Consider the following 144,179-nt stretch of genomic DNA (forward strand, 5'->3'; position numbering starts at 1 on the left):
GATAGGACAGGGAAGCCAGGCACACTCAGTTCAAAAGAGTTCGACACAGTTTAGCGAGTGAACAACAACAGGACTTTGAAATTAGGCAGGACTTTACAGTTTGATGTAGTGTTTTAAAACAATGTTTACAAGGAGAGAGTGGGTGGCTCCATCACAAGTGAGGTAGTTGGGAATGTAACTGACTGTTTTGCCTAAGTTCCTGCCAGGAAATAACAGGAGCACCAGGTATAGAATTTTAGTTGAAATAGCAATTTCCTTACTACCTCCTTATCTTGCTTCTTTGAGGATGTTACTTAATCTCATTGAAATTTTGACCTTCAGCATAAAACAGAATTAGATATAATTATTTTCCTCATTAATCTTCATGTAAAAAAGGTACACGTGCATTTACCTGTGTGTTTATGTGTGTGATTTGAACAGGCTTATGAGTGGCACAAAACAAAACGAGAAACCTCATTCATGAAAACTCACCCGCTTGCAAGGATTAAGACAATATACCATAAACTATGATTTTATAGCAAGTCATAGGCAACTATTTGTAATCTCCATTGTTTTCCTACTTACAAAGATGGTTTGTGGCAGCAATAAAATCATGGAAGGAAGCCAGATTCCTACAAATTGGACTGCTTTAATATAAGTATTTTATACAATACTGAAACTTCTTTTATATACAGGGAATGTCAAGGGATATATATTCATATATGAGGGCTCTACTTTGGGAGAAAAAATGAACTAAAAATAAAAAGTTCCTTCAGTGACAGTAATCTATACCCGAGAGCTTCCAGATAGATAGGTGAGCCTGACATGGCAGATTCTAATAGCAAACAGGGATTCTACAAAGAGAATAAATGCTGAAACTTGGATATGGCTAGAAACTTCATTTGTTTCTAAAATAACGTCACATAAATATTTTTTATGTTGCTAATTGCAACCCATTATAATAGCATACAGTGGAAAATAAAGCAAATGTCCCATAGGAGATGGGTTAAGTAAACGGTGGTACACTCATTCAGTGAATTGTTCTGTGCGTATAAAGATTAGTTTGGCCTGCAGGAGGTGGGGGTGGGGGAGGGGGGAGAATGGCATAGCTGTCAATGATAAGAATCAAACAAATTGAAAAAAATATTGCTTATAATCCAAGGAAGAAAACCTAGCTAAAAACAGCACAGTTTAGACACATTTTCAAACAGAATGTATGTTTAATAAGTCAGGGAGTATCCCTCTTCAGTTACCGTATCCCCAACAGTGTTTGGTATGAGGTAAGTGAGTGAAAGTCCCCAGTCGTGTCCAACTCTTTGCAACCCCATGGACTATACAGTCCATGGAATTCTCCACGCCAAAATACTGGAGTGGGTAGCCTTTCTCTTCTCCAAGGGATCTTCCCAACCCAGGGATTGAGCCCAGGTCTCCCGTGTTGCAGGTGGATTCTTTACCAGCTGAGTCACAAGGTAAGCCCATGACATAAGGGTTCACATTAATAAATGAAAATACATACAAAATATTTTGTTAGAAATATATAATGTTATGCATAGAAAAAAATCTAAGAATATTCATTAAAATGAAAACTGTTTAAATGGATTTTGTTTGCTGATTGGTGTTTTTAATTTTTATAATAAAATTGTGTTTCTTTTGTAATCAGAAAAAAAAAACCAATAAAGTTAAAATATATCTGCTTATAGGTTTTTTAGCACAATCCTTATAAAATAGCCTGTTTCTATATTTAGTCAGTTTATAGAGCTGGCTGGCTTTTTCTTAAGCTTGGAAAGCAACTTATTTTCTGAAATCCTCCTATTTTATCCAAGCTTATCCCTCAGCGAACAATCACACACAGTCTGCTTCAGACTGTAATCAGTAAATGAAGTGAAAATCACAATGAGGTAAGCATTATATGCTCTCTGCCACTCACAGATTTCCCAGGTAAGTGTGACTTCATTCTTCATGAAATAAGAACCAAACCCAGAAACCTTGTTGCTCCCCAGCAGAAATGAAACTTACAGAAACAGCTCCATCTTGCTGTTATCAAGAAGTCACTGACCTGAAAAGAAAATTGAGCTAAAATCCTAGCAGCTTACTCTGAATGCTCTAATAATTCTCTTGAGCAGCAAATGTATTTTAGACATTTATTACTGGAAAATAAAATGTCTGTGTTTCTAGACATTAACAAAAGTTACGTTTGGTTGGCCAACAATTGTTCATTAATGGTCCTCAAGAGGAATGTCGAGTGTAAGTGTAGTGTGATAGAGACTCATTTTTCTAGTCTAGATTGCCAAATGTATTCAATGATGCATTTGACTTTAAATTGTGAAATGAATATGCCCAAGGGAAGCATTAGATGTCCTGAATGTTACAGTTCAAATAGAAGAAAGGAGGCAATATTTGAAAAACCAGAGAGTCAGAAGAAGGGAACTGTGTAGATCTGCTTTGTTCATTTGTAGATTTGTCTCTCTTTTTTTTTTTTTTTTGGCATCAATTATATACAGAGTATATCAGAAGCAGAAATGTTAATCCAACTATAGTATTTTGCTTAAATAATAGCTACAAATTCTCAAAGATCCACTTATGATATTAATCTGTTTTACATTTTGAAAATATAATCCTAGAAAATATTATCCCTTTTAAGTCACGCTTAAAAACTATTTAATAAATAGTTTTAAATTTTATTCATTGTCTATCTCCAATCAAATAAAGTTTTAAAATAAATTAAGTTAGCTCAACTTTGGACAGTTTCCTAGAAAAATATAATCCTTAGAAAGTTTTGAAAGAATTGGAGAGTTTTATTAAGAAAATAGAATGAAATATCCCCAAATTAGCCTGCCCATGAGGGAAATCATAATAGAGAAAGAATTTGCCTTTTGCACCGAAGAGGAAAATAAGTTTCTGGAACATTATGTCATTAACGATAGAGAATCAAAACCAATGTTATTGGTAAACAAGTAGGACGTTATTTGTCTCTTCACCTGGCAGGAAATAATTCAAATAATTTTAGCTCACTTTATGGTAAAAAATAAATGGCAAGACACCTGAAAGTAATACACTACTTATTTCCCTTAATTCAATCCCAGAAATCAAAATAGGATGAGAAATATTTCATACTTCCTATCAAGAGCTTATCTCTAAATGGAATCTTTTTCACAAATACTTAACACGAAAACATGCACACTGTCAATCTACAAAATGAATGCTGAACATTGGAGTTTTTTTCTACTTACCAAACATTTATTTAATACCTACCCGACCCTATTTACTTAGTTCCACCAAAGTTACTAAAGATTGCTACGGGATACATACATTTCATTCAGTGTTTTCCACTCAACCCCATGTCTGGAAGTATCTTTGTTTATAAATTAAGAGCCCACATCCCTTTGTGGATGTTCTTTTCCTTCTTTTGGCATGCCTTTTGCAGAACCTCGGAAGCACAGTACATATAGCTCTACTTTAACATCCATTGCACTTATTATTGACTATAGCTGCCATTTCACTGTTCCTACTATGCTGTGCACTGACTGATGGCAGGAATGTCAGTTTGTATTCATTCTTTTAGTATATCTAACACCTAATAAAGTACCCAGTACATGTAGGAGGTCAATAAACATTTGGTAAACAAAGGCAACTAATTAAATACCTCCAAAAAGGTATGAAAGCTACAAGATGCTATTATTGAAAATTAATGTATAATAGCAACTTAGTATTAGGATGGGAAGACTGACGTTTAGATTTTTTTATCCTGCTTGGTGTCAATAATGCACGAAACAATAGTAAAATAGGATAAAAGACTTGATTGGAGACAGAAGAAGGAAGCTCTTCAAGAGGATCTCAGCTGTGTGAGAGTCCATGGTGCCACCTTGATGCTAATATTCTTCCTCAGAAGCATCCAATGCTGTCAGGGAATCTGACAGCTGGCTAGCACTAAGGAACAGAGTTGCCCTGAATAATTGGCACTGAAAAGTTTTTACTGAAAGTGAAAAGTCAGTCGTGTCCGACTCTTTGCGACCCCATGGACTGTAGCTTACCATGCTCCTCTGTCCATGGGATTCTCCAAGCAAGAGTACTGGAGTGGGTTGCCATTTCCTTCTCCAGAGGATCTTCCTGACCCAGGGATTGAACCTGGATCTCCCTCATTGTAGGCAGATGCTTTATCATCTGAGCCACCATGGGCATAGGCAAGCTTAATTTTTCACTCAAATGCAGATAATTTACATTTAGAAAGCAAGGAGAGTCCAGATAAAGTAGGTACAAAGCCCTTCCCTATGGAAATTGGTTTTCCATATTATGCATGCTTGTGACCCTTACTGATAGAGCCAAATTCTCCTAAGAACTTAAAGTCTTTCCTTGAGGTAAATCAGTCAACTTTCACATTTTCTTTAGGACAGGATAGGTGATTGGCTGACTCCAGTTTAGTCTGGTACCATCCAACTTATAGTTAAGAGTTGGTGGATTTCGTTGTTGTTTTTAACATAATCTGACTCCAAACACATTTTATCAATTGGGATTTCCTCTTCAAACATAAATACTCCAGTAGAACAAATTAAACGTAATGTACACAGTGGGAAATAAAATCCTTGAATAGGTGTCAATGACATGGTTGTTCTCCAGAATGATTCTACCAACCTGCCCTCCTAGGGATTTTCTCCTCTGTATCCGAGGTGAATCTGCACTGAGATTGCCTATGCATCTTCCTTGCAAGGCGTCCTCTTCTGAGTGTAGAGAAAAGGAAGTCTGGTCCATGTCAGTCTTACAGTCATGATAACAACCATCAAAGGCCATGGCTTGAGTTGCCTCAATACTGTACATTCTAGAAATCTAACAAAAAGACTTTGTTAGTAAGTCATGAATATGGTTTTAGGAGAAGGAATTACAGTCAAATTCTAAACAATCAGATTTTTAAAACAGTTTTAATAAATAATAAGAATGCTTATTTTAAAGAGTAAAAGTCTAGTTTTGCTTCTGGTGTGTGATTAAAACTCACCATCATAAATGGAAAACATCATCTTAGACATCCATTTTTAATATGGATTTAAGGAGCGAGTATTATACAAATATTTGAGCATTATACAAATAAATGTACCACAACTATAATTGAAAATGTTTTCTAATTTAGTCCTGGCCTGTTAGACTGTACCACTCAATGTTTGTTTCCCCAAGAGGGACATTGTTTCAGGTGTTCCTTTCTGTTTCTGAGTGGTGTGAATTGTTTGCTCTAAGTTTGTGAATTGAAATGGAATATGATGTATCAACTAAATGGACTTGTTTTTCAATGTAGTTTTCCTTTTTAGAAAAAAACAGAGCAGTATGCTTAATCAGTGTTTTTTTTGTTTTTTTTTTTTTTTTGTCCCAAAACAGAATAATAGCATCTGGTGATGCTTTCCGAGAAAACAAAATCTCTTCTTGATCTATAGGGAGGTTTAAAAATGAACAATATACACTGGCTACTGTTGGATGAAAGTACTCAGAATTCAAATCGGAGGCTGCAGAGTAAATTCTACCAAAACATGTATTTTGTTTGTACTGACTCAAAAGCCTAATGTTTTACTGAATTCAAAACGCAAAGGGACAATTTTGTGAAGTCAGTAAACTAACCAGCAAACCATATTAGAGTTATGTTGTCCCTTTTTGTTTTAGTCCCGGAAACTTTCCATAGTAAGATGAAAATGGGTAAAATAAACATGAAATAGCATCAAGATTGAATTACTAACCAATAGCCAATAATAACATTAATAATATGTTCAACTCTGGATCAGAGGATAGAATAACTGTGTATAGTCCCCTTGGTGGTTTTGCTAGCCACCCAGAACACTGCTGAGTTGTCTCACTGAACATCCACACTTTTATCTTAATAAAAATGTCACTGTGGTGCTATGCTCAGTTGTATCCAACTCTCTGTGACCCCATGGACTGTAGCTGCCAGGCTCCTCTGTCCATGGAATTCTTCAGGCAAAAATACTGGAGTGGGTTGTCATTTCCTGCTCCAGGGGATCTTCCCAACCCAGGGGTCAAACATGGGTCTCCTGTTTGCAGACGGTTTCTTTACTGTTTAAGTCACCAGGGAAGTCCCCAAAATGTCATTAGCATGTTAAGAAAAGATATACTCTTCTTTGAAAAACAAGGGTACCATTTTCTTTCTCCATTATGATAATTTAGATCTCTAAAACTGATTAAGTCTTACAGTGCACAATTTACCAGCAGGCTGCTAATTTCCACAAGTAGGTAAGTTGGCTGTTTCAACAGAAATAGCTTTTGAACTGGTCTTTTCTTTTTTTCTCTCCAGCTTGCAAATAAGCACATAACTAAGGCATATTATATCTAAAATGTAGTTTTGACGGTCTTAGACTGAATTCTAAGTCCTAGAATTAGGAAAACATTTGGGTGAAGGAATAAGAAATAAAATATTAATAGTTTCCTTTCTCCTTTCTGGGCAAAGGTCAACACCAGGGACAAATTTTCCATGGCCCTTGCTGTTCTCCCAGCTCTTGGTGTCTGGGGGCCGGGGTGGGGGTGGTTGGGACAGGTGTGCGGTGGTGGTGATGGGGTGGTGGTGGTAGGAAATGACCTGTGCTTGGTGCCAGTGGTGGTTTAGTTACTAAGTTGTGTCTGAACTTGCAACCCCAGGACGGTAGCCCACCAGGCTCCTCTGTCTATGAGATTTCCCAGGCAAGAATACTGGAGTTGGTTGCCATTTCCTTCTTCAGGGGATCTTCCTGAACCAGGGATGGAACCCGCATCTCCTGCATTGCAGGCAGATTCTTTCATGGTTTCACAGGGAGGAGCTCTGTAGCCTAACATTCCTGGTCTTTCCCATCATTTGAGGGCTTTGGAGGAGGGAACTAGCACGTGTGGCTTAGCCCCTTTGGAGTTACTTTGGATCTGCATTGGTGTCCAGGTTTGTTCTCTGAAATGAGGTAAAGGAGACTGTCCTTACAGAGAAATCCTGAAGCATCAAAATTTTCCCCTGACCAAGGAGAGTAAGTACATTGAATACAGGGATGAAATATTAGTGGGACCCCCCTGGCTCACAGATCTAAGGCACTTTCTCCAAACTACTTTACCAGTAACAAAGATAAGATCATCACATCCATCTGTCTGGCTGCTGCATCTCTCTCTCCCTCAAACTGGTTTCCCAACTCAGGTACAGAGAGAAGAGGTATCATCGATTAACCCCCAAACCTTCAGATACATGTTTCTTCCTTGTGTCTCACCAGAGCATCCCAGCCCTTTAAAGATCTCTTTAAAGATCTCAAACAGCCTGTTCCCAAAACTGCTACTCCTTCAGAGCGTATGCTCTGGGCGCTAGTCACAATAAGAATGTAACATTTGTGTAGCGCTATATAGTTTGCAAAAATTTCAGATGCATTTATTATAACATTTGATCTTCACAACAAGGTAATAGAGAAGAAATTCCACCGTTTTGCAAATACAGAATGAGACAGTCTGGGATACTGAGCTAGGTTGTTAGGTTTGGCATCACTTTTGACTCCAAATCTGTGCTCTTTCCTTTGTCCCACAAACATATGAAGGGCAAGTAGGACTCTTTTTTGAGAAAATTGCAACTTTGAAGGAGGCTTAGAAGGGTGGTTTCCAGAGGTTGGGTGGGGGGAGGGGAAATGGGGAGTTGTGTAATGGGTACAGAGTTTCAGTTTTGCAAGGTGAACACTTTCTGGGTTGTATTGGAGAAGGCAATGGCAACCCACTCCAGTACTCTTGCCTGGAGAATCCCAACAGTGTAAATATTCTTAATACCACCAAACTGTACACTTAAAAACAATTAAGATGGCAAGTTCTATGTTATGTGCATTTTACTACAATTAAAAAATGTCTTTTACATGGAAGCAACCTAGATGTCCATCAGCAGATGAATGGATAAGAAAGCTGTGGTACATATACACAATGGAGTATTACTCAGCCATTAAAAAGAATACATTTGAATCAGTTCTAATGAGGTGGATGAAACTGGAGCCTATTATACAGAGTGAAGTAAGCCAGAAGGAAAAACACCAATACAGTATACTAACGCATATATATGGAATTTAGAAAGATGGTAACGATAACCCTGTATACGAGACAGCAAAAGAGACACTGATGTATAGAACAGTCTTATGGACTCTGTGGGAGAGGGAGAGGGTGGGAAGATTTGGGAGAATGGCATTAGTTTTTAGAATTTTTTAAATATAAAAATAAAAAAACAAAAAAAAAATGTCTTTTAAAGTGAATGTGGCTGGGCTAAGTTGCTTCAGTCGTGTCCGACTGTGCAACCCCATAGACGGCAGCCCACCAGCCTCCCCCGTCCCTGGGATTCTCCAGGCAAGAACACTGGAGTGGCTTGCCATTTCCTTCTCCAATGCATGAAAGTGAAAAGTGAAAGTGAAGTCGATCAGTCATGTCCGACTCTTAGTGACCCCACGGACTGCAGCCCACCAGGCTCCTCCGTCCATGGGATTTTCCAGGCAAGAGTACTGGAGTGGGGTTTAAAGTGAATAATGCTTATTAACTCAAAAGAATCTCTTCTGTGGTACACAGAAAATTGTGTACAATTGATCAAGTGAAAAAAATTCAGTGATCACAGATGTTTTGGTGGGGGTGGCTAGCGGTACAGGTGGGAAGACGAAGATGTAGGTTTTGGGGAGTCAAAGGACTAGATACAGGTGGCCAAAATCACTATAGTGCCTCTTTCTTCAGTTAACCACTACCCACATAAAGACAAAACAAAATAAAAAAAGAACAAAATTCTTTTCCTCATCACTGTTTTCTCTTTCACTTCACATCTTACCTAATCATTGCTGTTCACAGTGTGCTGTGGATCAGTGGAGTCTGGGCCATCTTAGAAATGCAGACTCTTAGCTCCCACCCAGACCTACTGGGTGAGAATCTTAACAAATCCCAGGTGAGGTGCGCATTCTGATCACTGCATGCTTGTCTAAAAGCTCCTGATTTTCTCACACCTGCATAGCAGTCACTGTGTATGTGACAGAAACACGTACTTCCATGCTGTCGACAAAAGGAACTAAAGAATCTCTGATGAAGCAAAATCAGCTTCCATTACAGCTTTGACTCAAAGGATATGAAATTTAAAAACTGAAGTAGCATTAGGTGATCTGAATTGTGATTGCAGATCTGTTAGCTGTGGATCTTTAGGCAAATCACTTCACATCACTAAAACTCTTCTGTTTCAGTTTAGAAATAGAGATAATAACCACTCTGAGGCCTACATCGTGGAGCCAATATGAGGGTTCAGTTCAAGAAGAGGATATAAAAATGTTCTTTTTAAAAAGGATTAAATACTCTCACTAGAAGCATAAAAAATATTAAATAATGTTTTGGTATGTATAAATACTCATTTAAGAATTTCTTCTTAAACCAGTGTGAATGTATCACATTAAAATTATTGCATTATATATATACATACATATGAAAATATATATATACACAATATATATATACACACACACACACACACTTTGACCATATACAATACTGATGCAAAGAACCAACTCATTGGAAAACACCCTGATGCTGGAAAAGATTGAAAAAGGAGAAGAGGACAGCAGAGGATAAGATGGTTGTATAGCATCATTGACTCAATAGACATGAACTTGGGCAAACTCTGGAAGATGGTGAAGGACAGGGAGGTCTGGAGTGCTGCAGTCCATGGGCTTGCAAAGAGTTGGATATGACTTAGCAACTGAACAACAGCAATACATATATATGTGTATCAAATTAATTTGCATGTGTGTATGTATGTATACACACATATTAATTGGATCCGCTAGGTTTCTGAAGTAAAACAGCATGTTTTACTTCAATTGGTGCCCCAACCCTTTGTGAATGGAGCAGGTAGAGATCAATCAATCCAGGTTGATAAAGCAATGTCATAAGAAATATGTGACAACACTTAGGACCCAGAAGGCACCTTGTTCCCTGTATATGGTGAAGAGAAGAACCTTCCTTTATGCTCTACCACTCACCTGAGTGACAAGAAAAATAAATAAATCCTAGCTCTTGGTGGAGATCTATTATTTACTGGTTGAGAGCACAGCCTTTGGAGTCGGAAAGCTCCAGAAGCATATCTTGATTCCTCTAAAACTGTGTGACCTTGGTAAAGTTACTCCCCAACTGCTCCTACTTCACCTCTGTAAAATGAAGGTGATAAAGTACTGTCCTCTTCAGGTTACAGTGAGAATTAAGTAATATAATATGTTGGGTGGTTAGCACAAAGCCAACAGATAAGAAACACTCATTAAACGTTAGCTATCATCATCCTTGGGCTTCCCTAGTGGCTCAGATGGTAAAGAATCTGCCTGCAGTGCAGGAGACCCAGTTTAACCGCTGGGTCAGAAAGATCTCCTGGAGAAGGGAAAGGCTATCCATTCCGGCATTCTTGCCAGGAGAATTCCATGGATAGAGGAGCCTGGAAGTTCATGGGATCACAGAGAGTTGGACAGGTTTGAGTGACTAACACACACATACACACACACACCATCAGCATCATTCATCTACATGAAAGGATATGATTTGTACATCAACCCCTTCTTTTCCAGGGTTAAAGTCAGTAGAGGGGAGCACATTGTGAGAAATTCCTCATACAGAAAACCTCCTGGCAAAACTTTCTTTTGCAATGCCAAGGAAACTAGCCAGCGCAGAGCAGAAAGGGTAAAGTTCAAGATTATTTGTCATAAACTTGCATTTTGCCAAGTTACACAAACTTCATACAAGGGTTGCAATACTGCCAGGAGAGGGCATGGCTGAGGATAGCCTTTTTCACATTCCAAAAAGGATCCAGTAGTGAAAGCAAGGCAGTACCTTCCCGGTCTTCTTGAATCGTTTCCGCTCTTCCACTGTGGTGAGGTAGTTCACGGCTGCGTACTCAATGACTGACAGGAAGACAAAGAGGGAGCTGACCCACAGGTACACATCCACAGCCTTGATGTAGGACACCTGGGGCATGGAGGCACTCACCCCGGAGAGGATCGTGGACATGGTCAGCACCGTGGTGATTCCTGCCATTCAAGAACAGTGATGAACAGCTCAGTGACAGCACCATTCAGCTTCAGGTTCCAGAGCCAGAGGACACCAGGGGGGACATTTCCAGGTCGCTATCTGCTGATCACAAGTGTGTGAGGGCCAGGAATCTCAGCAAGTCAACCGAGTACAGCTTGAGCCTAAGCCAGAACCTCCCGTTGGGTTTCTCTTCCTGTGTCTTTTTCTTACCCTCAGCCCCACTGTCCATGATGTTCCCCTTCCCTCCAGCTAAAGTTTCCAGAGTCAGACGTGTCCCTAAAGATTCATGGCTCCTACCCTCAGCTGGGCCTCTTTTAACCATCCCAGAAAAGTAAAAACGTATTCCATTTTTAAAAATTCTCTGAGATTGTCTATACCAATTTTTTCAGATCCTGCATATATGCATTAATACACAATATTTGTTTTTCTCTTTCTGACTTACATCACTCTGTATGACCATCTCTAGGTCCATCCATGTCTCTGCATATGACCCAGTTTTGCTCCTTTGTATGGCTGAGTAATATTATATTGTAAGGAGGAGAAGGGGACAACAGAGGATGAGATGGCTGGATGGCATCACCGACTCGATGGGCATGAGTTTGAGTGAACTTCGGGAGTTGGTGATTGACAGGGAGGCCTGGCATGCTGCGATTCATGGGGTCGCAAAGAGTCGGACACAACTGAGCAACTGAACTGAACTGAACTGACCTCACTAAATATTCTGAATATTCATTGAAAGGACTGATGCTGAAGCTGAAGCTCCAATACTTTGGCCACCTAATGTAAAGAACTGACTCACTGGAAAAGATCCTGATGCTGGGAAAGATTGAAGGCAGGAGAAGGCAACGACAGAGGATGCGATGGTTGGAAGGCACCAACTCAATGGACATGAGTTTGAACAACTCCAGGAGTTGGTGATGGACAGGGAAGCCTCGTGTCCTGCAATCCATAGGGTTGCAAAGAGTCAGACACAACTGAGTGACTGAACTGAACTGAACTGAACTGAAGCAGAAATAGAGACACAGACATAGAGAACAAACAGATGGATATCAAGGGGGGAAAGGGGGAAAATGAATTGGGAGATTGAGATAGATATATACACACTATTGATACTATGAATAAAATAGATAACTAACGAGAAACTACGGTATAGGACAGGGAACTCTACTGAGTGCTCTGTGGTGACCTAAATGGGAAGGAAAGCCAAAGAAGAGGAGATATATGTATAACTGATTCACTATGCTGTAGCAGAAACTAACACAACACTGTAAAGCAACCATACTCCAATAAATTTTTTAAGAAATTTTAAATTGAAGGATAATTGCTTTACAGTATTGTATTGGTTTCTACCAAACATCAACATGAATCAGCCATAGAAAAAAATTCTTCTGAAAAAGACATTAATTCTAAAACCATTTCCACCACTATTCCCCATCATTTCACAACTTTTACGGTTAAGAAAGTATCTTCATGTCAATCTTAAATCTTTCGTTTGTCGGGAGTGCTCTTTAGTAACATTAAAGATTGCTGTCCCTGTACTTTTCTTTCACATAGAATACTTACAGGCCATTGTCATTGCTCTCACTTTGTCCCATGTTACTGAAACTACAGCTCAGTTGCGACTCAGATTGGAAGTGTGGTGGTGGAGGCTTAGTTCTGAGTAAGTATTTACTAAGCAGCTGCTGCTGCTAGGTACTTCAGTCGTGTCCGACTCTATTCGACCCCATAGACAGCAGCCCACCAGGCTCCCCCGTCCCTGGGATTCTCCAGGGAAGAGCACTGGAGTGGGTTGCCATTTCCTTCTCCAATGCATGAAAGTGAAAAGTGAAAGTGAAGTCGCTCAGTCATGTCCGACTCTTAGACACCCCATGGACTGCAGCCCACCAGGCTCCTCTGTCCATGGGATTTTCCAGGCAAGAGTACTGGAGTGGGGTGCCATTGCCTTCTCCGACTAAGCAGCTGCTAAACACCAATTACTTTTTGCCCCACTCCTCCCGTTACCCTGTCTCCTATTTTTCCCACTTCTTCCCTACTATTATTCCCTTCTTACTGCTTTCTCTTTCATTTCCTTTTCTCTTCCTTTCCCTTCTTTAATCCCTGCAATGGGCATCAGAGGTAATGAGATCAAGATTCTGGGGGACAAGGAAGAAAGGAGCGACTGAGATTTCCTTAATAAAAATGACAACTTTAGGGAGAGCTCTTCTGTGTCTACACTGATTTCTCAGAGAGAGGCTGCAAGAGTAGTGCCTGGAGAGAAAGCCTAGTATTGTAAATATTCGAAATGTATGCTGGCTGGCATGGTTTTATTTCTTAACTTCCCACCAGGGAGGTGCAAATGGAATCCTTAATGATTTTTATAAGTTGTGAGGACATTTTAATGTCAGCAGACAGAGTCCCAAACAGCAGGAAGAACACTGTGATTTACTCCTAAAATGTACAGACACAGCAGGTGGACAGCTCTCAGCCACACATTCCTACCTTTTCAACAAATTCTGTCATTTTGTAAGGTTTTCATCTGAGGGAGGCCCACATCAAAGACAATGACAGCGCTACAGAGCTATTCAATTTCAAATTAAGTTTTTTCCTGTGGATGGTGTAGACCAAAGCCATTTGGCAATCTGACAGTCACTGTGGGAGGACCCGAAATCTCACCTTCACATGGATTTGAACTCCAGAATAAGAAACCTAAATGCTTCTCCAGCAATTACCATTACATGCAGGCCACTGACTCATTGAGTCTCACGTCTCCCCAACAATGGTCATGTCAACAGTGTGCATATTGGTGGATACCATTAGCATTCCTTGCTACATAAACATGGAGATATGAAATTTTTATTAAGGTACAGGTGTACGTATCAGAGAAGGCGATGGCACCCGACTCCAGTACTCTTGCCTGGAAAAGCCCATGGACAGAGGACCCTGGTGGGCTGCAGTCCATGGGGTCACGAAGAGTTGGACACGACTGAGCAACTTCACTTTCACTTTTCACTTTCATGCATTGGAGAAGGAAATGGCAACCCACTCCAGTGTTCTTGCCTGGAGAATCCCAGTGACAGAGGAGCCTAGTGGGCTGCCGTCTATGGGGTCACACAGAGTTGGACACGACTGAAGTGACTTAGCAGCAGCAGTACGTATAGCTGAAGCTGAAATTAATAAATACAACTTCTTTGCCTTTATTGAATGTTTACCCACCACTGCTGCTGCTGCTGCTAAGTCGCTTCAGTTGTGTCCGACTCTTCGAGACCCCATGGACTGCAGCCCACCAGGCTCTTCCGTCCATGGGATTTTCCAGGCAAGAATACTGGAGTGGGGTGCCATTGCCTTCTCCGTTACCCACCACAAACCTAGGTAAATATTAGCCACACATTGCAGAAAAGAAATATGAGTGAAAAGTGGCTAATTAGCCTGAAGTTTGCCAGGAGCAGAATCGAAACCTTCTCTCTGAATATAGAAACCCATGCTTTTATTTCATGCAAACCTGTGGCCTCTCATTCTGAACCTGAAAAGGAAATTTCCTTTTGTTTTTAAGATTATAGACCAGTCTCTATATATGGAGTATCTCTGAGACAAGATGCTATAAAACTGAGTGTGGAATTATGTCAGGAAGCATGAAGGTATTTTGTGCTTTTCAAGAGGCCAGAAGTCTTATTCTGTCAGGATTTCACTGGTAAAACTATGAAAATCCTAAATGAATATTCCTGTTTAGTCGCTTACCTCATTTGTTCAAAATTTTTTAAATGCTTCCTCTTACTGGGTTTTGAAGATATGGAAGATAGAACTTCATTTTTTTTTTTTTTTCAGTGACAGTAACATGAGGCTTAGCAGATGAAATAAGGGTTTAGAAAAACACACAAATACATGCTCTTGTCATGTATTTCACACTGATGACTGTTGAGTCAATAAAAGGAGATTGGATCATTTATATTTGCCAGATAGCAATAAACAAGCAGTCATTTTCTTTAGAAGGGTGCTTAGTACAACTATGGAGAAGGCAGTGGCACCCCACTCCAGTACTCTTGCCTGGAAAATCCCATGGATGGAGGAGCCTGGTAGGCTGCAGTCCATGGGGTCACTAAGAGTCGGACATGACTGAGCGACTTCACTTTCACTTTTCACTTTCATGCATTGGAGAAGGAAATGGCAAGCCACTCCAGTGTTCTTGCCTGGAGAATCCCAGGGACGGGGAAGCCTGGTGGGCTGCTGTCTATGGGGTCCCACAGAGTCGGACACGACTGAAGCTACTTAGCAGTAGCAGTAGCAGTAGTCCAACTAACTAATGGTAAGTTTATTTTTAAACCAGCATTCTAGATTTTCCTGTTTAAAAGAAGCAGATGGGGAGGGTGGGGAGTGGGGAAAAGGGAGTAAAGGATGAGAAAACTGATGTATAAATTCCTAAAGCAATAGAATTTAGAGTGAGGAGTATTACAGCTACATTAAACACACTTATTATGTCTTGAGCCGCCCCTTAGAAATACATTAATCTTGACAAATTGTATTCCTTCTAAGCCCATTAAAGTTAACACTGCAATAAAGGAGTTTTGACTTATATGAAGTGAGCATTTAGTCAAAGAAAGGACCTGTGTTGGAATTAGAGAATTATCTTCCCACCTACTGAAATCGCTATGCATAGATAGGAAAGCATTGAGACAATATTTAGTCTGGACCCTGAGACTCAACTTCCCTGAGCCATGCAGTTTCTCCCCTCTATTAATTCTTAAGGTTACATATGAGATCCTAGGAGCCCTTCAGTCAGGGGAGGATTGTTACCTATTTTTATTTCTCATTGGCTATGTTTTGCCATACGTGATGAGGCAAATGTCAGGGGTGTGGGGCCCCATGCCAGGAAAGGATAATGTTTCCTGAACTGGCAGAAGACTAAAGAGGTGGTAACTGACAGATAGCTCAGATCAGCCTTCAAGTGCCTCTGGGGGATGGGCGGACAGTGAGAAAGAAAGCTATGAAAGAATTTAAGAGTGATCTCAGCTTCTGAGTGGATTAAATGGGATGCAATGCAAAGACCACTGGATTAGGAGTCAGAAAGGGATCTAGAGAAAGGAAGGAAGCTTTGGTTGAGTGCTTCGGCCACTGTAGCCCTGAGCTATGCAGTTTACACACATCGATCTTTGTGAGGGCATGAGGGCCTACAGAAGACACTTAGAACTACTAGGTCAGTTCACCCCTCAGTAGCTGTGTTGTAGGGAGCTCTTTTGAAAGGAAAGATGTCTACATTCATCTTTAAATGAGTAAAAACATTTCCCCTGTGGGCCAAGGCAGAAAGAAAATATTAAGTGATGTAAGAGAGAGGAAGGTAGGCTAGATATCCCAATACTGCTCTTTGGACAGAAAGTACCAACCATTATCTCACAGATGTGGTGCCAGAGTCCACTGCATAGGTGTTCTAGTTACTTCTATAATGGTAAAATGAATAGCTTCTAAGTATTATTTTCCAGGTATATGGCATAGCCTCCATTATGCATTTTTCTTTATGAATGAATACATGTCTGAAAGTTTTAGTTGCCTTCCTTTGCCAGGAAATATCTGTCTATCCCAACAGGAATGATAGAGGCAAGCAAAGAAGGAAGAGGATGAGAGAGGGGAGAAGAGAACCCTTCATGACAGTAAAAACATCCTTGAACAACTTTGTAAGAGTTCTTCACTCCTTATCTGTGTAAAATTGAATAGAATCATAGACTAGTATTTTAACCCAATACATACTCTGAGTTATGATTGCTATTATCTCTAGTAATAGAATTGCCTAATCACAACTGATACTCTGTGCTGTTCTGCCTCTATTGTTCTTTATCTGAAACATGACAGACGTGGAAGGGTTTTAACCAGCAAATGATTCATCCTTAGTCAGCAAATGAACCCAAATGCAGAAGAGTCTTAATGAGAAATGAATCATCATTGTTTTTAGTTAGTAACTAAAATACAGCTATTAAAAACATGGTGGGCGAAATACTGGCAGTCTAACAACTATATATTAAGCACAAAATACGTGCAGGGCACTGTGCTAGTCACCATCCTTGAAGAACTCATATTCTAATAGAGAAGACAAGATGAGCTACCAACCCACCCCACAGCTGAACAGGAAACAGATGAAGCAGGTTCCTTAGGAGAGATACAAAGCGCTCTGTGGTTCAAAGATGAGAGAGACCATACCTGCCTGAAACCATCGGTAAAGGCTTCTGGCTTGTTTAGAAATGGCTAAATTTGTCAGAGAAAGACAGGTAGGGAGGGCATTCTAGATAGAGTGGGAGTCAGCACAAATGTCCAGAGGTGAGAGAAGCAGATAGGCACAAGGGCCTGTTTGAGAACACTGAATATTCAAATTGACTGAAGCTTATTAAGGTAAGTCTGGTGGCTCAGACAGTAAAGAATCTGCCTTCAGTGCAGGAGACCCAGGTTTGATCCCTGGGTTGGGAAGATCCCCTGGAGAAGGAAATGGCAACTCACTCCAGTATTCTTGCCTGGAGAATTCCATGGACAGAGGAGCCTGGTAGGCTACAGTCTATGGGATTGCAAAGAGTCAGACACAACTGAGCTACTTTCACTATTAGGGCAAGTATTTTAGGGCAGGGGTGTGGCTGAAAATTTGGCAAATAAAAACAGAATATTCAGTTATATTTGAACTTCAGATAAACAATGAATAATGTTTCAGTATCAGTGTGTTCCATGCAATATTTCAGATGTTCCTATACTCAAACATTGTTTGGTGCTTAACTAAAATACAAATTTAACCCAGTATCCTGTGTTTTATCTGACAAGCCTCAAGGGACACCTTGAATTCCAAGTTGAGTGTATTTACTGCAATCACATTTGAGATTGAGAGTATGATGATCACATTTGTGTCACAGAAGTATCACTCTGGTGGTAGGGTTGAACTTGGGCAAGAAGAAAAGGAGGTGAGATAAGCAGTTACAAGGCTTCTGCAAGCCCAAACTCCATCTTTGTACAAATTACTGAGAGGTATCCCTTCCTCTGGAGGATGTCACTCCAAACCACGTGCCAAGGAGCTTGGGCTGGATCTCTGCTCCCCACTAGGTGCATCTATAAGTTAGGAGTTTGGGAGTAACAGATACACACTGCTGCTGCTGCTGCCGCTGCTGCTGCTGCTGAGTCGCTTCAGTCGTGTCCGACTCTGTGCGACCCCATTGACAGCAGCCCACCAGGCTCCCCCGTCCCTGGGATTCTCCAGGCAAGAACACTGGAGTGGGTTGCCATTTCCTTCTCCAATGCATGAAAGTGAAAGTGAAGTCGCTGAGTCGTGTCCGACTCTTAGCGACCCCACGGACTGCAGCCCACCAGGCTCCTCTGTCCATGGGATTTTCCAGGCAAGAGTACTGGAGTGGGGTGCCATTGCCTTCTCCGACAGATACACACTACTATATATAAAAGAGATAACAACAAGGACCTACTGCATAGCACAGGGAACTGTACTTAATATCCTGTAATAACCTATAATGGAAAGGAATCTAAATCACTTCGCTGTATACCCGAAACTAACACAACACTGTAAATCAACTATACTTCAATAAACAAATAAATTAAAAAAAAAAAAAGATGGCAAAGTATCTTTCAAAGAACCTGAGGGTGGGAGGAAACAAAAGCCTGAGAACATAGTAGTGTTCTAGAAATGTTTGTTCTCTCTATTAAAATGAAGGAGGGACACTTCTGATTTGTATATTATTTTATATAAATCTGCCTAGCAATTTCCTAACTCTGTAGACACAAGCAGCACAGAATTTCAGTGTTGCCCATTCAGTCCAACCTCCCTGAGAGCCAGCTTTTATTGCTGTCATTTTCATGATATAAGAGCTAAGCAGTCAGCTTCAGGGATCCCATTGAAACTCATGTCCATAAACCTTTAGAGACTGAATGCCTTTCTCATTCTGTCTCAAGGGCTGGAAATGGGCCTTTAGTCTCTCTTTGGGTCTATACTGCCCCACTGCCGTACTGAGGTCAGGGCCAGGCTGGTCTGATATGAAGGAACAGCCACAATAATTTAGTTACTCATTCAGATGGTATTTTCCCCCTTGAAGACATTCAAGACTCAAATGCTTGTGAACTGAAACTTTTAGTAGGGGAAAGAGGTAAACAAATCATTAATATTAATGACAATTTATGTCTTTCAAATATCTTTAGAAGTATGCATATAATTTGTCAACATTAACTTAGAAATCACTCCTTCTGGAATGAATTGTGTGATAATTATGATGACTGTGAACCACTTATAACAATCTTCTCCCTAAACAGAGCATTATGGGTGAAAGAACAAAATCAGCCCAAATGAGAGAGTTCTGCCCCAAACCAGCCAAGAAGGCAGGTGGGTTTGACTCCTGGGTTCTCATTAAGTAACATGTTGTCTAAGTACTTAGCTTGGCAAGTCTACTTTATAAGGACTCAATCAAAATCGCTAAGTGGGTCTGAAGTGGTTTCCATAAATCTGTGTGTGTGACAGTGGCATGTGATGTCTCTAGATAGAGTGACAATCACACCTGTTAATGAGGCTGGCAATGTTTCCCCATTTGTAATCTCTGAAGTGCCACGACACCTAAAATTCTGCTGTAATGGATTCTGATTTCAGTATTTATTAACAGGCTATGCCATAATTTTTTTTAAACTAGCTCTTACGTTTCCAAATTCAAGCATTCGACTCTCCAAGAGGTAATTTATTAAGGTACCAATAGTAGAGTGTAAATTCATTTGAACTGAAAACTTCCGCAATGTAAGGGTTTGTCAGGCAAAGTGAAGTGAACTTGGGCAAGAGACAGGGAGGTTTTTCTGAAAGGCAGAAAAGAGACATTTATGAAATGAGTCTGTTTCTGCTTCATAACTTCACCCTCTCTCCTCCCTACCCTCCACCTTGGGTCAGTTGGTGCAGTCTTCATACTGAATGTCTTGGTTTCGAGGAAGGAGTCTAGCTAGAATTTGCCCTTATGGCTGTCAAGCCAAATACTGTAACCTGAGTGCACATCATAACTATCCCTACTAACCCATCACCCTCTTTCCCTCTCCACATATCACCAATTCATTCACCTTCCTTGACATTTCTCCCACATTAACATTTCACAAAGGTACAGAAAGACTCACCCAAGGAAACTCTTGCGGGGACAGCTCTTCGGTCGATCCAAAATGAAACCCAGGAAAGCATTACCATCAACATAGCTGGGAAATAGGTTTGCAGGACAAAGAAGAAAATATGTCTCCTTAGCACAAAGTTGATGAAAAGCCTATTATACCAACCTATGAGGAAAAGTCAAAGTTTTCATCAGAACAGGCTTTTTTTTGGTGGAAATGCCATACTTAGTGACAATAACCTGCTTCTTTAGACTCCAAGCTCTTAGGTAACATGGAACTTAGGACACCCTTGTTTACCCAGTACTGGGATAGGACCTGGGCCTCCAATGTTGGTTGAACTAACTGAACTGCAGTAGGTTTAATTGTCTGACTCTAAGGTTCTCCTTTAAATTTCATATTTGCTGTTCAGGGATGAATGGTTATTATATTTTGTGGGGTGGCCTTTAGAGACCTTATTCCAAAATGTTTTGTGTTTGCAGTGTTTCTTCAGGTGAAAAAGTCTTCAATATATGGCTAGTGACTGATGCAAGAGCCAATAAACCACTTATGAGCTATAACAAATGACATGCAACATTTCATCTGGAGGAAAAGATTCACAGCAGCTTCTCTGTCCTTGGATTCCAAGTTAGGATCCAGATAGCTAGGGATTCAAAGAGGGGCTGGGGGAAGGGAGTATCCATAAACAATTGTTATTATTTCAAAGTTTCGAGGGTACCATTAATTTATCTATTCTAATCTGTTGAAAAGTAGCCAAATGGTGTTTCTTTGTCTCTTGTTGGAATTATATAAATTCATGTTGGTATTAGTTTGTACTGATCAAAGCAGCAGTTTCAGTCATGTCAATATGCATAGTTTGTTCAGCTTCCCATTTCACATTGGCTGCAAGGAACCATGTTTAGAAGGTTAGAGCATGCTTTTGGACCATCTATAGGACTTCTCTGATGCCATTTCCTGGTAACTACATGTTAGATTCTATATGATAACTTATGCTTATTTTACATTTTTCTTTCTCATATTTCTCTTTCATATCATCTTGCTTTATTTTACAATGATGCCAATCTTATTAAATCTTTCCTAAAGTAAGCAATGAATAATGAAAATATACCTTTTATAAATAAGTGGTAAGATTAATTTTTCCATTATAAATGCAGTTGACGGTAATCCAAATTATTCAGGATTTTAACCTATATTTTAACCTATATATTTTAACCTATAGTCTTTTAACCTATAGGTTAAAAATAATAAAATTGAGTTATAGGTGTTGCAAGGTTGGAGAACTCTTCTACTTCCCCAGTAGTAATTTCTGAACCCAAGATGGCAAACTTACTAGACAGATCAGGTAAACATTTAGGCAAACATATACCTGGTCAATCTTCACTGAGTTTGCAGACTGTATGCCTAGTATTCTATTCTTAATGAACTGTTGGTTACCTTTCTTTTTCCTACTTGTTTTAGTTTCTCTATCAGTTGATATGCATCAGGAACACTAAACAATTTCATTACCAAGAGTAATAAAAGATACATGATGTATTACACTCTAAAGTCAAAATATGCCTTTTTTTAAGCTACTCATTGTCTTGTATTACCCATGTTACATCCCACTTTATTATAGTCTGCAGTTGAGAGTTTTGATTATGGCTATAGAGTGGAATAATAGCATCTCTGATGTTATAGCTTCGTATAATTATTGTGAAATTATAAGGGATAAGGAAAAGCTGGAAAGTACTTCATAAAGACACACTTACGCATATGCTTTTAAGTTCTGAAATGTATTTGGGCAACGAGGTCTTTTTTTAACTCATAATTTTCTGAATAATTTTTTTTTTTTTTGGCAACCAAGCAGGAGACATGTTGCTCTGTCTTGAAGTTTTTCTGGGAAGGGGAGACGAGGGATAGTTCTGTTGTTGAAGTTGTAGCTGGGAAGAGCTCCCTTTACCCACCGGGAAAGATAGTGCTGCTCTGGAAAGGAGTGGAGCTCTCATTCCGGGAGTGCAAAAGAGTAGGACTCTATTTTTGATATTTGACTACTGATAGCTCTCTAGCTCCACTTCTCCTTCTGCTCCACACCTGGGCAAGCTAGGAAGAAAGCCAGATGTTCTCTCTTTACTGATGGGAAGATCAAACCATGAAAACATGGCCCCATGCAAGGAGCCCTCACTTGAGTCCCACTTTCTAAGCACCACAGAACCCCAAGTCCAGAGGCCCCTTCCTGTTCTCTCAAGACATTTTCAGATATGCTTTGAAGCCTGCCCTGCTCTCTCTAGAAAACCTCATTATGTAAGTAATAAATCTCTGTATACCCTTTCAGCATCTGTGTGCCATCACCAGTTTTGACATCTGAACTAAATTTTGGGTGGAAGTGTCCACCCACCTCCATCTGGTTGCCACATGGTAGAAAGAAAGGAAGTTTATGAAAGAGAGAGAAGGGCTGGAGAACTGGCAGCAGGGAAATGGAAGAGGTGGGCAGTGACTGGGCACTTAGTCCAAGACAATGTCCAAGAAGATTTTTATATCCAAAGACTGTCACCTTAAATGGCCTGTTGATGCTAAGGCTTCATTCTGTGTTGAAAGGCTAAAGATGCTGCTGCTGCTGCTGCTGCTAAGTCACTTCAGTTGTGTCCAACTCTGTGCGACCCCATAGACGGCAGCCCATCAGGCTCCTCCGTCCCTGGGATTCTCCAAGAACACTGGAGTGGGTTGCCAAGTCTCATTATTGTAACTATACTTCTGACTCTTGTAACTGAGCCAGAATTGTAATTTTTTTTCTGTATAGCTGATTTAGGAGTGGCGGTTATGGTGGTTGTTTTAATGATAGGCATGAAGACAAAATATAAAATATTTTTATGAAACTAATATGTTTAATTTGAGAAAAACACTTGAATTTGGCTCTCAGGTGACCTTGTTTGGTAATTCATGGATAATGTGAGGAAGAACTATTACCTACTTGTGAACTAAAATAAATTCTAAATGCTGATCTTTTCAAAACCTAAGAAATGCTTGAATGAACTCAGATATTAATAACTTGATATATGAATACAACTTTCAAAATGTTTATTCTTCTCTTTTAAAAAAAAGTAATATTAGGGGACCATTTTGGGCTCCCAGGTGTTGCTGGTGGTAAAGAATCTGCCTACAATGCAGGAGATACAGGAGACTTGGGTTCGATCCTGAGTTGGAAAGATCCCCTGGAGAAGAAAATGGTAACCCTCTCCAGTATTTTGCCTGAAAAGTCCTATGGACACAGGAGCCTGGCAGGCTACAGTCCATGGGGTCACAAAAGAGTCGCATATGACTTAGTGACTGAGCACACACACATACAGGAGCCCATTTTAATCTTTCTCATTATAAAGTATGTCTGTGTAACAACAAAAAAATAAAGAAGTATTGAAATAAAATTTAAAATTTCCCCAATATCTGTACTTACTTCTCATAGGCATATAAAGTGCAAGAATCACTTTACTGATCAAGTCATTCGGTTGCTATTTATTGAGCATCTATCATGCCCCAGGCATGTTTGAGGTGCTGGGTGAGAGACAGCGAACAAGGCAGACAGATAGATCCCTACACTCTTTCTAGCCAGGCACTCAGATAAGAAAGCAGTCAAACAGAGATGTATTTCAGGAAGTGGTTAGTGCTGTGAAGACAAATACGCATGGGGAATGGCGAGGAGGGAGGTTTATTGTACATAGGATGGCTAGGAAAGCACTCTTTGAGGAGATGATATTTGAATAAAGTTCTGAGCAAAACGGGGAAGCTGGTCATGAAAAAATCAGGGAAAACACACCAGGCAAAGAAAGGTGAAAGCAGAACTCCTGCAGGTGGAGTGAGGTGGGTGTGTTTGAAGACAAGCAAGAAGTGGGGAGGCCAGGCAGCGAGCGGTGATTGGTGAGGTCAGAGCCTTAGGCAGAGAGTGATCATGTAGGGCCTGTGGGCCATGATGAGAAGCTTAAGTTCTGCTGTAAGTTTGGTGGGAAAGCACCGCAGGGTTTTAACAGGAAAGAATTGTGTTCTTCATGTTTTCAAAAGAACATTCTGTCTGCTGTATGAAGAGTAGACTGCAGGGGCCTAGGGGAAGCTAGACATCAGTTAAAGGTGTTTACATGATAAAGACAGAAATGTGTACACATGGTCTCTGACCTAGGATGCTTTGACTTATTTTGACTTTATGATGGTACAAAAGTGATGAATATTCAGTAGAAACTGTACTTCCAGTTTTGAATTCTGATCTTTTCCCATGCTAGCCATATGTTCTTGCATGATGCTGGGCAGTGGCAGCAAGCCAGCTTTTGGTCAGCCCCATGATCTTGAGGGCAAACAACTGATATACTTGCAATCGTTCTGTACCCAGACAACCTTTCTGTTTTTTTCAGTTTCAGTACAGTGTTCAATTGCATTACAGGAGATAGTCAACACTTTACTTTAAAATAGGATTTGCATTAGATGATTTGCCAACCATAGACTAATCTAAGTGTTCTGAGCCTGTTTAAGTTTGGCTACGCTACTTTATAATGTTCAAGAGGTTAGGCGTATTAAACATACTTCAGCTCATGATGGGTTTACTGGAAGGTACCCCATCGTCAGCTGAAGAAGACCTGTATTGCAAAGATAGAGACGGCTGCTGGGAAAAGAAGGATATATTATTGGTCAAATGGGAGGCTTGTTTGGACTCAGGACTAGCCACATGTGCTTTGCAGACAGCAGATGCTTAATAAACGCTCATGACTTGTCCACACAAAATACTGCACCTGTGCTGCTATAGAAAGCAAATCCACTGGATGTGCTGAACTCCTCAATGAAAAACTGAGACAGGGAAATGTGCTCATCAGTGTTTAGGGACATGTTTCCATGTTTCCAGTAGAGCATTAGATCCTCCTCATTGTAGGCATCTAAGACAAGAAAATAACATCCCTGCAGTTAGAATGAGCTCCTGTAAGTTCCATGAGGTTCATGATGGTGCTTTATAAAGTTCTGTATCCCCAGGGTCTGGTCCAATGTCATGGTTCTGAAATATATGTTTGCCAAAAGACTGATAATACCCATATCATAAAAAAAAAACAAAAACAAAAAAAAAACATTCCCCAAATTAGACCCTGATTACTGACAGAGTGTGGTTGGGTTTTCTCATGCCCACATGATGCTTTAAAAACTCTCCAAACAGCTGTTCCCCTGTCTGTGTACACTGTGATGTCACAGCACCACCTCTCACTCACAGGCCTGATGCCAAGGCTTTAGGCCTCAAACTGGTTTTGTGACTGTCTTGGATGAAATTGCAAAGTGAGCTGGGCTTGTAGAAAATTCTCTTGTAAGATCAAATAGTATGACAGAGAGTTTCCAATGGGTTTGGGGAGAATTGTCTCTGTAGGAGACATCCGTTGAGATTCCCAGCACTTTACCTGCATCATGAAAAATTGCAGTCAGCGTTTAATAAGTCATGTCAAAAATAGCTGGGGAGGGGGTGTGGATCTAAGTAATTGACAGGGCTCTGGCTCAGATGTCCTTTGACAGGGCTTTGACTGGGTGATCTAAATCTAGAGCTGGGTTTTTCTGGGGAAACAAGATACACCTAATGGAAGGTTGGGATTCATATAAGAACATAAATGGCAGAGTTTTCTAAATTTGCCATTCTATGTTAATAACATTAGCAAGAATACACGTTTTTAAGGAGCTATTCCTTTAAAATCATTGTGAAAACTGCAGAATATGTAGTTACCAAAGCATTTTTTTCTTGACTCTTTTATCTTCTCATCTGCAAGACAATTTGCCATCATCATTCTTACCCAAAAGACCAAGCAACCAACCAACCGATAAGCTTTTTTGGATAAACATATTTAACTTATATCAAAATGTTCACATGCTTGTTAAGATATTTACTGCAAGTATGTGATGGTGTGTTCAGACTACAGGTACTCACTCCATCGGGAGGTTACACTTACAGCTTTCCAGTTCAAGGGAACAGTTTTGAGTGTCAAGAGGAAACCTGCTGAAATCCATAAAGCACATTGCTGAAACAGTTATCCTATAGGAAGAATAAGAAAAAGAAAACTGCAGGTCATTTCACCACACGGTCAAATAAGTAATGTAGCTTAAAGCTATCTGACACTCTGCCTGTTTCGTGCACCTTTCAAGAATAATGCCAAACAGGTGTCATCATCTTCTATCCAAGTAACCCATAAGGAAGCAAACCCAGGAAGGTAGGTGATTGCTTAAGACCCAGAGTTAATGAGTGAATTCCTGCTGTAAGAATTGCTTCTGATCTCACCATTTCCTGGTCAGCTTCCTCTATACTTTCTGGCTCGGCTGTCTTCAGAAAAACACACTTCAAAGTGAGAAGACTTTAAATAGACTTAAATATTTTCTGCTTTTTGGAAGATTCAAACTTAAATAGTTTCCAGTAATAAAGAGCTGGAATGGTGGTAATAAAAACCTATGAGTAAAGGTTTCCTTCACAAAGCAAGTTTACCTGAGGAAATTATCTTTGCAGGAGTGAGTGGAAAGCCGGCAGCATTTTCAGTTAGAGATCTATGTGCACAATGCATAATTCAGGTGCTATTAAGTCAAAGGGCTTACATACTGATGAGGGCTGTTCTTCACATTTTATGTCCTCCTAGCTTTTCCTGCGGAGAAGGCAATGGCACCCCACTCCAGTACTCTTGCCTGGAAAATCCCACAGATGGAGGTGCCTGATAGGCTGCAGTCCATGGGGTCGCTAGGAGTCGGACATGACTGAAGGACTTCACTTTCACTTTTCATTTTCATGCATTGGAGAAGGAAATGGCAACCCACTCCAGTGTTCTTGCCTGGAGGATCCCAGGGACGGGGGAGCCTGGTGGGCTGCCGTCTATGGGGTCGCACAGAGTCGGACACAACTGAAGTGACTTAACAGCAGCAGTAGCTTTTCCTGGCTTCAGGCAGAGGCTGCTGAACTGTGGTACCCACAAAAGCAGATCAGAGGTTCATAAAGGGCCCCTGAGCAGGTCTGCAAAAAACAAAGGCAACAGCTGGTCCTACCCATGGCACCCCTCAGTTAATCAGAGGGGGAAAACCATTTTATCTGCTGTGCTTTGAATTCTACTGTCAATAGTCATGCAGGAAAATGCCAAACCAGGGAGGGGTCTGGATAACCTTGCGACACAAAACATACTCATTTTGGCATCTTCCTGGTACTTTAAAAAAGGACTTATGAAGTCTTTCAGTCTCCTTCCTTCAGAGTACACATAAATAAATTAACAGCCAAGGAGATTAGGTAGACAGTGTTAAGGAAAAAATTATTCATGACACTTGTTTAAAAAATGGTAAGGTAGACTCTATTTAGGACAGCTACTATAAATTTTTTTTTTTTTTTTTTTGTAATTGGGAAGAGAGATTGGGATCAACTCCAAACATAACAACTGGGAATTTATAGCAAAGGAACAAGGAGGCCAGGATGGGGGGTGTGCAAATCAGTGGATGGAAAATTACTAAGAGGAAACATAAGGGGTCGGGGGAACCTGGCTAAATGGACCTAACAGAATTCTTGCTGAAGGAGGGCCAGGTGGTCAGATGTCAGCTTGGGGCTGGAGAGGTGGATGAGGAACCTTATCAGATATGGAGGGTGATCAGATATTGAGGACAGGGGACTCTGGCTAAACTGACTATGCAGAGACAGAAACAGAAGCTCAAAATCAGGGCCAATGTGAGAAGACAGTTCAGAGGACACTGAGTAGAATTTCGTCAAGGAGAGACTCTTTGTCAGTAGATGGTGTCAGAACCAAGCCTGAAACCAGGTGACCTGGCTCTGGGCTTGGACTGGCTCTGCTGTCAGCTGAAACAGCTGTGCAGACAACAATTCTGAGTCCTCCTGTGTTCGGAGATCTCCAGACCAACCTCAGCGTCAATGTTTCATTAGAAGGACTTATAGAACTCATCAAAACTGTTATACTAACAGCTAATCATTTATTGCAATGAAAGGATACCAGTTAAAATCAACAATGAAATTAATATGCACAGGGCAGGTTCCAGGAAAAACCAGGAGCAAGTTTCCAGTTGTCCTGGACAGGGCTATATGGACAGAGCTTACTTCTCCTAGCAGTGACATATGACCACATGCATGGAGTATTGTCAACCAGGGAACTACGTGAGCCTAGGGGTTCAAAGCATTAATTGAGGGTTGGTCAGCCATGGCTGATATTGGTCTTTAGCCTCTCCAGACGTCAAGTTGATACCATGTGGCTCAGGGTCTTTGGGTAAACAAAGACACACTTATCAGGCAGGATATTCCAAGGGCTTGTAGGTTATTTCCCAGGAGCCAGGCAAGAGCCAAATCTTTCTTTGGAATGTGCAGGGTAAGGACAATTCACTGAGCTACTTCTCCAGTGGATATCCCCTCATCAAAAAAATTAATTTAAAACAGATGATTTCTTGGCCAGATGCTGCTGTTCAGCTGCTGATCCCTACTAAGGCTTGATTCCAGTACTTGTTAGAGTCCTAGGTTACTTCTGATGTAAAAGTTCTTATGGAAAGTGGTACTTTCCTCTCATTTCATTTTTTAAAAAACACTGATAGCTTTTTATAAAATGTCCAGTAACAGAATCTCTGTACTAGAGCGAGCAAGGTGTTTTTAATGAATAAAAAGAACATATTTTCATTGTAAACAATTACCATAAACTTGGCAGTTTAAAACAACAGAAATGTATTCTCTCACAGTTCTGGAGGCCTGAAGTTTGAAATGAATATCACTGGACTGAAACCAAGGTGTCAGAAAGACCCTGCCTCCTCCCAAAGCTCTAGGGTGAGATTCATCTTTTGCTTCTTACAGCTCCCGGAAGTCGCCAGCATTCCTGGGCTGGTGGTTGCGTCACTCCAGTCTCTGATTTCACCATCACACTACTTCCTACTCTACCACGTGTGTCAAATCCTCCCTCTGCCTTTCTCTTACAAGGACACTGATGATTGCATTTAGTCCAACCCAGATAACCCAGAATAATTTCCTTGTCTCAAGACCCTTTATTTAATCATGTCTGCATAGTTTCCCCCCACCCCCAGTAAAGTAACCTTCCTAGGTTCCAGAGATTAGGACATGGATATCCTCTGGAGAGCTAACTTCTTTTTCAGTTTACTATTGAATCTTTCTGGGATTTCTAAGACATTTGCAAACATGAATTTCTTGGATTTACCAAACATTTTTAAGATTCTATGGTAGGTCAGTCAGTAAGCACTGGACTCATTAGGCTAAAAAAAAAAAAATGTTATAGTAAAGATGGAGGGATATGATAGCATAGTGTCTGAACAAATATTTTATTAAATTTTTTGATATCCAACAGAATTCAGAACTCCTATTTACCATTTGGATAGGTCCATTAGCACAGATCAAATATTTTAAATTAAAATTTTGTTTTTCAACAATTTTTAAATGAAGAAATCAGGGGTAACATGCATGATGACTACATCTTCATGTGAAGAGTGAAGGACATACTTAACAAAATTATTCAGTTAATCCAAGATTCCAAGACTGCTTGGTGGGATGCAGGGTGGGGTGGCATTGGTCTTAGCTCCATTTTGTCCAGCCTTATTTCCTATCATTCTCCAATAATATGCCCAGAGTGGGTACAGTTAGATTAGGAAATCATTCTTTAAAACCCAGAAGTTAGGGGCTTCCCTGGTGGTCCAGCGGTTAAGAATCCACCTTGAAAAAAAAAAAAAAAAAAGGATCCACCTTGCAATGCAAGGGATACTAGCTTGATCCCTGGTGCAGGAAGTGTCCATATGTCTTGGAGCAACTAAGCCTGTGTGCCACAACTATTGAGCCCAAGCGCTGCAGCTTCTGAAGCCCACATGCCTAGAGCCTGCACTCTGGAACAAGAGAAGCTGCCGCAATGAGAAGCTTGCCTACTATGGTGAAAAGTAGTCCTGCTCTCCACAACTAGAGAAAGCCCGCATGCGTTAACAAAGACCCACCACAGCCAGTAAATAAAGAAATAAATCTTTAAAAGAATAAACAAAATGCTAATTATTAAAAGTCATTAAAGAAACAAAACCTGGGAGTTAGAATCAGGAAAAAAGTCACATCTTCTGCTTGTCTGAAGCTCCAGCATTACCAAACACAGCAATATTGGGAGTTCAGCCTGCAGGGAGCCCCCCTAGTACTGGTGCAGATGGTGCGGTGCCAGGGAGCCCAAGGCAGGAGACAGCCCTCCTCACCTGACACTGAAGAGGACGCTTCCATCGGGGTGGACGCGCAGCATGATGTTCTCCACAGTTGTGTCGTGGATGAAGGATCTCTTAGAATGGACAAAGAAGATATCAGGCACCCAAATCTTTTTGATTAATCTATGATCAAAAGTCATACTTTTGTTGGTCTTGCTGGGAAAGGCGAGCCTTTCATCTTTCCAGTAATGCCTGAGATAAAAAGTCATTGTAAAGTCCTAGGCAGGGAGAAAAAGAGACAAGTCAAGGCCAGCAGAAATATGATTCAGGATGACTAGTCAGTACTATCAGTCTCCACTGGTTTCCGTAGGTGTTAACGACCTGTGCCTGAATGGCTTATATCTTCAGGTAGATTCAGAATGAGGCTACTGAGCTTCTGTCACAGAGCCTCTCCTCACCTGGACTCTGGTGAATGCTCACAGTTTCTGAAAACCATCAAGTATTCAAGTTGCTGAGGGGAAACAGGTTATAAGTGGGATGCATTTCTACCTGAGCACTCTGGTAAATCACCTAAGATGATCTCAGAAGACAGGGACCTAAAACTTCATGGTCTGGTATTTTATTTTGATTTTTCTGGTAGTTTAGTTTGCTTTTTCTCTCACTGTAAATAAATATTAACTTTTATGATTGATTTTATACCCATATATTTCTATTGTTTTTGTAAAGCGGTCCTCCCCAAGTTGAATAAACTACAGTCTTATAAGAACCTGAACACAACATTTATAGGAGTTTTTAAGCATTTTAATGGAAAGCATGTTGTCAGAGGGGCTTCCCTGGTGGCTCAGTGGTAAAGAATCCTCCTGTAGTGCAGGAGATGTGGGTCAATCCCTGGATCGATAAGATACCCTGGAGAAGGGAATGGTACCCCATTCCAGTATTCATGCCTGGAGAATCCCATGGACAGAGGAGCCTGGTGGGCTACAGACACTAGGGTTGCAAAAGAGTCAGACACAACTGAGCCACTAAACAACAGCAATGTTGACAGAGGTCCTGAGAAAGAGATGGTGATCTTCAGCTTGAGACACAGAACAAATACCAGGAAATGGTGGTGCTGGAATTGTAGTGTGCCAAAAATCACTTGTGCATTTGTTAATACGGCACATCCCCCAGAAGCTAGTTCTCAGAGATTCTGATCCAGTATGACTCAGGATTTTAATTTGTTTATATGCATTCCAGTTGTAAGGAGGCAAGGATGAGGGGAAAAGCTAGATTAACATTATTTTAGCAGAAAAAACTTTGCTTAATCAATTATTTGAGTTTTGTTTGGCTCTCAGGTACGAGTATTTTGTTTGTTTGAATAGAAATTCTCCTATCTTCACCTAAGTTATAGGATGTAGGCAATGACAGTGTGTTTCACATTTCCCAACTGCTTACTTCTTATTCTCATTTATTTGTCAACAACACTCAAATTCTTCTTGAAATAACACATATAATAGAACTTCAACATTTACTACACAAGCAAAGGACAAATCTCAGCAAACCACAAACAAGTCATCAAGTAACGATGAGCTCATTTGTTTTTCTTAGGATCAGAATAGAGGTACATTGTATTATTGCTCTGGGTTAATCTAGGAGCACCAGCCACGTGTAATTTGGAATTAGGGTAACAGTGAATAAATACAATGGTTCATTCATTACCATAACACCACCCCACAGGGAATCCTGTGGGTTACTGCATGGATTGCTTTAATAAGCATATATTTGTGTTTAGATGCTCAGTCTGATCTGAAGGGCACCAGGCAAACACTGAGCCTGTGAAGTCAAATGGCAGACACTGGCACGTGTCAGCGATACATCAGCATCACCACTACTTGGCAGTCTCATGGGAAGCAGGGAGGAGAGCAGGACAAAACTAAAGAGACTGAAAGTGATTTCAGGGTGAAATAAGGGAGGGTTGGAAAATGATAAATGAGAAGCAAAAGAAGCCAACACTGGGGATCACTTGATCATTTTTTCAAATTGGGCATGGAGAATGCAGACCAGTTTTTTGCTGATACTGAGTACCAAGGTTCAAGTCACATAGCTAAGTATATCCTGTCCTTCGGGACACTGTAAAGCCAATAGAAGAAAAGGAGAAGAGAAAGAAAGGAATGAGAATTATAATCCAGGGCAGAGATAATACTTAGAAAAGAATAAAGCAACTTCAACTTTATTAAGCAAAGCAGGAATAACATGCATAATTAAGATGATTTATTAAAACGTCAGTGATTTTGACACTACTGAGAATCTATCCGTTCAGAAAAAAGCATCTCATGGAGAAACTTACCATGTCAACCTCTGAAATGCTGTCAATACTTTCAACCTGGACATCTATACCCACTGGCACTGGAGATCCTTCAGAAAGAAGAATGAGAATATAATGAGGAATCAGGATTATTTTTGAAAACATTTAAAGTGGAGAGAGATCAATGCTGCAAATGAATTACTTTTCAAGTTTTGATGATAAATTTCTCACTTATCTATTGATATAGTATTACATATTCAGGGAGCAGACTAGCATGAAGTTCATGATTTTGGCAAATGTGGGAGCCTTTCCTCTCTTGCCTAAAAATCAGTCTCTTTCACGTGGGGAGGCTAGAGGGACACACTGACAATGGTGCTCCCCAGGATGCTGCGCATTCAGAAATGCCCCTTCCCAGATAAACAGAAACCACAGCTTGCATTTGGGGTGAAGCAGACATCCTTAGAAATGTGAATGCTGAGAGTATTCTGAAAATCAGAATGGGAGCAACTCCAGACAGGCAAGTTCTAGATTTGTGTGCAGTTGGGTCTCACAGAATCAGGCTCATGTGCCCAGAGAACAAACCGAGACCAAGACAATCCCTTGTTACACTCTACAGAGGGTTTCATCTGTTCCTGTGTGAGGGGATGCTGATGCTACTAACTTCATTATTTAGTACTGTGTATGAAATGTGATGCACATATGCATGTGTGCTCAGTCGTGTCTTACTCTTTTCCACCCCATGGACTGTAGCCTGCCAGGCTCCTCTGTCCATAGGATTTTCCAGGCAAGAATACTGGAGTGGATTGCCATTTCCTCCTCCAGCAGATCTTCCTGACCAAGGAATCAAACCCATGTCTCCTGTGTCTCCTGCACTGGCAGTGGGTTCTTTACCACTAGCACAACCTGGAAAGCCCTGATGTATATATATATATGTTCAAATAATTTGTATATTTATACATAGACTCTTCATATGTTTCCTTTCCATGGTGACCAATTCTCAAACTTTATAGCCCTTAATTAAAAAATGCTTTCAACTATTGTTGGGGAAAAATAAATCTTGCCTAGATGGATCCTAAGTGGTTATTTCAGACAAGATTCTGGTATTTAGAAGGGACAGGCCAGAAAGACTTCATTCCTTATTGTCTAGATATGCTACATGTGACATATAATTTAATAAAGCACCTAATTATTGTATTTTAAATGTACTGTGTGTGTGTGTATGCTTAGTCACTCAGTCATGTCTGACTCTTTGGGAACCCATGGGACTGTAGCCTGCCAGGCTCCTCTGTCCATGGGATTATCCAGACAAGGATACTGGAGTGGGTAGTCATTCCCTTCTCCAGGGGATCTTCCCAACCGAGGGATCGAACTGGGGTCTCCTGCACTGCAGATGGATTCTCTTACCATCTGAGCCACTAGGGAAACCCCAATATAATACATTATAAAACAAGACATGCCTCACCAGTCCCCGTGTACCATCTATGCCTATTCCCCCCCATTAATTGGCTGACGTTCAGTTCAGTTCAGTTCAGTCGCTCAGTCATGTCCGACTCTGCAACCAAATGAACCGCAGCACACCAGGCTTCCCTGTCCATCACCAATTCCAGAGTCTACTCAAACCCATGTCCATTGAGTCAGTGATGCCATCCAACCATCTCATCCTTTGTTGTCCCCTTCTCCTCCTGCCCTCAATCTCTCCCAGCATCAGAGTCTTTTCAGATGAGTTAGCTCTTCTCATCAAGTGGCCAAAGTATTGGAGTTTCAGCTTCAACATCAGTCCTTCCAATGAACACCCAGGACTGATCTCCTTTAGGATGGACTGGTTGGATCTCCTTGCTGTCCACGGGACTCTAAAGAGTCTTCTCCAACACCATAGTTCAAAAGCATCAATTCTTCAGCACTCAGCTTTCTTTATAGTCCAACTCTCACATCCATACATGACCGCTGGAAAAACCATACCCTTGACTAGATGGTTGGCAAAGTAATGTCTTTGCTTTTTAATATGCTGTTTAGGTTGGTCATAACTTTCCTTCCAAGGAGTAAGCATCTTTTAATTTCATGACTGCAATCACCATCTGCAGTGATTTTGGAGCCTAGAAAAATAAAGTCAGCCACTGTTTCCACTGTTTCCCCATCTATTAACCATGAAGTGATGGGACTGGATGCCATGATTTTAGTTTTCTGAATGTTGATCTTGAAGCCAACTTTTTCACTCTCCTCTTTCACTTTCATCAAGAGGCTCTTTAGTTCTTCTTCATGGCTGACATTACCTTCCCTTTATCTACACTGATTCCCTCTTTTATGAATCTAAACCCTCGATATCATTCCTAACTTACAAGGATTTCAACTATCCAGGCACTGGGCCTGTCACTAGAATATATTTCTGCTTCAGGCTGTAGGAATACCTTACTTGCATCTGAACTGCTAACTACTTCCTGCCATACTGGACCAATCACTTCCAATAGTGTTAATAATGACAATTCTATTAAAATATTATTTAGTGATAATTATGATTAAGCATTAACTTGGGAACAGCTCAGTATTATTCCTTTATCAGGTTTAGCTCTGATGCTTTTATTTTGTTTTGCCTTTTTTCTTTAATTGACATGTCTGTGAGTAGTCACTTCAGTCATGTCCAACTCTTTGCATCCTTGTGGACTGTAGCCCTCCAGGCTCGTCTGTCCATGGAATTCTCCAGGCAAGAGTACTGGAGTGGGTTGCCATGTCTTCCTTCAGGGGATCTTCCCAACCCAGGGAGCGAACCCACATCTCCTGCATTGCAGATGAATTCCTTACCACTGAGTCACTGGGGAAGCCCTCTTTAACAGGTAGAGCTATCAAAATATACACTTCATGCAAAGATCTCATCCCTGGCCCTGTCTGGCCTTTCAGGATGAGTAATTCCCCCTACTAACTCTAATACTCCAAAGGACTGAAGAGATGGGAGAGGCCTTGGAGAGGGAACAGAACATCCTGGAGAAAATTTTGGCATTAGAGTCCCAACCAGAGCTGGAATCCAGCTCCATGACTCACATGAGAACAAGGTCAGTAAAATCTCTAAGCTTAGGGTCCTCAATTATCAGATCCATTAGTAGTCTCACCAAGGAGACTTATGTAAAGACTAGAAATAATACAGTTGGTAAACTTAGTGGATACTCAATAAATTGCATAGAATATATGTTATTGTTACTGTAATTCAGCAGATTTACAGAGGATGACATAGTTGGATGGTATCACCTACTTGATGGACATGAGTTTGAGCAAGCTCTGGGAGTTGGTGATGGACAGGGAAGCCTGGTGTGCTGCAGTCCATGGGGTTGTAAAGAGTCGGACACGACTGAGCAACTGAACTGAACTGAATTCAGCAAAAATGTGAATCTATTCCTCAGACTACAGACCACAATTCCCAGTCTTACATTCAAACATTGAAACAATCAGTCCATTCTTCACTAAAGAATGATCCAGTGCTTCTCATACAGTGTTTATTTTATGACAAAGTGTGAGCACAACTTGGATTCAGGATGTTTATGACTTCTGAGTAGGACCCAGTTACTGATGAGTATCTCTGCAAGCCAGGGCAGTCTTCTAACACCACCATACAAGGACATTCGTGTCACCACTGGACAAGCACTGGGCCCTCAGGGTTGTCTGAAGGCTGGACTGACAGGCGGGTAATAACATGGCTTATCCATTAGGAATGGGTTCCTAAATACGTCTTAGATTTCTTCTTTCCTCTCTCCCATTTCTTCTATTTTTGTCAGGATAAGCTCTTTCATCTCAAAGGAAAGTGTTTGTCCTCAGATGCTATCTGACCTCATTTTTGTCTCCTTTGCATTTGATGCCCAAGTGCATCTTCTCCTGGGCCCAGGACTGTAAACTCTGCTCTGACATTCTGAGGACAGAGTGGAGGGTGAGGGTGAGTAAAAGCAAGATGCAAAATCATAGAATTTGGGAGCTTCTTAAAAGCTCCAAAGATCACTCTTTTTTGCAAAATAGGAGCTGAGTCTCAGAGAGAAGGTGGTAATAAAGCAAAAAGATTGAAAACTATGAAATTTGTAACCATATAAACCTGAGTTTAACCTTCTGTAATCCTTAACTCCTCTGAGCCTCAGTTTTTGCTCATCTGTAAAATAGGGGAGATACATACAACATACATGGTCTGTGCCTAATGGGGTTGCTGTGAAACTAAATAAAAAATGCATATCAAGTCCTTAGCCTAACCTAACATTAAATGTGTTAACCAGCTTATTCAGTATATAGTAATGTGTGATACACAGAACATGAATAATACCAGTTTCATAAATGCTCTTATTAATTCTCATGTAAAGCATTTGGAATATAGTAAAAATTAAACAACTATTAGGTATTACAATTAGGTGTTCATTTCCCAGGATCACTAACTAGGTGGTAGCACAGACATTTATACTGCCATGTATATTATACTATATTATATTATACATATAAAAATCATCAATCTTACTTTATGCATGCTGGAATAAGGGGATCTAAATAAAAGTTATGCATCTTATTTATGGAGTACATTTAAAATACGTGATATATTATATCATGTTATCATTACAGCCACTTTGTTAGTTAGCTAGGTAGAACCAATTTAGCTCCGTTTGACATATGAGGGAACTCATGCTCAGTAAGGTTGAAGACCTTGCCTGAAAGCTAGAGCTGGTTAATGCAGGAATACAGCCAGTTCCCCCTAGCTCCCGATCTGGTCCTCCTGTTTGACAAGCAAAGCCTACACAAGTGGCTTTTACAACTTCAGCTTTTGTTTTAACTCAGCAGCCAGTATCTAGATGCTGAACTGATTTCACTTTAAAGAAACAAAGAAATCATCATCTATACAACTAAAACAAAAAAAGCCCTTAGTTATGGGAGACGTAAAGGGTAGGGAAAGCATAAATAAAGAAAATGAGCTGCAATTTATAACCCAAGTTAAACAAAAGGCTCCCTTAAATTTATATCCTCCTGTTTCCACATAATGAGTCAATTAATCTTCTAATGCTTTATAAAAGTAAAAAACACTGCAGTAGCAGCTGGTTTTAATGTTAAAGCTAATTAGGAAAACATTAAGGGAAGAGAAGTGCTGAAGTTACGTTTAGCGCAAGAGGAAAGAAGAATGTGTGTGTGTTGTGTTATGGACAAGTATAAAGAAAGAGAAGATAAATTTAAGCCTGTCTTTTATATTCTGCAGCTTGAGTTTCCCAGGAAAGCAGGCTTGAGAGAACAGAGAATGGGTCACCGGTATAAAAAGCTGTTCTGACCAAGACAAGAGAAGGTTAAGGACTATATTTCTCAGAGCTACCAGACTGACACTTCTGACTGAATTTATGGATTTTTTCTGCCTGAACTGACTGAATACACAAGCCACTTGGATACCATTTAGCCCCAGTCCATGACTGTCAGAAAAATTTCTTAATCGTGGGATGATTTGCCACCTGCCACTAAGTAGTACATTTCCATTGCATTTTTAATGACCCCCAGAAAGTAGCCTCAGGAAAAAAAATTGTTTTAAAAATTCTTAACATGTATCCCTAACAGATCAAGAGAAGTGGAAATTTAAGATCAATATTATGTTTTTCTGGCGGGTGGGGGTGATACAGAGGAGGGAGAAAGAAGGCATAAACGTTTTAAGATAAAAGCTTTGGGTCGGCTCTTGGTAATTTATGACGGTGCTTCTCAAATTGTAAAGTATAGTCGAATCACCTGGGGATCTTGTTAAAATGCAGATTTTTATTCAGAAACCCTAGGATGGGGCCTGATCTTCTGCATTTCTAACTAATTCCCAAGCGACTCTGTAGCTGGTCCTTGGAACACTTTGAGTTACAAAGTGTAGAGTGCTTGTTTCAAGGTCCAAATTCAAGGGCAGCAATTTTTCTCTTAATCTCTCTGGCTTTCAGTGGTCTAAAATAAACCCATAAAACCCTTTCCTCTAGGATAGGAATTCATTAAATTGACGAACCTAACCTAACAGGAATTAGGGCAGCTTTTTGAATTCGTATAGAAGGGAATACATCATTTTGGGCTGCTAATCACTACTCCAGAGAGGCCAGTTCCAAGCTATTCCTGTGCATCTGGAGCCCCCTAATGGCTCCAGGTACCCACAGCTGGTCAAGTTTAAATTCAAACAAAAGTTCTCTAGCTAAATTGTGGGAGGGGAAAGATTTTAGAGACTCTTTATTTTTTTTTAATTTAATTTTATTTTTTAAATTTACAATATTGTATTGGTTTTGCCATATATCAACATGAATCCACCACAGGTATACACATGTTCTCCATCCTGAGCCCTCTTCCCTCCTCCCTCCCCATACCCACTATGGAGAACAGTGTGGCGATTCCTTGAAAAACTGGAAATAGAACTGCCTTATGACCCAGCAATCCCACTGCTGGGCAAACACACTGAGGAAACCAGAATTGAAAGAGACACATGCACCCCAATGTTCATCGCATCACTGTTTATAATAGCCAGGACATGGAAGCAACCTAGATGTCCATCAGCAGATGAATGGGTAAGAAAGCTGTGGTACATATACACAATGGAGACTCTTTAGAATCGTCAAGACCAAGGTCCAGAATACCTGCCTAACAGTTGCAGAGTATATTATCCAAACTTTGGGCAAATTGTGTTGGGGGAAATAAACTGTCTCTTGGGAATGGCAGTTAAGAGTACATCTTCAGGTGAATTGTGGTAAGGATGACACATCTGAGTAGTGATGTAAAAAAAAAGAAATTTAAAAAATAGATGTATAGGTAGTAAAAAAAAAAAAAGCATACATCTTTGAATCTGACTGATTTTGAGGCTTCTAAAAATCTTAAATTAGGTTCAATAAATGTGAGAAATGCTCCTGAAAAGCAAAATATTATACTCACCGCAAATTAATCTGATGCTAATAATCTAATTCAGTAGTTATCAAATGTGATTCTCAGACCGGCAAAATCAACATCACCAAGAAAAGTATAAGACATGAGAATTGGTGACCCCACTCAAATCTACTGAATCAAAACCTCTGTGGGTGAGGCCCAGTGATCTGGGTGCTAAGGAGCCCCCAGGGGACTCTGATGCCTGCTGAAACTTGCATCATCAACCTAATAAAGGGCTTCCCTGGTGGCTCAGACAGTGAAGAATCTGCCTACAATGTGGGAGACCTGGGTTTGACCCTGGGTTGAGAAGATCCCCTGGAGGAAGGCATGGCAACCCACTTGAGTATTCTTCCCTGGATGGACAGAGGAGCCTGGCAGGCCACAGTCCATGGGGTTGCAAAGAGTTGGACACGACTGAGCAATTAAGCACACACACACCCTAATAAAATCAAAACCAGACCCTTAGAATTGCAACCCAATGGATTCCAGAAAATTAAAGAACAAAAAGCAAACAATCCTTAACATAAGAGTTACCTGATGTACTTTAAAATTTTACCAGTTAACACATTAGTTTTCTGTGGTACCTACCTGTGCGTTGCGCTTCCCTTTGTCATAACCACAATATGATGAGTCTCGAGGTCTTCCCACCCACACCAAGTACTTGAAGCTTTAATTATCAAAAAGTGGTACCTATTCTACTTCTCTTACCTCCACGTCTCTAGCATGAAAAGCTGTCAGTTTAGGAAATTGTGGGTGTGGGAGACCTTAGGTCAGGAGCGGGAGAGTCAGGATGCATTTAGCACTAAGGTGGAGAGTGCAGCTTAACTGGGTGATTTTACCACACCCTGTGTATCTCTGAAAAGCTTGGTACCCCCAGGGATGCAACTGCGCACATGAAGCAATCTGACAGGAGGAAAGGCTTTTTTCCAGGTAATATATCCTCCCACTGTGGTTTATTCTGTTCTCTTTACCAGTCATTGCATCTTGGTTCTACCACATTACTTTTTTCATGGCCTTGAGAACATTTCTTAATTTCTCTAAGCCCTAACTTCCGCATTGTAATATTAGGGTCGTAACACCTACTTCATAGGGTCACTGCAAACGTGGAATGAGACAGCGCATTAAATGGCTTAGCACAGTGCCTGGCACTCCAACATTTCAATCAATTTTTATTGCTAGGTGCAATTAAAAGAAAAACCCTCAGCAGAGGTGGTTCACAAGAAGTTATGGCATTTGGCAGACTAGTTCTTCAACAAAAGTCAGGCATTCCAGCTCATAAGCATGTTTCACAAGATTTTATGAATACTGTAATATAACTCAATAGATTTTAATTAAAACAATATGTTGGTGTATGGGCAAGATATACGCATTCACTATTTTTGAAGACATATTATTTATTGAACACACTTTTTATGATAATGTGTATAGTAAACAATGGGTCATTTTGGTTAATTTAAACTGCATAAATTATCAATTGCTCTTATTCAAGAGAAGATCATTGTAAAAGGTTTGTGTTTCTTTTTCTTTAACTGATGGTATTGTGTTATGGTCTTGATGGCTTCAAATTTTCAACCCAGTTTTGACAATGCAATGGATTATAACACAGGAGTTTTGTAAAGATAGTGCTCACCTCCAAATCCAGGTCTCATTGCAAAATCATGGTCCTCTATGTGGAGGATTTGCTTGTATTTCAGGGGCCACACTTTGGTACTGTCTTCCTTCCTCATTCTAGTTTCTTGTTTGCTGTACCTCCAAGGGAGAAAAATGCTTTTGAGATACATGTGCTTGTGGATATTTTGATTTAGTTTAGCTTTCTGTGCTCAACAGGGTATGGTCCAAAGTATACACATAAAGCTCATTTTCTCAGTTCATATTACATACAGAAAAGATCAACCAACATTTTCTTTCTTTCACAAGGGTGGGACATGTAAGGTAAAGTACCTTGAATGACACACTTGAGTGTGGAGGTGGTCCTGACAATGTGGTTTTTAGTAGGGAAACCTGGTCACTAGCATGTGGGTGGAGATGATCAACATTCAGACCCATGGACCCCAACCCAGATCAACTAAACCAGAACCAGAGGACACAGGGCCTAGGAATCTGCATTCAACATGGTACCTGAGTGATTCTTGGAGTCACAGAAGTTAAACTACCTCTTGCACTAAGATAATGTTAAGAAAAAGCAAAACAAAAGACCTGAAAATTGTAAACTGATGAAAACAGTATTTTACAAAGTGTGCAAAAAGTATAGGTGCTGCTTGGGATTCAAGGAAGAATCCCTGTAGTAGATTCTGGAACTGAGGGAGGGCTACCGGCATGGAGAGGAATCCCAGGGGAAAATGGGTGATCTGACAGTTGACTGGACCTAAGACTGGTCCAGTGGTGAAGCAGGCGCACTTCCTAGGACCAAGGCAAAGTGGGTGACCTTTCCGGCGTGCATGGAGACCTGACCTGGGAGCGAAGCCCGTGGCTCCCTGGGCTCTGAACTCAGGCAAGTTGCTGGGTCTCCCTGACTCATTCCTGTGACATGTACTTCCCAGACATGTTCTAACTCTGTAAGTGACATGCAGCCGACTTCTTGTCCAAGGTTCCCGAGACCTTGCTCAGTCCCTCTTCCAGAAGAACATTCCTGGGCTCCCCTGGTGTCTCAGTAGTAAAGAGTCCACCTGCCAATGCAGGAGACACAGGTTCCATCCCTGGTCTGGGAAGATCCCACATGCCATGGGGCAATGAAGCCCATGCACAACTATTGGGCATGGAGAGTAGCAACTGCAACAAGAGAAGCCACCAAAATGAGAAGCTTGCAATTGGAGAGTAACCCGGCTTGCTGCAATTAGAGAGAGCCCACATAGCAACGAAGACCCAGCACAGCCATAAATAAATAAATGAAATTATTTTTTTAAAAAGAACATCCCTGTCATCATCACTGTCATTGTCTGCAGCAGCAATAACACAAGATGCTGAGGGCTCTACTAGGCAAGTTCTAGTTACTCTTTCTTGATTGGCTTTTGCATTGATACATGTCTTCTTCAGGAAATACACATCAAATTTTTAACATAATACTTGTGGACACAATTTCTTAACTCAATGCTTTAGTGGTGAGAATTTCACATCCTGAAGCAGCTGGTTTAAGAAATATGTCCAGGTTTATGGGCACCGGAGAGCACCCATATGATCTTTCAGTACAGAAGTTTCTGGCTGAAACCCTCAGAGATTTATGTATGCATTTTTGCCATTAATAGAAATAGGGAAGTTGGAAGAACAAATCTGATTTTGTGTAGAAGACAAATGAGTTTGATTTTAAACACAAGTCATTTTATCCTATGAAAAATTGACACAGAGAACTATTTCTTCCAAGGATCTCTTAAATAGAAAACCTCTTTCAAAGAGCTAGAATGATCCATTGATTGAAAAAGTAATAGCAGCTAGTTTTTATTAAACGCCTATTGTGTTCCAGGCCCCCTACCACATGTTTTGTAAGTACTATATTCTTTGGCATGAATCTCAGTTACCAGGTTTGCTGGGCTCCATGCCCAGAGTTTCTGATTCCATAGTTTTAGGGTATGAGAATTTGCATTTATAACGATTTCTCAGGAGAACTACCGGTCTGGAAAATAATAGACGTTTTATAAAAGCTAGCTGGTTATTATTTTAAGAAAAATTGGAATGTTACCTTGGGTGGAAATTCATGGAAATTTGTGACTTCTTTAGTTATATAGCACAACGGCAATCTCTAGTACTCTTTTCAAAAGCATAGCCCTCCAGAGATAGGAAGGGATGAATCTTAATTAACAATCCCCAGAATACCCATCTCAGAAATTCCATCCAGAGGAACAAAAAAAATTTTTAAATTAAAAATAGAACATAGAGAAGCAAAGACAGAATGCCCCTCCCCCAAATATCACCCTGTCCCTGTCTGGGAGTTGTGTTATTTAAAGATATTCTGTATGCTGTTATCTTTTGCATGTAGCTTCCCTAATGGACAAAAAAAATCCTAATAAATTTCCAGAATCCTAATCCTCAAAAAATAAATAAATAAATAAAGAATCCCCAGAACAATGAACATGCAGCCTGCTACAAAAGGCAAGAGGCTTCCCAGATGGCACAGTGGTTACAAATCTGCTTGCCAAGCAGGAAACAGGGTTCGATCCTGGGTCGGGAAGATCCCCTGGAGTAGGAAATGGCAACCCACTCCAATATTCCTGACTGGGAAATCCCACGGACAGAGGAGCCTGGCAGGCTCCAGCCCATGGGGTCGCAGAGTTGGACATGGCTGAATGCCTGAGCACGCATGCGTGAAAGGCACCCCTGGCAGTACCTGCGTGCACGCATGCCTCCTCTTACCTGAGGGCTCTACTTCTGTGCTGTGAGAGGTCCTGTGTTCACTTACTTTTGACTTTATACGCCATCTATTTTTCAGAAAGATTTATGTGGCTTAGACACCCTCTGAAATAATTTTGAAAACTTCACACATATTTAAGTAGTCATCTTCAATTTTTTCATCATAACATTTAAAATTAAATATTGATAATTTAAAATAAAACTTATATTCCTCCTTTAAATGTATTCAATGAACCTGAAATACTCAAAATACGCATTTTAAAATACATGAATAAGCTCCTCTTTAAAAACCAGAAGTTTTGTCGCATTTCTTGTTTTCTTGAAACTGGCATTTCCATTTTATTTTCTTCATTGAATTTTATCACCTATCATACTTCTTTCCGAGAAGACATGTATACACATTGAAATAAATTCTTTTGTAGCCTTTATGACTATTAAAAATGGGGCAAAACATAACTCATATAAATGTTGATAAATAATTATTAAAATTATGATTATATTTTATTGGAGAAGTATTTCTTAATAAGGTGATGGTACATTTTCCCTATTTTGTGTATCTGTGTATGGATATTACTCATTGCACTTGTTATTTCTTGTCTCTTTTGATAAAGCCCCTCTAATAGATGTGAGGCGATATCTCATCTTTTGATTTACATTTCCTTGATCCTATTTTTCACTTCTATAGATGAAAATACAGAAAAACTTTGTTCATGGACATGGAGTTGGAAGAAATTTTGTTTAAGAACTATAACTTAAACAATTCCTTCTTACTTATTTTTCAAAATTCACATTGTGGCGTATCATCAAGAATTCTTTCTAATGATTTATAACCTGACAAATTAAGTGGGTTCTTTCTTCAATATTGTTGAAAGCAAGAAAAAAAAAAAAAACAGAAAAAAAGGAAAACACTCAGTTTGGAAAAGAATGTGTTATTTAAACTAAAGTCATCAGCTACCTTAACAACATCTGTAATGGATTCTTTGTACCCAGGTGGGTTTTATCTACTCGTGTAACACACATAGTTAAGATTCAGACAAAGGAAGAGGTGTGTGTGCTTTTATTTTGCCAAATGGGACAGAGCAATCATTAAAGAGAGGCTACAGAGAAGACTGCAGGCAAATTTTCAGGAGGATCCATTTTAGGAAAGAGGTCAGAGGAAGTCAGAGATCCAGAAATAATTAGTTTAAAACTTTTTATGCTCACATGTGCCTCTGAGAGCTTGCATGCACCCTTAGGGAAACATTATAGTCTAGGAGCATAAGTGTCCTATCTGAAGACCCCTGACTTGAAAAAAAAAAAAAGCATACAAGTAGAAAGGTTAATAAAATGAAGACAAATGGAACAGACAAAGGCAAGAGAAGCAAATGTGCTTAATAAGGGAGGTTAATTTATGACAGAGAACCAGATTTAGCTCAGAACTTTCTGGTCTGATTCCATCTAAGAATCATTTGAAGCTCCTTTGTCTTCTGCCTTCTTCCCTTTCCTAGAAAAAATGATTCTGCTTTTAGTCATTACTGAAAGAAAACTTTTGTATTAAATTAGAAAATTTTGCATGAAAATCTGAATTCTTCTTTTGAAAAATCAGGAAATCTAGTGACACCGGGCTGAACTTCTCTTCCAAGAAGAAAAGTCAACCTGACCAGCCTCTGCCCCCAGAGGAACATTGAGCCTATAATTGCCTCAGTCTCTGCCAGTCACTTCTATCTTACCTCCAAGCAGTTTGAATTGGCAATCTCTAGGACACTCCAGTCCTCTTGCCTGGAAAATCCCATGGGCGGAGGAGCCTGGTGGGCTGCAGTCCATGGGGTCGCTAAGAGTCGGACACGACTGAGTGACTTCACTTTCACTTTTCACTTTCATGCATTGGAGAAGGAAATGGCAACCCACTCCAGTGTTCTTGCCTGGAGAATCCCAGGGATGGGGGAGCCTGGTGGGCTGTCATCTATGGGGTCGAACAGAGTCAGACACGACTGAAGTGACTTAGCAGCAGCAGCAGCAGCAGGACACTCTTGGCTTCTACATTAGGTTCTCGATGTGCTAGTAAATGTTTAACAAGAGACTCCAGGAAAAAAAGCCCTGTTTGTAGTGTTTGCTGATTTCCATACTGTCATCATAGCTGATTTCAAGCTATGGATATGACAGAGAAGTGTGTAGCCCATAGTATAGTATAGTACAATACAATACAATGTAATATAAGTTTTGTGTATGGTAGTATACTACAGTTTATATGATAAAATAGTATTCTATATTAGTGTAATACACAATACTACCTATACAGTAGTATATTATACTATATAATTGTACACTACATAGTATATACCACACTATACTACATACTGCTGCTGCTGCTGCTGCTAAGTCGCTTCAGTCGTGTCTGACTCTGTGCGACCCCATAGACGGCAGCCCACCAGACTCCCCCATCCCTGGGATTCTCCAGGCAAGAACACTGGAGTGGGTTGCCATTTCCTTCTCCAATGCATGAAAGTGAAAAGTGAAAGTGAAGTCGCTCAGTCATGTCCGACTCTTAGCGACCCCATGGACTGTAGCCCACCAGGTTCCTCCATCCATAGGATTTTCCAGGCAAGAGTACTGAAGTGGGGTGCCATCGCCTTCTCCGATACTATATACTAGTATATAGTATATATAGTACTAGTATACCATATACAGTTACACTATACCATGTAGTATGTACTATACTACATTGAGTGCAGGAGGAGAAGGGGGATAACAGAGGATGAGATGGTTAGATGCCATCATTGACTCAGTGGACATGAATTTGAGCAAACTCCAGGAGATAGTGAAGGACAGGGAAGCCTGGCGTGCTGCAGTCCATGGGGTTGCAAAGAGTTGGACATGACTGAGTGACTGAAGAACAATAACACAGCATAATATATTACTGTATAGTGTAGTATTTCTTCCAGACATAAATAGATATAAATAGTGGAGAACAATACATGATAGTAACATGTAGTAAAGTAGTTAGGAAATGGTGAACTTTAAGTATTTATTACTTTCATTAAAAATAAGTTATTTAATTGTATGTCTATATAAGTTAATTTTTAATAAGTTTATTTTTAGCAGCCTTAAAATTTCACAACTGGCTCTTGCAAGCTGATTTACACAGCAACTGGGCACTCTGCTGATTACTCTTAAGGCTGAGACAGTATATTCTTCTTAACTCCCAACCCAATATTTGTCATTACAGAAGGCACTCAATACAATTGCTGAAAGGATGAACAAATATTCAGTAAGTCTGGATGCCTAATCTTGTTTGCATCACTGGGGAGCCAGATCTCTCCTCTAGGCCAAACAGGAACATTTTCCCCTGCCATACCTAATTTATTCACCAACTCCTCCTCTCCCCTACTCTGTTTTTAAGAAATAAAGGGATGAATCTTTGGATGAAAGATTTTTAAAGTATTTGGCTAAAAAAGGGAGTCTTTGGGCAAAAAGCAAAATTATATTCTGAATGTAAATAGTTAATAGCCTATTTAAGGATAAACTGCCTGACTGTAAGAAAACTGGCTCAAAATAATGTACATAAATGTGACCTAATTTATACAAATATACTTTCTAATTTTCAAAGAAAGATCAAGTCTTCTTTCCACGTTCATTCTATTAGTTCTCTTGCATTATGAGTGGCATTACTGACTCGATGGACATGAGTTTGAGCAAGCTCCGGGAATTGGTGATAGACAGGGAAGCCTGGTGTGCTGCAGTCCATGGGGTTGCAGAGTTTGACATGACTGAGTGACTGAAATGAACTGAACTGAACTTATGACAGAGTGGATTATTAATTCATTACTTATTTAATTATTGATAATCAGATCATGTGTGGGGTAAAGAACCTCACAGCGTTTATTCATATACTAAGGTCTAAATTATCCTGGGTACCTTACTCTATAAACTGTCTTACGTAGTAATTTCTGTATTTTTGTCAAAATGCCTTAAAATCTGCCTGAGAGGGTGCTGAATGACAGCTCAAAAGCTGGCTGGCTGCATTACTCTGTTCACTGGGGAAATGCATGGCTTTCATCTTAAGTGGCTGCTTCTGAACCAGGGTGTGTATTTTATGCCATCCCTAGAGTCCTAGAGGATTTTTCTTTGAAGAACAAAAGAGGTAGGTATAAATTTTAATGAATCATATTGTGGCTTATCACTTAGGATATAGAGAAGTGAAAACAAGTATTCTTGGCCCCATAGAGTAGAAAGCTCAGGGTTCCCTCTTCATTTAACTGGAGTCTAAAAATGAGACACTTAACATAAGAGAGAATTCTCACACCACCGCAAAGAAAGATGTTTTCTTCTTGTCCATTAAATGACACCTACAAAATACACATGGCAGATTTTTCTCCAGCAGTTCTCCCACCAATAGTGGGCTGGTGAGTCCCTATGACTATCTCCCTTCTTATATACACATCCACCAAACAAACTGGGCAAACCCCCTACTGTTTAAGTCACAGAGGATATTTTAAGAAATCTCCATTTGTTTCAAAATTAGATACAATACACTACTAAAATATATTAGATGTTATAAGTAGCCTGAAAAAAGCACACATCCTGGTTGGATAGTCTCACATTTCCTAAATATTGCTTGCCTAACTGCCCCGGGGAAGACAGAAAGTGTTTAAACGGGACAAGACTTCATAACATCGTAGATCTGAGTGTGGAAGCCAAGTCTGGAAGGGAAGTGTGGGAGATGGTTTTTGATTTCTAAGAGCAGAGCAGGAATCAGGACTCTAGCAACCACTCCTCCCCACTCCCCCACAGTGCTTTTGTTTTTGGTCATTAAACCTGAGGCTTCAGAAGGATATATTAAATTTTTATGTTCTCGTTCCTAATCTTATAGTGAGTGCTTCATAAATATTCAAAATGTGAGGTCAATCTGGCTGAAACATATGTCACCAAGGTTGGCTGGGTGATCTCACTCACTTTCATTCCTCAATTTCTCCTACTGGGTCTTTTTGGGAATCTTGCACTTGGGGAAAAGGAAAGACTTTCTCTAGGACAGGAGGTTATTCACTGGTTATTAAAGTTACCTGGGTGGTATTAGGCATTGCACTGGGCTGCATGCATGCTCTGTTGCTCACTTGTGTCTGATTCTTTGTAACTCCATGGACTGCAGCCCCCAGGGTTCTCTGTCCATGGGATTTCCCAGGCAAGAATACTGGCGTGGGTTGCCATTTCTTTCTCCAGGGGATCCTCCTGACCCATGGATCGAACTCTTATCTCCTGAGTCTCCTGCATTGCAGGCAGATTCTTTACCACTGAGTCACTAGGGAAGCATTACCTGTGTACTACGGTGACTAGTTGTTCTAGTTTGTCTGAGACTGAGGGGGTCCCTAGGACTTCAAGCGCTAAAGACCATGGCTGCTAAGTCGCTTCAGTCATGTCCGACTCTGTGCGACCCCATAGACGGCAGCCCACCAGGCTCCCCCGTCCCTTGGATTCTCTAGGCAAGAACAATGGAGTGGGTTGCCGTTTCCTTTTCCAATTCATGAAAGTGAAAAGTGAAAGTGAGGTGGCTCAGTCGTGTCTGACTCTGAGTGACCCCATGGACTGCAGCCCACCAGGCTCCTCCATCCATGGGATTTTCCAGGCAAAAGTACTGGAGTGGGTTGCCATTTCCTTCTCTGAAAGACCATGGAGCCCCAGGCAAATCAGATGAACTGGTCATTTTAGTAGAGAGCTATGCCCCGTCACTAGTAGGTCCAAATATACCCTGATTATTGATGATAGGATAATAATGACAATGTATTGACATTCAGGATGATATTTTAAAGATGATTTTCCAAATGGAAAATGAATCTTGAAAAACAACGAATGGTTTTGATGCCTTTCAGTACTGTCTCATCAATATACAGAGCTATATACACTCTGCAAGTACTTGACATCAGAAATCGGTACTTAGACTAATTTCCACTCCAAAATTTTTGATGGAACATTAAACTCATGTCATTATTAATAATAAATGCATTGCTCATTGGAGAAATACAATCCCTGAGAGAAGACTCATACAAGAGCCCTTTAACTACTTTGAATAAAATTAAGCACGTAAATGCCAGCATGGACCCCAGATTCTGTTCTTTCTATGATAACCAGAAGTGATTTATTTTGATGAGTGCGCACTCTCTCTAGGGACAATCACTGCCACAAATGTGTGCTACCATTAAAGATATATTCCTTATAGGTCTGAGGCAGCTGGTGAGAGAAATTGGGACTATAGTATGGCTGTCTTACCGAGTCTGTTCCATTGAAGAGGAGCAGCGTGGGTGGGGCGTCTTGATTTCAGCAACAGCAGAAGCATTTGGCATCAGTGTGATCCAGATGCAGGTGAAGAAGACCAACTGGGAAGCCAGGATCATCTCTTCCAAAAGAAAGAAATGTGGATGGATACAACCAATACTGTTATCAATACTGCTTCTTCACGTGTCCTTTTAAAAGTAATTAGGGTCCCAGGTAAAAAGGTATCAAGGAAGAAAGAGAGACATTGCTTTCAGGGCTGTGTCCTTTGTTTTAGTAGGTTAAGTGGATTGACATCATTTAGAGGCAAACATCTGTCTGGATCATCAGCCATTCAAGAGAAACAAAGCAGATTTTTTTTCCTTTTCAGTTCCCATCCTCTAGTCCCTCTTTGCAGGGAAGGTTCTTAGTGGGATGCTTGATTCTGGACTCAATAAACTCGCAGTGGCAGTCGTACGCAGACAAAGAAGTGAGGTTAGGCTTTAAGTCCCCTTAATCCAACACAATATCATTTGAATATATTTAGCGACTCAGCAAATAATATGCTTAATGAGAACAAAGATGATTAGTTTAATCCAGAAAGGAATCTTTCCCTCTCCAAATGTGTACAGATTGCCAGAGTACAAAAAAAATTCAATGATTATTTTGTCAAATAAATAATCATATTTTAAGATGATGGTTTATTCCATTGATATCAATCAAGTGGTTCAATTTAAGGTTTAATATGGTAAGCAGCCAGATAAATAAGAGGAGAAATTAGCCTTGGGTAGGGGGTAAGGAATTATGTTACATTATGGCCACATAGGAGGCTAAAGATACTTCGCACATACTGAGTAGAAGTAGTCCCTCTATAATGCAAAGTGCCATTGCATGGGTATGATGGTGAAATTCAGTTTCTTCAACTGGAAAATAAAAGGTGAGCAAGTCAGTGATGGCCGACTGTTTACTAGGACTGAAAAAGAACGCTGTTTTCTTCCCAGGAATACAGTGTGAAGGAAATTGTTAAATTTCCTCAAATTAATTTGTCTCCTTGACACTGCATATCTTGTGTTATTGCTTGATTCTGCTTATTCTGACTTGGGTTTCCTCTTCTCTTAGCCCATGTATTAACACCTCCTATGTTTTTGGGGGCAAGTATTTCCTCTTTAAAGTATGTGTTTAGTATAAAATATTATAAATATTACAAATATACAGAATAAAGTAATAAATCTTTACTTTTCCCTTCATCCCCTATTTAGTGTTTATCACTGTATACAGTTATGCTTTTATATATATTCATAAATAATCTACCATTTTTTTGCACATTTCAGAAAACTTTATAAAAATGGTGTTAAATTATGCCTTTATATCTGCAACATACTTTTTCTCTCCACATTATGCTTAGATTTATTATGTCGATATATGTAGTCCTAGTCAATTCATTTTTAAGTGTCAATTAATACGTCAATGTGTGGATAATTAACACTTTATTTATTCTTTTGCTGATGGACATTATTTCTTATTTTCCTATGATAAATAATCTATTATAAGCAATTCTGCAGTGAATTTTGGTCAATATTTTCTTGTGTTCATACGTACCAGTTTCTTTAGGATAAATACCTAGGAGTAAAGCCTCTAGGATGAACAATTTTCACATCTTCAAATTTATAGGAGACTACCAGAACGCTCACAATGGTTGCACCAATTTACAGCCTCACTAACAGTGAATGAAAGCTCTCGTTTCTTAAAATCTTTTTTGACTTTAATATAATCAGGTTTCTACATGTTACCCAATCGATCTTTTAGGTTTAATTTTAATTTCCCTAGTGGCTAAAGAAGTTTGAGCAATTTTTTTCATGTATTTCTGGGCCAGTAAGCTTTCTTCTTCTGCAAACAGCCAGTCAATAGGAGAAACGTGAGAAAAGTTGCTGGTTTTTTGGTTTTTTTCCCCTCAAAGTGTACGTATTCTGTCTTTTTCTTTAATTGGAGGATAATCGCTTTCCAGTGCTCTGGTGGTCTCTGCATTACATCAACACTAATACTGGGCGTATGCCCTGAGAAAACCATAATTAAAAAAGACACAAGCACCCCAGTGTTCATTGAAGTACTGTTTACAATAGCCAGGACATGGAAGCTACTGCTCGTAAGCGGCTGTCACTTTGGCTGCTGAAGGATGTCATCATGGTCAAAGTTTGTGATCTCATGAGATCCAGGGCCCTGGCTCTTGATCCTAGCACTCACAACTCCCTGAGCCTGTTGTCTTTGTTAAGTACCATTATCTACATAAGTACTTTCTAAAGCAATTCTTGGCTATGTTTTGTGAAAAAAACATTCTGTGCTAAGTGAGTGTGGAAAACACTTTTTTTTTTTTTTTTTTGGTGTGTGTGTGTGTCTGTGTAGCAGTAAAACTTGCTTGTTGACACTGATATTTAAATTTCATAGTGTTTTCATGTTCTCATGAAATCTGTCCCTCCCCCACCCCTCAATTAAACACTGTAAAAACCATTTGGCGGGATGAATACAGACCACTGGGTGTAATTTTCCAACCCCAAGTCCAGGCTGGGGATTCACAGTTCACATCACATGGGTCAGTGAAAGTGCTCTGGTCCTACAGCAACCAGGAGGATGTGATTTCAATGGTCTAGTCTCTGCTTATCTTACTGGATCTGTTGGAAACAGTGACACACCTGATTTCTCCCTCCTACTTGAAATCTTTTCTTCACCTGCCCTCTGCTTTTCTGGACTTGCTTGTTTTTTCTTACATCTTGGTTATTCCTTCTTGGTTCTATTATTTGATCCCCCTTCCTCTATCAGATTTCACAGTACTCGAGTGGTTCTATGCTCAGTACTTTAGTACTCCTCCTTCCTTTAGTACTCCTCTTGTGAGCTCAGCCAGTTTCAAGGTTTTGAGAATGATGTGTATGCATGTGTGGCTCAGTTGTGTCTGACTCTTTGTGACCCCATGGTCTGTAGCCTGCCAGGGTCCTCTGTTCATGGAATTCTCCAGGCAAGAATACTGGAGTGGGTTGCCATTCCCTTCTCCAGAGGATCTTCCTGACTCAGGGATAGAACCCAGATCTCCTGCATAGCAGGCAGATTCTTTACCATCTGAGCCACCAACTGCATGCTTAATGTTTGTACTTGGACTTCTGATAAGTATCTCAAGCTCAACGCATCCAAAAGTAGGCTTGTTAATACCCCTCCCCCCCTAGCTCACCTACAGCCTTCTCTGTCTCAGCTGATAACAACAATGTCCCTTCTTGACATTCCTTGTCCAATCCACCTTAAGAACACATACAGGATCCAGGGACTTCTCACTTGCTGCTCAGCGGCCGCCCTGGCCTGTTAACCATCTTTATCCTTTGCTTGAATGTTTGCAGTGGTGCTTTGTCTCCTTGCCTCTCCCCTTGCCTTGTTTCAGTTACTTCTCAGCACAGCAACCAGGGATCTTTTTTTTTTTTTTAATTTTTTTTTATTTTTAAACTTTACATAACTGTATTAGTTTTGCCAAATATCAAAATGAATCCGCCACAGGTATACATGTGTTCCCCACCCTGAACCCTCCTCCCTCCTCCCTCCCCATACCATCCCTCTGGGCCGTCCCAGTGCACTAGCCCCAAGCATCCAGTATCGTGTATCGAACCTGGACTGGCAACTCGTTTCTTACATGATATTTTACATGTTTCAATGCCATTCTCCCAAATCTTCCCACCCTCTCCCTCTCCCACAGAGTCCATAAGACTGTTCTATACATCAGTGTCTCTTTTGCTGTCTTGTTACACCGGGTTATTGTTACCATCTTTCTAAATTCCATATATATGCGTTAGTATACTGTATTTATGTTTTTCCTTCTGGCTTACTTCACTCTGTATAATAGGCTCCAGTTTCATCCACCTCATTAGAACTGCTTCAAATGTATTCTTTTTAATGGCTGAGTAATACTCCATTGTGTATATGTACCATAGCTTTCTTATCCATTCGTCTGCTGATGGACATCTAGGTTGCTTCCATGTCCTGGCTATTATAAACAGTGCTGCGATGAACATTGGGGTACACGTGTCTCTTTCCCTTCTGGTTTCCTCAGTGTGTATGCCCAGCAGTGGGATTGCTGGATCATAAGGCAGTTCTATTTCCAGTTTTTTAAGGAATCTCCACACTGTTCTCCATAGTGGCTGTACTAGTTTGCATTCCCACCAACAGTGTAAGAGGGTTCCCTTTTCTCCACACCCTCTCCAGCATTTATTATTTGTAGACTTTTGGATCGCAGCCATTCTGACTGGTGTGAAATGGTACCTCATAGTGGTTTTGATTTGCATTTCTCTGATAATGAGTGATGTTGAGCATCTTTTCATGTGTTTGTTAGCCATCTGTATGTCTTCTTTGGAGAAATGTCTATTTAGTTCTTTGGCCCATTTTTTGATTGGGTCGTTTATTTTTCTGGAGTTGAGCTGTAGGAGTTGCTTGTATATTTTTGAGATTAGTTGTTTGTCAGTTGCTTCATTTGCTATTATTTTCTCCCATTCTGAAGGCTGTCTTTTCACCTTGCTAATAGTTTCCTTTGATGTGCAGAAGCTTTTAAAGTTAATTAGGTCCCATTTGTTTATTTTTGCTTTTATTTCCAATATTCTGGGAGGTGGGTCATAGAGGATCCTGCTGTGATGTATGTCAGAGAGTGTTTTGCCTATGTTCTCCTCTAGGAGTTTTATAGTTTCTGGTCTTACGTTTAGATCTTTAATCCATTTTGAATTTATTTTGGTGTATGGTGTTAGAAAGTGGTCTAGTTTCATTCTTTTACAAGTGGTTGACCAGATTTCCCAGCACCACTTGTTAAAGAGATTGTCTTTAATCCATTGTATATTCTTGCCTCCGTTGTCAAAGATAAGGTGTCCATATGTGCGTGGATTTATCTCTGGGCTTTCTATTTTATTCCATTGATCTATATCTTTTAAGAATAAAAGTCAGATCAAGCTACTCCTCTCTTTAAAACTCTGCCATGGCTCCTTTTCTTCTGTTTGAAAGTCTTTATGAAGGCTAGGTAATCTACAACTCCCCACTCCTTCTGCCTTCTGGCTTCTCCACTGTCCGCTCCACCCACCCAGGCTGTTCCACAAACTCTGGTTTCTTTGCTGTTCCTCCAACATACCAAACACACTCACACGGCAGGGTCTTTGCACGGGTTGTCATCCTTGCCTGACCCACTCTATACACAAGAATCTATCTAACTCCTTTAACATATTTAAATCAAATGTCAAATGTCATTTATTCAATGAAGCACACCCTAACCTCCTTAAAAAAAAAACAACACAGTCTGCTCCCTTTTCTCCAAAACTTGTTACCAATCTACCATATACTCCACTTAACATGTCTTACACAATTTACTTATTATATTTACTGTTCATTATTCATCTAATCCTGCTAGAATGTAAGCTCTACAAGGAAGCATCCGGTGTCTGTTTTGTTCCCTGGGGTATCCTAAGCACTTCTAACCATTTTTGGCATATAATCAGTGTTTAGTAAATATTTGCTGCATTAAAAGCATCAGTAAAAAGTCTGTTTAGTTCTGCTGAATTCAGTGTTTCCCAAACATGGTTGACCTTAAATCTCCTCAAAAAAAAAAAAAAAAAAAAAAAAATCCACCAGATCCCCTGATGCTGCTGCTGCTGCTAAGTCGCTTCAGTCCTGTCCGACTCTGTGTGACCCCAGAGATGGCAGCCCACCAGGCTCCCCCGTCCCTGGGATTCTCCAGGCAAGAACAGTGGAGTGGGTTGCCATTTCCTTCTCCAATGCATGAAAATGAAAAGTGAAAGTGAAGTCATCCAGTCGTGTCCGACTCTTAGCGACCCCATGGACTGCAGCCCACCAGGCTCCTCCATCCATGGGATTTTCCAGGCAAGAGTACTGGAGTGGGGTGCCATTGCCTTCTCCTAATATTCCTAAAAAAAAAAAAAAAAAAAAGTGCTCCTCCAGAGCACTCAGCTGGCAAATTCTGATTTATAGGTTTATCTGTGCTTTACATGCCCTCTTTATCAAAAGTCTAGGTCCCAGCATCTTGAGACTACTTTTGTACAATTTTACTTGTTTGTTTATTTATTTTTGGCTGCGATGGGTCTTCACTGCTGCTCTGGCTTTTCTCTAGTTGCAGTGAGCCAGGGCTTCTCCTTGTGCTGGCTTCTCTTGTGGGGCACGGGCTCTGGGCATGTGGGCTTCCGTAGTTGCAGCACGTGAACTTGGTAGATGCAGCGCAGGCTCAGTGGCCCGCAGCTCAGACTCGTGGGCTTAGTTGCCCCTTGGCATGTGTGATCTTCCTGGACCAGGGATCGAACCTGTGTCCCGTTCATTGGCAGAATTCTTAACCACTGCACCACCAGTGAGGCCCCTATTTTTGATGACTATTAAACTTTTAAGTTCATAATGAAATACTGGTAGCCAGTGAAGGGTAAGCCAGGCACTGTGCTTGTGCTTAATCATTCAGTCATACCCAACTCTGTGACTCATTGGACTACAGCCTGCCAGGATCCTCTGTCCATGGGATTTTTCAGGCAAGAATACTAGAGTGGGTTGCCAATACCTTCTCCGGGGATCTTCCCAACCCAGGAATTGAACTGGAGTCTCCTGTGTCTCCTGCATTGCAAGTGGATTCTTTACCTGCTGAGCCGTTGGGGAAGCCACTAACAGGAGAGTTCTTAAAGCAGTACTTCGTCTTAAATGAATGAAGCACTAAAGTAGAACTTACCCACCTGTCAGGTCAGCACTGGAGCTTCTGGGGAGCACATGTTTTTCAGAAATATCTGGCAGAAAAAAAAAAAAAAGAAATATCTGGCAGGTCATATACCTCCTCACCACCACTTAGTCATATCAGGGTGCCCTACGTGCCCCCCTCCACACTGTAGAAATGACGCAAGTCCATCTGACCTCTTTATTAAATCATCTTTGCTAAAAATAACTCTGCATATCAACATCAACGTTAAGGGAGAAATAAAAAGTTTAAATGCTGTCAGTTTGAATTTAAGTTTGCATAAAAATAAAAACGAGGCGATGGCCTAGGCTACAAAGAGTTGGCCTACAGAAGGTCTTAGGGTTTCAATTCAATTACAGCAAAACATCTGTCTCTGTTGTTGTTGAATCTGCTCCTTATCCCTTTAGTGCTTTCTTTGCAAACCCAGTAAGCTTCTTAAGAAAAAAAAAAAAAAAAATAGAAAACCACATCTGTCGACATTGGAAAGAGGTAACTACCAGGGAACAAAATCAATCACAGGGTCAGTGGAGATTTTTGTAATGGTTTAAGCTCTCCCTCACATGTACTGCCTCCTGTCCACTCTGCTTCCGCCTTGAGGATACCGGCTAGTTTACATTCCTTTGGCAGGAAGCCAGAAGAACACTCGGATAGCATGGCTGTGTCATCATTATTCATCTTGGGGTATGCAGCTATTTTGCTTACAAATAGAAAACACAAGGAAAGTGGAAGTCTTATTTATATTGAATCAAAAGCATATGACAACAACAATAAACAATTCCAGGCCCCCAGAAATGCCCCACTGTGTCTGCATGATGCCAGGTAGGCAAAATATCTTGAGTGAGAAACTAGAGTTATAAAATATGATATGGAAAGGCTGTTGGAGATCATTTATCCAAGTATTTCTCTTTTTTATATATGAGGAAACTAAGACTGGAGAGATTAAGCACACAATTTTGCTTATTTTTTTCATTTGCTTTCGCTTTATTTTTCTTTGGTATATTGGAAATACTGATATTTTATAATATAACATGGCTATGCCAAGAGCAGCCACTAGGTGGCACTTGTTATTCCTCCAAAAAAATCTGCTCACTCAGGAAAGGTGGTGTCTCTTGCGTTTCCCCGAACGACCAGAGCCTGGATGGAATTTCTTTCCGTCCAACTGCCTCTTTCATTCCCCTCTCATTTTATTCCTGAGTTACAGAATCAAGAGGGATGGGAGCGGGGATTCCGCATTAGTGGAAAGTGGGTGAGAGGAAAATGATCTTAGTCATAGTGTAATAATACAAAATTACCACAAGATGGCAGCATAGACTACACAATACTGTTTAACAGTCCCTTAAATTAAGATACTATAAAATTCATTTTGATATTTGGCAAAACTAATACAATTATGTAAAGTTTAAAAATAAAATAAAATTAGAAAAAAAATAAATATTAGTACTACATGGAAAAAAATTAAATGAAACGATGAATAATATAATGCCAAATGATTCAAGCAAAAAGAAAATTCTTGTTATTGAGTAAGATGCAATTATTTACCTTGTATGGAGATTGAACATTGAGCGTATTTTAAAGAATTTTTTTATAGATATAAAAACAGCATTTCTTTTTATCTCTGGCAACAGTAGGCTATAGAGGTGAACACTGGAAAAAGAAACTTTCCAGGGAAAGAAAAATATCATATGACATCACTTATATGTGAAATCTAAAAAGATGATACAAATGAACTTATTTACAAAACATGAACAGACTCACGAGCATAGAAAACAAACTTACACCAAAGAGGAAAGGCAAGGGGGGGGGGTTGTATAAACTAGGAGTTTGAAATTAGCAGACATAAACTCCTATAAATAAAGTAGATAAACAACAAGGTCCTACCATATAGCAAAGGGAGCTATATTCAATACCTTGTAATAAATTATAATGCAAAAGAATCTGAAAAAAAAAAGAGAGCCTATATATAGGCTGAATCACTTTGCTGTATACCAGAAAATAACACAACATTGAAAATCAACTATACTTCAATAAAAAAGTTTTCCATCAAAATAAAGTGCTGTCACGAGTGATGCATTGAAGACACAAGAGATAACGAACTAGGAGATTTGGCTCTGGGATGGGACGTGGCACTTACTGTATGACTTTTAGAAAGCTTCTTAACCTCTCTGGGCTTCTATTTCCTTTTCTATATTCATTATGCAGATGGATTTAGATGATTTTTTTAAATCCCTGAGGAGACAATCAAATATAGTGGTTAAGAATGTGAACTTTGGCAACAGATTTCTGAGGAGCAAATCCTAATTCTTCCACTTACTAGATGTGTGAACACTGGCGATGGTTTGGTGTTTTGTCTGAGTCAGTTAGCTCCTATGTCAATCAGGGGTTGCATCACTGGACCTATCTCTTAAGATTACAATCAAAACTGATGGGATAATACCATGTGTTTAGTACAATTTCGTTGAAAACACAATAAAATAATTAATGTTAACTGCCAATCTTATTCATCTCTATTAATGTAGTCTTTGCATTTCCAACATCATGACTTTGATCAAAACTACCACCATTCTCCCAGTCTCCCAGTGTTGAAATTTCAAACTCATGTTTGACCCCTATCTTTTCAAGATTGAATTTTTTTTTTCTTCAAAACTTTTAAAGAGAAGTTCCCTTGTCTTTCCAGTGCCATTAGACTGTTTTCCTCTAACATAAATAAATACTTCAGTCAGTCTCCTTGTCTCAAGCCTTTCTACTTTCCTCTCTTCTATATGCAGTTGCAAACTTTCTGTGGTGATACTTCTTTTCTAACATCTTTTCTCCGCTTAAAATGACTTCCTATTGCCTCTAGGAGAAAACCTATTATGTTACATTGGCCTATGTTACTACACCTTTGCAAACAGTGTCTTATCAGTAACTTTAGAGTAAATAAATCTTAAAATCCTCCAACTTTATTTTTCTTATTCAAAGCTCTTTAGTTATTCTAGTTCCTTTATTCTTTTTTTATACACCTTGGGGTCAGTTTTCTACAAAATTCTGCTAGGATTTTGATTAGCATTGCATTAAATATGTATGTAGGTCAGTTTGGTGAGAATAGACATTTTATGTTGAATCTTCCAATTATGGAGCATGGTTTGCCTCTACTTAGGTCTTTTATGACTTCTTTCAATAGTGTTGTACAGTTTTCAGCATCTACATTTTGAACATATTTTTTTAGACTCAAGTATTTCATGTTTTGGGAGTTATTATAAATGGCATTGGTTTTAAAATTTTTGACTTCCAATTATACATCACTAGTATATGCAGAGAGAATTAATTTTTTCCTCAATTAACAAATTGTGGGAAAATACACAACCTAAAACTGACCATTGTAATAATTTTTCAGGAAACAGTTAGGTATGTATTAAGTATATTCAAATTATTATGCAACCATCCAGTCATCTCCAGAACTTTTTCCTCTTTCGTTTTTAAGTAAGACAGTTTTTAAAGAGAAGAAAATTGTTCAGAACAAAACTGAGAACTGGAGGGTAAAGAACCTCCATTTACCCTCTGCCCTATACATGTATAGCCCCTCTACCATTATCAACATCCTACACCAAAGTGGTACATTTGTTACAACTGATGAACCTACACTGATCCATCATAATCACCCAAAGCCCACAGTTTACATGGGCTTTCACTTTTTATGTTGTACACTCTATGGGTTTGGACAAATGTATAACGACATATATCTGTCACTAGGGTATCACACAGAATATTTTCACTGCCCTAAAAATCCTCTGTGTTCCATGTAGTCATCCCTCTTCACTCAAACACTAGCAGCTTCTCATCTTTTTACTGTCTCCCTTGTTTTGCCTTTTCCATGGTATCATCTAGTTGTAATTAGAGAGTATATAGCCTTTTCAGCTTGGTTACCTTTGCTTCAGTTCAGTTCAGTTCAGTCACTCAGTCGTGTCCCCCTCTTTGCCACCCCATGAATCGCAGCATGCCAGGCCTCCCTGTCCATCACCACCTCCCAGAGTTTACTCAAACACATATCCATCGAGTTGGTGATGCCATCCAGCCATCTCATCCTCTGTTGTCCCCTTCTTCTCCTGCCCCCAATCCCTCCCAGCATCAGAGTCTTTTCCAATGAGTCAACTCTTCGCATGAGGTGGCCAAAGTACTGGAGTCACAGCTTTAGCATCATTCCTTACAAAGAAATCCCAGGACTGATCTCCTTCAGAATGGATTGGTTGGATCTCCTTGCTGTCCAAGGAACTCTCAAGAGTCTTCTCCAACACCACAGTTCAAAAGCATCAATTCTTCGGCACTCAGCTTTCTTCATAGTCCAACTCTCACATCCATACATGACCACAGGAAAAACCATAGCCTTGACTAGACGGATCTTTGTTGGCAAAGTAATGTCTCTGCTTTTCAATATACTATCTAGGTTGGTCATAACTTTCCTTCCAAGGAGTAAGCGTCTTTTAATTTCATGGCTGCAGTCACCATCTGTAGTGATTTTGGAGCCCAGAAAAATAAAGTCTGACACTGTTTCCACTGTTTCCCCATCTATTTGCCATTAAGGGATGGGACCAGATGCCATGATCTTCATTTTCTGAATGTTGAGCTTTAAGCCAACTTTTTCACTCTCCTCTTTCACTTTCATCAAGAGGCTTTTGAGTTCCTCTTCACTTTCTGCCATAAGGATGGTGTCATCTGCATATCTGAGGTTATTGATATTTCTCCCGGCAATCTTGATTCCAACTTGTGCTTCTTCCAGTCCAGCATTTCTCATGATGTACTCTGCATATAAGTTAAATAAGCAGGGTGACAGTATACAGCCTTGACGTACTCCTTTTCCTCTTTGGAACCAGTCTGTTGTTCCATGTCCAGTTCTAACTGTTGCTTCCTGACCTGCATACAGGTTTCTCAAGAGGCGGGTCAGGTGGTCTGGTATTCCCATCTCTTTCAGAATTTTCCACAGTTTATTATGATCCACACAGTCAAAGGCTTTACTTTTGCTTAGTAACATACATTTAAGTTTCTTCTATATCTTTCCATGGCTTGATAACTCATTTCCTTTTAGCACTGAATAATATGCAGAGTTATATTGCAGTCTATTGGTTGGACTGCAAGGAGATCCAACCAGTCCATTCTAAAGGAGGTCCTGGGTATCCTTTGGAAGGAATGATGCTAAAGCTGAAACTCCAGTACTTTGGCCACATCATGCGAAGAGTTGACTCATTGGAAAAGACTCTGATGCTGGGAGGGATTGGGGGCAGGGGAAGAAGGGGATGACAGAGGATGAGATGGCTGGATGGCATCACTGACTCAATGGACATGGGTTTGAGTGAACTCTGGGGTTTGGTAATGGACAGGGAGGCCTGGTGTGCTGCAATTCATGGGGTCGCAAAGAGTCGGACATAACTGAGCTACTGAACTGGACTGAACTGAATATTCAATTGTCTGGAGATACCAGGTTACAGACACCTGGAGTAACAGGAAAGTTTTGCCTTGGCATACAAAATGAAGCAGGCCAAAGGCTAACAGAGTTTTGGCATGAGAACACATTGGTCATAGTAAACAACACAAGAGACAACTCTACACATAGACATCATTTTATAATCAATCAAAATCTGATTCTTTGCCACCCAAGATGAAGAAGGTCTACATAATCAGCAACAACAAGACTGGGAGCTGACGTGGCTAGATCATGAACTCCTTATTGCAAAATTCAGGCTTAAATTGAAGAAAGTAAGGAAATCTATTAGACCATTCAGGTATGACCTAAATCAAATCCCTTATGTTTATATGGTGGAGGTGAAAAATAAATTCAAGGGATTAGATATGGTAGATACAATGTCTGAAGAACTATGGATGGAGATTTGTAATATTCTATACGAGGTGGTGACCAAAACCACCCCCAAGAAAAAGAAATTCAAGAAGGCAAAGTGTTTTTTAAGGATGCTTTGCAAATAGCTAAGAAAAGAAGAGAAGTGAAAGGCAAAGGAGAAAGGGAAAGATATACCCAACTGAATGCATAGTTCCAGACAATAGCAAGGAGAGATAAGAAAGCCTTCTTAAGTGATCAATGGAGGGAAATAGAGGAAAATAATAGAATGGGAAAGACTAGAGATCTCGTCAAGAATATTAGATATACCAAGGGAACATTTCACGCAAAGACAGGCACAATAAAGAACAGAAATGGTATGGAGCTAACAGAAGCAGAAGATATTAAGAAGAGGTGACAAGAATATACAGAAGAACTATACAAAAAAGATCTTCATGACCCAGATAATCATGATGGTGTGATCACTCACCTAGAGCCAGTGATCCTGGAATGTGAAGTCAAGTGGGCTTTAGAAAGCATCACTATGAACAAAGCTAGTGGAGGTGATGGAATTCCAATTGAGCTATTTCAAATCCTAAAAGATGATGCTGGGAAAGTGCTGCACTCAATATGTCAGCAAATTTGGAAAACTCAGCAGTGGCCACAGGACTGGAAAAGGTCAGTTTTCATTCCAATCCCAAAGAAGGGCAATGCAAAGAATGTTCAAGCTAATATATAATTGAGCTTATTTTACATGCTAGCAAGGTAATGCTCAAAATCCTACAAGCTAGACTTCAGCAATATGTGAACTGAGAAATTCCATATGTACAAGTTGGATTTAGAAAAGGTAGAGGAACCAGAGATCAAATTGCCAACATCTGTTGGATCATAGAAAAAGGAAAGGAATTCCAGAAAAACATCTACTTCTGCTTCATTGACTATGCAAAACCCTTTGACTGTGTGAATTACAACAAACAATGGAAAATTCTTAAAGAGACAGTAATACTAGACCACCTTACCTGTCTCCTAAGAAACCTGTATGTAGTTCAAGAAGCAACAGTTAGAACCACACATGGAACAATGGTTTAAAATTGGGAAAGGAGTACATCAAGTCTGTATACTGTAAACTTCACTTATTTAGGGAACACAGACACTTCTGTCTCCTGGAAAGACCAGGGTCATCTGTCCAGAACTCCGGCAGTGGACTCAAGTCTCCAAAGCAAGGCTCTTGGATGAGGATAGTGAGACCTGGGTCATGCAGCATTACCCACCATACAGTCACCAAACAGACAACCCACAAACTGCACAACAATTATACCAAAGAAATTCTTGTATTGATAAGAAAGTTCTAAGACCCACAACACACTTCCCAATCTGGGGGTCCTGCAAAGGGACTGAGAACCCTCAGGGAATTTGACTTTGGAGGCTAGTGGGATTTGATTACAGAACTTCCACAGGACTGGGGAAACAGACTCTTGGAGGGTACAAATAAAACCTGCGTGCACCAGGAGAAAGGAGCAGTGTCCTCACAAGACTGAGTCAGACTTGCCTGTGAGTCTCCAGGAGTCTCTGCTGGAGGTGTGGGTCGATAGTTTGGCCTTAGGCCAAACAACAGGGAGGGAACACAGCCCCACCCATCAACAGAAAATTGGATTAAAGATTTACTGAGCATGGCCCCACCCATCAGAGCAAGACCCAGTTTCCTCCACAGTCAGTGTCTTCTATCATAAGCCTCTTATCATTATTAATCAGAGGGCAGACAGAATGAAAACCACAATCACAGAAAACTAACCAAACTGATCACATGGACCACAGCCTTGTCTAACTCAATGAAACTGTGAGCCATGCTGTGTAGGGCCACCAAGGCAGACAGGTCATGGTGGAGAGTTCTGACAAAACGTGGTCCACTGGAGAAGGGAATGGCAAACCACTTCCATATCCTTGCCTTGAGAACCCCATTAACAGCGTGAAAAGGCAAAAAGATATTATGCAGTCCATGGGGTCGCAAAGAGTCAGACACAACTGAGCAACTGAACTGACTTATTTACCTTTTATATAGCTGACATCATGCGAAATGCTGGGCTGGATGAAGCACAAGCTGGAGTCAAGATTGCACGGAAAAATATCAACAACCTCAGACATGCAGATGATACTACTCTAATGGCAGAAAGTGAAGAGGAACTAAAGAGCCTCTCAATTAGGGTGAAAGAGGATAGTGAAAAACCTGGCTTAAAACTTAACATTCAAAAAACTAAGATCATGACATCTGGTCTCATCACGTTACAGCAAACAGATCAGGAAAAAAGAGATACAGTGACAGACTTTATTTTCCTGGACTCCAAAATCACTGCAGATGGTGACTGTAGCCACGAAATTAAAAGATGCTTGCTCCTTGGAAGAAAAGCTCTGACAAACCTAGACAGTGTTCTAAAAAGCAAAGAGATCACTTTGCTGACAGAAGTTCATATAGTCAAAGCTATCGTTTTTCCAGTAGTCATGTATGGATATGAGTGAAAGTGAAAGTCGCTCAGTTGTGTCCAACTCTTTGAGACCCCACGGACTATACAGTCCATGGAATTCACTAGGCCAGAATACTGGAGTGGGTAGCCTTTCCCTTCTCCAGGGGATCTTCCCAACCCAGGGATTGAACCCAGGTTTCCCGCATTGCAGGCGAATTCTTTACCAGCTGAGCCACAGAGGAAGCCCATGGATATGAAATTTGGACCATAATGAAGGCTGAGCATCAAAGAATTGATAATTTCAAACTGTGGTGCTGGAGATGACACTCGAGAATCCCTTGGACAGAAAGGAGATCAAACCAGTCAATCCTAAAGGAAATAAACCTTGAATATTCATTGGAAGGACTGAAGCTGAAGTTGAAGCTCCAATACTTTGACCCCCTGATGTGAAGAACTGACTCACTGGAAAAGACCCTATGCTGGGAAAGATTGAGGGTAGGAGAAAAAGGAGACGACAGAAGATGAGATGGTTGGATGGCATCATCAACTCAATGGACATGAGTTTGCGCAAACTCAGGGAGAGATGAAGGACAGGGAAACCTGGTGTGCTGCAGTCCACTGCGTGGCAAAGAGTCCGACACAACTGAGTGATTGAATAACGACAATGTTCATAGCAGCATTATTTACAATATCCGAGATGTGGAAGAAAGCTTAGAGCCCATAAACAGATGATAAAGAAGATATGGCATATATACAATGGAATACTACTCAGTCATAAAAAATGAAGACCTTCCTTTTGAAACAACATGGATAGACCTGGATGGTATGATGCTTAGTGAAATAAGTCAGACAGAGAAAGACAAATGCTGCATACTTTCATTTATCAGATCAGATCAGTCGCTCAGTTGTGTCCAACTCTTTGAGACCCCATGAATTGCAGCACGCCAGGCCTCCCTGTCCATCACCAACTCCCAGAGTTCACTCAGACTCAAGTCCATCGAGTCAGTGATGCCATCCAGCCATCTCATCCTCTGTCGTCCCCTTCTTCTCCTGCCCCCAATCCCTCCCAGCATCAGAGTCTTTTCCAATGAGTCAACTCTTCATATGAGGTGGCCAAAGTACTGGAGTTTCAGCTTTAGCATCATTTCTTCCAAAGAAATCCCAGGGCTGATCTTAAGAATGGACTGGTTGGATCTCCTTGCAGTCCAAGGGACTCTCAAGAGTCTTCTCCAACACCACAGTTCAAAAGCATCAATTCTTCAGCGCTCAGTCTTCTTCACAGTCCAACTCTCACATCCATACATGACCACAGGAAAAACCATAGCCTTGATTAGACCCACCTTTGTTGGCAAAGTAATGTCTCTGCTTTTCAATATGCTATCCAGGTTGGTCATAACTTTCCTTCCAAGGAGTAAGCGTCTTTTAATTTCATGGCTGCAGTCACCATCTGCAGTGATTTTGGAGCCCCCCAAAATAAAGTCTGACACTGTTTCCACTGTTACCCCATCTATTTCCCATGAAGTGGTGGGACCGGATACCATGATGTTCGTTTTCTGAATGTTGAGCTTTAAGCCAACATTTTCACTCTCCTCTTTCACTTTCATCAAGAGGCTTTTTAATTCCTCTTCACTTTCTGCCATAAGGGTGGTGTCATCTGCATATCTGAGGTTATTGATATTTCTTCCAGCAATCTTGATTCCAGCTTGTGTTTCTTCCAGCCCTGTGTTTCTCATGATGTACTCTGCATATAAGTTAAATAAGCAGAGTGACAATATACAGCCTTGACATACTCCTTTTCCTATGTGGAACCAGTCTGTTGTTCCATGTCCAGTTCTAACTGTTGCTTCCTGACCTGGATATAGGTTTCTCAAGAGGCAGGTCAGGTGGTCTGGTATTCCCATCTCTTGAAGAATTTCCCACAGTTTATTGTGACCCACACAGTCAAAGGCTTTGGTATAGTCAATAAAGCAGAAATAGATGTTTTTCTGGAACTCTCTTGCTTTTTCCATGATCCAGCAGATGTTGGCTATTTGATCTCTGGTTCCTCTGCCTTTTCTAAAACTAGCTTGAACATCAGGAAGTTCACGGTTCACATATTGCTGAAGCCTGGCTTGGAGAATTTTGAGCATTACTTTATTAGCATGTGAGATGCGTGCAATGGTGCGGTAGTTTGAGCATTCTTTGGCATTGCCTTTCTTTGGGATTAGAATGAAAACTGACCTTTTCCAGTCCTGTGGCCACTGCTGAATTTTCCAAATTTGCTGGCATATTGAGTGCAGCACTTTCACAGCATCATCTTTCAGGATTTGAAGTAGCTCAACTGGAATTCCATCACCTCCACTAGCTTTGTTCATAGTAATGCTTTCTAAGGCCCACTTGACTTCACATTCCAGGATGTCTGGCTCTAGGTCAGTGATCACACCATTGTGATTATGTTTGTCATGAAGATCTTTTTTGTATAGTTCTTCTGTGTATTCTTGCCACCTAATCTTAATATCTTCTGCTTCTGTTAGGTCCATACCATTTCTGTCCTTTATTGTGCCCATCTTTGCATGAAATGTTCCCTTGGTATCTCTCATTTTCTTGAAGAGATCTCTAGTCTTTCCCATTCTGTTGTTTTCCTCTATTTCTTTGCATTCATCCCTGAGGAAGGCTTTTTTATCTCTTCTTGCTATTCTTTGGAACTCTGCATTCAGATACTTATATCTTTCCTTTTCTCCTTTGCTTTTTGCTTCTCTTCTTTTCACAGCTATTTGTAAGGCCTTCCCAGACAGCCATTTTGCTTTTTTGCATTTCTTTTGCATAGGGATGGTCTTGATCCCTGTCTCCTGTACAATGTCACGGACCTCATTCCATAGTTCACCAGACAGTCTGTCTATCAGATCTAGGCCCTTAAATCTATTTCTCACTTCCACTGTATAATCATAAGGGATTTGATTTAGGTCATACCTGAATGGTCTAGTGGTTTTCCCTATTTTCTTCAATTTAAGTCTGAATTTGGCAATAAGGAGTTCATGATCTGAGCCACAGTCAACTCCTGGTCTTGTTTTGTTGACTGTATAGAGCTTCTCCATCTTTGGCTGCAAAGAATATAATCAATCTGATTTCAGTGTTGACCATCTGGTGATGTCCATGTGTAGAGTCTTCTCTTGTGTTGTTGGAAGTGGGTGTTTGCTATGACCAGTGCATTTTCTTGGCAAAACTCTGTTAGTCTTTGCCCTGCTTCATTCCATATTCCAAGGCCAAATTTGCCTGTTACTCCAGGTGTTTCTTGACTTCCTACTTTTGCATTCCAGTCCCCTATAATGAAAAGGGCATCTTTTTTGGGTGTTAGTTCTAAAAGGTCTTGTAGGTCTTCATAGAACCGTTCAACTTCAGCTTCTTCAGCATTACTGGTTGGGGCATAGACTTGGATTACTGTGATATTGAATGGTTTGCCTTGGAAACGAACAGAGATCATTCTGTCGTTTTTGAGAATGCATCGTTTTTGAGAATGCATCCAAGTACTGCATTTTGAACTCTTTTGTTGACCATGATGGCTACTCCATTTCTTCTAAGGGATTCCTGCCCGCAGTAGTAGATATAATGGTCATCTGAGTTACATTCACCCATCAAGTCCATTTTAGTTCGCTGATTCCTAGAATGTCGACATTCACTCTTGCCATCTCTTGTTTGGCCACTTCTAATCTGCCTTGATTCATGGACCTGACAGTCCAGGTTCCTATGCAATATTGCTCTTTATAGCATTGGACTTTGCTTCTATCACCAGTCACATCCACAGCTGGGTATTGTTAATACCTTTACTAGATTTCAATTCTTCCAATTTAGGTAAAATGATGAGTTTTCATATATTTGTTTATGCTTTTCATTAGTTTTACATTTCTGCCAAATATATAAGGTCAGGCATATTTCTTACCAAGTTTAATCATAAATATAGATATATTAATAGTCAAACATAATTATGTGAATTTGTGTATTTGTACATATATATGAATTTGTGTATACCTATGTATTTATACACACTTGACCCCTGAATAATGCTAGTTAGGAGTGATGACCCTCTGTTCTCTTGAAAATCTGGTCTAACTTATAGCTGGCCCTCTGAAAATATGATCGCTTTGTAATCATGGTTCTGCCACCATGGTTATGACCAACAGCAGATTGTGTAGTGCTATAGAATCTAATATGGGAAAAAACCTGAGTATAAGTGGACTGTGCACTCAAACCTGTGTTGTTCAAGGGCCAACTATATAATAAATTTCTTGTGGTGGTATAAAATTTGGGAAATTGGTAATTTCAAAATTTGTAGTGTAAATCAGCACAATTTCCCAGGAAGTCCATTGAAGATTTGTTGAAAGAAAATCCTTAACATCACACACATATTTGGACAAATTAGCTTCATCTCTATAACTTTATAGCTATAGAGTTTTATAAAATTGATGTATCCAGAGAGACAACCCACAAGAGTTTCAAACTAAGAGCACAAGAAAATAGAAAGGATGTATTATTCAATTAAAATAATTTGTTAAAAATATGTATAGCAGAATCACAATCATATAATTTTAAAATAAATTATATATATATATATATATTAATATACCAATAGTGCTACATGCATTGGTTAAAGGTAGAAGAAAAAATACCCCAAAAGTTAACTATATTTTTCAGTGATTAAGTGAGATTATAGCAATTTGTTTTCTTTGTGCTTTCCTACCTATTTTATTTTTATGTTAACAATTAAGTTGCCATTGTTTAGTATAAACTGAAATTGCTTTTAGAAGAATGAAAGAGGCTATAAAAATTATAACTGCAAAAGAGTATGTTCAAAATGATATGTTGATTAACCTGTAATGCCCAGTAGACTGACTTTATTCTACAGGGAATCTTTCAGGAGCATTGAGGGAGTTTCAATATTGCCTTCACAAACAAATTTGAAGATAGGAGGATATAAATACCTGTCCTTCTAATCTGAATTTCTCAATGAAGATTAATATGAGATGAACAACTGTTTTTGACATTTTCTGTTTTTGAATTTTGAGTTCTTTGTGAAAATTTACATTTTATGGCATCTTTGCATCCTCTTATTGGGATTGGGTAAGAATGCTATGCTTTATTGTCATTATTCTTCTCATAATAAAAAGTAATAGGGTATATAATTTTAGTACCAAAAGTTTCTCAGGAGTTGTCAAAATATCCGAAAAACATTTTCACTTATCTAGCAAATGGAAGAGAGAGCAATCCTGAATAGTTAAAAAACTATTATATTCAATCCTCTGAACCTTATGGATACAAGCTATATACCTGTAGAATGAATTTGTATATTTGAATTCATGCATATGAATTTGAGCCTGTGGGCTTAACTTACATTCTCTGCTACTTAAATAGCAAAGAGGAGTCATAGACTCAAACTGTGGACAGATGTTCCTTTGAGAATCCAGCACTACAGACGAGAATCTTAGAATAAGGTCACAAAGTGGCTTAGGTATAATCGTTTAGTAATTCAGAGGTGGAATTGAGACTCAAAGCTTCAGAAATTTTGTTACATTTTTGTAAACATTTTCTTTTGTCAAGAAGATGAGTTACTGAGCCAATCTATTTATGAATGTCTGTAAAAGAGGAATTCATTCTAGCCTTTACCGTATTGTCACAAAATTTGGAAGTTTTACCAACAATGATGAATCATAGAGAGCTTTTAAGAGGCATCATTGCCTTTGTCTTCAACCTGGTCCTCATTTAGATTGAATTTGTCTGGAGACAGGCAGAAAGGAGTTCATTGTATCTACCCCAAGCCACATCTCATTATCATATTCTGGGCAGAGTGTAAAATGAAGATAATCTGCCCCTTTCAGTGATATACAGCAGTGTGCTTACTCATAAATGACTACTGCCACTGCTGCCAGCCCTTCTGAAAGTCTAATATAAATCTCAAACAAGTTTTTTCCCCCATCTCTTATGAAGTTGCAGAACTGTTTTCCTCAACACAGCCCCCCCTCCCCCCAACCCCGCTTTTAAAAGAAAAAAGAAACCTCTAGGTTCCTTCCTGTAGAAAACACCCCAATTCTTCTATACAAATTTACTGTTCAAATATTTATCTTGTTAGAACTGAATTCACAAACCCTATCTTCCTCAAATTTTCTACCTTGTTTCTTTGTTTTTTGAAGTGCAGTGTAGGCACTTTCAGAAAATGTTTCAGGCTAGCAGAGACTTCTAGTGAAATCTTAAGTTACATTCTGAAGAATTGGTAACTAGGTTATAGAAATAAAAATTTGTGCTGGAATGACTCCCACATGACTAGATATGTAATAAAAGTCAGGGAACTGTGCATTCAAGTCTTACATGTATTCCCTTGTATGGTTATATACTTAGATTGGCTGTTTATAAAAGGCTAGACCCTTCTTCAGCTAACTAAGGCAAGGATGTGGATGTACCAAATACATTTTATGTTCAGAAATGTATACTCTTTGTCATTGGTTAAATGCATTGTAATGATGCAGACTTACCCTGGGGTTTGCATAGGATCTAGCCTGTGCATTTGCTTCCCAGGACTATACAGTTAACAGGTATTAATATATGTGTAATTTGGAGCACTTTTCTCCTTACCTATCTTGTACATTGAGTTTTTTTTTTCTCTTAATTTTATTTTACTTAACTTTACAATATTGTATTGGTTTTGCCATTTATCAAAATGAATCTGCCACAGGTATACATGTGTTCCCCATCCTGAACCCTCCTCCCTCCTCCCTTACCATACCATCCCTCTGGGTCGTCCCAGTGCACTAGCCCCAAGCATTCAGTATTGTGCATTGAACCTGGACTGGCGACTCGTTTCATATATGATATTATCTCCTTACCTATCTTAATGTTGCTGCTGCTGCTGCTAAGTCGCTTTAGTCATGTCCGACTCTGTGCGACCCCATAGACAGCAGCCCACTAGGCTCCTCTGTCCCTGGGATTCTCCAGGCAAGAATACTGGAGTGGGTTGCCATTTCCTTCTCCAATGCATGAAAGTGAAAAGTGAGAGTGAAGTCCCTCAGTCATGTCTGACTCTTAGCGACCCCATGGACTGCAGCCTACCAGGCTTCTCTGTCCATGGGATTTTCCAGGCAAGAGTACTGGAGTGGGGTGCCATGATAGTTTCACTAATAATCTCAGAAAAGGAAGGGAAGGAAAATTCTTATAATTGTTTTGGAATTATATGCTTCTGACATATTAAAAACATTCTTGATTAACTGCATGATAACTATCTACATTGGCATGTACTGCCCTAGCTCTTAGATTCTTCTCCCCCGACCTCCCCGCCAAACCAGCCACCCCTTGCCTCTACTTCTTAAAGGAGGGCTTATTTTAGCTTTACTGGTAAAATGCTGAGTTAAAGTTTCTGTGAATGACTAAGCTAGGAAGAACAGTGTTCTAGCTTAGGAAGAACTAAATAAATGTTTGATGACTGAATGAATGATTATGCTCACATATGAGAGTTTATTCAGTAAAATTAAAAAGAATCTATTTGAAATTTGGTTTTACTTTGAGGCATGCATAACCAAAAGAGTCTATTAGGAATTTGGGGTAATTTTTTATGAATACACAATCAAACAACATAATGGTAATGGTTGCTGCTGCTGCTGCTAAGTCGATTCAGTCATGTCCGACTCTGTGCGACCCCATAGACGGCAGCCCACCAGGCTCTGCCATCCCTGGGATTCTCCAGGCAAGAACACTGGAGTGGGTTGCCATTTCCTTCTCCAATGCATGAAAGTGAAAAGTGAAAGTGAAGTTGCTCAGTCATGTCCAACTCTTAGTGACCCCATGGACTGCAACCTACCATGCTCCTCCATCCATGGGATTTTCCAGGCAAGAGTACTGGAGTGGGGTGCCATTTAGGACACAGCAAATATGAAATTTTAACTTACTGTATTACTACTTTACCCATTAATGTCTTAATAGGAAATGAAACATATCAGTAGTACAAAGGTATAGCTCATTTTTTTGGTTCAATAGAAAAGTTACAATTGAGTTTTTAAGAAAGAGTGAAAACACTAATGAACCTCAACAGTTCTCACTTTTTGGAGATTATAGACTAAAACATACTATATACTTTTTATTCTTAACTTTGTATATTTCACTGTGAATACATTCAATTTTAAGATATTAATGAGTGAAAGTTATGGACTAAGTCAAGTGGTGTTAACATCTTACTCTATAAACCTTTAAGTAAATGTATATATATTTAAAACCTTTAAAAAACTCCTTCCTCCTCAAAATTCTTTATAATATACTTAATCCTCTTAGGGATTTCCCTGGTAGCTCAGACATTTAAGAATCTGACTGCAATGTAGGACACCTGCATTCAATCCCTGGGTCAGGAAGATACCCTGGAGAACGGAATGGCTACTCATCCAGTATTCTTGCCTGGAGAATTCCATGGACAGAGGAGCCTGGTGGGGTATAGTCCATGGGCTCACAAAGAGTTGGAAATGATGGAGCGACTAATACTAACACTCTTAGGTGTGTTTTAAAAAAGAAAGACCCTATACCTTTATATTTGTTCAGTAAAGGGCATCTGAAATGTAGAAATATGAAATTGCAATCCAGTGTAAGTTTTCATGAACCTTGATTAATGTTTTTCCTTTCAATTCTCCACTGCAGTGATCAGCCTGAGTGGATATGATGGAGGCAAACAAGACTCTGGTGACAGAATTTATTCTCACAGGACTCACAGATCTCCCAGGGCTGAAGGTCCCCCTGTTCCTGGTGTTCCTGGTCATCTACCTCACCACCATGGTGGGCAACCTTGGGCTGATTTTTCTCATCTGGAAGGACCCCCATCTTCACACCCCCATGTATTCATTCCTGGGCAGCTTAGTCTTTGTAGATGCTTGTTCTTCATCTTCCGTGATTCCCAAAATGCTTGTCAACATCTTAGACAAGAGTCAAATGATGTCTCTCTTTGAGTGCATGGCCCAATACTATTTTTTTGGTTCCAGTGCCACCACAGAATGTTTCCTTCTGGTGGTGATGGCCTATGACCGCTATGCAGCCATATGCAGCCCCTTACTTTACCCAGTGGTGATGTCCAACAGACTCTGCACTTGCTTGATAAGTGCATCATATGCAGTTGGTTTTCTGCAACCTATAATACATGTAGGATTATTATCTAGATTAACTTTCTGCAGGTCTAATACATCATTTCTACTGTGAAATCTTGCCACTTTTTACAATTTCTTGCACTGACCCATCTATTAATGCTTTGGTGCTTTTTATTTTTGCCGCTTTTATACAGGCTTTTACTTTTATGGGTATTATAGTCTCCTATACCTGTGTCCTCTTTGCCATCCTGAAAAAGAAGTCTGAAAAGGGCAGGAGCAAAGCCTTCTCCACGTGTGGTGCCCACCTGCTCTCTGTTTCCTTGTTCTATGGCACTCTCTTCTTCATGTATGTGCGTCCGGGGTCTGGCCAGGATCAATATTAGGATAAAATGTATTCACTGTTCTACACGATTATAATTCCCATGCTAAACCCCTTTATATATAGTCTAAGAAACAAGGAAGTTTTAGGTGCACTTAGAAAAATAATAAAAAAATAAACATTTATTTAAAAAAATGTTCATTGTCTTTGCTTTTCACTCTCCATTTACATAAAGTATAATAACTGGACCTGGGTTTTGCACACAGGGGCCAGCTAAGTAGTTGTTAAATCAATTAATAATAATATTTAGATTCTATATACTTGCCTTAGTTATAAGTGAACCTAGGTCCTCAAAATAACTGATGAACAGAGTAAGATATCACTGACTTGTTATTGGTTTAAATCCATTATGAATGAAACTGCAGTTCCCAAATCACTAAGCTTGAAATATGTATAAGGTCTTCTATTTCCAGATACACATGTTTTAAAATTTTTATGAACTTACATGCTTTTAAAGGAAGACTCAAGTCCACGTGAAATTTCTATTTATAAAGTACTCACACTCTCCAAAATAATTCCTGAGCACATAATTTTTCAAAACCTTCTCTTCAGTTAATACTTATAATGAAACTTGAGGTAGTTAAATGAACACATCTAAGAGTTTTAAGAGTAATTTTAAAAATTAAATTAGATTTGTATGTTATTCCTAAAAAGGTACAAAAATTAAGAAATGATAAAAATAGTTAATTTTCCTATAATTTTAAGCTTTTAACTTTTTAAAAGCTTTAAAAAACTTCTTTTTCTTAATTTATTAAGTAATCTTACTGAGTCCCTTTTCCTGACACACACATACTGAATGAATGAATTTGTATATGACTTTACTTTCAGTTTTCACTTTCATGCATTGGAGAAGGAAACGGCAACCCACTCCAGTGTTCTTGCCTGGAGAATCCCAGGGACGGGGGAGCCTGATGGGCTGCCGTCTATGGGATCTCACAGAGTTGGACACAAATGAAGCGACTTAGCAGCAGTAGCACAGCATAAATTCATGCATATATATATATGGAATTGGCAGCTATACAAATAATAGGTATGTTGGACCAAATCATTATTGCATAACTTAAATGGAATTTTCTTTACAAAAGCTAAACATAGTCTCCAACTAGTCCTTTTGCCCTTTGCCTCTTAACTTTGTAACATTTCGCCTTGTAAATATGTTAGTGAGAAATAAAGGAAATGATATCTCCATGAACATGACACATTCTCCTGACCCCTAGCCTATTAACTGATCTGAGGAAACAAGCAATTTGTTGGTCAGATACCCCAAAGCCCCAAGTGGGCAGACGGCCTTCAGTACAGTGTGTTTGGGATTTGTTTGCTCAGACCCTTGATCCTGTGATGCATCTGAGCTCTGCCTCTGCTATGAGGACTCATTCTAAACAGCTTGCTCCCCATGGATGCAGAAGCTCTGTAGGAGTTCCTGTTTCCATCTCTTCACAGTCAGAGTGAAGTGAAGTCACTCAGTCGTGTCTGACTCTTTGAGACCCCATGAACTGTAGCCTACCATGCTCCTCCGTCCGTGGGATTCTCCAGACAAGAATACTGGAGTGGGTTGCCATTTCCTTCTCCAGGAGATCTTCCCAACCCAGGGATCGAACCCTGGTCTCCCACATTGCAGGCAGACGCTTTACCATCTGAGCCACCAGGCAAGCTCATTCATAGTCAAAGCCTGTGGCAAAGCTTTCTTTTTTCTTAAGGGCCACACAGACTGTTTAGGTTTGGCCATTATGCAATTGCTGTATGTCAATAGATAGTCATTCTCCATATCCTTTATATCTTTAGTATTTCAGGCAATGTGGTGCTTGAGTCCATGCTTTTAATCACTACTCTTCTATATTACTGTAATGTCTTATAAGAGGGGGAAGAAAATACCAGATGGGAGAGGAAAAAATAGCCAAATATGAATAAGGAGTAGTAAGTGTTTGCATAAGAGTAAAGTAAGAAAGGTCTTGTAGGTCTTCATTGAACCGTTCAACTTGAGCTTCTTCAGCATTACTGGTCGGGGCATAGACTTGGATTACCGTGAGATTGAATGGTTTGCTTGGAAATAAAGGGAGATCATTCTGTTTTTGAGATTGCATCCAAGTACTGCATTTCAGACTCTTTTGTTGACTATGATGGCTACTCCATTTCTTCCAAGGGATTTCTGCCTACGGTAGTAGATATAATGGCCATCTGAGTTAAATTCACCCATTTTGGTCCATCTTGGGTCGCTGATTCCTAGAATCTTGATGTTCACTCTTGCCATCTCCTGTTTGACCACTTCTAGTTTGCCTGGATTCATGGACCTAGCATTCCAGGTTCCTATGCAATATTGCTCTTTACAGCATCTGACCTTGCTTCCATCACCAGTCACATGCACAACAGGGTGTTGTTTTTGTTCTGGCTCCATCCCTTTATTCTTTCTGGAGTTATTTCTCCACTGATCTCCAGTAGCATTTTGGGCACCTACTGACCTGGGGAATTCATCTTTCAGTGTCCTATCTTTTTGCCTTTTCATATTGTTCATGGGGTTCTCAAGGCAAGAATACTGAAGTGGTTTGCCATTCCCTTCTCCAGTGGACCACATTCTGTCAGACCTCTCCATTATGACCCATCTGTCTTGGGTGGCCCCACATGGCATTTCGTATTTTCAGTGAGTTAGACAAGGCTGTGGTCCATGTGATCAGATTGGCAAGTTGCCTGTGATTTCAAATCCTAAAGGATGATGCTGTGAAAGTGCTGAGCTGAATATGTCAGCAAATTTGGAAAGCTCAGCAGTGGCCACAGGACTGGAAAAGGTCAGTTTTCATTCCAATTCCAAAGAAAGGCAATGCCAAAGAATGCTCAATTGCACTCATATCACATGCTAGTAAAGTAATGCTCAAAATTCTCCAAGCCAGGCTTTAGCAATATGTGAACTGTGAATTTCCAGATGTTCAAGCTGGATTTAGAAAAGGCAGAGGAATCAGAGATCAAATTGCCAACATCCACTGGATCATCAAAAAAGCAAGAGAGTTCCAGAAAAACATCTATTTCTGCTTAATTGACTATGTCAAAGCCTTTGACTGCATGGATCACAATAAACTGTGGAAAATTCTGAAAGAGACAGGAATACCAGACCACCTGACCTGACTCTTGAGAAACCTATATGCAGGTCAGGAAGCAACAGTTAGAACTGGACATGGAACAACAGACTGGTTCCAAATAGGAAAAGGAGTATGTCAAGGCTGTATACTGTCACCCTGCTTATTTAACTTCTATGCAGAGTACATCATGAGAAACACTGGGCTGGAAGAAGCACAAGCTGGACTCAAGATTGCCAGGAGAAATATCAATAACCTCAGATATGCAGATGACACCACCTTTACGGGAGAAAGTGAAGAAGAACTAAAGAACTTCTTGATGAAAGTGAAAGAGGAGAGTGAAAAAGTTGGCTTAAAGCTCAACATTCAGAAAACGAAGATCATGGCATCCGGTCCCATCACTTCATGGCAAATAGTTGGGGAAACAGTGAAAACAGTGTCAGATTTATTTTTGGGGGCTCCAAAATCACTGCAGATGGTGATTGCAGCCATGAAATTAAAAGACACTTACACTTTAGAAGGAAAGTTATGACCAACCTAGACAGCATATTAAAAAGCAGAGACATTACTTTGTCAACAAAGTTCCATCTTGTCAAGGCTATGGTTTTTCCAGTAGTCATGTATGGATGTGAGAGTTGGACTATAAAGAAAGCTGAGTGCTGAAGAATTGATGTTTTTGAACTGTGATGTTGGAGAAGACTCTTGAGAGTCCCTTGGACTGCAAGGAGATCCAATCAGTCCATCCTAAAGGAGATCAGTCCTAGGTGTTCATTGGAAGGACAGATGTTGAGGTTGAAACTCCAATACTTTGGCCACCTGATGCGAAGTGCTGACTCATTGGAAAAGTCCCTGATGCTGGCAAAGATTGAGGGCAGGAGGAGAAGGGGATGACAGAGGTTGAGATGGTTGGATGGCATCACCGACTCAATGGACGTGGGTTTGGGTGGACTCCGGGAGTTGGTGATGGACAGGGAGGCCTGGTGTGCTTCGGTTCATGGGATCGCAGAGTTGGACACGAGTGAGTGACTTAACTGACTAACTAAAATAGGAAAATAGAATGATGATGCTAATGGCTAAAGAGGCACAGGGAAGGAGATGGAGCTGGCCAAATCTCAACTGCATTTTTCATGTAACACTTGTCCTTGTACTAAGAGAGTGGCAGTGAGCCTCAGATCTTGCTTCCTGACTTCATCTTTCTTTGTGAAAGTTTAGGTCACTATGCTAGGTTTTCCGTAGGATCTTGTGCACTCTTTGCAGAAACTTATCTTACATGGTTTTCTGTTCCATGTCAAAGATGGTTTGGAATCCACCCAATACCTGTAATAATCCATGAGAACTGGGCATTTCAGGTAACCCTCAATTCACTTTACAGCATATCATAAAAAGGAATAATTTTTGATGTATCAGATCCTGTTGATAAGTTACAGAACCAGGAAATATATGCATGTCATCAACTAGGTCTTGAATATTTTCTTCTTCCTCACCCAGAGAATACAGACAGTGATTCTCACTCTTGGTTATCAACCCAAACCAAACAAATTAGAATTTGTAGAGGGGTTCTCTGCAATGGTAGTTTTATAAACCTCTTGAAGTGATTCTAATGTATAGCCAGTGTTGATAATGACTGGAAACAAGTCTTCTATGAGACTTAACAAGACTTTTGTGAAAATAGATGATTCAGTTCAGTTCAGTTTAGTTCAGTTGCTCAGTCGTGTCCGACTCTTTGCGACCTCATGAATCGCAGCACGCCAGGCCTCCCTGTCCATCACCAGCTCCTGGAGTTCACTCAGACTCATGTCCATCAAGTCAGTGATACCATCCAGCCATCTCATCCTCTGTCGTTCCCTTCTCCTCCTGCCCCCAATCCCTCCCAGCATCAGAGTCTTTTCCAATGAGTCAACTCTTTGCATGAGGTGGCCAAAGTACTGGAGTTTCAGCTTTAGCATCATTCCTGACAAAGAAATCCCAGGACTGATCTCCTTCAGAATGGACTGGTTGGATCTCCTTGCAGTCCAAGGGACTCTCAAGAGTCTTCTCCAACACCACAGCTCAAAAGCATCAATTCTTCGGCAGCTTTCTTCACAGTCCAACTTTCACGTCCGTACATGACCGCTAGAAAAACCATAGCCTCGACTAGATGGACCTTTATTGGCAAAGTGATGTCTCTGCTTTTGAATATGCTATCTAGGTTGGTCATAACTTTTCTTCCAAGGAGTAAGCGTCTTTTAATTTCATGGCTGCTGTCACCATCTGCAGTGATTTTGGAGCCCCCCAAAATAAAGTCTGACACTGTTCCCACTGTTTCCCCATCTATTTCCCATGAAGTGATGGGACCAGATGCCGTGATCTTCGTTTTCTGAATGTTGAGCTTTAAGTCAACTTTTCACTCTCCACTTTCACTTTCATTAAGAGGCTTTTTAGTGATTATCAGTTCACAAAGAGCATCCTGCAATTATTCACTAAGAAATTCTTTTCTTGCCTTATTAGAGTCTCATATTTAGGCAGGTACTTAAATTTTAGCTGGACAGTTCTCCATTTTCTGTCTATATTGTTGCTGTTGCTGCTGCTAAGTCGATTCATTCGTGTCCAACTCTGTGTGACCGCATAGACAGCAACCCACCATGCTTCTCTGTCCATGGGATTCTCCAGGCAAGAATACTGGAGTGGGTTGTCATTTCCTTCTCCAATGCATGCATGTACGCATGCTAAGTCGCTTCAGTAGTGTCCAACTCTGTGCGACCCTATGGACAGCAGCCCACCAGGCTCCTCTGTCCATGGGATTCTCTAGGCAAGAATTCTGGAGTGGGTTGGCATTTCCTTCTCCATCTGTCCATATTATTAGGTATTAAAATCAATCTGCTGCATATCAGCTAAACTATTATAAAATGTCTACTAGGTATTTAATTTATATAGTTGGAGTGCATAGCCTCTATATAATATTTAATTTGGTCACTTAAGTAGAAGAGGAGACAATAAGGTAGAGATTTTCACTTGATTTTGTCATTGTCAAACTTGGATGACCATGAGTTCACAGTTTTTAGATTCAGCAGATCATTCTGGGCTGGGCCTGAGGTTTTTTTATCATTCAGAAGCATCTCATGTGATTCTGATGAATCTGAAGGCATTAGACCACATTTTGAAAGTCAAATGATTCATATTGCTCAATCATCCAAGGCCACTAAGTTGGAGTCTGAATTCTGATTTCTTCCTAATAGGAAAGCCTACCTACTATGATCTGAATGTGTGCATCACCTCAGCATACATATGTTGAAATACCAGGCCCCAAAGATGATGGCTTCCCTGGTGGCTCAGATGGCAAAGAATCTGCCTGCAATGCTGGAGACCAGAGTTTGATCCCTGGGAAGGAAGATCCCCTGGAGAAGGGAATGACTACCCACTCCAGTATTCTTGCCTGGAGAATTCCATGGACAGAAGAGTCTGGCAGGCTATTGGCCATGGGGTTGCAAAGAATCAGACACAACTGAGTGACTTTCACTAGTCACTTGCCAAAGATGATGGTAGTAAGAGGCAGGGCTTTTCAGTTCAGTTGCTCAGTAATGTCCGACTCTTTTCGACCCCATGGACTGCAGCACGCCAGGCCTCTCTGTCCATCGCCAACTCCTGGAAGTTACTCAAACCCAAGTCCATGGAGTCGGTGATGACATCCAACCATCTCATCCTCTGTTGTCACTTCTCCTCCCGTCTTCAATCTTTCCCAGCATCAGGGTCTTTTCAAATGAGTCAGTTCTTTGCATCAGGTGGCCAAACTATTGGAGTTTCAGCTCCAGCATCAATCCTTTCAATGAATATCCAGAAGGGCTTTTGGAAGTTGCTTAATCCATGTGGAGGAGTCACATGAATGGGATGAGAATCTTATAAAAGTGGTTTCAGAGAGATCCCTGCCTTTATTCTCCATGTGAGGACACAGTGAGAATAAGTAGGCTTATAACCAGGGGAAGGGTTTTCACCAGAACTTGGTCATTCTGGCACTTTGATTTGGACTTCCCCACCTCCAGTAATGTGAGAAATAAATTTCTGCTGTTCATAAGCTATCCGGTCTAGATAGTCTGCTTTTATGGCAGCCTGGACTACCCTGGTGGATCAGAAGGTAAAAGTGCCTGCCTACAGTGCAGGAGACCCAGGTTCAATAGGCAACTCAGGTCAGGGAGATTTCCTGGAGAAGGAAATGGCATCCCACTCAAGTAGTCTTGCATGGAAAACCCTATGGATGGAGAAGCCTGGTAGGCTACAGTCCATGGGGTCACAAAGAGTCAGATAGGACTGAGCGACTTCTCTTTCACTTAAATGGACTAAGACACTACCTCATATTTAATTATTACTTCAAGTCTTTCAAAGTGTGTTCATCTGAATCATCTTAATTGATAATGAGGTGGTATTTCCTCCATTTACAAATCAGGTAGCCTGGAGCAGTGCAAAAGCACAGGATGTCAAATCAGAAGACCTATTTTTTTTTTTTCCTGAAGCTCAGATGAAGTTAAAAGTGATTACAAGAATCTCCATTAAATCTGCTAGTGCATAGAGAGAAGAAAGAATGAGTGTTTAATGCAAACTCAGTAGACAGTGCCTTAATTTCTTCATGTGTACAATGAGTATAATAATATGCACTTGTGATGATACTATACATAGGAAATCCTAAAGGTGCAACCAGAAAACTGCTGGAGTTAATCAATGAATTTAGTAAAGCTGCAGGATACAAAATCAATACACAGAACTCATTAGCATTCCTATATACCAACAATGAAAGACTGGGAAAAGAAATTAAGGAAAGAATCCCATTCAACATTGCAACAAAAAGAATAAAGTACCAGGAATAAGCCTACCTAAGGAGACAGAAGACCTGTATGCAGGCAACTGTGACACTGATGAAAGCAATCCAAGATGACACAAATGGAGAGCTACAACATGCTCTTGGATTAGAAGAATCAATATTATGAAAGTGACTATACCACCCAAAGCAATCTACAGGTTCAGTGCAATCTCTATCAAAACACCAATGGCATTTTTCACAGAAATAGAACAAAAAATCTTAAAATTTGTATGGAAACTCAAAAGATCCCAAATAGCCAAAACAATCTTGAGAAAGAAAAACAGAGCTGGAGGAATCAACCTTCCTGACTTTATACTATAAAGCTACAGTAAACAAATTTTTATAGCTCTTGGTAGTTTTACATGTTTGCCAAACACATATAGGTCAGGCGTATATCTTGCCAAGCTTAATATAAATAATATGATTATGTGTGTATTCATAATTATAGCTTTTTATAATAATGATGTAGCCAAGGAAACAACCCAAAAGTTTCTCAAGCTAATAACAAGACAATATGAATAATATATTATTTAGCTGAACTTATTTTTGAAAAATTATGTGCAGCACTACCTTAATATTATTTGTATATAGAAATGTTTATACCAATTATATATATACAAGTATCTATATCAGATCAGATCAGATCAGTCGCTCAGTCGTGTCCAACTCTTTGCGACCCCATGAATCGCAGCATGCCAGGCCTCCCTATCTATCACCAACTCCCAGAGTTCACTCAGACTCACGTCCATCGAGTCAGTGATGCCATCCAGCCATCTCATCCTCTGTCGTCCCCTTCTTCTCCTGTCCCCAATCCCTCCAAGCATCAGAGTCTTTTCCAATGAGTCAACTCTTTGCATGAGGTGGCCAAAGTACTGGAGTTTCAGCTTTAGCATCATTCCTTCCAAAGAAATCCCAGGGCTGATCTCCTTCAGAATGGACTGGTTGGATCTCCTTGCAGTCCAAGGGACTCTCAAGAGTCTTCTCCAACACCACAGTTCAAAAGCATCAATTCTTTGGCACTCAGCCTTCTTCACAGCAACGAACAAAGCTAGTAGAGGTGATAAAATTCCAGTTGAGCTATTCCAAATCCTGAAAGATGATGCTGTGAAAGTGCTGCACTCAATATGCCAGCAAATTTGGAAAACTCAGCAGTGGCCACAGGACTGGAAAAGGTCAGTTTTCATTCCAATCCCAAAGAAAGGCAATGCCAAAGAATGCTCAAACTACCACACAATTGCACTCATCTCACACACTAGTAAAGTAATGCTCAAAATTGTCCAAGCCAGGCTTCAGCAATATGTGAACCGTGAACTTCCTGATGTTCAAGCTGGTTTTAGAAAAGGCAGAGGAACCAGAGATCAAATAGCCAACATCTGCTGGATCATGGAAAAAGCAAGAGAGTTCCAGAAAAACATCTATTTCTGCTTTATTGACTATGCCAAAGCCTTTGACTGTGTGGATCACAATAAACTGTGGAAAATTCTGAACAAGATGGGAATACCAGACCATCTGATCTGCCTCTTGAGAAATCTGTATGCAGGTCAGGAAGCAACAGTTAGAACTGGACATGGAACAACAGACTGGTTCCAAATAGGAAAAGGAGTATGTCAAGGCTGTATATTGTCACCCTGTTTATTTAACTTATATGCAGAGTACATCATGAGAAACACAGGGCTGGAAGAAACACAAGCTGGAATCAAGATTGCCAGGAGAAATATCAATAACCTCAGATATGCAGATGACACCACCCTTATGGCAGAAAGTGAAGAGGAACTCAAAAGCCTCTTGATGAAAGTGAAAGTGGAGAGTGAAAAAGTTGGCTTAAAGCTCAACATTCAGAAAACGAAGATCATGGCATCCGGTCCCATCACTTCATGGGAAATAGATGGGGAAACAGTGGAAACAGTGGCAGACTTTATTTTGGGGGGCTCCAAAATCACTGCAGATGGTGACTGCAGCCATGAAATTAAAAGATGCTTACTCCTTGGAAGGAAAGTTATGACCAACCTAGACAGCATATTCAAAAGCAGAGACATTACTTTGCCAACAAGTATCTATATAACTTCTGTGTATAATTATACATAAAAAATCCAAAAGTTAGCTGTAATGCAAGTGATTAGTGAAATTAGAATTTGTTTCCTTTGTGTCTTGTACATTTTCAATTTTTTCCTAAAAATAAACAGTGATTTTTTTTATTTTTATAAAAGAATAGTTGCAAAACTAGCTATAAAAATAATAGCTAAGAAACAATGTTTGAAGTGATTTGTTGATTAGTGTGTAATGCTCAGTAGGTTGACTTTTTTCTATAGGGAATCTTTGATGGCTTTGGGAGAATTTCAATATTATCTTCACAAACAGACTTGAAGACAGAAGATATAAATATCTTTTTCTTCACAGGGCATTTTTCAAGAATATTAATTAGAAATGAACATTTGTTTTGACATTTTTGTTCTTATACATTGAATTCTTCATGAAAGTTTGTATTTTATGGCATCTCTGTATCTTATGGGAATTTCAGGTGAGAACACAATGCTTTATTTTATTGTCATTATTCTTTCCAAAAAAAGATAGAACATATTTAATTTTAGTACCTAGAGTCTTTCATCAACTGTCAAAATATTTAAATCATCTTTTCAGATGATTTATCTACCAAACAAAACAGAAAGCAATCCTAAACTGAATAGTTAAATATATATTAGGTTCTGTGGGGCTTCCCTGGTGAATCCACCTACAATGCAGGATACCTGGTTTCAATCCCAAGGTTGGGAAGACTCCCTGGAGGAGGACATGGCAACCACTTCAGTATTCTTTCCTGGAGAATCCCCCTGGCTAGAGGAGCCTGGCAGGCTACAGTCCATAGGGCCTCAAAGAGTTGGACATGACTGAGTTACTAAGCAGACACATACATGTTCTCTGAACTGTTACAGATACAAAGCTATACACTTGCAGAATGAAGACTTGAATTTATGCTATTACATGCAGAGTTTGTGTGCTTAACCACTATGCTATGCTACTTACTAAATAGCAAAGAGGACTCATAGTCTCATAGGCTGTATGTAGATGTTCCTTAGACAATCCAGGGCGCCACAGATAAGAATCTTAAAAAGAAGCCATAAAGTGTTTTAGGTATAATCATTTAATAATTTAGAGGTAGAAAATTAGCTCCAGAAAATTTGTTACATTTTTGTTACATTTTGTTACATTTTTCTTTGCCAGGATAATGACTTATAGAATGAATCTATTTAATATTCTTATCTGTAAAAGTGGAATTCATTCTGGCCTTTATTGTACTTTCACAAAATCTTCGAGGTTTTCCAACAGTGAAGAATGATATGGTTATGGAGCTGTTAGGGCAGTTATGTCTTTGCCTTCATCCTGGTTCTTGTTAACTTTGTACTTCTCTGGAAATAGGCAGAAAGATGGAGTTGACCACATCTGCCCAGAGTCACACCTTATATTCTAGGCAGACTGTAAAACAGGAAAATGTGATCCTTTCAGGGATTTGACAGCAGTATGGTTACTTAATAATTATTGCCAATGCTACCAACTCTCTGTTTGTATTTTTTAAAATCTGATATTAATCTCAAAAAATCTCTTTTCCTATTCTCTATGTAGATGTAAAAGAATTTTTTCTCAACATAGCCTCTCTTATAGAAAATTTACTCTTCAGAGCTTAACTTTGTCAGAACTGAGTTTTTCACAAATTGTATATTCCTTAAATTTTCCACATGGTGTCCTCTCTTTGAATTATAAAGTAGGCACTTGGAGAAAATATTTCAGGCCAGCAGAGACTCAGAGTAAAGTCTTCAACAACGTTGTACAGGATTGGTGACTAGGTTATAGAAATAAAGATCTGTGTTGGAATGACTCCCGCTTGGCTGGACATGTCATGAAAGCAGGTAGCTGTGAATCTAACAACTGTGAGTACTTTCTTGCAGGATTATGTACTTAGATCAGCTGCTTCTAAATGGCCATACCCTGTTTTATATTGACCAGGCAGGGATTTGGGTACACAAAGCACATTTTATGTTCAGAATTCTGCATAATTTTTTCACTGATGAAATGCATTGTGATGATGTGGACTTAGGTTTACCTCCTGGGTTTCCACAGGATCTATCCTCTTACATGCTTCCCAGGATCACTTGCTTCACAGATAGCTTTACAAACATTTATTTTAATTGGGGGATAATTGCTTTACAATATTGTATTGGTTTCTGCCATAAATCAGCATGAATCAGCCACAGCATACATATATCACCTCCTACCCCTCTAGATTGTCACAGTGCACCAGGCTGAGCTCCTTGTGTTATGCAGAAACTTCTCACTAGCTATCTGTTTTACATATGGTGATGTATATGTTTCAATGATACTCTCAATTAGTCACACCCTCTCCTTCCCCCACTGTGTCCACAGGTCTGTTCACTACATCTGTGACTATATTCCTGCCCTACAGTTAGGTTCATCAGTACCATTTTTCTAGATTACATTATATGCGTTAATATATACTTCTTTTCCTCTATCTGACTTACTTCGTTAATATATGATACTTCTTTTCCTCTATCTGACTTACTTCACTGTCTATAATAGGTTCTCGGTTCATCCACCTCAGTTCAACTGACAGATTTGTTCCTTTTTATGGCTGAGTAATATTCTATTGAGTATATGTACCACAATTACTATATCCATTCATTTGTCAATGGACATCTAGGTTGCTTCTGTGTCCCGGCTGTTATAAATAGTGCTGCAGTGAACATGGGGTACATTTTTTTTTTTTAATTATGGTTTTCTCAGGGTATATGCCCAATAGTGGGATTGCTTGATCACATGGTAGTTTTACTCCTAGATTTTTAAGGAATCTCCATACTGTTCTCCTAAGTGGCTGTATTAATTTACATTCCCACTACAGATGTCTTTATATTAGTTACTTCCCCAATATAACTCATCTTTATCCTTATCTGATTTGGATATAAACAACATTTATAATTTTTACTACTTAAATTGAAACAGCTTCAAAACAGTGGTTAATCTTTTTGACTGTGGTATCTTTTGTAATGTTTCGATTCCCTCTGATTTTGAAAGTCCCAGTTCTAATTTAAAATGTATCAGGTCAGGGAAAAAAAGTTATAATTTTTCAGTATTATGTGCCTTTGACATGCCAAAAACATTCCTGGTTAACTGAATGATGATTGTTTACTTGGCATGTTTAACAACGTCTCTTAGATCCTTCCCAAATCTGCAGATGAACTGATTAGTGTCAGTTATTCTTCTTGTTAAAGGAGGGTTATTTTAGCATCTCAGTGTAACACCTGAGTTAGAAGTTCTGCATTTGACTGAGCCAGGAATAGCAGTGTTCTAGCTTAGGACATCAAACTAAAAAGGTTTGATGACAGAATGAATCATTATGATCATATATGAGAGTTTGTTGATAAAACTATTAAATAACAAGAATCTATTTGAAATTTGGAGTGGTTTTGATGAATATATAATCAAAAGAGCCTATTAGGGATATGGGGTAAGTTGTTGTATATATAATCAAAGAACATAATGATAATGGATAGAAATCAGCAGAAATGGGATTTTAACTTATTATCTTCTTACTCTACTTATTAATGTCTTAGAAAGAAAAAATTATATATACATATATCAGTAGTATGAAGGTATACTACTTTATACTACTACTATACTATTATATACTACTAGTAGTATAAATATATACTACTGAAAGGTATTTTTTGGTTCTATAGAAAATATATGAAATAGTTGCTTTGAATCAGTGAAAAGTTTTATCCTGAACCAGAGTCTCACTTTTAGAGATTTTAGTATAAAATGCAGTGTGCAATTTTTACTCTTAATTCTGTAAAAAAATTTCAGAGTTAATGCAATACATTCAGTTTTAAGGTATTTGAGTGACAAGATATGGACTACATTAATTGGTAGATGTCTACAGTCTCCTCCACAACGCTTTAAGGAATTATATGTATGTATATACACACATTAACTTCTGAAAATAATTTATAATATTTATAATATACCTATAATACTCTTCAGTGTGTTTTTTTTTAATTTTATTTTATTTTTAAACTTTACATAATTGTATTAGTTTTGCCAAATATCAAAATGAATCCGCCACAGGTATACATGTGTTCCCCATCTTGAACCCTCCTCCCTCCTCCCTCCCCATACCATCCCTCTGGATTGTTCTAGCAATCAGAATCCAACAACACATTAAAAAGATCATACACCATGATCAAGTGGGCTTTATCCCAGGCATGCAAGGATTCTTCAATATCCACAAATCAATCAATGTAATACACCACATTAACAAATTGAAAAATAAAAACCATATGATTATCTCAATAGATGCAGAGAAAGCCTTTGACAAAATTCAACATCCATTTATGATAAAAACTCTCCAGAAAGTGGGAATAGAAGGAACATACCTCAACATAATAAAAGCTATATATGACAAACCCACAGCAAACATTATCCTCAATGGTGAAAAATTGAAAGCATTTCCTCTAAAGTCAGGAACAAGACAAGGGTGCCCACTTTCACCATTACTATTCAACATAGTTTTGGAAGTTTTGGCCACAGCAATCAGAGCAGAAAAAGAAATAAAAGGAATCCAAATTGGAAAAGAAGAAGTAAAACTCTCACTATTTGCAGATGACATGATCCTCTACATAGAAAACCCTAAAGATTCCACTAGAAAATTACTAGAAATAATCAATGACTATAGTAAAGTTGCAAGATATAAAATCAATACACAGAAATCCCTTGCATTCCTATACACTAATAATGAGAAAACAGAAAGAGAAATTAAGGAAACAATTCCATTCACCATTGCAACGGAAAGAATAAAATACTTAGGAATATATCTACCTAAAGAAACTAAAGACCTATATATAGAAAACTATAAAACACTGGTGAAAGAAATCAAAGAGGACACTAATAGATGGAGAAATATACCATGTTCCTGGATTGGAAGAATCAATATAGTGAAAATGAGTATACTACCCAAAGCAATTTATAGATTCAATGCAATCCCTATCAAGCTACCAACAGTATTCTTCACAGAGCTAGAACAAAGAATTTCACAATTTGTATGGAAATACAAAAAACCTCGAATAGCCAAAGCGATCTTGAGAAAGAAGAATGGAACTGGAGGAATCAACCTACCTGACTTCAGGCTCTACTACAAAGCCACAGTTATCAAGACAGTATGGTACTGGCACAAAGACAGAAATATAGATCAATGGAACAAAATAGGAAGCCCAGAGATAAACCCAGGCACCTATGGACACCTTATCTTTGACAAAGGAGGCAAGAATATACAATGGATTAAAGACAATCTCTTTAACAAGTGGTGCTGGGAAATCTGGTCAACCACTTGTAAAAGAATGAAACTAGACCACTTTCAGTGTGTTTTAAAAAAGAGAGACTCTGTACCTTCAGATAGGGCATCTGACTCAGAGAACTAAGATATTACCATCCAGTATACATTTTCATGACCATTATTTTTTATTTCACTTCTCCATTGCAGTGATCAGCCTGAGTGGATGTGATGGAGGCAAACAAGACTCTGGTGACAGAATTTGTTCTCACAGGACTCACAGATCTCCCAGGACTACAGGTCCCCCTGTTCCTGGTATTCCTGGTCATCTACCTCACCACCATGGCGGGCAAACTTGGACTGATTTTTCTCATCTGGAAGGACCCCCATCTTCACACCCCCATGTACTCATTCCTGGGCAGCTTGGCCTTTGCAGATGCTTGCTCATCATCTTCTGTGATTCCCAAAATGCTTGTCAACATCTTAGACAAGAGTCAAATGATGTCTCTCTTTGAGTGCATGGCCCAATACTATTTTTTTGGTTCCAGTGCCACCACAGAATGTTTCCTCCTGGTGGTGATGGCCTATGACCGCTATGCAGCCATATGCAGCCCCTTACTTTACCCAGTGGTGATGTCCAACAGACTCTGCACTTGCTTGATAAGTGCATCATATGCAATTGGTTTTCTGCATCCTATAATTCATATAGGATTATTACTTAGATTAACTTTCTGCAGGTCCAACATAATACATCACTGCTTCTGTGAAATCTTGCCACTTTTTACAATTTCTTGCACTGATCCATCTATTAATGCTTTGGTGCTTTTTATTTTTGCCGCTTTTATACAGGCTTTTACTTTTATTACCATCATGGCCTCATACACCTATGTCCTCTTTGCCATCCTGAAAAAGAAGTCTGAAAAGGGCAGGAGCAAAGCCTTCTCCACCTGCAGTGCCCACCTTCTCTCTGTTTCCTTGTTCTATGGCACTCTCTTCTTCATGTATGTGCATCCTGGGTCTGACCAGGATCAATATCAGGATAAAATGTATTCACTGTTCTACACGATTATAATTCCCCTGCTAAACCCCTTTATTTATAGCCTAAGAAATAAGGAAGTTTTAGGTGCATTTGGAGAAGGCAATGGCACCCCACTCCAGTACTCTCGCCTGGAGAATCCCATGGATGGAGGAGCCTGGTGGGCTGCAGTCCATGGGGTAGCTAAGAGTCGGACACAACTGAGCGACTTCACTTTCCCTTTTCACTTTCATGCATTGGAGAAGGAAATGGCAACCCACTCCAGTGTTCTTGCGTGGAGAATCCCAGGGACAGGGGAGCCTGGTGGGCTGCCGTCTATGGGGTCGCACAGAGTCGGACACGACTAAAGCGACTTAGCAGCAGCAGCAGCAGCAGCAGCAGGTGCATTTAAAAAAATGATAAAGAAATAAATATTTTTCAGGAAATCTTTCATTATTCTTTACTTTTTACTGTTTTTAAATAAGGTATAGTGACTGTCTCTGGGTTTTCACATAATAGGGACTGCATGGATAGTTGTTAAATGAATGAATAATAATATTTAGTCTAGATATGCTTGTCTTAGGTATAAGTTAATGTGATCATCAAAGTAATGGATACAGTAAGAACAAACATCATTGACTTTTTGTTGTTTTAAATTACTTTTCAATGATGAAAATGACAAATGAATCCCCATATTGCTAAATCTTTGCAATATGAACCCTTGTGTTTCCAGATACACATATCTAAAGCTCTTCTGAACTTATATTCTTTTAGAGGAAGATTCAGTCTGTGTAAATATTCTGTTGAAAATGTACTCATGCCCTCCAAAATAATTATTGGGCAAGTAGTTTTTCAAAATCTTATCTTTAGTGGCTACTTATAATGATCCCAAATATATGAACATCAAATTAATATTGTTAGACTAAATATGACAACATACATTCCTCTTTAGGGCTTTGAGATTAATATTTCTAGATTTAAAATATTTTGAAAATTAATTATATCTGTGTTGCATTCATTGGAAGATATTAATTTAGCAAATGTTAATACAGTGAACTTTCTAGCAATACAATAAAATGTTGAGTCTTTAAGATGTTTTCTTTTTCAGTTTATTAAGTAATCTTACTGAGTACCTTTTTCAGAGCATTCATATACCAAGTGAATATATTTTCTCACCCCAGAATTGACAACAAGCTTACATAGCAGGTGCTCTTGTTCAACTCATAATTATGTAACTGAAATTGTTTTTTTTTTTTTTTCCTTACAAGAGCTTTGTATGTTTTGTGTTAATTAACCTTTGACAAAGGAGGCAAAAGTATACAACAGAGAAAGGACAGTCTCTTCAAGAAGTAGTGTTGAGAAAGCAGGACAGCTATATGGAAATCATGAAATTAGAATAGGCTCTCATACCATATACAAAAATAAACTCAAAATGGTTTAAAGACCTAAATATAAGACACAAGACCACAAGACTCCTAGAAGAGAACATAGGCAAAATCTTCTCTGACATAAATCTGTCTCCCAATGCAAAAGAAAGTAAAGTAAAATTAAACAAATAGGACCTGATTAAACTTTAAAGCTTTTGCACTGCAATGGAAACCAAAACAAAATGAAATGACAATCCAAAGAAAACATTTGTGAATGATACAAGGGCTTAAAATCCAAAACATGCCAACAGCTCATGCAACTCAATATTAAAAAAAGAAAAACCATCCAATCGAAAATGGGCAAAACTCCTGAATAGACATTTTTCCAGAGAAAATACCCAGGCCAACAGGCACATGAAAAGATACACAATATCACTAATTATTAGAGAAATGTAAATGAAAGCCACATGGGCTATCACCTCACACTGGTCAGAAGGCTATCATCAAAAAGTCCAAAAATAGCAAATGTTTGAGGATGCAGAGAAAAGAAAACCCTTGTATACTGTTGAAGGGAATGCAAAATTGTGCAGCCATTATGAAAAACAGTATGGGGTTTCTTTATAGAACTAAAATGGGGTACCAAATGATTCAGCAACCTTGCTCCTAGGTATATATCTCCAAAAGATGGAAACTAACTAAAAAAGATAGATGCATCCCAATGTTCATAGCAGCATTATTTGCAATTGCCAAGACATGGAAACAGCAACCCAAGTGCTCTTCAATATATGATTGGCTTAAGAAAATCTTCATATGTAGATATTAATCAATCATAAAAAAGAATGAAATATTGCTTTTTGCAGCAACATGGGTGGATCTAGAGAACATTATACTATGGACAGAGAAAGACAAATATTACATATCACTTATATGTGGAATCTAAAACAATACAAATGTAAAAAAAAATAAAAATAAAACAATACAAATGTATGTATGTGTTAGTTGCTCAGTCGTGTCCAACTCTTTGCAACCCCATGGACTATATAGCCCACCAAACTCCTTTATCCATGGAATTCTCCAAGCAAAAATACTGGAGGGGGTTGCCAATCCTTTCTCCAGGAGATCTTCCTGACCCAGGGATCGAACCCAGGTCTCCCACATTGCAGGCAGATTCTTTAACATCTGAGCCACCAGGGAAGTCCTATTTGATCAGATGTTTTCAACTCTTTGCCACATGAACTGTAGGCTGCCAATCTCCTTTTTGCTTGGAATCCTCCAGGCAAGAATACTGGAGTAGGTAGCCATTCCCTTCTCCAAGGGATCTTCTCGACCCAGGGATCGAACCTGAGTCTTCTGCACTGCAGGCACATTCTTTACCATCTGAGCCACCAGGGAAGCCCAATACAAATGAATCTATGTACAAAACAGAAACAGATTCATAGACATAAAAAAAAAAACTGATTTATGGTTACCAAATAGAGAAAGTAAAGGGGGAAGAGGAAAATTAGAGGTACGTAATTCCCTTCTCCAGAGGATCTTCCAAACCCAGGGATTGAACCCAGGTCTCCTGCATTGCATGCAGATTCTTTACCATCTGAACCATCAGGGAAGCCTAGATACAAACTACTACACATAAAATAGATACACAGATACACAGAGGATTTAATGTGTGCCACTGGGAACTAACTGTATTCAATATCTTCTAATAATTTATAATGGAAAATAATCAGAAAAAAAAATCTGCTGTACACTTATAATGTAAATCAAATATACTTTAATAAAAGAAAAACCCTAGTCCTGGGTTTCACTATTGCAAAACAAATATAACACTATATAAAATTTCCTCCATACTCATAAGGGGTATCTTTGGAGATGATTTTCAAGTTATTACTATGCTAAGGGACAGGAACATCTTTTGGCTTGAAAAGGCATGAACAAACCATAATTCGAAGAGAATGAAAGTTGCCCTTTTTCTGAGGCCACCTCATGCAAGATTTCCACATCCTAAATGTTTGTGAGAGGAAATCTTAGCAATCAAGAGGGTTGTTGGGTAAATACATACATTTATTTCTGGTGATTCTGTGGTTTAACATTTTTTTAGTAGTTCAATTCTTGCAGGTATTCAAAGCACCTCAGATAAACACTGCTAGACCATGGTTTCCTCTAACATTTAAAGGATTGCAACTGCCTGTGACCTTTAGAACAGACTTCCTCAGAACAAGCAGTTCAACTAGTCCTTTAGGGGTTTCCCCATGCAAACTGTGGGGTCTGCCGGCTTCATTCAATGGAAATTTTGCATCTCAGAATAGTGTATTAGTTGTAACCTAGTGTGATTCTCAGAAACTCAAAGACTGCAATGGTGATGATCCTCAATAAATCCTTATTTGTTTTACTATCCTAGTCTTTGCAAAAACTGTATAGGGCATAGCTGATAATGGCAGAAACCAGAACCAGCCTTGTAGAAATTTTCAATGCAATATCTGGTATGAGATATATGCTACTGATGTGTGGAAAATGTATTCTGCAAATACCAATCATGAATGAGGATTAGAAGTATTTTATATTAATCTGGGAAGGGTAACAGTATAAACTGAAGGTCTTGCCCCAGGGATATATGAAGAAAACTTTATTTTCAGAAAATTTTTTAAACAGCAGATTGGTTCATTATATTTATGACAATATGTTAATTGAACCTGATAAGTACTATGGATACCTTTGTAAAGTTCATATGCTCCACAGGATGCCAGAAAAATCATATAAGAATTGCATTTTGGGTGGAGAAAAGGGAACTGCCTTGTACTGTTGGTGGGAATATAAATTGATACAGTCAGTATGGAAGACATTATGGAGATTCCTTAAAAAATTAGGAATAAAACTACCATATGACCCAACAATCCCAATACTGGGCACATACCCTGAGAAAATCATAACTGAAAAAACCTCATGTATCACAGTGTTCATTGCAGCACTATTTATAATAGCTAGAACATGGAAGAAATGTAGATGTCCATCAACAGATGAAGGGATAAAGAAGCTGTGGTACTGATATACAATGGAATATTACTCAGCCATAAAAAGGAACACATTTGAGTCAGTTTTAATGAGGTGGATAACCTAGAGCCTATTATAAAGAATGAAGTAAGTCAGAAAGAGAAAAACAAATAACATATATTTATGCATATTTATGAAATCTAGAAAGATGGTACTGATAAATCTATTTGCGGGGCAGCAATGGGGATACAGACATAGAGAACAGACTTACAGACCCAATGGGGAGTAAGAAGAAGAGGGTGACAAATGGAGAGAGTAGCATGGAAATATGTACACTAACAAATGTAAAACCGATAGCCAGTGGGAATTTGTTGTGTGATTCAGGGAACTGGTACTCTGTGACAACCTAGAAGGGTTGGATGGCACAGGAATTAGGAGGGAGTTTCAAGAGGGAGGAGACATATGTATACCTGTGGCTGAGCCATGTTGATATTCATCAGAAACCAACACAATATTGTAATTATCCTGCAATTAAAAACAAATAACTTAAAAAATCTCATCTTGGGAGTGTGTAATTATATCATGTGGCAAGATGATATGTATTAACAATTGTTGGTATCTACACAAGGAAGAGACATAGTTGGTTTGCTGGAGAGAATAAAGTATTACCTTGAAACCATAGCTTTCTGTTGAGCTAGGTACTAGATGGGAATTGGGTTTGACTAATTTTCAATTAGTTTGACTCTGGTTGGGAGAAGCTGAGAGTGTTCTACAAGTGGAAAGGAGGATAAAACAGGTAAATCATAAACAAATAAGTACAGAAGAAGAAATCATTAGCTGATAACCAAATCCATATAACCATTTTGTTCTTTTCCTAGATACACGGCCTCAGTTTTTAACTGACTGCAGTATTATTATTGAGGTTAGGATTGCAAGTGATATACTGGCTCATAAGCGCCTCACAGTTGGAATCCCCTGTGAATTTTCCCCTTCAAGCTTGATCCAGATGAGAACACAATCACTGAAGAAAGTTATGTGTGGGGACTTCCCTGGCAGTGTAGTGGTTAAGACTTCACCTTCCACTGCAGGGGGTGCAGGTTCAATCCCTTGTTGGGGAGTTAGGATCCCACATGCTTTGTGGCCAAAATGCCAAGGCTTAAAGCAGAAGCAATACTGAAAGTTGTGTGTGGAAAATGCCTGAATGATAAGATGGAGCCTAGGACTCTGGATCATCAGTTGGGGTAGAATAATCAAACAATTAGGAACATGTGATCTATACTCACCATGAACAAGAAGTTACCTTCTATTTTCTCAATTTACTTAGATATTGAAAATTATCTATAAGTTCAATTAATGTTACTGTACATGATACACACATACAATGCAATAAAATTCCTTAACTGCATACAGTTAATTATTGGGCCTGTTTCTCAGTACAGGGACATGTATATGAGGCTTAAGAATTTCAGTTGTTAACAGAAACAGACCTACAGACTTAGAGAGCGAACTTATGGTTACCAGGGGGTTAGGGTCGGGGAGAGGGACAGGTAGGGAGTTTGGGATTGATATGTACACATTGCTATATTTAAAATGCGTAATGGAGCTTCCCTGGTGGTCCAGTGGTTGAGAGTTTGCCTTGCAGTGTGGAGGTCATGGGTTTGATCTCTGTTCAGGAAACAGGGACCCCACATTCTGGGGAGCAAGTGAGCCCGTGTCGCACAACTCTAGGGTCTGTGTGCCACAACTATGGAGGTTGTGGGCCACAACTACAGAGTCTGTGTGCCACAACTATAGAGTCCATGCATCACAACAAAAGATCCCACATGACCCAAGGAGGATTCTGTGTGTTGCCACTAAGACCTGAAACAGCCAAATAATTTCTTTTTTAAAAAATAAATAACCAACAATGACCTATTATATAGCACAGGGAACTCTGCTCAATATTTTAGAACAAACTAAATGGAAAAAGAATTTGAAAAAGAATAGATACATGGATATGTATAATTGAATCACGTTTCTGTACACCTGAAAAGAACACAACATTGTTAATCAGGTATACTCCAATATAAAATAAAAAACTAAAAAAGAATTTCAGTTGTTATTTTATTTTCAATGAGAAATTATTAACAACATTTAAATGGCGGCAAGCATGTGTTACGGTGTGGTATTGAAACAGTATACATTTTATAAGAATCAGTGTGGTGTCAGTGTGGAAAATAGATTAGATGACTGTGTTAGAAGTTGTAGATAGTATAGTTAGGAGGTTATTTAATAAGCCAGGCAAGAGATGAATGTATTTTATATTTTAGTACTGACTGCGTAATAAGAAATAGTTGGATTTAAGACATATTTAGTAGATAAACTTTTGGTTTGTGACCTTATTTCCTATGACAGGAAACCCTCGAAGAATACCAGGTTTGAGGGAGGAATAGAGGAAGACCATAATTTCAGATTTGGACATGTTAATTCTAAGGTACCTTTAGGAGTTTCAAGTGAGCAAGTCAGGTAGGTAGTTGGGGAGTGGCAGCATTAAGAAAAATAAGAGGAAGGAAAAATAGCTTATTCTAAATTCTATTCAGCGACATTTTATAAACATGCCCTGATAGTGAACTTTGAGGATATTATGTTTAGTTTTAATTATTATAACTAAAAGTGTATGATGATTTGATGATTAGCTTACAATGCCCAGTAGAACAACTTTTACTTCATCCTACCTACTGGGAGTACTTTGGAAGCATTAAGGGAATTGCAAAACTTTTTAAGAATGGGTTTGCAAATAGGAGAAAGAAATGTTATATCCTTCCAGTTTTTCGTTTCCAAGGAAAAGCAATACTTGAATAGTTGTGCTTCATTTCTGTACCTTTTGTGCTCCTTTGAGAAAACCAGCACATTTTCAGTTTCCCATATCTTACAGGACCTGGGTGAGGATGCAGACATTTTCATAGTTTTTATTATAGCTTTGTAATTTGTATTATAAGAAAATATCTAAATAAGATATTAAAACTGTATACAGGCCTTTTCCTTTTTGAAGTCATCAAACAAATCTGAGCAAGCAGGTAAATGTTTGCGTGAACAAGCACATTCTAATTTCAGTTAGAATTTTTACTGTGTAGATTGCACATCTGTTGAGGTATTTTTAAATAATAAACTTTGATTAATAGAAGAATGAAAAATAGGAAAAAATAGTAATAATAAGAAAAAAATCAGAGTGTATTTTATAATATGAAGTTTTAAAAATTGAGACATAAGTTCTGCAGCCCAAAGTTAACTTATTTGTAAGTTTTCAGAATAGGAATTCTGGCTTCAGGTTTATTATATGTAATAAAAATTCTTTAATTACATGGAATCATGAGTATGTACACTAAAGTCACTAAAGGTAACTTCAAAAGACTCTTCATATTATCTAACTCTTGAGAAAAAAATTCATAAAAGCTACTCTTGTCCAAATTACATTAATACATTACAGGAGCTAAAAGTAAGGTTGGCAATGATTTGGCTATTTGAGGTTCTAAAAGGAGTTGGGCCAATTTATGCAGGGTAAATATTTCTTAAGGTTCTTAATTTCCAATTAATATTTCATATATATATATATATATATGCTGCTTTGCTCATGGAACTATTATTCTTTCACTCTCTTCTACTTCATTATTATCTCCACTCTCACTCCAGAAAAAACAGTACTGTAAACTTCGTGTCTATTATTCACATGTCCTCCATGTAAAGGAGAGATTTAAAAAATACATTGCTTGTTTTACAATGATGAGACCATAGATTTTACACTTCTTTGGATCTTCCTCTTCTGAAATAACTATACATTGTGGAAATTCCAAATTTAAATTAGGTAGAATAGCTCTTTTTTCATGACTGAATTATATTCTGTAATATGAATGTACTCTGGTTTATTTAACCATTTCACTATTGACACATCTGGTCTGTGCTTGTTGTTCAGTTACTAAGTCGTGTCTGACTCTGTGATCCCATGGACTGCAGCATGACAGGCTTTCTTATCCTTCACTATCTCCCTGAGTTTACTCAAAGTCATTTCCATTGAGTTGGTGATGTCATCCAACCATCTCATCCTCTGTTGCCCCCCTTTTCCTCTTGCCCTCCCTCTTTCCCAGAATCAGGGTCTTTTCCAATGAGATAGCTCTTCACATCAGGAGGTCAAAGTATTGGAGCTTCAGCTTCAATATCTGTCCTTCCAATGAATATTAGGGTTGATTTCCTTTACGATTGACTGGTTTGATCTTCTTGCTGTCCTAGGGACTCTCAGGAATCTTTTCCAGCATCACAATTTGAAAGCATCAATTCTTTGGTGTTCAGTCTACTTTATGGTCGAACTCTCACATCCATACATGACTATTGGAAAAACCATAGCTTTGACTAAATGGACCTTTGTTGTCAAAGTGATGTCTTTGCTTTTTGATAAACTGCCTAGGTTTTTCACAGATTTCTTCTAAGGAGCAAGAGTCTTTTAATTTCATGGCTGCAGTCACTGTCTACAGTGATTTTTGAGCCTAAGAAAATAAAATGTCACTGTTTCCTTTCTTCCCCCATTTATTTGCCATGAAGTGATGGACCAGATGCCATGATCTTACTTTTCTGAATGCTGAGTTTTAAGCCAGCTTTTTCACTCTCCCTTTTCACCCTCATCAAGAGGCTCTTTAGTTCCTCTTCATTTTCTGCCATCAGGGTGGTATCATCTTCATATTGAGGTTGTTGATATTTCTTTGGTAATCTTGATTCCAGGTGTGAGTCATCCAGTCCAGTGTTTTGCATGATGTACTCTGCATATAAGTTAAATAAGCAGAATGACAGTATACAGCCTTGACATACTCCTCTCCCAATTTTGAGAACCCCATGAACAGCATGGTCTTTGCTACTCTGAACAATAATGCATTGACTATTCTTTGTATATTTATCTTTGTATAGTAGTGCTTTGATCTCCAGGGTGTGTATGTATGTATGTGTATATATATATATATATATATATATATATATATATATATATATATATATATATAATGATAGATGAAAGGATATATGTATTTTAAGCTAAATGGAATTGTATAAAATTGCTTTTCAAAAAGGCTGTTGCAATTCATAGTTCCATGAGTAATATATGAAAGTACCACTTTTTTCACTTCAGTCAACAAGGAGTATTTTTATTCATTTCTGCTATTCTGATACATGAGAAAGAAGGTATTCACCTGTTTTTGTGTGTCTGTTCATGTACACATGTGTATTTGTGACATAGAAATTTAGGTATCTTTTCATTTTATTTATTGGTTATTTTGATTTCTTCATCTGTAAACTTGCTTATTTTCATCCTTTACATTCTTCTATTAAATTCCTTGCCTTTAAAAAAAACTATAGTTATTTTATATGATAGACATAAATCTATGTCTTTAATATACATGCAAGATATCTTTCCAAACTAATTACATACTCTTTGACTCTGTTGGATATTATTTTCTATGCATTCAAGCTATCTATTTTACTGGGTTTCTTCTCTTGAATAATAATTTTTCTATTCATTATGTTACATTATTGCTTTCTCAGTTACTTAGGCAATATCTATGGTGTGGGGAGGAGAAGGCAATGGCACCCCACTCCAGTACTCTTGCCTGGAAGCTCCCATGGATGGAGGAGTCTGGTAGGCTGTAGTCCATGGTGTCGCAAAGAGTTGGGCACGACTGAGCGACTTCACTTTCACTTTTCACTTTCATGCACTGGAGAAGGAAATGGCAACCCACTCCACTGTTCTTGCCTGGAGAATCTCAGGGACAGGGGAGCCTGGTGGGCTGCCGTCTATGGGGTCACACAGAGTCGGACATGACTGAAGCGACTTAGCAGCAGCAGCAGCATGGTGTGGGGCAGGAGCCTTAACAGTACTTAGTAATATTTCCAGACAGATAGCAAACTGTCAGCATAACCCATTAAATCAATTGTCCTTTTCCTATTGAACTGAAATATCATATTTTTCATGCCACATTCCCATATATATTGGAACCTACTTCTGAGTTCTGTATTCTGTTGCACTGATCCTCTGGCTTCTTCTTATGCCACTACATTAATGTTTTGATTACCACGTCTCTACATTATTGTTCAACATCAGTTAAGGTATTCCTGACTACTCAATGTTTATATATTTCTTGGGCAGAACGAGAAGTTATTTCCTCCATATCAATTTTAAGATGAGTTCATGCAAATCTAAAAACTGTTGTTACCCATGTTAGACTGAAAAGGATTTGCATGAAAATTACCTATCGATTTAGGTGAATATAATTTTAAAATATTTCATTACAGATAATTTTGAGTGTATATAAAAGTAGATAAGTGAAGGTACAAATTACGAACTACTAACTAAATGAGAAGCCTGTCTTATAAGCCTGTAACATAAAAATTCAATGTTTTTATGACTCTTTTGTGAATGTTCCCTCTCTTACTCTCTCATTTTAGAGATTAGCTGGTTGGATATGGCAGAAGAAAATATGACTCTGGTGATAGAATTTGTTCTCACAGGACTCACAGATCTCCCAAGGCTTCAGGTCCCCCTTTTCCTGGTGTTCCTGGTCATCTACCTCACCACCATGGCAGGCAACCTCGGACTGATTTTTCTCATCTGGAAGGACCCCCATCTTCACACCCCCATGTACTCATTCCTGGGCAGCTTGGCCTTTGTAGATGCTTGCTCGTCATCTTCTGTGACTCCCAAGATGCTTGTCAACACCTTAGACAAGAGTCAAATGATGTCTCTCTTTGAGTGTATGGCCCAATACTATTTTTTTGGTTCCAGTGCCACCACAGAATGTTTCCTCCTGGTGGTGATGGCCTATGACCGCTATGCAGCCATATGCAGCCCCTTACTTTACCCAGTGGTGATGTCCAACAGACTCTGCACTTGCTTGATAAGTGCATCATATGCAATTGGTTTTCTGCATCCTATAATACATGTAGGATTATTATCTAGATTAACTTTCTGCAGGTCTAATATAATACATCACTTCTACTGTGAAATCTTGCCACTTTTTGCAATTTCTTGCACTGATCCATCAATTAATGCATTAGTGGTTTTTATTTTTGCTGCTTTTATACAGGCTTTTACTTTTACAGGTATTATAGTCTCCTGTATTTGTGTCCTCTTTGCCATCCTGAAAAAGAAGTCTGAAAAGGGCAGGAGCAAAGCCTTCTCCACCTGCAGTGCCCACCTTCTCTCTGTTTCCTTGTTCTATTGCACTCTCTTCTTCATGTATGTGCGTCCTGGGTCTGGCCAGGATCAATATCAGGATAAAATGTATTCACTGTTCTACACAATTATAATTCCCCTGCTAAACCCCTTTATTTATAGCCTAAGAAACAAGGAAGTTTTAGGTGCACTTAGAAAAATAATAAAGATATAAATATTTATCAGGAAAACATTCATAGTCTTTCCTTTTTACTCTCCATTTACATAAAGTATAATAACTGGACCTGGGTTTTGCACATAGGGACCAGCTAAGATGGAGAGGGAAATGGCAACCCACTCCAGTGTTCTTGCCTAGAGAATTCCATGGACAGAGGAGCCTGGAGGGCTGCAGTCCATGGGGTCGCAAAAGAGTTGGACACGACTGAGTGACTACCACACACACACACACACACACACACACCCCACAGCTAATAAGTTTTTAATTCGATTAATAATAATATTTAGACTAGATATGCTTGCCTTAGTTATAAGTGAACCTAGGTTCTAAAAATAACTGATGAATAGGGTAAGATATTACTTACTTGTTGTGAATGAAACTGCAGTTCCAAAATCGCTAAGCTTGAAATATGTATAAGCTTTTCTATTTCCAGATATAATGTTTAAAATTTTTATGAACTTATATTCTATTAAATAAAGATTCAAGTCCATGTGAAATTTCTATTAAAAAGTATGCGTGTCCTCCAAAATAATTCTTGAGCATATAATTTTTCAAAACCCTCTCTTTTGTTAATATTTGGAGAAGGAAATGGCAACCCAGTCCAGTATTCTTGTCTGGGAAATCCCATGGATGGAGGAGCCTGGCGGGCTACAATCCATGGGATTGCAAGAGACTGACATGGCTTAGTGATTAAACTACTAAAAAATAATGAATCTTGAGGCAGTTAAATAAAAATTTCTAATGGTTTTAATAGTAATTTTACAAATTAAGTTAGTTTGTATCACATTCCTAAAAGGGTATGAAAATTAAAAAATACTTAAAATAATTAATTTTCTTGTAATATGATTAAAAGTTCTGAGTTTTCAAAAACTTCTTAATTTATTAAATAATCTTACTGAGTTTCTTTTCCTGATTGACTACTGATTGAATTATATACTGATTGAGTGTGTGTGTGTGTGTGTGTGTGTGTGTTTGTATCAGGAATTGGCAGCTACACGAATTGGGATGTATACTTGATCAAATCATAGTTACATAATTTAAATGGATTTTTTCCTTACAAAAACTATGCATAGTTTCCATCTGGCCCTTTTTCCCCTTGCCTCCTAACTTTATAACATTTGGCCTTGTGAATACCCTAGTGAAAAGTAACGGAAATGATATCCCCATGAACAGGACACATTCTCCTGACCCCTAGTCTATTAATTGATTTGAGCAAATAAACAATAATTTGTGGGTCAGATACCCCAAAGCCCCAGGTGGGCAGACTGCCTTCAGCACAGTGTGTTTAGGATTTGTTTAATCAGACCCTTGATCCTGTGGTGCATCTGAGTTCTGACCCTGTTGTGAAGACTCATTCTAAGCAGGTTGCTCTCTGTGGATGCAGAAGCTCTGTAGGAGTTCCTGTCTCCATCTCTTCATAGTCAAAGCCAGTGGCAAAGCTTTCTTTTTATTATGTGCCACATAGATGGTTTAGGCTTGGCCATTATGCAATTGCTATATGTCAATAGATAGTCATTGACATATCTATTGGTTGGTTTGAAATCCACATAATACCTATATACCGTGAGAACTGGGGCATTTCAGGTAATGCTCAATCCAGTTTACAGCATATCATAAAAAGGAATAACTTTTGATGTGTCAGACCCTGTTGATAACAAGTGACAGAAGCAGTAAATGAATAAATGCCATCAACTAGGTCTTGAATATTTTCTTCTTCCTCACCCAGAGAGTACAGATTATGGTTCTCACTCTTGGTTATCAACCCAAACCAAGCAAATTAGAATCTGTAGGAGGCGTTCTCAGGCACTGGTAGTTTTATAAACCTCTCCAAGTGATTCTAACGTACAGCCAATGTTGATAATGACTGGAAACAACTGTGAAACTTAACAAGTTTTCCATGAAGATAGATGATTAGCAATTCACAAAAAGCTAACTGTAATTATTCCCTAAGAAATTCTTTTCTTGCCTTATTAGAGTCTCATATTTAAGCAGGTACTTAATTTTAGTTGGACAGCTCTCCATTTTCTGTACTTAATTTTAGTTGGACAGCTCTCCGTTTTCTGTCCATATTATATGGTATTAAAATCAATCTGCTGAATATCAGCTGAACTATTATAAAATGTCTACTAGGTATTTAATTTATATAGTTGGAGCATATAACCTGTATATAATATTTAATTTGGTCACTTAAGCAGAAGAGGAGACAATAATATAGAGATTTTTCACTTGAGTTTGTCATTATCAAACTTAGATGAGCATGAGCCCACAGCTGTTGGAGTCAGCAAATCATTGGTGGGCTGGGCCTTAGGTTTTTCTTTTTTTTTTTTCATTTTTTTTTTTATTTTTATTTTTTATTTATTTATTTTTTATTTTTAAACTTTACAAAATTTTATTAGTTTTGCCAAATATCAAAATGAATCCGCCACAGGTATACATGTGTTCCCCATCCTGAACCCTCCTCCCTCCTCCCTCCCCATACCATCCCTCTGGGTCGTCCCAGTGCACTAGCCCCAAGCATCCAGTATCATGCATTGAACCTAGACTGGCAACTCGTTTCATACATGATATTTTACATGTTTCAATGCCATTCTCGCAAATCTTCCCACCCTCTCCCTCTCCCACAGAGTCCATAAGACGGTTCTATACATCAGTGTCTCTTTTGCTGTCTCGTACACAGGGTTATTGTTACCATCTTTCTAAATTCCATATATATGTGTTAGTATAGGTTTTTCAATATTCAGAAGATTCTCAGGTGATTCTGATGCATCTGTAGGCATTGGACCACATTTTGAAGGTCAAAGGACTAATATTGCTCAAGCATCCATGGCCAGCAAGTTGGAGTCTGAATTCTGATTTCTTCCTAATAGGAAAGCCTACCTACTATGGCCTGAATGTGTATATCACCTCGGCACACATATACTGAAAATTCAAGCCCCAAAGATGATAGCTTCCCTGGTGGCTCAGAAGGCAAAGAATCTGCCTGCAATGCAGGGGACCCAGGTTTGATCCCTGGGTAGGAAGATCCTTTGGAGAAGAGAATGACTACCCACTCCTTTATTGTTACCTGGAGAATTCCATGGACAGAAGAGCCTGGCGGGCTATTGCCATGGGGTCACAAAGAATCAGACACAACTGAGTGACTTTCACTATTCACTCACCAAAGATGATGGTAGGGCTTTGGGGAGTTGCTTAATCCATGCAGTGGAACCACATGAATAGGATGAGTGGAGTGTCATGTGGTGGAGTCTCATAAATGGGATGAGAGTCTTATATAAGGGGTTTCAGAGAGATCCCTACTTTTATTCTTCATGTGAGGACACAGTGAGAACATGTAGGTGATGAACCAGGGAAAGGGTCTTCACCAGAATTAGGTCATTTTGGCACCTTGATTTGGACTTCCCAGCCTCCAGAAATGTGAGAAAAAAATTTCTGTTGTTCCTAAACCATCCAGTCTAGTGAATATGCTTTTATGGCAGCCCAAATGGGCTAACACATGACATCATATTTAATTATTACTTCAAGACTTTCAAAGTGTGTTCATCTGAATCATCTTAATTGATAATCAGGTGGTATTTCCTCCATTTACAAATCAGGCAGCGTGGAGCAGTGGAAAAGCACAGGTTGTCAACTCAGAAGAACTATTTTTTTTTTCCCGAATCTCAAATGAGGCTAAAAGTGATCACAAGAACCTCCATTATATTTGCTAATGCATAGAGTGAATAAAGAATGTTTGAGGCTAACTCAGTAGACAGTGCCTTAATTTCTTCATGTGTACAATGAGTATAATAATATGTACTTGTGATGTCTCCATACATAGGAAATCCTAAAGATGCAATCAGAAAACTACTAGAGCTAATCAACAGATTTAGTGAAGTTGCCGGATACATGATCAATACAGAGAAATCACTTGCTTTCCTATATACTAACAATGAAAGATTGGAAAGAGAAATTAAGGAAAGAATCCCACTCACCACTGCAACAAAAAGAATAGAGTACTAGGAATAAACCTACCTAAGGAGACAAAAGGGCTGTATGCAGAAAACTATAGGACACTGGTGAAAGAAATCAAAGATGACCCAAATGTAGAGATACACCATGGTCTTGGGTTGGAAGAATCAATACTGTGAAAATGACTATACTACCCAAAGCAATCTACAGATTCAGTGCAATACTATCAAAATACCAATGGCATTTTTCACAGAACTAGAGCAAAAATCTTAAAATTTGTATGGAAACACAAAAGATCCCAAATAACCAAAGCAATATTGAGAAAGAAAAACAGAGCTGGAGGAATCAACCTTTCTGACTTTAAAATATACTACATAGCTACAGTAAACAAATTTTTATTGATCTCAGAAGTTGTACATGTCTGCCAAGTACATATAGGTCTGGCATATATCTTGCCAAGCTTAACATGAATATGATTATGTGACTATTATGTGTATTCATAATTACAGCTTTTGATGATGATGTAGCCAAGGAAACAGCCCAAAAGTTTTCAAACTAATAAGAAAATAGGAGTCATATATCATTCAACTGAAGTTATTTTTGAAAAGTTATATGTAGCACACTCATAATATTATTTACATATAGAAATGTTTATATAAATTATGTTTATATAAATGTATATATAGCTTCTGCGTATAATTGTACATAAAAACCCAAAAGATAGCTGCAATGATCAGTGATTAGTGAAATTAGAAGAATTTTTTTCCTCTGTACTTTCTACATTTTCCATTTTTTTCTACAATTAAACAGTGATTCTTTTGTTTTTAAAAGAAAGAAATGGGCTATAAAAGTAATAGTTTAAGAACAATATGTTTGTAATGATTTGTTGATTAGTGTATAATGCCTGGTAGGCTGGTTGTATTCTATAGGGAATTTTTTGATGGCTTTGGGGGAACTTCAATATTGTCTTCACTAACAGATTTTAAGATGGAAGATATAAATACCTTTTTCTTCAAAGTGCATTTTTGAAGGAAATTAATTGTGGATGAATATTTGTTTTGACATCTTGTTCTTATACACTGAGCTGTTCATGAAAGTCTATATTTCTTTGTATCTTCTTATAGGAATTAGGTGAAAACACAATGCTATTATTGTCATTATTCTTTCCATAAAAAGTGTAGAACAAATTTACTTTTAGTACCTAGAGTCTCTCATTAGCTGTCAAAATATTTAAAATTCTTTTCAGATTGTTTTTCTACCAAATAGAACAGAAAGTAACCCTAAACTGAATAAATATACATTATATTCTCTAAACCCTATGGATACAAAGCTATATACTTGGAGAATGAAGACTTGAATTCATGCTATTACATATAGAGTTCTTAACCACTATGCTATGCTACTTACTAAATAGCAAAGAGGACTCTTAGTTTGATAAGCTGTGGGCCTATTTTCCTTAGAAAATTCAGTGCACTATAGATGAGAATCTTAAAATGAGGTCATAAAGTGCATACTCATTTAATAATTCAGAAGCAGAAAATTAGCTTCAGAAAATTGGTTACGTTTTTGTGAAAATTTTCTTTTCCAGAATAATGGGCCATAGAACGAATCTATTTAATATTTTTATCTGTAAAAGTGGAATTCATTTTGGCCTTTACTGTAGTTTCACAGAATCTGAAGATTTTCCAACAGTGAAGAATGATATGGTTATGGAGCTGTTAGGACAGTCTACGTCTTGGGCTTCATCCTGGTTCTTGTTTACTTTGTACTTCTCTGGAAATAGGCAGAAAGATGGAGTTGACCACATCTGCCCGGAGCCACATCTTATATTCGAGGCAGAGTGTAAAACAGAATAATATGCTCCTTTCAGTGATTTGACAGCAGTGTGCTTACTTAATAATCACTGCCAATTTAACCAACTCTCTGTACTTTTGTCTAATATTAATCCCCAACCATCTCTTTTCCTATTCTCTATGAAGATGTAGAAGGACTTTTTCTCAACATAGCCTCTCTTTTCAAAGGGAAAAACAACTTCTAGGTCCCTTTCTGTAGAAAATATCCCAATTCTTATCTATACTTACGGTTCAAAGATTAATCGTGTCAAAACTGAAGTTTTCACAAAATCTGTATTTCTTAAATTTCCCACGTGGTGTCCTCTCTTTGAATTATAAAGTAGGTGCTTTAAGAAAACATTTTAGGCCAGCAGAGACTTGGCAGTGAAATCTTCAACAACCTTATACAGAATTGGTGACTAGGTTAAAGAAATAAAAATCTGCATTGGAATGACTCCCACTTGGCTGAGTCATTGAAGAGCAGGGAGTTATGAATCCAATAACTTTGAGTACTCCCTTGCAGGGTTATGTACTTAGATCAGCTGTTTTTAAATGGGTAGACCCTGCAGCAGGGATTTGGGTATACAAAACACATTTTATGTTCAGAATTCTTCATAATTTGTTATTGATGAAATGAATTGTGATGATACAGACTTAGGTTTACCCCCTGGGTTTCCACAGGAACCAGCCTTCTCACTTGCTTCCCAGGATTATAAAACTCACGTATAACTTCATGTTACTGGTTTCCTATTAATGTTGTTGATCTTTTTCCTTATTTGATTTGGATTTAAACAACATTTATAATTTTTACTACTTAAATTGAAACAGCTCCAAAACACAGGCTAATCTTTTTGACTATAGTGTCTTCTGTAATGCTTTCATCCACTCTGATTTTGAAATTTCCAGTTCTTATCTCAAACACAGCAGGAAAAAAAATGCTACAATTGTTTTAGTATTACAAGCCTCTGATATACTAGAAACATTCTCAGTTAACTTCATGATAATTGTTTACTTGGCATGTTTAACAACGTCTCTTAGATCCTTTTCAAATCTGCAGATGAGCGTCTAGTGTCAGGTTTCTTTTTCTTCTTAAAAGATGGGTTATTTCAGCATCTTAGTGTGATACCTGAGTTAGAGGTTCTATATTTGACTGAGCCAAGAATGATGATGTTCTAGGTTAGGAGCAATAAAAATGTTTGATGATGGACTGAATGATTATGATCATGTATGGGACTTTATTGGATAAAATTAACAAGAATATATTTGAAATTTGAGTGGTTTTGATGAATATATCATCAAAAGAGTCAGGAATATGGGGTAATTTCATGAATATGAACAACAAAATGATAATGGATAGAAACAACAAAATGATAATGGATAGAAATCAGCAGAAGTGGGATTTTAACTTACTGTCTTATTCATGTCTTAGGACGTAAAAAACATATATATGTGATAGATAGGCTATATAAAGGTATAGCCTACTTTTTGGTTCAGTAGAAAATACATGGAAGAGTTTTGTTTGAAACAATGAAAAAATTTTTGAACCAGTCTGAATTTTTAGAGATTTTAGTTTAAAATGCATTATGTACTTTTAATTCTGTACAAAGTTTCAGTGTTAATATAATACATTCAGTTTTAAGATATTTATGAATGACAAGTTATGAACTAAGTTAACTGGTGTTTATAGCCTCCTCCATAAACCTTTAAGTACATATATATATATATATACACACACACACACATATATGTGTATATATGTATGTATACATATACATATATGTATGTATATGTGTGTATATATATACCTTTAAAAAAGACTTTGCTTCTGAAAATTATTTATAATATTTATCGCACCATGTAGTTGTTCAGTTATGTCCAATTCACAGTACTCTGAAGTGTGTTTTAAAAAAAAGAGACACTACTTCAGTCAGAGCATCAGAAACAGAGGAAGACATTACCATCCAATACATGTTTTCATGAATATTGATAAATTTTCTGATTTCAATTCTCCATTGCAGTGATCAGCCTGAGTGGATATGATGGAGGCAAACAAGACTCTGGTGATGGAAATTGTTCTCACAAGACTCACAGACGGGAGAGGGCTGCAGGAAGGGCTGCAGGTCCCCCTGTTCCTGGTGTTCCTGGTCATCTACCTCACCACCATGGTGGGCAACCTTGGACTGATTTTTCTCATCTGGAAGGACCATCTTCACACCCCCATGTACTCATTCCTGGGCAGCTTGGCCTTTGCAGATGGTTGCTCGTCATCTTCTGTGACTCCCAAGATGCTTATGAATTTTTTATCTAAGGATCACGTATCCTTCATTGAATGCATCACCCAGTTCTATATTTTTGCTTTCAGTGCCACCACAGAAAATTTCCTCCTGGTAGTGATGGCCTATGACCACTATGCAGCCATACTCAACCCCTTGCTTTACCCAGTGGTGTTGTCCAACGGACTCTGCACTTGGTTGATAAGTGCATCATATGCAATTGGTTTTCTGCATCCTATAATTCATATAGGATTATTATTTAGATTAACTTTCTGCAGGTCCAACATAATACATCATTACTTCTGTGAAATCTTGCCACTTTTTACAATTTCTTGCACTGATCCATCTATTAATGCTTTGGTGCTTTTTATTTCTGCTTCTTTTATACAGGCTTTTACTTTTATTACCATCATAGTTTCTTACACCTTTGTCCTCTTTGCCACCCTGAAAAAGAAGTCAGAAAAAGGAACAAGCAAAGCCTTCTCCACATGCAGTGCCCATCTTCTTTCTGTTTTCTTGTTCTATGGGACTCTCTTCTTCATGTATGTGCGTCCTGGGTCTGGCCCTGATCAGTATTAGGATAAAATGTATTCACTGTTCTACACGATTATAATTCCCCTGCTAAACCCCTTTATTTATAGCCTAAGAAACAAAGAAGTTTTACTTGCATGTAGAAAAATGATAAAGAAATAATTATTTATTAGGAAATCTTTTATTATCCTTTACTTTTTCTTCTTTTTAAATAAAGCATAATGCGTGGCCATGGATTTTCACATAGTAGGGACTGAATGAATAGTTGTTAAATGCATTAATAATATTTATACTAGCTATACTTGTCTTCAGTTCAGTTCAGTTCAGTCGCTCAGTCGTGTCCAACTCTTTGCGACCCCATGAATCGCAGTCACCATCTGCAGTGATTTTGGAGCCCAGAAAAATAAAGTATGACACTGTTTCCACTGTTTCCCCATCTGTTTGCCATGAAGTGATGGGACCAGATACCATGATCTTCGTTTTCTGAATGTTGAGCTTTAAGCCAACATTTTCACTCTCCTCTTTCACTTTCATCAAGAGGCTTTTGAGTTCCTCTTCACTTTCTGCCATAAGGATGGTGTCATCTGCATATCTGAGGTTATTGATATTTCTCCCGGCAATCTTGATTCCAGCTTGTGCTTCTTCCAGCCCAGCGTTTCTCATGATATACTCTGCATATAAGTTAAAGAAGCAGGGTGACAATATACAGCCTTGACGTACTCCTTTTCCTATTTGGAACCAGTCTGTTGTTCCATGTCCAGTTCTAACTGTTGCTTCCTGACCTGCATACAAATTTCTCAAGTTATAAGTTAATGTAATCATCAAAATAATTAATGAATAAGAACAGTCATCACTGACTTTTTCTTGTTATTTTAAATTCATCTTCAAGGATGAAACTGACACTGAATCCCCCAAATTATTAGGTCTTTGTAACATGAAAAAGCTCGTGTTTTCAGATACACATATTTAAAACTCTTGAACTTATATTCTTTTAGAGGAAGATGGTCTGTGTAAATGCTCTTTTGAAAATGTACTCATGCTCTCCAAATTAATTCTTGAACAAGTAATTTTTCAAAACCTCATATGCACATCAAATACTGTTAGACTAAATATGGCAACATATATTCCTCTTGAGGAACTTGAATATTTCTAGATTTAAAAAGTAATTTGAAAATTACCTGAGATTTCCCTTGCATTTAATCAAAGATATTAAATTAGCATGTAGTTAAAACAATGAATTTTCCTGCAAGATTATAAAATGTTTAGTCTTCAAAAAAAATTTTTTTTAATTTATTAAGTAATCTTACTGAGTACCTTGTTCCAGGTGTATGTACACCAATTGCATACAGTTCCCCACCCTAGAATTGACAACAACCTGAAATAGCACGGTTGTTGTTCAACTCACAATTACATAACTTTTTTTTCCTTACAAAAGCTTTGTATGTTTTCTGCCTTGTCCTTTTGCCATTTGGGGTTCCTGGCCTTACTGTATATGACCTTGTCAGTATCCTACTGCTAAGTCGCTTCAGTCGTGTCCGACTCTGTGCGACTCCAGAGACGGCAGCCCACCAGGCTCCCCCGTCCCTTGGATTCTCCAGGCAAGAACACTGGAGTGGGTTGCCATTTCCTTCTCCAATGCATGAAAGTGAAAAGTGAAAGTGAAGTCGCTCAGTCATGTCCGACCCTCAGCGACCCCGTGGACTGCAGCCCACCAGGCTCCTCCGTCCATGGGATTTTCCAGGCAAGAGTACTGGAGTGGGGTGCCATTGCCTTCTCTGTGTCAATATCCTAGTGAACAATAAAGGAAGAGATGTTTCTATATACATGACACATTTTCCTCACCCCTAGTCTCTGTTTTTATTTAAAGAAATAAACTGTTGAATCATACAACACAAAAGCCCAAGGTGGGTAAGGCTGACTTTAGGATGTCCACAGACCCTCATTTTCCCTTATTCCTCTCACTGCATCTAAGTTCTGCCTTCTGCTGTGTGGGCTCATTTTAAGCAAATTGTTCTCTGTTTGCTAATTTTCTTAGGAATTCCTATCTCCATCTCTCTGCAGTCAAGGACAATGGCAAAGTTTTCTCCCTCTTTTTTAAATGTTTTATACATTTTTGTATGTGGTCTTACCTATGCCATGCTCAATCACTTCAGTTGTGTCCAACTCTTTTCGACCCTAAGGGCTGTAGCCTGCAGTCTCCTCCGTCCATGGGATTCCTCAGGCAAGAATAATGGAATGGGTTGCCATGCTCTTTTCCTGGGGAGCTTCCTGACCTAAGGATTGAACCCACGTCTCTCATGTCTGCTTCATTGGCAGGGTGGTTCTTTACCACTAGTACCACCATATACATGCTGTGGCTATATGTTAATATATACACTTTCTCTGTTACCTTATACCTTTATCACTTCTGAAATACTGATACTAATTTGGGGTACAATATAGAGGCAGATGACTACTTTTTAACCCTTTTGTCAGCACATGGTGATACATGTCAGGATCTGCTATCATCCTATGTCAAGACTGCCATCTTACAGTCCCTCTGGTGAAAACCAGTCATAGGAAGTTACAAAGTCAATAGGATAAAGAAAGTGAAGTCACTCAGTCGTGTCCAACTGTTCGTGACCCCATGGACTATAGCCTACCACGCTCCCCTGTCCATGGGATTTTCCAAGGAAGAGTACTGGAGTGGGTTGCCATTTCCTTCTCCAGAGGATCTTCCCAACCCAGGGATTGAACCTGGGTCTCCCACATTGTAGGCAGATGCTTTACCATCTGAGACACCAGGGAAGTCAATAGGATAATATTTTTGTAAACTAAACAATAAAATTTTAATTTCTTATTTTTAACATGTTACTTTTCATGGTGGAAAAAGCTAACAATTGCTTTTCAGCAATTCTTAAGGGTAGAGTTTCTAAATTCATTTATTTCCTTCTTTGGTATATGTTGACATACCAAGTTTGATGAATTTACCTTTCTTGTTTTTTCTGTATATAACTAGAGGATTTAACCTTGATCACTTCATGGGAAATAGATGGGGAAACAGTGGAAACAGTGTCCAACTTTATTTTTTTGGGGCTCCAAAATCACTGCAGATGGTAACTGCAGCCATGAAATTAAAAGACACTTACTCCTTGGAAGGAAAGTTATGACCAACCTAGATAGCATATTGAAAAGCAGAGACATTACTTTGTCAACTAAGGTCCGTCTAGTCAAGGCTATGGTTTTTCCAGTGGTCATGTATGGATGCGAGAGTTGGACTGTGAAGAAAGCTGAGCAGCTAAGAATTGATGCTTTTGAACTGTGGTGTTGGAGAAGACTCTACAGAGTCCCTTGGACTGCAAGGAGATCCAACTAGTCCATTCTAAAGGAGATCAGCCCTGGGTGTTCTTTGGAAGGAATGATGCTAAAGCTGAAACTCCAGTACTTTGACCACCTCATGTGAAGAGTTGACTCATTGGAAAAGACTCTGATGCTGGGAGGGATTGGGGGCAGGAGGAGAAGGGGATGACAGAGGATGAGATGGCTGGATGACATCACTGCCTCAATGGACATGAGTCTGAGTGAACTCCGGGGGTTGGTGATGGACAGGGAGGCCTGGCATGCTGCAATTTATTGGGTTGCAAAGAGTCGGACACGACTGAGCGACTGAACTGAACTGAACTGAACTCTGTTAAAAGGAAGACATTTCATAATAGGGGGGAAAGTCTACCTCTTCTGGCCCTAGGAGGTGATGAGGGAAAACAGAAGATGCAATGGTAGGGAGGACTCAGACATGCAGGTTTTAATCCCCCATCTGGAGAGGCTGGGGATTTGGAAAGTAAAGAGGAAAATTAGATGGGTATGAGTAGTGTGTTATCTATTGCTGTTTTAACATTAGCATTGTGGCTTAAAAAATTAAGCCACAGAACGCTTAGTGGCTTAAAACAACACTAATTTATCATATTACATTTCTGTAGTGCAGAAATCTTTTTAAAAATTTATTTATTGTAAATTGGAGGATAATTGGTTTACAATATTGTGTTGGTTTCTGCCATACATCAACATGAATCAACCACAAGTATACATATGTCCCCTCCCTTTCAACCTCCCTTTCACCTCCCACCCCATCCCATTCCTCTAGGTTGTCACAGACCATTGGTTTGAGCTTCCTTTGTTATGCAGCAAATTCCCACTGGCTACCCATTTTACATATGGTAATATATATGTTTCCATGCCACTCTCTCAATTCGTCCCCCCCTCTCATTCCCCCACTGTGTTCACAAGTCTGTTCTCCATGTCTGCATCTCCACTGCTGCCCTGCAAACAGGTTCATCCGTACCATCTTTCTAGATTCCATATATATGCATTTCTGTAGAGTATTTTTCTCTTTCTGACTCAATTCCTTCTGTATAATAGGCTCTGTGTTCATCCATCTCATTAGAATGGATTCAAATGTGTCCCTTTATATGGCTGAGTAATATTCCATTGTATATATGTACCACAGCTTCTTTATCCATTCATCTGCCAATGGGTATCTAGGTTGCTTCCATGACCTAGCTATTGTAAACAGTGCCACATGTAGTGCAGAAATATGACATAGATTTCACTGGAGTAAAATCAAGGTATCAGTAGGGCTGAATTCCTTTCTGTATTCTGTGGTGAATAATTGTTTGCTTTCCTTTTCCAGCTTCTAGAGACTGTCCACATTATTTGGCTCAGAGTCCTCTTCCTCTACCATCAAAGCCAGCACTGTTGCATCTCTCTGTGTCTGACTTTTGTGGCTACATTTTCTTTTGACCCTGATTCTTCTGTTTCCCTCTTCCACTTTAAGCACCCTTGTGATTGCACTGGACCCACCTAGATAAACAAAGATAATCTCTCTATTTTAAGGTCTGCTGGAACACTAACTCCCTTTTTGCTATGCAACATAATATTTTTGCTGGATCACATAGTGGTGGAGGCATTATTTTGCTCATCCCAAAAGTTTTAGAAAAGAGCTGCTGCTGCTGCTGCTGCTAAGTCGCCTCAGTCGTGTCTGACTCTGTGCGACCCCATAGACGGCAGCCCACCAGGCTCCCCCGTCCCTGGGATTCTCCAGGCGAGAAAAAGAGCTACTTGTGCCTAAATTCCAGTTTAGGGCCTGAAAAGAAATCATATCTGGCTCTGATCCTTCCTTTTCTGCTTCTATTCAACAAAATATTAGAGGTCCTAGCTACAGTAATCAGACAAGAAAAAGAAATAAAAGGTATCCAAATTGGAAGGGAAAAGTCAAAATTGTCACCATTTGCAGGTGACATGATAAGCTATGTAGAAAACCCTAACCTCTCCACACAAAAATTATTAGGACTAATAAATGGATTCAGCAGAGAAGCAGGATACAAGATTAAAACACACAAATGCTTGCATTTCTTTACACTAACAATGAAATATCAGAAAGAGAGTGTGCATATATATATATATATCTCAGAAAGAGAGAGTGAAAAAAAAAACCCATTAAAAAGCATCAGAAAAACACCTTAGGAATAAACTTAACCAAGGGTGTGAAAGACACATATGCTGAAAACCATAAAACATTGATAAAGGAAATGGAATATATTAAAAGAAATGGAAAGATATCCCATGCTCTTGTGTTGGAAGAATATTGTCAACCATACCACCGAAAGCAATCTACAGATTTAACGTGATCCCTATCAAAATACTCATGACATTTTCACAGAACTAGAACAAATAATCCTAAAGTTTATATAGAACCACAGAAGACCCAGAACTGCCAAAGCAACCCTGAGAAGAAAGGACAAAGGTAGAGACATAACTCTCCAGTCTTCACGCTATACTACAAATCTACAAATCAGCATAGAACTGGCACAAAAATAGACATATAGATAAATGGTACAGAATCACACACCTACAGTCAATTAATCCTTGATAAAGGAGACAAAAGTATACAACAGAGAAAAGATAGTCTCTTCAAGAAGTAGTGTTGGGAAAGTTGGACAGCTACATGTGAATCATGAAATTAGAACACTCTCTCACACCATATACAAAAATAAACTCAAAATGGTTTAAAGACCTAACAACGAGACATGAAACCAGCTTCCCTAGTGGTAAAGAATCCCCCTGCCAGTGCAGGAGACACAGGTTCTATCTCTGGTCTGGGAGGATCCCACATGCCACAAAGAAATGAAGCCAGTGCTCCACAACTATTGAGCATCTGCTCTAGAGCCCAGGAACTGTAACTACTGAGCTCATGTGTCAAAACTAATGAAGCCCACACAACCTAGAGCCCATGGTCTGAAATAAGAGAAGTCACCACAATGAGGAGCCTGCACACCATGACCAGAGAGTAGCCAGTGCTCCCCACAACCAGAGAAAAGCTAGCACAGAAAACAAAGATGCAATAGCCAAAATAAATAAATTAAAGAAAAAATAGCCAAATTGGACTTCATAAAAAATTTTTTTAAAAAAGACATAAAGCCACAAAAAATCTAGAAGAGAACATAGGCAAAACCTTCTCTGACATAAATCATAGCAATATTTTCTTAGATCATTTCTGCAAGGCAAAAGAAATAAAACAAAAAAATAAGCAAATGGGACCTAATTCAACTTCAGAGCTTTTAAATAGCAAAGAAACCATTAACAAAATAAAAAGACAATCTATAGAATGGAAGAAAATACTTGCAAATGATATAACTAACAAGGGGTTAATATTCAAAATATACAAATAACTCAAACATTCAATATTGAAAAAACAACCCAATCAAAAAATGGACAGAATTTGTGAATAGACACTTCTCCAAAGAGGATGGTCAACAGGAACATAAAAAGATGCACAATATCACTAATTACTAGAAAATGCAAATCAAAACTACAATGCAATATTACCTCACACTGGTCCAAATGGTTATCATCAAAAAGTGTACAAAGAGGAAATGCTGGAGAGGATGTAGAGAAAAGGAATCCCTTGTACTGTTGAAGGGAATGAAAATTGGTGCAGCAACTATGAAAAAAAGTATGTAGTTTCCTTAAAAAACTAAAAATAGAGGTACCATATGATCCAGCAATCCCACTCCTGGATATATCTGCTTAAGATGAAAACTCCAATTAAAAAACAGACATGCAATATTGTAAAGTAATTAGCTTCCAATTAAAATAAATAAATTTAAATTAAAAAAAAAACACATACATGCATCCCGGTGTTCATCAGTTCAGTTCAGTTCAGTCAGTTGGTTGTGTCTGACTCTTTGTGACCCCATGGACTGCAGCACGCCAGGCTTTCCTGCCCATCATCAACTCCCGGAGTTCACTCAAACTCATGTCCATTGATTTGGTGATGCCATCCATCCATCTCATCCTTGTCATCCCTTCCTCTTCCTGCCTTCAATCTTTCCCAGCATCAGGGTCTTTTCAAATGAGTCAGTTCTTCACATCCGGTGGTCAAAGTATTGGAGTTTCAGCTTCAACATCAGTCCTTCCAATGATATTCAGGACTGATTTTCTTTAGGATTGACTGGTTGGATTTCCTTGCAGTCCAAGGGACTCTGAAGAGTCTTCTCCAACACCACAGTTCAAAAGCATCAATTCTTCTGCGCTGAGCTTTGTTTATAGTCCAGCTCTCACATCCATATATGACTACTGGAAAAATCAAAACCTTGACTAGATGGACTTTTGCTGGCAAAATAACCTCTCTGCTTTTTAATATGCTATCCAGGTTGGTCATAGCTTTTCTTCCAAGGAGCAAGTGTGTTTTAATTTCATGGCTGCAGTCACCATCTGCAGTGATTTTGGAGTCCAAAAAGATAAAGTCTGTCACTGTTTCCACTATTTTCCCATCTATTTGCATGAAGTGATAGGACTAGATGCCATGATTTTAGTTTTCTGAATGCTGACTTTAAGCCAACTTTTTCACTCTCCTCTTTCACTTTCATCAAGAGGTTCTTTAGTTCTTCTTCACCTTCTGCCATAATGGTGGTGTCATCTGTGTATCTGAGGTTGTTGATGTTTCTCCCGGCAGTATTGATTCCAACTTGGGCTTCATCCAGCCTGGCATTCCTCATGATGTATTCTGCATATAAGTTAAATAAGTAGGGTGACAATATACAGCCTTGACATACTCCTTTCCCTATTTGGAACCAGTCTGTTATTCCATGTCCAAATTAACTGTTGCTTCTTGATCTGCATACAGATTTCTCAGGAGGCAGGTAAGGTGTTCATAGCAGCACTCTGTACAATAGTCCAGACATGGAAATAACTGCCAAACTGCTCATCAATATATGACTGACTTAACATATTTGAGGAAGATAACTCAACCATAAAAAAGAATAAAATTTGCAGCAAGAAATGGACCGAGAGTATATTATACTAAGTAGAGTGGATCAGACAAGGACAAATATACCACTTATAAGTGGGATCTAAAACATAACACAAATGAATTTATATACAAAACAGAAACAGACTCATAGAAAACATATTTACAGTTAACATGTCAGAAAATAGAGGAGGAAAGGGAAAATTAGGAGTATAGGATTAACTGATGCAAACTACTGTACAGTACACAGGGATGAAGGCCATCCCCATGGAAAAGAAATGCAAAAAAGCAAAATGGCCGTCTGGGGAAGCCTTACAAATAGCTGTGACAAGAAGAGAAGTGAAAAGCAAAGGAGAAAATGAAAGATATACCCATATGAATGCAGAGTTTCAAAGAATAGCAAAGAGAGATAAGAAAGCCTTCCTCAGTGATCAGTGCAAAAAATAGAGGAAAACAATAGAATGGGAAAGACTAGAGATCTCTTCAAGAATTAGACATAGCAAGGGAATATTTCGTGTAAAGATGGGCTCAATAAAGGACAGAAATGGTATGGACCTAACAGAAGCAGAAGATATTAAGAAGAGGTGGCAAGAATACACAGAAGAACTGTACTGTACAAAAAAGATCTTCATGACACAGATAATCATGAAGGTGTGATCACTCGTCTAGACCCAGACATCCTGGAATGTGAAGTCAAGTGGGCCTTAGGAAGAATCTCTACAAACAAAACAGGTGGAGGTGATGGAATTCCAGTTCAGTTATCTCAAGTCCTAAAAACTGATGCTGTGAAAGTGCTGCACTCAATATGCCAGCAAATTTGGAAAACTCAGCAGTGGCCACAGGACTGGAAAAGGTCAGTTTTCATGTCAATTCAAAAGAAAGGCAATGGCAAAGAATGCTCCAACTACCACACAATTGCACTCATCTCACACGCTAGTAAAGTAATGCTCAAAATTCTCCAAGCCAGGCTTCAGCAATACGTGAACCGTGAACTTCCAGATGTTCAAGCTGGTTTTATAGAAAAGGCAGAGGAACCAGAGATCAAATTGCCAACATCCGCTGGATCATTGAAAAAGGAGGAGAGTCCAGAAAAACATTTATTTCTGCTTAATTGACTTTGCAAAGACTTTGATTGTGTGGATCACAATAAACTGTGGAAAATTCTGAAAGAGATGGGAATACCAGACCACCTGACCCGCCTCTTGAGAAACCTGTATGCAGGTCAGGAAGCAACAGCTAGGACTGGACATGGAACAACAGACTGGTTCCAAATAGGAAAAGGAGTATGTCAAGGCTGTCTATTGTCACCCTGCTTATTTAACTTATATGAAAGTACATCATGAGAAATGCTGGGTTGGAAGAAGCATAAGCTGGAATCAAGATTGCTGGGAGAAATATCAATAACCTCAGATATGCAGATGACACCACCCTTATGGCAGAAAGTGAAGAAGAACTAAAGAGCCTCTTGACGAAAGTGAAAGAGTAGAGTGAAAAAGTTGGCTTAAAGCTCAATATTCAGAAAACGAAGATCATGGCATCCGGTCCCATCAGTTCAGTTTAGTTGCTCAGTCGTGTCTGAATCTTTGCAACCCCATGAATTGCAGCATGCCAGGCCTCTCTGTCCATCACCAGCTCCCAGAGTTCACACAAACTCATGTCCATCCAGCCATCTCATCCTCTGTTGTCCCCTTATCTTCCTGCTCCCAATAGCTCCCAGCATCAGGGTCTTTTCCAATGAGTCAACTCTTCGCATGAGGTGGCCAAAGTATTGGAGTTTCAGCTTTAGCATCAGTCCTACAAAAGAACACCCAGGACTGCTCTCCTTTAGAATGGACTGGTTAGATCTCCTTGCAGTCCAAGGGACTCTCAAGAGTCTTCTTCAACACCACAGTTCAAAAGCATCAAGTCTTCAGTGCTCGGCTTTCTTCACAGTCCAACTCTCACATCCATACATGACCAATGGAAAAACCATAGTCTTGACTAGATGGACCTTTATTGGTAAAGTAATGTGTCTGCTTTTTAATATGCTATCTAGGTTGGTCATAACTTTCCTTCCATGGAGTAAGCATCTTTAAATTTCATGGCTGCAATCACCATCTGCAGTGAAATTGGAGTCCCAAAAAATAAATTCTGACACTGTTTCCACTGTTTCCCCATCTCTTTGCCATGAAGTGATGGGACCAGATGCCATGATTTTAGTTTTCTGAATGTTGAGCTTTAAGCTCACTTTTTCACTCTCCTCTTTCACTTTCATCAAGAGGGTTTTTAGTTCCTCTTCACTTCCTGCCATAAAGGTGGTGTCATCTGCATATCTGAGGTTGATGATATTTCTCCAGATTCCAGATTGTGCTTCTTCCAGCCCAGCATTTCTCATGATGTACTCTGCATATAAGTTAAATAAGCAGGGTGACAATAGACAGCCTTGACATACTCCTTTTCCTATTTGGAACCAGTCTGTTGTTCCATGTCCAGTTCTAACTGTTGCTTCTTGACCTGCATATAGGTTACTCAAGAGGTGGGTCAGGTGGTCTGGTATTCCCATCTTGTTCAGAATTTTCTACAGTTTATTGTGATCCACATAGTCATAGGCTTTGGCAAAGTCAATTGAGCAGAAATAGATGTTTTTCTGGAACTCTTATTTTTGCTGACTGTATAGAGCTTCTCCATCTTTGGCTGCAAAGAATATAATCAATCTGATTTCGGTGTTGACCATCTGGTGATGTCCATGTGTAGAGCCTTCTCTTGTGTTGTTGGAAGAGGATGTTTGCTATGACCAGTGCGTTCTCTTGGCAAAACTCTATTAGCCTTTGTCCTACTTCATTCCGTATTCCAAGGCCAAATTTGCCTGTTACCCCAGGTGTTTCTTGACTTCTTACTTTTGCATTCCAGTGTCCTATAATGATAAGGGCATCTTTTTTTGGTGTTAGTTCTAAAAGGTCTCATAGGTCTTCATAGAACCATTCAACTTCAGCTTCTTCAGTGTTACTGGTTGGGCTATAGGCTTGGATTACCATGATATTGAATGGTTTGCCTTGGAAACAAACAGAGATCATTCTGTTGTTTTTGAGATTGCATTCAAGTACTGCATTTCGGACTCTTTTGTTGACCATGATGGCTATTCCACTTCTAAGGGATTTCTGCCCACAGTAGTAGATATAATGGTCATCTGAGTTAAATTCACCCATTCCAGTCCATTTTAGTTTGCTGATTCCTAGAATGTCGGCATTCACTCTTGCCACCTCCTGTTTGACCACTTCCAATTTGCCTTGATTCATGGACCTAACATTACAAGTTCCTATGAAATATTGCTCTTTACAGCATCAGACCTTGCTTCTATCACCAGTAACATCCACAACTAGGTTTTTTTTTTTTTTTTGCTTTGGCTCCATCCCTTTATTTTTTCTGGAGTTATTTCTCCACTGATCTCCAGTAGCATATTGGGCCCCTACTGACCTGAGGAGTTCCTCTTTCAGTTTCTTGTATCATTTTGCCTTTTCATACTGTTCATGTGGTTATCAAGGCAAGAATACTGAAGTGGTTTGCCATTCCCTTCTCTAGTGGACCACATTCTGTCAGACCTCTCCACCGTGATCCACCCGTCTTGAGTGACCCCACATGGCATGGCTTAGTTTCACTGGGTTAGACAAGGCTATGGTCTGTGTGATTAGATTGACTAGTAGCCTGTGATTATGGTTTCAGTGTGTCTGCTCTTTGATGCCCTCTCGCAACACCTACATTCTTACTTGGGTTTCTCTTACGTTGGATGTGGGGTATCTCTTCATGGCTGCTCCAGCAAAGCGCAGCCACTGCTCCTTACCTTGGATGAGGGATATCTCTTCATTGCCACCCCTCCTGACCTATAACGTGGAGAACCTCCTCTTGGTCCTCCTGTACCCACACAGCCACCGCTCCTTGGACGTGGGGTTGCTCACTTTATGGCAAATAGATGGGGAAACAGTGGAAACAGTGGCTGACTTTATTTTTTGAGCTCCAAAATCACTGCAGATGATGATTGCAGCCATAAAATTAAAAGACGCTTACTCCTTGGAAGGAAAGTTATGACTAACCTGCTGCTGCTGCTGCTAAATCACTTCAGTCGTGTCCGACTCTTTGTGACCCCATTGATGGTAGCCCACCAGGCTCCCCTGTCCCTGGGATTCTCCAGGCAAGAACACTGGAGTGGGTTCCATTTCCTTCTCCAATGCATGAAAGTGAAAAGTGAAAGTGAAGTCGCTCAGTCATTCCAACTCTTCGCGACCCCATGGACTGAAGCCTACCAGGCTCCTCTGTCCATGGGATTTTCCAGGCAAGAATACTGGAATGGGGTGCCATCGCCTTCTCTGATGACCAACCTAGACAGCATATTAAAAAAGCAGAGACATTACTTTGCCAACAAAGGTCCGTCTAGTCAAGGCTATGGGTTTTTTCAGTAGTCATGTATGGATGTGAGAGTTGACTATAAAGAAAGCTGAGTGCTGAAGAATTGATGCTTTTGAACTGTGTTGTTGGAGAAGACTCTTGAGAGTCCCTTGGACTGCAAGGAGATCTAACCAGTCCATCCTAAAGGAGATCAGTTCTGGATGTTCATTGGAAGGACTGATGTTGAAACTGAAACTCCAATACTTTGGCCACCTGATGCTAAGAGCTGACTCATTTGAATAGTCCCCGATGCTGGGAAAGTTTGAGGGCAGGAGAAGAAGGGGACAACAGAAGATGAGATGATTGGATGGCATCACTGACTCAACGGACGTGAGTTTGGGTAAACTATGGGAATTGGTGATAGACAGGGATGCCTGGCATGCTGTGATTCATGGGTCGCAAAGAGTCAGACACGACTGAGTGACTGAACTGAACTGAGCACAAAGAAGTGCCATAGCTGAGTCTGATGGAGAGAACAAAGTATCACCTTGAAATCCTAGCGTTTTATTGAGTTAGGGATGAAATAAGAATTGGGTTTGATTGCCTTGAAAAAAAGCTATGAGTATTCCATACATAAGATGGAGGGTCTAGTCTAGACTAGTCTAATCTAATGGAGTCTATACACCAGACAAGGTACCTCCCTTCAGGAGTGTCATATAGTGCTGCCCAGTGATCATGCTTAGTCACTCAGTTGTGTCCAACATTTGTGATCCCATGGACTGTAGCCCACCAGCCTCCTCTGACCATGGGATTTTTCAGGCAAGAAGACTGGAGCGGGTTGCGATTTCCTCCTTCAGGGGATCTTCTGGAGCAAGGGGTCCAACCTGCATTTCCTGTGTCTCCTGCATTGTAGGCAGATTCTTTACTCACTGAACCATCGAGGAAGCCTCAAGAAGGAGGGTAAAAAAGGTAAATGGTAATCAGAAGAAGTACTGTAGAAGAAATAATTAGCCTATAACCAAATCCATGTTCTTCTCTTCCTAGATACACAGTCTCCCTTTTCAGTACACTGCAGTATTATGATTGAGTTTAGGATTGAAAGTGATATACATCACTTACATTTCTAACTCATAAGCCCCTCACAGTCAGAATCCCCTGTGAATTTTCTCCTTCCAGCTTGATCCAGATGAGAACTGGATCAATGAAGAAAGTTATGTGTGGAGACTGAAGAAAGTTATGTGGGGAGACTGAAGAATGTTATGTGTGGGGAGAATGAAGAAAGTTATGTGTGGGGACTCCCTGGCAGTCTAGTGGTTAAGACTTCACCTTCCACTGCAGTGGACGCAGGGTCTATCCCTGGCTGGAGAGCTAGGGTCTCACATGCCTCAAGTCCAGAATGCCAAGGCTTAAAGCAGAAGCAGTACTGAAACTTATGTGTGGAAAATGCCTGAATGATAAGATGGAGTCTAGAATTTTGAATTATCAGTTGGGATAGAATAGTCTTATCAATTAGGAACATGTGATTTATAGTTATCATGAATGAGAAGTTGACTTCTTTTTATGCAGTCAGTATTTTGTCAGTTTGCTTAGATATTGAAAAATATCTGTAAGTTCATTTAATGTTACTGTAAAAAAATACACATGTACAATGCAATAAAGTTCCTTAACTGCATACAGTTAATTATTGGGTCTATTTCTCAGTACAGGGATGTGAATATGAGGCTTAAGAATTTCAGTTGTTAACTGAAGCAGACTTAGAGAGCGAATTTATGGTGACCAGAAAGTTAGGGGTCAGGGAGAGGGATAGATTGGGAGTCTGGGATTGATACGTACACACTGCTATACTTAAAATGGGTAATGGAGCTTCCCTGGTGGTCCTGTGATTGAGAGTCTGCCTTGGAGTGTGGGGGGACATGAGTTTGATCCCTGGTCAGGGAACAGGGATCCCACATGCTGGGGAGCAACTGAGCCCATGTGCCACAACTATAGAGTCCGTGTGCCACAACCACAGAGTCCATGAGCCACAACTACAGAGCCAGTAGTTACAGTGTGTAGTTACACAACCACAGAGTCTGTAGAATAGATACATGTATATGTATAACTGAATCACTTTTCTGTACACCCGAAACTAGCACAACATTGTTAATCAACAATACTCCAATATAAAATAAAAAGCTAAAATAACAATTTCAGTTGTCATTTTACGTGCAATGAGAAATTATTAATAACACTTAAATGGGGGCAAGCACGTGTTATGGTGTGGTAGTGAAACAGTATATATTTTATAAAAATCAGTCCTGTGTCAGTGTGGAAAATAGATAGGATGACTGTGTTAGGAGATGCAGGTATTATAGTTAGGAGATTATTTAATAAGCCAGGCAAGAGATGAATGTATTTTAGATTTTAGTACTGACTGCATAAAAAGAAATGCCATACAACCCAGCAATCCCACTGCTGGGCATACACACTGAGGAAACCAGAAGGGAAAGAGACACGTGTACCCCAGTGTTCATCGCAGCACTGTTTATAATAGCCAGGACATGGAAGCAACCTAGATGTCCATCAGCAGATGATTGGATAAGAAAGTGGTGGTACATACACACAATGGATTATTACACAGCCATTAAAAAGAATACATTTGAATCAGTTCTAATGAGGTGTATGAAACTGGAGCCCATTATACAGAGTGAAGTAAGCCAGAAAGAAAAACACCAATACAGTATACTAACGCATATATATGGAATTTAGAAAGATGGTAATGACAACCCTGTATGCGAGACAGCAAAAGAGACACAGATGTATAGAACAATCTTTTGGACTCTGTGGGAGAGGGAGGGGGGATGATGTGGGAGAATGGCATTCAAACATGTATAATATCATATAAGAAATGAATCCAAGTCCAGGTTCGATGCATGATAGAGGATGCTTGGGGCTGGTGCACTGGGATGACCCAGAGGGATGGTATAGGGAGGGAGGTGGGAGGGAGGTTCAGGATGGGGAACACGTGTACACCCGTGGTGGATGCATGTTGATGTATGGCAGAGCTGATACAATATTGTAAAGTAAAATAATAATAATAATTAAAAATTTAAAAAATGTATTGGATTTAAGACATCATTGATAGATGAACTCTTGGTTTGTGACCCTATTTTCTGTGACAGGAAACACTGGAAGAGTATCAGCTGTGAGGGCGGAATACAGGAATACTGTAATTTCAGATTTGGACATGTTAATTCTAAGGTACCTTTGGGAGTTTCAAGTGAGCAAGTCAGGTAGGTAGTTGGGTAGTGGGAGCATTTTAAAAAAAAAAGAGGGAGGGAAACAAGTTTATTCTCTATTCTATTCAGTGATATTTTTAAACATGTCCCCAAAGTGAACCTTGAGGACACAATGGATAGTTTTAATTGTTATAACTAGAAGTGTATAATGATTTGATGATTAGCTTACAATGCCCAGTAGAACAACTTTGACTTCATCCTACCTACTGGGAATACTTTGGAAGCATTAAGGGAATTTCAAAACTTTTTAAGAATGGGTTTGCAAATAGGAGAAAGAAATGTTATATTCTTCCAGTTTTGTGTTTCCAAGAAAAAGCAATGCATAAATAATTGTGCTTTGTTTCTGTACCTTTTATGTTACTTTGAGAAAAGCAGCACATTTTCAGTTTCCCATATTTTACAGGAGCTGGGTGAAGATGCAGACATTTTCATATTTTCATTATTATAGCTTTGTAATTTGCCTGTATGATAAGAAAATATCTACATAAGACATTAAAACCCTAGACAGGTCTTTTCCTTTTTTAAGTCAGCAAACAAAATCTGGGCAAGGAAGTAAATCTATGTCTAAACATGAATATTTCAGTCAGGATTTTTGCTGTGTAGATAGCACATTTGTTGAGGTATTTCTTAATAAGAAACTTTGTTTAACAGAAGAATGAAAAATAGAAAAAATAGTGATAGGAAAAAAAAACAGGGATTATTTTATAAATATGAAGTTTTAAAATTTGAGAGATAAGCTATGAAGCCTAAAGTTAACTTGTTTGTAATTTTCAGAATGGGAATTCTGGCTTCAGGCTTATTATATATGATAAAAATTTTTTAATTTCATGGAATCATGAGTATGTATGCTAAAGTCACTAAAGGTAACTTTAAAACAGTCTTATGTAACTCTTGAAAAAAAATTCACGAAAGTTACTATTCTTGTCTAAATTATATTAATACATTACAGGAACTAAAAGTAAGGATAGCAATGATTTGGTTATTTGAGATTCTAAAAAGAGTTGGGCCAATTGATGGAGGGTAAGTATTTCTCAAGATTCTAGATTTCCAATTAACATTTCTGATATATATATATATATATATGTATATATATAAATAATTTTTTGCTTTTCTCATGGAACTGTTATTCTGACTTTCACTCTCCTCTACTTCAATTATTACTATCGCTACTCTTACTCCAGAAAAATCAGTGCTATAAACTTAGTGTCTATTATTCAGGTTTCTCAATGGAGAAGAGAGATTTTAAAAATACATTGCTAGTTTTACAATGATGAGACCATAGATTTTACACTTCTTTGGATCTTGCTCTTCTGCGATAATTATACATTGTGGAAATTCCAAAATTAAAATTAGGTAGAAGAGTTCTTTTTTCATGATTGAACTATATCCCATAATATGAACGTACTCTGGTTTATTTACCCATTTCACTGTTGCCGCATCTCGTCTTTGCTGTTGTGTCCAGCTATTTGCTATCCCATGGACTGCAGTGTGTCAGCCTTCCTTGTCCTTCACTGTCTCCCAGAATTTGCTCAAACTCATGTCCATTGAGTCAGTCGGTGATGCCATCCAACTGTCTCATCCTCTGTCACCCTCTTCTCTTCTTGCTCTCAATCTTTCCCAGCATCGGGGTTTTCCTCAATGAGTCAGCTATTTTCATCAGGTGGCCAAAGTATTGGAGCTTCAGCTTCAGCATCAGTCCTTCCAATGGACATTAAGGAGTGATTTCCTTTAGGACTGACTGATTTGATCTTCTTGAAGTCCAAAGGACTCTCAAGAGTCTTCTCCAGCACCACTATTTAAAAGCATCAATTCTTTGGTGTTCAGCTTTCTTTATGCCAACTCTCACATCTGTACATGACTACTGGAAAGACCATAGCTTTGACAAGATGGACCTTTGTTGGCATAGTGATATCTTTGTTTTTAATATACTGTCTAGGTTTGTCATAGCTCTTCTTCCAAGGAGGAAGTGTCTTTTAATTTTATGGCTGCAGTCACCATCTACAGTGATTTTGGATCCCAATAAAATAAAAGCTGTCACTGTTTCCACTTTTTCTCCATCTACTTGCTCTGAAGTGATGGGACCGGATGCCACGATCTTACATTTTTGAACGCTGAGTCTTAAGCCAGGTTTTTGACTCTCGTCTTTCACTCTCCTCAAGAGGCACTTTAGTTCCTCTTCACTTTCTGCCATTAGGGTGGTATCATCTGCATATTTGAGGTTGTTGATATTGCTTTGGCAATCTTGATTCCACTTGTGAGTCATCCAGCCCAGCATTTCACATGATGTACTCTGCAAATAAATTAAATAAGCAAGGTGACAATATATAGCCTTGATGTACTCCTTTCCCAATTTTGAGAACCCCATGAACAGCATGGTCTTTGCTACTCGGAAGAATAATACAGTAAATATTCTTTGTATATTTACCTTTGCATAGCAATGTTTTTATTTCTAGGATATATATATATATATATAAATGATAGATGAAAAGATATATGTATTTTAAAAATTTAAATGGGATTGCATAAAATTGCTTTTCAAGAAAAGGCTGTTGCAATTCATAGTTCCACAAGTAACATTAAAGTACCACTTTTCTCACTTTAGTTAACATTGAGTATTTTTATTTGTTTTAATTTCTGCTATTCTGATATATGAGAAAGGAAGTATCCTTCTATTTTTGTGTTTTTGTTTTTGTTCACATGTATTTGTGACATAGAAATTTTGGCATCTTTTCATTTTATTTATTGGTTATTTTGATTTATTCATCTGTAAACTTGCTTATTCCTATTATTTACTCATTCTTCTATTAGATTGCTTGCCTTTTTAAATCTATTCTTAAGTTATTTTATGTTATAGACATAAATCTATGTCTTTCATATACATGGAGGATATATTTCCAAACTAATTATATACACTTTGACTCTGCTGGATATTGTTTTGCTATGCATTCAAGCTATTTTACTGGCTTCCACAACAATTTCTCTATTCCCTATGTTACATCATTGTCTTCTCAATTACTTAGACAATATCTATGGTGTGGGGTAGGAGACTAACCTTATTTACTAATCCTTCCAGACAGACAGCAAAGAGTGTCAGCATAACCCATTGAATCAGCTGTCCTTTTCCTACTGAACTAAACTATCATATTTGTTTCATGCCACATTCCCATTTATACTGGAACTCACTTCTGAGTTCTCTATTCTGTTTCACTGATCCTCTGGCTTTTTCTTATACCACTATCTTAATGTTTTGATTATTATGTCTCTACATTATTGTTCAACATCAATTAAGGTATTTGTGACTACTTCACATTTATATTTTTCTTGGGCAGAATAAGAAGTTATTTTCTTCCATATGAATTTCAATGAGTTCAAGCAATTCTAAAAACTGTAAGTTATCCATGTTAGATTGAAAAGGATTTGCATTTAAATTTGGTAAATGCAAATTTACCTATCAATTTAAGTGAATCTAATTTTAAAACATTTTATTACAGATAATTTTGAATATATACAAAAGTAGATAAGTGAAGGTAAAAATTAAGAACTACTAATTAAATGAGAAGCATGTCTTATATCGGAGAAGGCAATGGCACCCCACTCCAGTACTCTTGCCTGGAAAATCCCATGGACGGAGGAGCTTGGAAGGCTACAGTCCATAGGGCGCTGAGGGTCAGACACAGCTGAGCGACTTCACTTTCACTTTTCACTTTCATGCATTGGAGAAGGAAATGGCAACCCACTCCAGTGTTCTTGCCTGGAGAATCCCAGGGACGGCAGAGCCTGGTGGGCTGCCGTCTATGGGGTCACACAGAGTCGGACACGACTGAAGCGACTTAGCAGCAGCATGTCTTATATGTCAGTAACATGACAATCCACTGTTTTTATAACTCTTTTGTGAATTTTCCCTCACTTATTCTTTCATTTTAGTGGTTAGCTGGTCAGATATGGCAAAAGAAAATATGACTCTGGTGACAGAGTTTGTTCTCACAGGACTCACAGATCTCCCAGGGCTTCAGGTCCCCCTGTTCCTGGTCATCTACCTCACCACCATGTCAGGCAACCTTGGACTGATTTTTCTCATCTGGAAGGACTCCCATCTTCACACCCCCATGTACTCATTCCTGGGCAGCTTGGCCTTTGCAGATGCTTGCTCGTCATCTTTTGTGACTCCCAAGATGCTTGTCAACATGAGTCAAATGATGTCTCTCTTTGACTGCATGGTCCACTACTATTGTTTTGGTTCCAGTGCCACCAAAGAATGGTTCCTTCTGGTGGTGATGGCCTATGACGGCTATATAGCCATATGCAACCCCTTACTTTACCCTGTGGTGATGGGTAAGCAATTACTGAACTGAAGATATATTCTTAAAAATGTCCTGATTAAAGGGGATACATAAACGAGGAAGATGCATTTAAAAAAAATAAAATAGGACTATTTTCATGGTCTTTTATGACTATGTTCTTCACCTACTCTTTTCACTGCAGTGGTCAGCCTGAGTGGATATGATGGAGGCAAACAAGACTCTGGTGATGGAGTTTGTTCTCACAGGACTCACAGATCTCCCAGGGCTGCAGGTCCCCCTGTTCCTGGTGTTCCTGGTCATCTACCTCACCACCATGGTGGGCAACCTTGGACTGATTTTTCTCATCTGGAAAGACCCCCATCTTCACACCCCCATGTACTCATTCCTGGGCAGTTTAGCCTTTGCAGATGCTTGTTGTTCATCTTCCGTGACTCCAAAGATGTTTATAAATTTTTTGTCAAAGAATCATGTAATACCTCTCTTTGACTGTCTGACCCAATTTTATTTTTTTGGTTCCAGTGCTACCACAGAATGTTTCCTTCTGATGGTGATGGCCTATGACCGCTATGCAGCCATATGCAACCCTTTGCTTTATTCAGTAGTCATGTCCAACAGACTCTGTATTCAGTTTCTAGGTGTTTCATATTTGACTGGTTTTCTACATTCAGCCATTCATGTGGGTTTTTTATTCAGATTAACTTTCTGCAGGACCAATGTAATACATTATTTCTACTGTGAAATTTTACAACTATTCAAAATTTCTTGCACTGATTCTACACTTAATACACTTCTGGTGTTTATCTTTTCAGCGTTTATACAAGTCTTCACTTTTATGACCATCATGGTCTCTTACACCTTTGTCCTCTTTACCATTCTGAAAAAAAAGTCTGAAAAGGGCAGGAGTAAAGCCTTCTCCACATGCAGTGCCCACCTGCTCTCTGTTTCCTTGTTCTATGGCACTCTCTTCTTCATGTATGTGCGTCCTGGGTCTGGCCCCTCTGAAGAGCACAACAAAATATATTCTTTATTTTATACAATAATAATTCCTCTACTAAATCCTTTTATTTACAGCCTGAGAAACAAAGAGGTTATAAGTGCTTTGAGGAGAATAATGAAGAAATGAATAGTTGCTAGACAATTTTCAAACTGTTTCTTCTTTACTGTCTTCTAAAAATGCCCTCAGTCCTAAAGATTTGCCATGGCTCTGCCATTTCATCAGAGAACTAGAGGTCAGCATGGTCTGACCTCTATTCCTACTTCCTACTATTTTTACTTGGATATGGGACCAGTGAAAGTTTGGTAACTTACCTATAACTAGCTCATTTAGAAACACCGTGCTCCATCTTTAGACACTAAGCTTTCGCAAATTAGCTATTTCCCTGAGACTTAAAAAATTACATAGTAATTGATAGTTTACTAAAAACAGCTGAGACTGGCATATAGGGTTAGGCACTTAGTTCCTTACCCCAGTTCACTGCTCTGGCCCTGCCAGGTAATAAAGCATCACTGTTCTCTTTGTGCACAATAACTACAGTAGATGGATAAACGTCTACTTCTTCACAGAATATATTCCTGAGGAGAAATGTATTGTTTAGTGATAAAAGTTAGGAAAAAGTAAAAGGTTCTAAAAATTTTGTGAATCTTAGGAAGAAAAATGGAAGCAGGCGTGAATTAAAGAATGGAGGATCAAAATTAACCACAGCTCCTACTTGTAAGTCCACATACTATTTTTATCAAGAATATTGCCTGTAGCATAATATAGCATGATATTCAATAACTTATAAGTTTAGGAATATTTGAGTGTAACAAAAAGCAATCTCAGAGATCAGCCTTGGTTGCATTACTATTCCTATCAGTTTTTAGTAGAAGGAAGTAGTAAAGGAAGTTTTTAGTAGGAGGAAGGCAAGGAGCCTAGATCAGAGATAAGAACCTGGTTTAATACGTAAAGATATGGGTGAAAACTTGTGTCAGTGAATTCTCTACCACTAATGTACTTCAATTTGGGATGTGTTCATATATGTATTCAGGCATAAACAGGGGGTCTTGGAATGGATTCCTCACAGATAGGTGGGGAATATATATATGTTCCAGTTTATTTCAGAAGTATTAAATAGACATAAATAATTCAAATCCTCTGTTAGCAAAACAATGTTCCTTGGACAATCTGCTTTTTCTTAGCACATTCAGTTAGGAAAAATAGTTACACAGAATGAGAATGACGTTTAAGTTGTTTAAGAATAAATATGCTTGTGTTCTAGTATTTTAAAAATACTTTAGATCTCAACAGTTCCAATAAATATACTAAAAATATTATCTAAAAATACAGGCTTGTGGTAAATTTCTTTTATCATTTGAATTTATCATATAAATATTATTAGAAAAAATCAACTTGTTTGTATAGACTCAAGGGTATTTCAAATTAGCCCCTAATAATAAAACTTATTTTAAAAATATCCCACATGATTAAAAACTTCAAAAGCTATCTGTTCTTGTAGGTGACTTTTAGCAATTTCAGTCCTAAATTGGTTTCGTTAACATTTTAATTTCTTTCTGAATAAAATATTTTTTCTGTAATTTACTATTGGTGTTTTTAAAGTAAATCTTAAATACTTTTCATTATTTATGTACAGGTAAATACATTTATCTCTTAATGTACATGGTACAACATGTTTTATTTGAGATATTTTCAAAAACAACTACGACAGTCACCCCTCATCTGTGGGGAATCCATTCCAAGATCCCCTGTGGATGCCTGAAACTGCTATTGGTTTTGAACTCTGTTTCCTTTTTTCTACCACAACTTTAATGTCTTTCCAGTCTTAACTAAGTACTTATCATACACTGTGGCTGTAACTTTTGCAGTTTGAGGTGCAACAGCAAAATCAACAAGAGTTTCTTTTTCTTTCTTTACACTTTCATGAATGTTCTTACCATAAATTTTAACAACCTCAGCATATGATTTTTTCCTATTAAATGGAGAACTTTCATATTTTCACTTAAAGGAAGCACTTTATGGCTTTTCGTTGTCAAATTGCCAACATCACTACTCTTGTGATTGAGGGCCAACATTAAGTCAAATGAGGGTTACTTGAGCATAAGCACTGCAACAGCCAATCTGATAATCCAGACAGCTATTAAGTGACTAGGGATGGGAAGTGTATACGTATACAGCATGTATGCTAGCGCCTATGCTAGGCAAAGGGATGGTTCACGTCCCAGAAGGATGGAGTAGGATGGTGTGAAATTTCATCACACTACTTAGACTGTGTACAATTTAAAACTTCTGAATCATTTATTTCTGCAACCATTTAATATCTTGAGACCATCATTGTCTTTGGGTAATGGAAACTGTGGAAAGCAAAACTGTGATAAGGGGGAACTACTGTATATGTTATGATATCTTTTAATATCTTCACAATTGCACAAGTAATACATGGTTTTATCAGGATTGTTTTCAACAAAATCCACACATTACCTTGGAAATAAAGGTTAAGTTAAACTTCAGCATTTTCCTCCAGTTTGATGGCCCCCTGAGGGACTGACATTTATACAGCCTTGTCATGACAACTCAAGAGATGCATCAACTCAGGATAAATTAAATTCTAGGCAGGATTGGTATGAATTGATTGCTGATCTGAAATGTTCCTAAATATATTGTATGTCAAGTATTTAAAATTGTTTATTGTACAGTCTATGTTTTGTAGAATGCAGATGCACTAAAAAGTGGATGTGAGGGTTTCCCTGGGTGGCTCAGTGGTAAATAATCCACTGGACTATGCAGGAGACACGGGTTCGATTCCTGGTCCAGGAAGATCCCACATGCCAACTAAGCCCGTGTGCCACAACTATTGAGCCTGTGCTCTAGAGCCCAGGAACCACAAGTACTGAGCCCAAGTGCCACAACTACTGAAGCTCAGGTGCCCTAGAGTCCCTGCTCTGCAACAACAGAAGCCATCACAATGAGAAGCCTGTACACTGCAAAAGAGAGAAGCCTCCACTCTCTGCAACTAGAGAAAAGCCACACGGCAACAATTTGCATTCAGAAAATGACTTTGGAAGCTGTATCTGGGTATCTAAGACCTCTGTCATGTTGCTGTTATGTGTGCTGATACTTCACTTGTTTGGTATTTCTTGCTTAAATTTAGGTGAACTTGGGTAATAATTTGAGTAAATAAACAATGGGTAAGAAACACAAGCTGGAATCAAGATTGCCCGGAGAAATATCAATAACCTCAGATATGCAGATGACACCACCCTTATGGCAGAAAGTGAAGAGGAACTAAAATGCATCTTCATGAAAGTGAAAGAGGAGAGTGAAAAAGTTGGCTTAAAGCTCAACATTCAGAAAACGAGGATTATGGCATCTGGTCCCATCACTCCATGGGACATAGATGGGGAAACAGTGGAAACAGTGTCAGACTTTATTTTGGGGGGCTCCAAAATCACTGCAGATGGTGACTGTAGTCATGAAATTAAAAGACGAAAAGGTATGAAAAGGAAGAAAAGTTATGACCAACCCAGATAGCATATTCAAAATCAGGGACATTACTTTGCCAACAAAGGTCCGTCTAGTCAAGGCTATGGTTTTTCCTGTGGTCATGTATGGATGTGAGAGTTGGACTGTGAAGAAAGCTGAGCACCAAAGAATTGATGCTTTTGAACTGTGGTGTTGGAGAAGACTCTTGAGAGTCCCTTGGACTGCAAGGAGATCCAACCAGTCCATTCTGAAGGAGATCAGCCCTGGGATTTCTTTGGAGGGAATGATGCTGAAACTGAAACTCCAGTACTTTGACCACCTCATGTGAAGAGTTGACTCATTGGAAAAGACTCTGATGCTGGGAGGGATTGGGGGCAGGAGGAGAAGGGAACGACAGAGCATGAGATGGCTGGATGGACATGGGTCTGAGTGAACTCTGGGAGTTGGTGATGGACAGGGAATCCTGGCGTGCTGCAATTCATGGGGTCACAAAGAGTTGGACACGACTGAGCGACTGAACTAAACTGAACTGAACTGAACTGAAGCCTATTTCATCTTAAGAATTTGGTTATCATTCTACATTTGAAATCTACAGTGGTGTTATTAAATGACCCTTGTACAACAGAAGGATGGGTCAGGACGGTCTTTTGAGGTTTTGGTGCTAAGGTAACTGAAAACTAATCTTTAGTTTGAGGCAGTGGACGTTTTTTGAGGCAAGTTACAGGAGACACAGGAAAAGGGCATGGCGACTCACTCCAGTATTTCTGCCTGGAGAATCCCACTGGACAGAGGAGCCTGGTGGGCTACAGTCCATCGCCTAGACTTGGACACGACTGAAGCAACTTAGCATGCATGTTAAGATACATGCATGGGAGATACATCTTATCAATGGAATTGATACATCTTATCAATGGAATTTAGATGATATAGCTTCACATTTCTGTAATTTAGCAGAATGTGTTAATAAAGGCAAAAAAGGGAAAATATCTAGAAACATGGCTTTTTTACTTTTTAAAAGCATTGACAAAATGGAAATTATATAAGAACACAAAGAAGCAGACTGAATGAGGGACTTCCCTGGTGGTCCAGTGGCTAAGACTCTGAACTCCCAGTGCAGGGGGCCTAGGTTCAATCCCTAATCAGGTAACTAGATCCTGCTTGCCACAACTAAAGCTTCACATGTTGCAACCAAAAGATCCCACAGGCTGCAATTAAGACCCAGCACAGTCAAATAAGTAACTAACTAAATGAGTATACTACCCAAAGCAATTTATAGATTCAATGCAATCCCTATCAAGCTACCAACGGTATTCTTCACAGAGCTAGAACAAATAATTTCACAAATTGTATGGAAATACAAAAAACCTCGAATAGCCAAAGCGATCTTGAGAAAGAAGAATGGAACTGGAGGAATCAACCTACCTGACTTCAGGCTCTATTACAAAGCCACAGTTATCAAGACAGTATGGTACTGGCACAAAGACAGAAATATTGATCAATGGAACAAAATAGAAAGCCCAGAGGTAAATCCACACACATATGGACACCTTATCTTTGACAAAGGAGGCAAGAATATACAATGGATTAAAGACAATCTCTTTAACAAGTGGTGCTGGGAAAGCTGGTCAACCACTTGTAAAAGAATGAAACTAGAACACTTTCTAACACCATACACAAAAATAAACTCAAAATGGATTAAAGATCTCAATGTAAGACCAGAAACTATAAAACTCCTAGAGGAGAACATAGGCAAAACACTCTCCGACATACATCACAGCAGGATCCTCTATGATCCACCTCCCAGAATATTGGAAATAAAAGCAAAAATAAACAAATGGGACCTAATTAAACTTAAAAGCTTCTGCACAACAAAGGAAACTATTAGCAAGGTGAAAAGGCAGCCTTCAGAATGGGAAAAAATAATAGCAAATGAAGCAACCGACAAACAACTAATCTCAAAAATATACAAGCAACTCCTACAGCTCAACTCCAGAAAAATAAATGACCCAATCTAAAAATGGGCCAAAGAACTAAATAGACATTTCTCCAAAGAAGACATACAGATGGCTAACAAACACATGAAAAGATGCTCAACATTACTCATTATCAGAGAAATGCAAATCAAAACCACTATGAGGTATCATTTCACGCCAGTCAGAATGGCTGCAATCCATAAGTCTACAAGCAATAAATGCTGGAGAGGGTGTGGAGAAAAGGGAACTCTCTTACACTGTTGGTGGGAATGCAAACTAGTACAGCCACTATGGAGAACAGTGTAGAGATTCCTTAAAAAACTGGAAATAGAACTGCCTTATGATCCAGCAATCCCACTGCTGGGCATACACACTGAGGAAACCAGAAGGGAAAGAGACACGTGTACCCCAATGTTCATCGCAGCACTGTTTCTAATAGCCAGGACATGGAAGCAACCTAGATGCCCATCAGCAGATGAATGGATAAGAAAGCTGTGGTACATATACACAATGGAGTATTACTCAGCCATTAAAAAGAATACATTTGAATCAGTTCTAATGAGATGGATGAAACTGGAACCTATTATACAGAGTGAAGTAAGCCAGAAAGAAAAACACCAATACAGTATACTAATGCATATATATGGAATTTAGAAAGATGGTAACAATAACCCTGTGTACGAGACAGCAAAAGAGACACCGATGTATAGATCAGTCTTATGGACTCTGTGGGAGAGGGAGAGGGTGGGGAGATTTGGGAGAATAGCATTGAAACATGTATAATATCATGTATGAAACGAGTTGCCAGTCCAGGTTCGATGCACGGTACTGGATGCTTGGGGCTGGTGCACTGGGACGACCCAGAGGGAGGGTAGGGAAGGGAGGAGGGAGGAGGGTTCAGGATGGGGAACACGGATATACCTGTGGCAGATTCATTTCGATATTTGGCAAAACTAATACAATATTGTAAAGTTTAAAAATAAAATCAAAAATAAAAAAAAAAGAAATAGACTGAGTGATGCAGCAAACATGTAAAATAAAATATGTAGAACAGAAGATGGTGATATCAGCAAGAGAAATGAGTTAGTGAGGGTGCAACATAAAATTTGGTGGTGAACTATTACCAGCTGGGAGGTAGAAAACTGGTAGTTAGGGCAATTGTATTTGTCTTGCCAAAAAAGTCTCAACAAATTTGTTCTATTTACTCCTATTTGGGATTTGTCAAAGGGTATTTACAAGGGATACTCCTTTTGTTAAGGCAAAAGAATAAAAAGATGGTTGAGATCTGCTTTAAAAGTTTCAACAGGAAAACCCAAACATGTATGACTGGTCTAAGTTAAACGGCTTCGGGGTAGTGAACAGAGTTTTCTGCAATTACCAGAAATGGAAACATAATATATAGTGATATGAATTAGAGACAAAGAAGTCAACATTAAAGGACTAAAAGATAATACTTTGAAGATAATGTGATGTGGTGTTCGGTTCAGTTCAATTGCTCAGTCGTGTCCAACTCTTCGTGACCCCATGAATCGCAGCACGCCAGGCCTCCCTGTCCATCACCAACTCCTGGAGTTCACTCAGACTCACGTCCATTGAGTCAGTGATGCCATCCAGCCGTCTCATCCTCTGTCATCCCCTTATCCTCCTGCCCCCAATCCCTCCCAGCATCAGAGTCTTTTCCAATGAGTCAACTCTTTGCATGAGGTGGCCAAAGTACTGGAGTTTCAGCTTTAGCATCATTCCTTCCAAAGAAATCCCAGGGCTGATCTCCTTCAGAATGGACTGGTTGGATCTCCTTGCAGTCCAAGGGACTCTCAAGAGTCTTCTCCAACACCACAGTTCAAAAGCATCAATTCTTTGGTGCTCAGCTTTCTTCACAGTCCAACTCTCACATCCATACATGACCACAGGAAAAACCATAGCCTTGACTAGATGGACCTTTGTTGGGAAAGTAATGTCTCTGCTTTTGAATATGCTATCTAGGTTGGTCTTAACTTTCCTTCTAAGGAGTAAGCGTCTTTTAATTTCATGGCTGCAGTCACCATCTGCAGTGATTTGGGAGCCCCCCAAAATAAAGTCTGACACTGTTTTAGTAAGTACTAAAATTATATTAAATTACAAATTGGAATATAAGAAAGTAAGGACAGCCTGTAGAAATGTCACCTCTATCTGAATGTTTTACTGGATTTGATATGTTGTGAGAATGGAGGGCTTTGCCATTGCTTGCTAGTATCTATCAGGTGTTAGTCTAGTTAGCCTCCACTCATTTCTACTTTGACATACAAATGAGAAGCTTTAGAATTGTGTGAACTGATTCTACTGATAACCTTCTCTGTGATAGGTATGGTGAAACAGTTTAAGAAGTAGAGTGAACTAAAGGTGGCTGGTATACTAATATAGATTTGGCCAAGGAATTACATTTTTATTCTAATTTCATAAGAAAGTTCAAACACTTTCATTTGATGAAGGCTTCCAATACATTGGAAGGCTCCAATGAATAGTTAACTGCTCCTGTGTAGCCATACATCTTCGTTAGATTAAGATATTTGGTCCCTATAAAGAGGACACAGGGTTATTATTGATACATTGAAAATACTATGATATTTTATCTTTTAGAGAAGGAAGACACCTAGGAATAGGAACTGTGGTGACATATATGACTAATCCATAATGGCTAAGTCATTCAGCTAAAATATAGTGTCTTTCCTGATACATAAAAGTTGGGGAAATAACATGGACTGGACCCCAGCAGACACTCTACAAATAATATGGAATGAATTACTATCTTTGTAGACTCTCTAGATAAGAAGAGGGTTATTTGCACATTAATGAGTGTATTTACTGCACTTGAGCATTTATTAAACCTTATACTGTTACCGAAAAGAAATCTTAATTTTAATGGGGTTAAGAAAAATAATTCTAGAGACTTACAAACTGAACTCAGTCTCTTTGGAACTGTATCATTCTAAGTCACAAATGACTTCAAATATGTCTGCTGTACAGTTGCAGAAAGATTGGTCTTTGGCAAACATTAACACTATTACACAATGGCATTCATTGAGGATTTTAGGCTTGTAAGTTACTTGGTGTGCAGCAAAGAAGAACCCTTTGGAAAGCCAAATGCAGGTCTGTTATTAGGCCCTGGTAGAAATAATTTCCTTCAGGGAAAAAGTAGATAATTTTAAACCTTGAGATAACCAATGCATGTAAAGAATGCCAGAGAAATGTTCCAGAAAATGAGATCACACAGCAGAGGTCATTGACTAAATGAAAAGAGTATATACAGGAATATCCACTCGTGGTGGCTCTGGAGGAAGTCTCTCTTATTTTTGTATTCATGACCAAACTATAACTCTGTCACTGAGACTGAAAATAGGACACCCCAAGGAGCTACCATCTCCTAGCTCCTAGTGAGCTAGGAGAATAGTCTGAACCTTTTGATTCTTCCCCTGATGAAGCAAAGCAAACTACATGGTTCATTAACAGAAGGTCCAGAACTGAGACAAGATGGGGAAATCTGTAGCCATTTACTTTGCAGATAAAGGATAAAGTCTTAACTGAAGGAGGCAAGAGTAAATATACACAATGTCAGGAAAAGGAGAGTATACAGAATCCTCACCAGTCTTATTGGGTGGCTTGAAATGAGTTTTGACAGTAATACTTATGTGTTGCACTTTGGGCTTCATTTACTCTGTGGTTGAGGTCATAGAGCAGTAGTAAATCAATGGCCATATATCCCCTTGGACAGCAATGATATCAAAACAGTCAATCTTAAGGGAAATCAACCCTGAATACTTATTGGAAGGACTGATGCTGAAACTGAATCTCCAGTATTTTGGTCATCTGATGAGAATAGCCAACTCATTGGAAACGTCTCTGATGCTGGAAAGATGGAGGGCAGAAAGAGAAGAGGGCATCAGAGGATGAGATGGCTTGATGGCATCATTGATGCAATGGAAATGAACTTAGGCAAACTTCAGGAGATGGTGAGGGACAGGGAGACCTAGTGTGCTGTAGTCCATCAGGTTGCAAACAGCTGGACATGACCAGGTGACTGAACAACAGCAACAACAACATATATCAAAACTCTGATCACAAGCTGAAGCTAATGTTAGCAACTTTGGCTAAGAAGCTTAACACCATGTGGACTTACATTACTCATCACCCAGAAAGCAGTGGTTTAATTAAGAACTCGAACAGACTACTTAAACACCTGATATTAAAAATAAACAGTAATAATGGTATAGAGGATTAGCTGGCTTGACTATATAAGTATTTCCATCTGAATAAGAAGTTTAGTAAAGTGGGGATACCTCTACCACAATTTTCAGATACAGAGATGGTAGTGAGGGAGTGGAGATTTCTATACTTAAAAAAAGTAACTTAAGGCCTATCTTCTTTTTAATTAAGATATAACTCCATGGGATCACAAAGAGTCAGACACGACTGAACAACTAACACCACCACCAACTTGCATATAGGTTTCCCTGGTGGCTAAGCAGTAAAGAACCTGCCTGCAATGCAGGAGATGTGGGCTTGATCCCTGGGTTGGGAAGATCCCCTGGAGGAGGGCATGGTAACCCACTTGAGTATTCTTGCCTGGAGAAACCCATGGGCAGAGGAGCCTGGAGGGCTACAGTCCATAGTGTTGCAAAGAGTCAGACACAAGTTAAGCAACTTAGCATGCATGCACAACTGACATATATGCTTTCCTGGTGGCTCAGATAGTAAAGAATCCACCTGCAACGCAGGAGACCCAGGTTCAATCCCTGGATTGGGTAGATCCCTGGATAAAGAAACATCTACCGTCCCAGTATTCCTGCCTGGAGAATTCCATGGATATGGGTGCCTGGTGGGCTACAGTTCATGGGGTCACAAAGAGTTGCACATGACTGAACATCTAAGCACACACACACACTTCACTTCTGAGCCATAGTCAGCTCCAGGTCTTGTTTTTGATGACTGTGTAGAGCTTCTCCATCTTCAGCTGCAAAGAATATAATCAATATGATTTCTGTATTGACCATCTGGTGATGTCCATATGTAGAATTGTGTCTTGGGTTGTTTGGAAAAGGGTGTTTAATATGACCAACGTGCTCTCATTGCCCTGCTTCATTTTGTACTCCAAGGTCAAACTTGCCTGTTACTCCAGGTGTCTCTTTACTTCCTACTTTTGCATTCCAGTCCCCTATAATTCCAGCACATCTTTAAAAAAATTTTTTTTGGGGGGGCGTTATTTCTAGAAGTTTTTGTAGATATTCATAGAAGTGTTCAACTTCAGCTTATTCAGCATTAGCGGTTGGGGAATAGACTTGGATTACTGTGATGTTGAATGGTTTGCCGTGGAAACATCCTAGATCATTCTTGTTATTTTTTAGATTGTATCCAAGCACTGAATTTCAGACTCCTTTATTGATTATTAGGGCTACTCCATTTCATCGAAGGGATTCTTGCCCACAGTAGTAGATATAATGGTCATCTGAATGAAATTCACCCATTCCAGTTCACCTTAGCTCACTGATTCCTAAGATGTTGATGGTCACTCTTGCCATCTCCTGCTTGACCACACCCAGTTTACCTTGATTCATGGACCTAACATTCCAGGTTCTTTACAGCACTGGATTTTATTTTCATCACCAGAGATATCCGTAACTGAGTGTCATTTCCACCTTGGCCCAGCTGCTTCATTCTTTCTGGAGCTATTAGTGATTGCCCTCTGTTCTTCCCCAGTAGCATACTGGACACTTTCTGACCTGGAGGCTCATCTTCCAGTGTCATATCTTTTTGCCTTTTCATACTGTTCATGGGGTTCTCACAGCAAGAATACTGGAGTGATTTGCCATTCTCTCCTTCAGTGGACCACGTTTTGTCAGAACTCTTCACTACTATCCATCCGTCTTGGGTGGCCCTGCATGGCATGGCTCATAGCTTCATCAAGTTATGCAAGGCCTTTTGTCACAACAAGGCTGTGATCCATGAAGGGAATATACATTTTTGCACAGCAAAGGAAACCATAAACAAAATGAAAACGCAACATATGGACTTGGAGAAATTTCATATTATGTAACCAACAAAGGCTTAACTTTCAACATATACAAACAATTCATACAACTCAATGACAAAAAAAATCAAATAACCCAATTGAAAAATGGAGAGAAGATCTAAATAGACATTTCTCTAAAGAAGACAAACAGATGGCCAATGAACACATGAAAAGATGCCCATTAAGCTAATTATTAGGAGAAGGCAGTGGCACCCCACTCCAGTACTCTTGCCTGAAAAATCCCATGGACGGAGGAGCCTGGAAGGCTGTAGTCCATGGAGTCGCTGAGGGTCGGACACGACTGAGTGACTTCACTTTCACTTTTCACTTTCATGCATTGGAGAAGGAAATGGCAACCCACTCCAGTGTTCTTGCCTGGAGAATCCCAGGGACGGGGGAGCCTGGTGGGCTGCCGTCTATGGGGTCGCACAGAATCGGACACGATTATTAGAGAAATGCAAATCAAAAATACAATGAGGTACTACCTCACACTAGTCAGAATGGAC

At 39.1% G+C, this 144,179-nt stretch overlaps 5 protein-coding genes and 1 pseudogene across 5 annotated transcripts; 5 read left to right on the top strand and 1 right to left on the bottom strand.

Annotated features, from left to right (window-relative positions):
* Nucleotides 1-3,051: 3,051 nt before the first annotated feature.
* GABRR3 (gamma-aminobutyric acid type A receptor subunit rho3) lies at nucleotides 3,052-50,055 on the bottom strand. The gene is made up of 9 exons (XM_019967357.2): nucleotides 49,931-50,055; nucleotides 40,980-41,092; nucleotides 32,519-32,586; nucleotides 30,247-30,470; nucleotides 26,004-26,086; nucleotides 24,816-24,956; nucleotides 20,083-20,235; nucleotides 10,792-10,988; nucleotides 3,052-4,800 (listed from the first exon to the last, which is right to left on the bottom strand). The coding sequence occupies exons 1-9, from the start codon at nucleotides 50,053-50,055 to the stop codon at nucleotides 4,498-4,500; spliced, it is 1,407 nt and encodes a 468-aa protein (XP_019822916.2). The 3' UTR covers nucleotides 3,052-4,497.
* Nucleotides 50,056-73,571: 23,516 nt separating this feature from the next.
* Nucleotides 73,572-74,490, top strand: LOC109563912 (olfactory receptor 5AC1-like; annotated as a pseudogene).
* Nucleotides 74,491-89,829: 15,339 nt separating this feature from the next.
* Nucleotides 89,830-91,360, top strand: LOC109563919 (olfactory receptor 5AC1). Its single transcript, XM_070788734.1, has 2 exons — nucleotides 89,830-90,736; nucleotides 91,347-91,360. Exons 1-2 carry the CDS (start codon nucleotides 89,830-89,832, stop codon nucleotides 91,358-91,360), a joined length of 921 nt encoding a protein of 306 aa, XP_070644835.1.
* Nucleotides 91,361-101,438: 10,078 nt separating this feature from the next.
* On the top strand, nucleotides 101,439-102,371 carry LOC109562255 (olfactory receptor 5AC1-like). Its single transcript, XM_019965320.2, has one exon. It carries the CDS (start codon nucleotides 101,448-101,450, stop codon nucleotides 102,369-102,371), a length of 924 nt encoding a protein of 307 aa, XP_019820879.2. The 5' UTR covers nucleotides 101,439-101,447.
* Nucleotides 102,372-110,190: 7,819 nt separating this feature from the next.
* Nucleotides 110,191-111,006, top strand: LOC109563926 (olfactory receptor 5AC1-like). Its single transcript, XM_019967398.2, has one exon. The coding sequence runs from the start codon at nucleotides 110,191-110,193 to the stop codon at nucleotides 111,004-111,006; it is 816 nt and encodes a 271-aa protein (XP_019822957.2).
* A 20,373-nt stretch (nucleotides 111,007-131,379) lies between these two features.
* On the top strand, nucleotides 131,380-132,303 carry LOC109563934 (olfactory receptor 5AC1-like). Its single transcript, XM_019967408.2, has one exon. It carries the CDS (start codon nucleotides 131,380-131,382, stop codon nucleotides 132,301-132,303), a length of 924 nt encoding a protein of 307 aa, XP_019822967.2.
* Nucleotides 132,304-144,179: the final 11,876 nt, after the last annotated feature.

Source organism: Bos indicus, chromosome 1 (genome assembly GCF_029378745.1).
Source record: "Bos indicus isolate NIAB-ARS_2022 breed Sahiwal x Tharparkar chromosome 1, NIAB-ARS_B.indTharparkar_mat_pri_1.0, whole genome shotgun sequence".
Taxonomy (NCBI): Eukaryota; Metazoa; Chordata; class Mammalia; order Artiodactyla; family Bovidae; genus Bos; species Bos indicus.

Bases quoted from the DNA above. Each gene is read 5' to 3' on its own strand.
- GABRR3 (XM_019967357.2), bottom strand. From the start codon at position 50,055: ATGATCCTGGCTTCCCAGTTGGTCTTCTTCACCTGCATCTGGATCACA. The intron at 10,989-20,082 runs GTGAGTCTTTCT...CTTGAATGGCAG, and splicing joins CCCCGCAAGAGTTTCCTTGG to GAATCACCACGGTGCTGACC. The intron at 4,801-10,791 runs GTACTGCCTTGC...TCTTTTTGTTAG, and splicing joins GATTCAAGAAGACCGGGAAG to ATTTCTAGAATGTACAGTAT.
- LOC109563919 (XM_070788734.1), top strand. From the start codon at position 89,830: ATGGAGGCAAACAAGACTCTGGTGACAGAATTTGTTCTCACAGGACTC.
- LOC109562255 (XM_019965320.2), top strand. From the start codon at position 101,448: ATGGCAGAAGAAAATATGACTCTGGTGATAGAATTTGTTCTCACAGGA.
- LOC109563926 (XM_019967398.2), top strand. From the start codon at position 110,191: ATGATGGAGGCAAACAAGACTCTGGTGATGGAAATTGTTCTCACAAGA.
- LOC109563934 (XM_019967408.2), top strand. From the start codon at position 131,380: ATGATGGAGGCAAACAAGACTCTGGTGATGGAGTTTGTTCTCACAGGA.